Source organism: Vidua chalybeata, chromosome 8 (assembly GCF_026979565.1).
Source record: "Vidua chalybeata isolate OUT-0048 chromosome 8, bVidCha1 merged haplotype, whole genome shotgun sequence".
NCBI classification, from domain to species: domain Eukaryota; kingdom Metazoa; phylum Chordata; class Aves; order Passeriformes; family Viduidae; genus Vidua; species Vidua chalybeata.
In genome coordinates, this window is record NC_071537.1 from 4856116 (window position 1) to 5000294 (window position 144179).

At 42.2% G+C, this 144179-nt stretch overlaps 1 protein-coding gene across 7 annotated transcripts; it reads left to right on the plus strand.

Annotated features, from left to right (window-relative positions):
• The first annotated feature begins 22698 nt into the window (after positions 1-22698).
• FGFR2 (fibroblast growth factor receptor 2) lies at positions 22699-103913 on the plus strand. 7 transcript variants are annotated; one of them, XM_053948912.1, is made up of 18 exons: positions 22699-23041; positions 27219-27472; positions 42513-42779; positions 43493-43567; positions 50454-50623; positions 56649-56772; positions 73754-73944; positions 74787-74934; positions 78795-78991; positions 86929-87080; positions 89724-89845; positions 90497-90607; positions 91361-91551; positions 94381-94503; positions 95786-95856; positions 97604-97741; positions 98506-98611; positions 102163-103913. In XM_053948912.1, exons 2-18 carry the CDS (start codon positions 27298-27300, stop codon positions 102325-102327), a joined length of 2526 nt encoding a protein of 841 aa, XP_053804887.1. In that variant the 5' UTR covers positions 22699-23041; positions 27219-27297; the 3' UTR covers positions 102328-103913. The 7 variants fall into 7 exon arrangements, with proteins under 7 accessions (XP_053804887.1, XP_053804885.1, XP_053804886.1 ...); XM_053948910.1 differs by lacking the exon at positions 22699-23041 and adding an exon at positions 24958-25038; XM_053948911.1 differs by lacking the exons at positions 22699-23041; positions 74787-74934 and adding exons at positions 24961-25038; positions 76513-76657.
• Positions 103914-144179: the final 40266 nt, after the last annotated feature.

Genomic DNA, 144179 nt, shown 5'->3' on the forward strand with positions numbered 1-144179 from the left:
CCTTCTGTGAGCAAAGGAAGGTGGCTGCATGTGGGAATTACTTTTAAAAGCTCATTAGCTGGGTGTTAAGTCTCATCAAACAGTTAACATTTCAAACAAGTACAACCTGGGCATAATTGCAGCCTCTCTAAATTTGTTTGCCCCATTAATACCTGCCACTCTCAATTATTTAATTCCTCCTCAGCTGTTTGAATGCTCGTTTCAAACTGAGCCTTACGTGGATTTATTTGTTTGTTTCTGACCAGAAGATAGCAGGAGCTTTTTAAATCAGAAGAAGTATTTTCTGCTCCAGGAGCCCTGTAATCTGAAGGTAAGAGATTAAGTGGGAGACAATGAGGATGGTGAGCTTTGGTTTCATGCTGCAAAATCCATGGGAAATTTCTAGGCAGAGAGCAAGCCCAGGTTTGAGAAGATTGGCGTTTGGAGGACCTGGTTTGAGTCTCCCAGATGTGCCAAGGAGTTCCCACCAAAGCAAATGGAGCCTGAGTCATGCAGGAGACTACAGCTCGTGTTTATTCCAGCAACGGGAGAACCATGGCAGCAGGAAAACAAACTTTGGGACAGAGAACAGATAAATGAGACATTCCTGGGCAGCGGGAGTGAGTTCCACAGGGATGCCAGAGGGGACAGAGGGTCCCCTGCCCTGGAGCACTGGGGGAGTGTAAGAAGGGTGAATTGTCCCTGCCAGGCTGATAAGGAAAATAATAACCAGGAAAAATCTTGATTAGTGCTGACCCAAACATTTTTGCCATTTCTTACCTCAAAATGTTTGCTTTTATTGCTGTTGATTCTCTTTTTGTCTGGCTGCTGTGTCTCTGCTGAAAGTTTTGTGGCACAGATGGCTGCCTGGTAATTTCTGTGTCTGTCCTCCAGGACAGCTATTTAAATTTTACATTTTTTTAAAGTGACACCTGTTGTACATGGGTATTAACTGGAGAGGGCAACGAAGTGGGCTGGCAGGTGAAAGCCCTCCTCTTGATCTCCCTGTGCTTATCTTTAATGCTTTTAAGCACAGAGAATCAAAATAATTAATTAGGGCGGCATTTCTGCGGTCAAAGGGAGAGCTTTGCTTTGGCTCCCAGCTCCCCACAGCTGCTCAGCTGCCACGTGAGCAGGCATTTCTGTGCAGTGCATAAGTGGCACTCTGTGCTCCTGGTGACCGAGAAAAGGGGTTTATTTTGGAAACTGCTAATGGCTTTGTTTGCACATTTATTCCCTTTGCTGAGAGAGGCTGCAGACTTGTTACTGCGACCTTTTGTGATTCTGTGATAAGAAGCTGTTTTGGAGGAAAGCGGGTCTGATGCTTTGGGCATCCAGGGGCCTTTGGAAAGGCCTCCAAACCATCCAGGCAGAGGGAGGCAGGATGCTGATTGCAGCTGGAATCCATAGGCTGGGTAATGTTTGCTAGGGTAAATATTTGGAATGTAGGCGTAGGAATTTAGAAGGAAAGAGGTTAATGTATCTACTTCTCCAAGGCACTGGGTTGCTGGTTTTGAGAGACCAGTTCTGGAGGCACCTCAGCCATGCCAGGGCTGCTTCCAGTTTATTTCCTGTAGAGCAGAGGGATGCACATGGAGGGGAATGTGCCTTCCTCCCATCTTCAGTCAGGAACCCTGCAAAGCTGTCACACACCAGCTGAAAAGGGACTTTTGCTTCCTGGAAAGGGAAATGGCAAACCACCCCTAAAGACTGAGCAGCAACATTCTGTGTTCTCCTATCTCCAGACCATCTCTTAAATATAGCTGCAAAATAATTCAAGTTTAAATGTTAATTTTTATATATTTTTATAAATTGTTCTTGCGCTTTATTTTGGCACTAGAGCTGCAAACAGAATGCATGTCATATTGCATTTATAAATTTACCCCCCAAAGGTGGCTCTAATTGACTTTAAAGTTTTGGTAATATTGGTTTCCATGTATGTTCCCAATTTCTAGTAGTAAAAAAAGTCCACTTACATGAATCATAATTTATGACAGGGAAAACTGAATTATTAAGATATCCATGCTGAAAGTATGATGTGCTTTTTTTTTATTATCATTCTTAGCTAAATAAGTAGCTTGGAACTGGTTATTTAAAGAAGAAAAACAATGCTGGTTGCTTTTTCAGTGGCCTTTTCAGCTCGTGCATGTAATAATACATAAAATGAGGCATATTTCCATAGCTGCCATTCTGGAGTGAGCAAAGCTTGTTATTAGCTTGTCTAGCCTGGTTTGTTTGATTTGAACTTCAGTCAGGGGATGAGTGCATGCTTGACATTTCTTCTGCACTAAAATGTCTAAAGCAATGCCAGCCTGGGCTCCATTATGGGAAACGAGTAAAATCCATTCAGTATGTTCATGAGCAGCTATTCTGACTTTTAATATACTTACATAGTATATAACCACTTTTGGCTCTTTATGCAGCCAAATGGTTTTGATGTTTAAAAGGAAAAAAAAAAAAAAAAAAAAAAAACCAACAAAACAAAGCAAAAAAAACTAGTGTAGGTTTTCTTAGATATGGAAAAAGTACCAGCAAAATCCATATTTGTTTTATGTGGCTGAACCTGTTTATATTGCCCATGCTGAGGATTATCTGCCCTTAAACAGGAGAGGAATCTTGTCTACAGCTGTTGTCATATTTTTTATTATAAAATATGATAAAAAATATTTTATTTAGAATATTTTATTCTAAATAAATAGAATATTTTTAATAAAATGTTTATATCTAAATATTTTATTTAGAGTAAATGAAGAATTTTCTTAATGAGAATCAGATCAGACACATCTGTGATTTTTAGCTCAGTTCCTTGGTCCATGGAAGTACTTTAAGTACATCCCTGACTTGATCCCTGTTGAACAAATAAAGTGAGTATATCTTTGAGGTTATTTGTGTCAATGGGGCTTACACGTGTGTTCAATAACTATGTACAACAAGAGCTCTGCTGAATTCAGGCTCCAGGTTTGTTTTTCAAGTCAAGAGCAATGGCATTTGTCCAGCTTGTCCTGAGAGCTACAGATAAAACCACTGTGGCTGTTCAAAGTAGTGTTCTCCAGGCTGAAAAAATGTGAAAGAAATAGACAAAGTGTGTTTCTCCCTCTCAGATTCCCTGGAGATGTCTGATTTGGCTGATGGCTTGCCATCAATATCATCATCAGATAATCCCAGAATGAAAACATCATTAAGGTTGGAAAAAGCCTCCAGTGAGCCTGATATTAACTGAGCACTGCCAAGGCCACCACTAACCCATGTCCCCAGATGCCACATCCACACATTTAAATCTTCCACCACTGCCCTGGGCAGCCTGTGCCAATGCTTGACCAGCCTTTAGAGAAGAAACTTCTCCTCATACCCAATCTAAACTCCTCTGGCACAACTTGAGGCCCTTTCTTCTTGTCCTGTTGTTTGTTACTTGGGAGAAGAGACTGATGCCCAGTGATGTTCTTCGCTTTAGCTACTGCTGTGCAAGCTCCAGGCATCTCTTTTAATTAATGGCATTATTTATGTCTCTCTAAGTATGCCCAAACTCTTTTTTTTCCCTTTTGCCACAGCAATTAATTAACCTAAAGGCTGATATAAGTGGCAGTGGGTATGACCAGAAATCATGTGCATAAGTGGCCTCTACCACACACCTTCGTGCTGGCTCTGTTGGAACCCTGTCAGGGCTCCTTCCCACAAGATGTGTCTGAACAGGAGGCATCCAGGCTCTGTCCTTTTCCAGCAGCAGCAGCAGGAAGTGATTTCAGAGTTCCTCCTTTGGGTTCATGCCACCCAAACATGGATTTTTTTTTTTTTCTTTGGTAAATACAGCATGCATGCAGCCTGCCTGACCTCAGTAAATACTGTGTGAGCCTGTGCGTAAACTTGAGGCCACCAAAGCTGGTGACTTGGAGAGGCTGCTCTGGCAGCAGGGACCTGCCATCCATCACAACCTGCTTGCAGGGTGTCAGCCCTTGCAAGCAGAGCAGGCTCTGTTAGTCAGTAAAAACTCCAGATGAGGAGGAGCTCGCTGGTGCCAAAGCAGCACTGCTGTGGGAGGTAATTCATCTGTGCACTGTAATGAGTGCACAGTAACAGATCCGTACCTTTCCCCAGATTAGTCACTGTCAGGTTTTTTTCCTGGTGGCTAGCAGGTATCACTTGTATCTTCCTAACTAGACTGAGTCCCAAATAGTTCCAAACTGCCCCCTGGTCAGCTTGTTATGGCGAAGAGACTGAACTCTCCATTTACAAACTCTGTGAATTTTTGTTTCCTTCATGAAATCCCTACTTTGGGATGTCCATGATATCTTTAAACTTTCTGTCTCCAAATCTTCATATAAAGCTCAAGGTTGGCACCTGGTAATTTTCCTTAACACTTCACATCAGACAGTGTAACTAACATCTTACTATTTACTGTTTTGCTCTCTGGGGGAAACTTGATTTTTTTTTCTTTTTTTCCTGAAGATTAACCCAGTCACCCAAACCAGACACTTTTGTGATGGGTCCTGTCAGAACATTTTCAGTAGTGGCCCAGTGGTGTTAAAGATGGAGATGAAGCAAGGCAATATGGCTCCAACGAAGCTAATAGGAAAAACTCCCACAAGCTTCAGCAGAATCAGGATTTAATCCCTGCTATTGTAGAGTTAAGAAAAGTTCCATGAGAGAGAAGTCTTTAAAAAAATTATTAGAGAACAGTTATGATCTCGCATGTCAAATGTATTTAATTAGAAGAATTTTTCCAGTACCTCTAGAGATTTAGGGACATGCAGTGGGACCTTTTCTGTTTGGAAAATACTTTGCCCATTGTGGGCACTAGGAGAGGAAAAAAATTGAAATAATCTGTATCCAATTGCAGTTAGAAATGTAATACAATGGGATAGGGCTGAGACCCACAGGGAAGCAGTGGCAGAACTCCCACTGACCTTAATGGGAGCTGGACCACATCCCACACAGCCTCAGAGATGTTTGTGGGGGAAAAAAGTCTACTGCAAAGCTGAAAGATGAGAACGAAGAAACGCATGGATTTCAAAACTCTGTGGCTCAAGTGGGGCCAGAGCCAGAACCTGCTGAAGCAAACACAGAGTCAACGGTCAGGCAGGCTGGGTTTGACTCCTTCTGTTGGCTCTTTTGTTTTGCAGAAAGTTTTCTGGGTTTGTTTGTTCCCACTCTTAGAAAATACCTGTTCATCAGCAGATACTGCAATTAGCAACTCCTCTGTGTAACTGATACGCTGGGTTTTATCCAAAATCACAGGTTTTATCCAAAATCACAGTGTGTTTTCACTAATGAAGTCCAGCAGGAGCTGGTGACCTCCACTCTCAGCAGTTCCACTCCCAGAGGGGGATGTGTCCCATGGGATCACCTGTGGGCAAGGGCTGGGAAAAGGCTGTCAAAAAGGGGTTTCTGTTGCTGAAAGTTGAGACACATCATGGTGGTAAAAATGCTGCTGTCTCACTGGCTTTGAAGACAGCAGAAAAAATGATGAGGAGGTAAAATTTGCTAGAGGTAAAATATTTTCTGGGTTTGAAATGCAGCTGAGGAAAGGCTTAATGGTGAAAAGGCATTTCCTTCATGTAGAGGAAAAGGAACACACAAAGAAAGAGAATGAAAATACCTTCAACCTCAACAGGGCCAGCAAGGGCCAGAGAGCTCCCAAACTGCTGTTGCTTCCTTGCCATTTTGTGAACTTAAGGAAAGAGGTCTCCACCATGGTTCAGTTCACAGAAATCGGGTTTCTGATGTACAAATGTGGGGAGCTAAAGACAGGGCAAACACAAAGCCTCTTCTGGACACCAGGACGAGCTTTGCTCTGTGTTTCTCCAAGTGCATCAGTTCCCCACACTACATGGAACAGTTTCCAGAACTTTCAGCAAAGCCTGGCTCACCAACACCAGCTTTGTAGAGAATTAGGAGGGTCCTCCCCCACAAAGAGCTCTCAGAGACAACTCACAGGAGGAGCCCAGCTCCTGAGCAAAGAGCTGCCTGTGCTTCCAGAAGAACTTGCTAGAAGCCACAATGCATCTTGGAAGGAGCGGGGATCATATTTCAGCCCTGGATTTTAGGCACACGTTGTGACAGCCGGCGGCAGACATGCCAGGAACTTCATTCCGTAAATCACATTTCTTGCAAAGGAGGCCTCTGTGCTCAGTAGTAGTAGCGTTTGTTTCTTCTTTTTCTTGGCTGCTTTGCTTGGAAGTAGTGTAAAGACTTAACCCTGGTGAGAAGGACCTGCAGAGAAATAATGGAGTATGTGAGAGCTCCGGCTTTTGCCTTGTTAAATGAAACTTTGTCTATATAAACACCCTTGAAAAAACCCACTGGTAATGCTGCAAACATGGGATTCAGCAGTGGGCTGTTTTCATTTAGCCTCTTGGCAGCATTTTTAACAAGAATATGTTTTTTTGTGACTTTCAAACCAGACACATCATCTTGGATGAACTATAATGGTAATAAAAGCATTGCAAATATCTCTATTTCTAACCCTGGTTTTGCTGGAAACATCTTACTGCTCAGAGGAGAAATAGAGCCTTCATGTACTGAGTGCAAATTGCTTAGAATTGAGCATATTCCTGTCTTTACTTACACCCCAGCTCTACTCTTAGTGTTCTTTGGTTGGCTCAGTATCACCCCCCTTGTTAAGGGTGGCTTTTACTTTCATCCAGCTGTGCTGCAGAAACTTCAGAAGCTCCTGACCTGATGTACTTTGCCTTTTCCCTCTGAAGTGTGTGATGTGTTTAATACAACAGTGTTTTGTGTACACAAAGGCTATCATCACCCCAAATTACCTGCTTGTAGACAAATGTTTCCTCAGTCAGTTGCTGAGGGTGAGGAAGATCTCTGCTGTCAGGTAAGAAAAGGCCTCAGTCTGGAGTGAGGTCTGCTTTGAACATTTCTGAATGAATACTGTGCAAAGAAATGTATACATGGAGACATGGTGTTCAGCTTGATTATAGTGGTGACCCTAAAAAATGCAAATGGAAGTGAAGATAGCAATCACAAAAAGGGTTTAATTAGCAAAGCACCCACTGATTTGTAGAGCAGACATGACCAGCTTCAATTTGAAGTTCCTGCTCCTACCTGAGATGCTGAACCCCATCATCAGCTCATCATAACCTTGTGTAGTCCTCTGTGTATCCACTGTTAGCTTAGGTTAGGCAGGAATTTGCCCTCACTACTATCTAGAAAGTTACTCCAGAATCTCTCTCAATAGCTCCAAACTTTCTAACTTCCATGTGTTCTACATTTTCTTGTCATTGCCAGCTGGTAAAGTTTGGCATAACTGTCACTGTTGATCCTGAGCAGCACAACTCTATTCATTGTACCAGTGAATTCAGTCTTTCTTTTTAATTCTTGTCTGTTCTGATCCCATTCTCCCTGAATAGGCATTCCCATCTTCCTGTGTTTGACAGTCCTTTCCAGTCTTATACTATCAACAAAATTCCACATGCTTCTCTTTCCTGTGCCAAGAATATTAATGAAAATATCTCATATTGATCTAATAGCTAATATTACTATTAAGTAAATTATCTAATAACCCAACACTCGGTGTCTGGGAACTCTCCTGTTCAACTCTCTCTGTGTTGATGTCCCTCCTGTCAGTTTGAGATGACACCCCCAGCTTCCCTCATTCCCTTCTGGCTCTCTGCTGAAAGAGTTGCTGGAGATGCTAGGCTCTACCCATTACTCTACTCAAAAGTTGGGTGAAGACCAAAAAGCACATTTCTTTAAAATGTACTGGTCACAGAATCACAGACTGGTTTGGGTTGGAAGGGACCTTAAAACTCATCCCATTCCACCCCCTGCCCTGGGCAGGGACACCTGCCACTATCCCAGGTTGCTCCAAGCCCTGTCCAGCCTGGCCTGGAACTCACAGGGATCCAGGGGCAGCCACAGCTTCTCTGGGCACCCTGTGCCAGGGCCTCACCAACCTCATGGTAAATAATTTCTTAATAGCTCATCTAAACCTGCTCTCTGTCAATTTGAAGCCATTCCCTCTTGTCTTGTCAATACATGCCTTTGTAAAATTAAAAAAAAAAACAAAACCAGCAGAACTCTTGAAGCTGGGGCTGTCTCTGAGCCAAAACACATCTTAATGATATAACAGTGAGTGAGAAAATGAATTGTGCCTTCTGCAAAATGGCTGGGTTTATAAGAACCATAGGTAATGGGATGTTTATCACCAAGAGCCCCCAGTGCCTCATTGACTGAACCATTCATGCTGTGCATAGATTGGGTGTGCTGTCACACAGCTGCTGTTTGCCAGTGCAGTTTAATTCCTTGAAGATGTGGCCTCAGCACCGAGGATGATCCCCTGCTTTGGAGCAGAGCTTCCTCTGGGAACGCCGGTGGCAGCTGCAGCACCACCACCACTGACCAGAGCAGAAATCATCACCTCCAAACACCTTCATGTGGAACAAACACCTTGCTCTTTCACCTCTGTCCTCCTTCTCCCAGTGAAGCGACCATCAGTGCACCACAGCCCGCTGAGGCAAGTTTGAGCCTCACCAGAGGAAGGAGCGGCACCCTTGTGGTGCAGGTCGTCCTTCCTGTTGGAATCTTGGATGCTGAGAATTTTAAACTTTCTGTGCTGAAAGGCACAGACTCGCAGGAGAGCACTGCATTTAACCTGAGGCTGTGGAGCAGGCTTCCGAAATTGATTGATAGCACTGGGATTACGGGTGTATAGTTGGTTAGAAGTGTGTGATATCACAGGGTGGAAAAATTTAGAGTTTAGGTTTTTAAAATATAGTAATGGATATGAAAAAAGATGGAGGTTTTAGGGCAAAGGCAGGTTGTTCTTTTTCATCTTCTTCTTCCTTCTTCTTCATGGGTTTGGGTGATCTTTTGTAATTGGACAAAAAAGTCCACATTGTGGGCTTCGAGGGGTCAGTTATTGGGTTAAAAGGGAAAATCATCTAGGTGTCATTTTTTTAATTGGGTAGTTTAGTTTTAGTTCAGCCTTAAAAAACCTTGAAACTGTGCATCTGTGGCCATTTTATGCTGTTTTCCTGCATGCAAGGTCTGGTGCAGACGCCATGCTGAAGCTTTAATAAGGTAACAACAAGAAACTGGAGACTGAAGAAGTCCAATGCGTCTCTCGTTCCTGACACAGAACTGCTCCAGGCGAGGCCCCAGGGAGAAGCCCAACGTGGGGCCAGCAAACCAATACTTCCAGCCCGCGTGGTGCTCCAGGAGGCAGGCGGGGAGTTAACTTCGTGCTCTGCCATGGCTTGGAGGTGCCAGCCAGCCTCGGAGCAGGAGCAGGGCCCACGCGCCGCAGCCGTCAAGCTGCAGCACGCCGGAGCCACGGCGGCGCTCCCGGCGCGGCTTGGCCTCACCCCACTGCTCCTTCTGCAGCCTCCCAAAGGCCAGTGGAAAAAAACAATCGGGCGCTGCATTGTTTGCCTTCAAACGTCCCGTGCCAAACACAACAGAAATTCCCTGCGCTGTGAGGTGCGGACAGGCACAGGAGCGGCCCACTGGCAGTGCGTGCTCCTCTGCTGGTTTGTGGCTCTGCTGCTCGGGGCTTTGTGCACTTTGGTGTTGTGGGGACAGCCACAGCTGTGCCACGCCGTGGTGCTACAGGTTTGTGTTGATATTGTCATTTCATGGAGTCACAGAGTGTGCTGAGTTGGAAGGGATCCATCAGGACCATCAAATCCAGCTCCTGACCCTGTGCAGGACATCCCAACTATCCCACCCTGTGCCCAGGAGCATTGTCCAAACACTTCCTGAGCTCTGTCAGGCTTGGTGTTCTGACCACTGCTCTTCTTCCAGTGTTCAACCATCCCTCTGGGTGAAAAACCTTTTACTGATACCCAACCTAAACCTTCCCATAAATATCTAATGTTGTTTGATGTGGTGCTGTCCCTCCTTTTGGTGCATGCTGAAAGTACAACTGACATGCTTTATTTTTTTTCAAATGTTTAATTGGCCTAAATAAAAGACTGGGTAACTGACATTAACTCAGGAAATTCCTGTAAATGTAGCAAATTTGCACAGTTTACTGGCTATTGCGTGCATTCTCTCCCTGACAGTGTGTGCATCACCCCATGCTTCCCTGTGTGACAAACCATTAGTGCCAAAGGGTTCTGGTGTGGGGAAAGGGCTCTGTAATGAAGCAAGATTATAATGAGGTTTTGCGGCTGAAAGCTGAAGCTGAAGAATTCAGACCAGTAATAAGGTGTGCATTCTTGGCCACTGGAGAATTTAATATCTGAAACAATTTGCCTAGGGATATGACGAATTCTCTCTTTGAAAACTTAAATTAAGATGGGGTTATTTTTTTTTTTTTCTGAACAATCTGGTTCAACCAGAAGTTATGGTCTTAATGCTGGAGGTTCTGGTAGCAAGTACATGACCCAGGCAATGCAGGAGTTCAGACGAGACACTGCAAGTCTCCACTTGGGTGAAATAAAATGTTTTAAATGCTGTATTAAAGCATTGCTTACCTTCATGCTTTAAGTCTTACCTCAATCTTTCCTGCATGAAGAAGTGGGGGGGAAAGTGAGAACAAATGGCATTTTCTGAATTTTTCTGTGATGTGCTTTTACTTCTGTATCTATTCCTCCAATAACTTCTCCCTATCATTAAATATAACTTGGCTTAAAGGGAATTGTCTCACCTTTAGAAAGCCTCCTGATCCCTTTTCTTGTCCTGAGGAATGGGTTACTGCTTGCCTGATGGAACACCAGTGCTAAGGGATAATTCACCAGGAAATACCCCAGGCCAAGCAGTGAACTGCACAGCAGCCCTCTTTCTACTCATTTTCCTGCAAAAACAATCCTTGTGTGCTTAGATATTTAAGGAATGCAAAATACAGTGGTGGTAGTGACTTTTGGAGTTGCTAAGTATATTTTTCTTCTCTTCCCTTAGCATAAAGGGGAAATTTACAAAAGCCCCTCTGGTGGGCAGGGCACAGACCTCCCTGGCTGGAGCAGGATTTCTCCTCCTCCTCCTCCTCCTGGCCTCTTGTGGAGGAGCTGTGGCTGAACTGCAGTGACATCCAAACCACTGCTACCTGCCCAAGTGGCTCCTGAGCCCCTGCAGATGAGCTGGCAAGGGTATGGGCATGGAAAATTTCTACATCCCTGGGAATACCTGGGCTGGCAGGAGTTGCCAGGGCTGTCACCACAGCAGTGCTGAACAGTCAGCAGCAGGCTTGTGGTGAGAAGGGAAAAAAAAAAGGGCAAGTAAGAAGAGGACCTTTGATACAATCCCATAGAAACCACCCCCACAACCCAAGAGTACCCTACAAACTCATCCAGCACTGAATAAATCTACTAAATTAATCCAGTGTTTATGATCTAGATGAACCCTTGTACTGGTTTCAGCTGTTTCTGTACAAGGACCTCGAAGGAAAATGAAGATAAAGGCCTGTATGTGAGGTCTACTTGACTTTTCTCTGTCTCTGTGATAGTGGTGAATGAATGCCTACAGGGAATGCCAAACTTAATTATGATGTCTGTGAATAATGAGTCTTCTCTTAATACTCTGGAATTAGTAGATAAACAAGAAAGTGTTTTTTGGGGACATAGATGTAGTGACTCCAGTATTTCCCATGATTATACACTTATTTATTCAGTCAGTGGGTTTGATGAACTCTCAGACCACGTCCCCACAATGACATCAGTCAGACTCCCTCTCTTGTGCTTTAGGAGCTCATTCTAATAAATGTTATATTTTTTTAACCTGTGAGCAAAGCAGGGTTAGAGGAGAACTGAAATACCAATTTACTTCATGTGAAAAGCAGGCAATGTCCAAGGGATAAAATACTGGAAAATTATTCTCTCATTTGTCAGCATGCAAAAGCCAGGATCCATCCTTTTGCCAATGCTAAATTATTCTTCATTGTGTACAACACAGCTTCACAAATTATTGGGTTTTCAACCTTACTGCCCAGTACTTATTGAAATGAACAGAAAAATTCATGCTTTTGTTTAGAAAGCTGCTCACTTTGGAGAAACAAATTTATTTACCAGCAAGAATTTTACTTTTTGAAGCAAAACCAGTACTTTGCTGAAGAGTGTTTTGGGGAAAACTGCATATGTTTATCTCCCTGTGTTTACTGAAAATAGACAGAAAAATCTTTCTAACAGAGGTTCTGTTTACTGGTGGTGAGGCACAGACCTGAAAAACTCTGGTGGGTTGTGAGCTGGCAGCTGTGAAAATTCTTCTTTTCTTCTGCCTTTGTGGCTTTCATCAGCAGAGATGCACAAGGGGGCATTTGAAGACTGTAACTCACCAGGAGAGTGGGAATAATACCCTCTGATAGGCAAGGAGATGAGATTTATACAAGGAATTTCAAAGCCTGCAATTGAGGATTACATGCAGGTAAATTTTGCTGGGCAGATGTTTCTTTGTTGGCCTGAGACACACACACTTTACAATGCTTAGTGTTTGGCCAGTAAATTATTTAATGGAACAAGCAGTTAATCTTCAGTCCCAGCCTTGACTCTGGCTCTGCTCTTCAAGCTCGTACTCACTCCAGAGCAAATGTTCCTGCTGACAAATTCACGGTGATTTTTCATGTTGTTGGCGTGGTCTGGCACATTTCTTCAAGGAAAATAAATCTCGATATCAAATAGGGAATATTCACCTAAGGAGGAGCTGGGTTGGCTATTGGTTAATTGGGTGTATCTTCTTTCAGGAGAAGAAACTCATCCTTCTGTTTAACTCTTGAAAGATATTATTGACTTTAAATAGAAAGAAAAAACATTGAGAGCAGGCCACAATCTCCTGAAAAATGTGTAAAATCCTATGTGTATCCAGAGAGCAGAGCTGGAACCAAGCAATGAATAAAGACCATCAGAAGACTTGCAGTAGATGAGGCAATGAGCAATGGCCCAGAATGGGTGGGGATGAGCTTTTGAGCAGGGGTGGTTTCAAACTAAAAGAAGGTTGATATAAGGATTTTTTTTTTTTCCAATGAGTGTGTGAAACACTGGCCCAGGTAGCCCAGAGAAGCTGCCCCATCCCTGGAAGTGTTCAAGGTCAGGTTGGTTTGGGTTGGAGCAACCTGGTCTAGTGGAAGCTGTCCCTGCCCATGGCTGGGAGTTGGGATGAAATTGTCTTTCATGACCCTTCCAACCCAAATATTTTAGGACTCTGTAATTCTATAAAGAATAAAGGAAGATGTAGCCCTGGGGTGCTCTGTAGCAATAATAAATTCAATAATAAATTTCTAGGACTGGACAAGTGTATAAGTGAGCCTTACCCCAGCACAGTGACACCCTGGATGGAAAATTGCTCTAAGGGAGATTTGTCATATGGAAGTGGTAGCCAACCCTCACAAGGAAATAATTTCTCCTGCTTATCTACAAGCTCTTCTGCAATTCTGGGTGAACTGAAGTCAAATATTACACTCTAAAAGACAATTACGTGTCTTTCACTTCCTCAAGTCCCTCAAAAGCCAAATAGTGCTATCTAATCTAAACCACCCCGGCTCTTCTCCATCCCCTCAGACACATGCTGTGCATTACATTTCTGCAGAAATCCACTGCAGTCTGCTTCAGCAATCCCTTTGAAGTCCTTGGAAGCTTATCTGTACTCCAGCAAGCAAGGGTGTGTCTCCAGGCCAGCTTGCTGGCGACCATAAAGCAGAAATGTATCCCCAAGGCCACAGGTGGCTCTCTGGGGATTTTTTTTCCTCTGAGTATAAAGAAATCTCCAGAAGTTACCCCAGAATATAGGGCTTCTGAGGCTGTCAGTGCTGCTGAGCGTGAGTGGGAATGTATTGTGGGTATGGCCCACCAGGACTTAAACAAAAACCTTCAAGAAAGCACTGAAAATGGTCAGAGCTGCCTCGTGACAAAACTGAGCAGACAAAACCAAAGAGGGGTTGGCAGGAGGCATCTGCCTGTCTCCCCTCAAACCCCAGCCAATCCCCCAGGTGCACCCACCAGCACCAGCCTTCACCTGCCCAGCTCCATTCCCACTCTCCAGAGGGACAGACCCCACTTCCCTTGCCTCATCACCATTCTCATCCCCCTTTCCCAGTAACCACAAATACTTTGCCAAAAAATAAAAGCTGGAAAATGGTTTTAATGCCACAAGAGAAAAGAAAAAAAAATCTGACATTAATACTGAGATGAAAATGGTTGAGCAAGTATTTATGTTGATTTAGGGCTGTTCTTACTACATTCTTGAAACTACTGAGGTTATCTTGTAATCCATCTGAATTGCAGCTTGAGGCATTTTGAGCTAATTTTCAATTGTGCTGCCTTTAACTATTCTTTACCTCCTTCTGCCTCCCAGTATTTGTGGAAAAACATTCATCAGGCTTAGGAAACATAAGCCTACAGCCTCTGAGGTGTCTCTGCATCAGAGAATGGAGACAGCATTTCTTAAAAAGACAAATTTCGGGGTCTGATGAGATTTTGGATTCTGTTGAGAGATGACATTTTTGCAGGGCTGGGTTTTGGCTGGAGGGGAGTTTACTGAGCAGCTCCCTTTCTGTTTATTTTCTGAATGTTTGGAGTGCATGCACGCCTCTATAGATGTTTAGAAAGCAGCAGCACTGGAGATAGGGTTTATTTATTCACAAGATATGTATCATGCAAACAGCTGTGCACTGCTTCTCCTCACTCCTCTGGTGATGAGATTCAGCTCCCAGCCCACAGATCCCATGGGGAGAGGCAGCACAGCCCCCCAGGAGTGGGGTCTGCAGTGCCTGGAGCCTCCTGCCTCTCCTCCAGCATCAGGCCAGTGGCCTTATCCCTTCCTGGAGCTGGAGCTCTGTGCTGCAGGCTGGAAAGGGGCAGGGAAACTGGACATGACCCAGCACTCACAGGGTACCCAGGGAAGCTGTGGCTGTCCCATCCCTGAAGTGTCCAAGGCCAGGCTGGACAGGGTTTGGAGCAACCCGGGACAGTGGAAAGTGCCCTTGGCAGGGGAAGTTGGACTAGCTGACCTTTAAAGGTTCTTCCAACGCAAACCATTCCATGATTCTGACATGGATATGAGGATTTTGGAAGAGTTTTTCCCTCTGGTGAAGTTAATTCCCTTCTCCCACCATTCTCCCTATTAACAGAAGAGCTCCAAATGGGTGGCAAATTTGTCAGAGTTTTGGATGCAAGGGCATTTGGAGGTATTTTCTGCTGGGCCAGTTTGCTGATCTTCTCGGCATCCAAGAAAAGGAAGTCTCAGTACTAAACCCAGCATTTAACATATCCCATGACCAGACAGATTTTCCTGGAGTACAAGGCAGCTGGCTGTCTCTAAGCACATGGGATCATAGCATGATTTTCCTCTGGGATCTTTTGCAAGATGCTCCCTGAGGAAACTGGGGAAAGCATTTTTCACATGTCTCTGGAAAACACTCCTGGTCTGCTCCTTACCCTTTAAACCAACAGAAACCTGGGTATTCAAGGCAGGAATGAAGAAAGAAAAGAAACCTTGTATTCCCCAAAGAAACCTTGTATTTCCCCATCATGTCCTGGCTCCATGACAGTTTTAGTGAGAGCCCCATATGAGCACCTTCCTTTCCTCCTTCAGCTTCTTTTTCCTTTTGTCCCTTCTCTTGACCCCTGGGCACCCCTGTGGCATGGAAAGAGACCCATTGCTTGTAGTTGCTCCTGCCTGTTTGTTTGCAGAGAGAGGGTTAAACCTGCATTATTTCTTATCTGTAAATGATGTTTTTCCTGTTGAACACAATTACAAATGCAGGTCCTTTGCTTTTAGCTCAATTTTTCACCGCTTGTTCCTCCCCCCCACCCTGGGTTGTACTCTGGCGATCACGGCAGTTTCTGTTTAAAATGTTTCAGTTTCTCTGTTTTCTAGAATTAATATTCAATTAGCTATTCAATTCCAGGAGCTTGTTGCTACATGTGGAGCAGGGTGGGACTGCTGATGCCCTTTTTTTTTTTTTTTTTTTTCTTTTTTTTCCCCTCAGAAAGTAGATTGCTGAATGTACGGCTTCAGGGAATAAAATTTACAGGAGAGAAATTGCCTTGTATGTTTTTAAGGCAGAGCTACGTCGCTGGCCAACACAGGATTTCACCCTTTGCATGCCATGAAAACCTCTTTTCAGAGCTAATGCTTTCTGTAAATCTGGGATCAATATTTCTCCAGTTCCTCACTCCTTACTACTCTTTTCTTGTCCTCTGGCCAAAATTGAATTTGTTGCTTTCAGATGCATTGCTGCTCTGATTTGCATGTAATGAGGCTGAATATTCCAGTAAAAATTTGAAGCCCTATTTAAAATCTCCCTTTTTAAAGAGATTTTTGAGATTTATCATTTGTCACCAATCAACATTATTGCCCTTTTCAAAGGACCTGCAAAATTTTGGGACCCATCCATCTCGGGAAGGTAGGGAGAGGCTATTTACCATGAAACCCCCGTGGAGGACACCCGTGGCACAGGGCTGGGTCTGCAAGGCTGTCTTTGGCAAATTAAAGGAGCACCAGGATTAAAAACCAGCAAAAGCACTGCTGCACATCCTCACGGACCTGCTGTATTCCTCCCACTAGAGGACAGCAGCTGGGTTAGGCAGCCACCAGGAGCATTTCACAGCAGCAGAAGAATAAAACAGCCCTACCCATCCTGTAGAAACTTGTTCCTTTCTAGTGGTTTTCACATAATGAATCCCAGTGAATATTTAACTAAGTCTCCCCTGTAATCAAGTTTCTGGCCTCTTTACTTGTACCCACAGTGCAAAACATTTCCTGACCCATTGAGTTCAGCAGCCCTGGGAGTCTCCAGCAGGGTCTCCGCTCAGTTGGCATCAGGAGAGCAGCATGAGGGTTTTGGGGTTTTTCTCATCCAGCAATCACCAACACAACCTTTGCTATCCTTTAAGAAATGAAATCTGACCTCAACTTGGCTATCTAAATCAAAAGCAGGCCTTCTCTTCAAGCCCTGAAATATGGCTGTGTGTTTATACATATATGAATATTCATTCATATGCATATGAATATTCAGCAATACAAGTCTGGATTTCATGCAAAGCAAGCTTCCCTGCAACCCTTTATTTAAAACAGAAAAGAATGAAGGAGAGAAGGGTGTTTCTGGGTCTGTGAGAGCAGGGAAAAAGGACACTTCGGGTCTGTGTGTGGGAAACCTTTCTGTGACTTCGGTTTAAGGAACCCCCATGCCCGTATCAAACTGTCTTTGGACTTTGTCTGCCTGACCATCACCTTTCCATGCCATTTTTGGGGTCTGCAGCTTGTGAACGTGGTTACAGAGTTAACAAATGAGGGCTGTTAAACCTTGATGCATCTCTGTTTATGTGGAGACTTTCTTGGGCAGATCACTGGCTGCTCTCCAAGGCAATCCAGTGAAATTGTGGGTACCACAATCACCTGGCAGAGTGGAGGAGGAGGCCACCTTCCAGTGGGGACTGCAACTGATAAAAGGCATGGCTTACACTGAGAGACACACATAAAGGAAGAAGCAAATTCCTGTGAAAACTATGGCAGGAGATAGGGAAAGGAAATTATGTGCAAAGGATGGGGAGAGGAGAAAGAATATTGACTGCCTGGAGAATGCTGACTTGAAAGATGATTGAGGGTTAAGAAGAATGAGGCAGGGAAAGGTGGGAAGCAGAAAAATTTCTTTTATTTTATATTTTTAACTGCTACAGAGTGACTGTGCTTGCTTGTGTCTGCACCTGGGCCTGTGGGAGAGAGAACTCGAAACGCAGATCTTGGCACTGCAGCAGAGGATTTGGGAAGCAGGAGGGATCTGTTGGGATTTGGTGCTGTGGGACAGCTGGGTCACAGAAAGACCCAGAAAGAACAGAGTGCCCACACTGTGGGTTCCTGCCTTCCAGTTTCCTGCTCCTTCCAGGATTTCAAGTGTAACACGAACCCTGGTGTAAGGCTGACTTCACACCTCCTGCTCCGAGGCTGTGCCTGGAGGTTGGAGCACCTCTGCTGAACCCTGCGGTGTCACCAGAGAGGAATCTGATCTGATGTAACTCTGCAGGGGAAGCTGCCACAGCCACCAGCTGGTCCAGTGAGACACAGGGCTCCACTAAAACAAACCAGTGGGTATTGATCAGCTGGAAACAGAAATGAGAAGTGTTGGGGCCAACAAGCAAAATATACCCAAGTTCTGTAACAGAAGGAGAAATTTTCTTTGCAGCCTTTGTCTTTTCGTTTTTACAAGTCTGGCTCTGTCAGAAGTTTATTCACAGGGTTTCTCTGCATTCTGCTTTAAAGGAGATCACTGCTCAAAGATCTTCTCCGATGGATGCTGCTTTCCACACTTTTAGAAATGATACTGTTCCCCAAGAGCCAGGGGTGCTTTACCAGGACAGTGTGTGACAAATCCTTTATGAGGGAATACACAATAAATTGAGGATTTTCTTTTATTTTGATTATTTAGTATTCAATATTTGCATTATGGAAGTGCCTGGAGGTTCCAGCTGAGATCAGTGCCCTATTGTTCTAAGCCATGCATAAAAACATGGTCAGAGATGAGGAGCTTACCATCTAAATAGATGAACTGGATAAAGGGTGGGAGGCAGGAAGCATCTATTATTCTCATTTCATAGCTGGAGAGCTTGGACACAGACAAATTAAGTGCCTTTCCCAGGAAAGCCAATGGAGAAGGGCAGAAACCATCAAATGTCCAAGATCCCAGTGTAATACCCTGCTCAAAACACACCATATTTCCTGTTTAAATATATATTGCAACACTGTAATGAAAACAACAAATATTTGTTTGGAATATTTTCCTTAAGACACACAAAATGAGAGGAGCAGCAGAAAGGTTACATGGCTACAAGGCATAACAATCCAAGGGGAGTGTTGATACTCAAATGCCATTACAAGACATTGACACAGCAGCAGTCAAAATAAGATTTTTTTCTCAACTGTTTAGCCTTACTGCCTGGAGAAGTATTTCCTAGAATATTCAGCTGTTCATAATGTGGAGGAAGATCAAAAATTGATAGACAAAAGCAATTAATTTGTCCCCTTCTCTAGCTTAACCAAAATGAGGTTTCCTTGTTTGATAAACACCCAGTAAAACCATCCTTTGATGGGCCAGGAACTGCAGCTCCCCCTTCCCATAGACATTTTCCTGCAAAAGAACTTGGTAGCCCATCTGCTTCACACTTTCATGGATAATTATTGGATCTATTTGTATTAAAATAATTAATTGTTATCTCAGTTTTTCAGTTTAGCAGCCTCTTGAAGTAATATCTGGTGATAACTAGTGATGGAAGCCTCTCTTTTAGTAATAGCTTTTATTTTAGAACAGGGTTTTTTTTGTATGAAATTACTTTTCCCTAAGACACTGAAAAATCTATAGAGCAACTTTGCCTGTCTTTGAAAAAAAAAAATCAGAAGTGGGTTCCTATTATTTGTTCTTTGGTACCCCAAAAAAAAAAAGTTTGAAGCTTCCTGGAAAGAGAACTATAAACACTTTTGAATCCAGGTAAATATTTTAACTGCCAAAGTTTGGGTTTAGACACTTAGCTTTGGAAGAACTTCAAAGAAAAAAAAATTGAAAAATAAAAAGAAGTCTTAGACAAGCATTTAATCATATCCAGCATGAGCAGGAGAAATTTTGGGATGGGACAGTTGGAATAACAGGAACAATTGTTGATGTCCATTGTCTTTCATGGAGAAAACCCTCGGTGATGTGTGTGGTTGAATTTGGATCTAGAGGGTTTCTCCCCATAGACCTCTAAGACTTGAACATGTGGGCTTTCATTTTCTTTCATTTTTTTTCCCCTAATTTAACTTCCTGTATTTTATTCCCGTTTTCATCAGATGGAACCGTGGCGTGTTGGCAGGTCCTGCACCTGGAGAATAGTGAAGTGCTGCAGAACTTCCTTCCCCGGGGTACCCGTGGCCTCCCCTGCCATCTGTCTGCACCGTGCCAGGAGCCGGGGCTGCTTCCTCGCTGGAATTCCATGGAGGAGCCGCTTCCCGTGGAGCTCTGGCTGCCCTGATATCTCCAGCACTTAAAAGAAATGTCAGAGAGTCTGCGAGGATTAGAACTGAGAGTGCTCGGCAGCTCTGTGCTGCGCTGTTTTCCGAGGTGACTTTCCCCCCATTACTCGGAGGCGCTGGTTGCCCGTCTCACCCCATCTCTCCGCAGACGCGAGCTGTTTGCCACCTGCTGAACCTTCTGCCTTCAGCCCTTCCAGCTGGGCTCTGGTGGATATGCTGGGCTCTGCTGGGTCCAGCCCAGGAGCAGCCTCAAGTCAGGCACATCTTCACCTTACCCCTCCAGGTAAAAGAGATGTTGGGCGGGAATGAATCCATCTCCTCACCTCTGCGTGCCCCTCGCTGCGGATTTGGCCGAGCCCAGCTGTGCCCCCGCTGCAGCTGGAGCGGGCTCAGCCCCTGCCCCTGTTGAACATTAACTGTATCCCTGCCTGCGTGCAGAGGGAGGACTGGAGCTGGGCTGACAGCAGCGACAAAGAGCTGGCAGGCTGAAAGATTCAATTTAACTTTCTTTCTCCTCCCCCGCTTCCATATGCGAGGGCACACAGCGCTGTTCCTGCTTTTGAAACTTGCGGGGCAAAGGAGCATTGGTGTCCTCATTTTCCTTCCTCCCTATTGATGTATCATTGCCAGGATGAAAAAGGACGTCTCAAGAGCTTTTGAAAAAATGGGTGACTACTCAAGACATTTTATAAAGGAGGAAGAATGGGAGAGAAAATAGGACTCGGTAGGGGGTAGAAGGAGCCTGAATGTGTGCCTTGTCTGTCTATTCTTTCGCTTGAAACCTGGAGCTGTTGTTCCTATTTCAGTTCAAACTGTCACCTTTAGTTCATGATGGCTTTACTGCCCTTGCTCCTGAACCTCAACAGATTGGGGCTTATTTACCTATTCACACTCTGCTGTGGAACCTCATTAATAGGCTTATTAGCCACACCATTCACGTGCAGGAGGGCTCACAGAAAGGATCCCAGCCACTTTGAGAGGAGGAGGAAAAAACTGTAAAGAGATTATGCTCTCATTCAGCAGCCTAACTGCTATGAAAGGCTCCCTGGGCCCACTGAGATCTCTTGAAGCCTAAATATGATGACAGAATTGATCTCCCTCCCACCCCTTTAATTCCAAACATGCTTCTGCTTTTCTCAGATTGAGGAGCTGGGCTGTTGTGGGCCACTTTAGGAGAATGTGGCTCATTTAAGGGAAAAGGCTGCCATTGATAGACTGCTATCTTTTCATCCTCCAAAAGAATAAATTCTGACAAGTGCTTCCAGACCTTGGAAATAGGTGTTCTGATTTGTCATTTTTACTGGAATGCTTCCTTTTCTTTCAGAGTATGCAAAGATATCGATGAATGGGGAAAGGTATTGCAGCTTCCTGTGCCAGACAATAATTTATGTGAGAATGTGTTAACAATGTTTTCAATGGGCGATGGACATGCCTGGTGCTGGGAAAATTGGATCTTGACTGTGACATCTCAGCTTCTCAATTAGAACATTCAGATGTCTGTTGCTTTAGGAACAACAAAAAAAAACCACAAAAACAAAAAACTAAACCTGTGTTTCCAATCAATTACAAATTTGTCTGCCATCCCTCATAAAGACTGCAGTAGTGGTGGGAAAATACATGCTGGGAGGTAAGTACATACTCTACAAAAACTTGTTTTCAAGTTTTTGGTGTCTAGGTATGTGTAAATAGTCTTACACCACGATGTGTGGCCTCAGTCCTTGAAAATCCCCTTGATCAATACCTCACACAACATATAAAATGTACAGTAGAGCGTAAATAAAGTAACATTAAATTGATCAACACTGATTAAATTTGAGGCAACCACCACTTATTGATTTTGTTGTCAAGCTGACTCTACACAAGCATTACACAGACTCCATATTCAAAACCTTTTAGTTGATGGTATCTAAAGTAAATGTTTTATTAAGCAAGGATCAGGCTAAGCTATATTGAATTCTGAATGCCCATATTATGCAGTTTTAAATCTGTGTGTCCAAACAAATGATGTTTGCATAACATTTCGACAACTTTTCCCATTTGGGCACCACACAGGTATTAAAAGTGCACTGTCAGACCAATTCACGGGGCAGCTGGAATCAGGCTTTGGACTGAGAAGTTCCTGAGGGTGATTTTTGGAGCGGGTGTTATCCAGCTGCCCTCTCTAGATGGAACTGGCCACAGGCCAGCCGTGGCTTCTGAGCCAGAAACACTTCAGGAGAGCTTTCGGGGACCGCTGCTGAGCTGGTACCATTTTTGTGCGAGGATGCAGATGCTGCCCAGTGCCGGGGTGGCGGTGCCGCAGCCCAGGTTCACCCACTGCGGTGGCGCTTTCCGCGCTCCCCACCTATCCTTTCCAACCCGCTGGAAAACTTTCGGCGGAGCGACCGTCCGGGAGCTGCGCGGGGTTCCTCCCCTCCAGCCCCGCGGTCTCACCGGGATGAGCTGTCCCGCTCCCCCGGGCCGGCAGCGGCCGGAGCTGGGGATCCCCTGCTCCCCTCCTGCCCCTCTCCGGTGCCGCCGAGTGCGCCAGGTCCGCGCCGCGGGGGCATCCGCGACCCTCGGGCGGGGTGGGGGCTCCCGGCTCCGCACCTCCGAGGGCCGGGCGGGGGAAGGGGCTCGGCGGCGATTGGCAGAGCCCGGCAGCGCCGTCCAGGAAACGGCTCGGGTTGCAGCGGGGGGAGTGACCGGGGGAGGAGGAAGGAGCCGGAGGAGTGCGCCGAGAGGGGGAAAGGGGGGGAGAGAAAACCCACCTCCCACCCGAGGGGGCTGTCGGCGTGACAAAGCTGCGGCGGCTCGGGGCGGGCGGCTGGATGGAGCGGAGCGGGACCCGCGGCGCGCTGCTCGGCGATGCCCGCGCGGGGGAGGAGGCAGCTGGCGCCGGGCACGGCGGGCTCGCCCCTCTGAGGCGGTAGCCGCTGCGGCCGAGCCAGGGCACGGCACGGGACGGGGCGCCGGGCCGGCTCCTGCCTCGCCTCGCCGCCCTCCTGCCTGCCCCGGGCGCGTCCCGCGGGGGATGCGCGGCGCTGCGCCGCTGCGGGCTCGCCAGCCGGGGCCGCCCGCGCAGTGACCGCGGCCGCAGTGCCGGGAGTTTCGCCCCGTCCCGGGAGCCGCCGCTCGGCACCGCGCCCCAGCCCGGGAGCCGCCGCGGAGCGGAGCCCGCCCGGCGCTCTCGCCGCAGGTAAAGGCAGCGGGCGGGCCGGGGAAGGGGCGGCCCCGGGGCAGGGCTGGGGGTCCCGCCGCGTTCTCGGAGCCGTGTGCGCGCTCCAGCGCTCCGCGGGGCTCGGGGGTCCCCCGGTGCGGGGCTCGGGGCTGCCCGGGGCGGGATGTGCCGGTGCGGGGCTCCGTTCTGCTCCCCGGTGGAGCTGCGGGTCGGGATGTGGTCGCTCGGTCGCCGCTGCGGTGCGGGGGGAAGCCCGAGCAGCAGCGCTGTTCCCCTGCCTTTCCCGCATCCCCGTGGGTGTCTTTGGGGATGGTTCCAGCGGTGACAGCAGGACGGGCAGCACGGGCTGAGGAAGGGGGGCTCGGTCCCGGAGGAGCAGCCCCGCCTCGGTACCGACCCCGGGTCGGAGGCCGGTCCTGCCCCGCCGTGCTGCGGGAGCGGGGCCGCGGGGCACAACCGCCCCGTCTGAGATAAGGGGGGAGAGAAATCGTCAATGAAATATATATTTAAATGCAAAACGGCCCCTTCAAACTGGGACCCATTATGCGTTTGGTGTGAAACGCTATCAACATTTAAAACTTTATTGTCTCCTTTGTACCAAATCCCTGTAAATCTTCCACTAGCCTTTTCTCATTTTCATCTGAAAAGCCTGTTTGGGCTGAATAGACAGCAATCAGCAGCCTCTGGACTTCTCCCGCTCTCTGGAATGTCAATTAAAATGCAGATTTCCCCCCCCCCCCCCCCCCCCGATCTCTTGGTGGCAAAAGACTTGAGAAAAACAGGATAGTCCTGGAAAGCAAATGAAAGAAGTTCAAACAATGAAAAAGTACTGAAGCTGCCAGCCGGTTCCCATTAGTCCTTCAGAATTAATGTTTAATAGCTGTGATGCTCAGATTTGCTTGGCGATTGAACTCTGCTGAAGAGTCTTGTTAGATATATATGTCTATGTATATTTTTATAGGCGGATGTATATTTCTGCATTTTCTGTCCATACACAATTCCTCTGTTAGTGGAATTGTGTATATAAAGCTGATAGCTTTAAAGCTTCATCTACCTGGATTTTTCTGACGAAGCTACTGGGCTTTTAGAGAGCTTGAGGTTTCTTTGTGGAGGGAAGATCCATATTTCACTCAGATTTTGCTATTCCCCGCCTAATTGAGAAAGATGCTGAAAAGTTATACAGTGAGCAATGTATTGATTTGGTTAACATACTCTACAAATCGTACTGTCCCTGGGGAGTGATAAACATCTTATAAACAACAATGCAAGTAGATTAAAAAGAACACTGAGCATTGAATTTAATTAATGCCACTGCTGAACAAGTACTACTTGTTTGTGTGTGCGAGTGTGTTTAAACTGAAGTGCAGCTTGGAGGAATTTGGTTGGGCTCCCAAACCAGTCTGCTTTCCCATGCTTGTCAGTTTGGCAAAGAAAATTTGGGCAGGTATGTGACGAGGTGAAAATTGACTTGATGAGCGAGTGGCAAGGAGAGCCATCAATCATTGGGGGCTGACAACTCCTCCCCAAAGTGTAGGCTGAGAAGAGAGACAGAGTTCCCTTTCAAGGGGAAAAATAAACACTACGTGTGGCTTTCACTGAGTCTGAGACTCCAGGAGGGATTATGGTATTGTAGTCAGGAAGCCAGAATTGTGGAGGCCAAAAAGCATGCTGGGGCTGTGTTCCAAACATTGAGATAGAGGTACATAATTATCCAGCACAGGAGGTCTTTCCAGGGATTCGTCCCACAGCAACTGTGGCAATTAAACTATGAAAAGAATTTGGTTTCGTTTCATCTTCGCTGGACTCCACTTCTTTTGGGAGAGGGCAATCCTTGAAGCCTGTCTGCTGTCCTGGTGGTAGAGTGCTTTGGCTCCATGGATGGGTGCAGAGCTCTGATTTTTGCATTGTTGCACCTTCGCAAGCCAGGAGTTTGGGTTTGCTGCTGCCCTGTGGATGAAGAATCCCTTCTTTCTGCCGGCAGATGTTGAGGTGCAGGAGGCAACAAAAATCTTCAGGTGAGGAGACGCGTGGCCAAGTAGCTTTGTGCCGCACTTCAGGATTTAGGATGAGGATAGGAACCACAAATGTGCTTTCAGTGGCGTTTAGTGTAGTCTGAAAATCTGAAACTGCAAGAATGTCAGTGGAATTAATGCTCTTGGAGTCTGAAATACATGCTGGCGTTCTGGTATGTTTTCTTTCTGCAAAACCATGATAGGATTTTGCATTTATCAACATAGACTTTAATCAGAGTTTACAGGATGATTTATGGGAATTAAATCAGCATTACACCCAGGCCGTTAATTAGGGGTTTCTACCCACTTTACAGCTGGATAAACTGAGCTAAACAGGCTGCCAGACAGCGAGGTGGGCAGTGGACCTGGGTGGTGGCATCCAGGGGGGCTTGCTGCGCTCCTGCTCCACACACAGAGCTGTCCCAAAGACAGAGCTCTCTTCAGCTCTACACCTGCTCTGTGCTTATTTAGAGAAGGGCTGGGCAAGCTCTTCGCCAATGTTTGTTCAGTGGTCTGGTGGTGTTTTCGCTGGAAATTTAATGGTAGTTGCTAGCTTGTGGTCTGGGATGCTGGAGCCAGGCTGAAATCTTTACAGGAGGGACAGGGCTTTGAGGTGATATCAACGGAGTTGGAAAAAGCTTGCCCTGAAGTAGCAGGGATTCACCTTGTATTGTTTTCCTCAAGTGATTTATTTCTGTCATCCAAAACCTGTTTCTACAGTCTCCAGAAGTTACTGTGTATAGTACCCATGACAAAAGATGCCTCAACAGCATTTGTGAACTTTGTAGCAGCTAGCACAAGGCTAATAAAAATCAGAATCAACTTTTTAAATTGTTGGCATTATACAAGGAGAATCTGTGTCCCTGTTTCAGCATGCTGAGGTACCACACCAAATCTTAATGACAAGGAGTTTGGAGAAGGTTTACTTTATCTCCACTCTCCCTTACATTTTTTTTTTTTTCTTTTAATTTTCAAGTGTTGAGGGCAGGAGGGAAAAAGAGGTTTTGTGTTATTTTTACCCCTTCCAGACAAGTGCTCTCCAAATTTCAGTTGAGTTTCATCACATCTAAGATGAATCATTGACCAGATTAGAACAATTGCTGCAGTTACTTGTTTTATCCATTGACTGAGGTTTTACTTTTATTTCTGAAGCGGAAAATCAGGTCTAATTTTCTGCTTGAGCTGTTAAATCACCCTGTGAGGAGGATGCTCTTCTGACCCTCACCTGGCATCTCAGTGTGGAGGCAAGAGGGTCCCCTGAAGGGAGTGCCAGTTCCTTTGGTGCCACTTCTCTGTTGGACCGTGGCTGGATTATCACTTAACTTCATCCATTTAAATTTGTTTTATTGTGAATAAGATAGACTCTTTTTTTTTTTTCCCACCTCTGAAAAATATATCTCAATAAGCATCATTGAGAGACTGAGCAAAGAAAGTTTTGTGCACATAGCTTGGCATGTATGGATGGAAAGTGGTGATTGTGAAACAGCAATCTATACCATATTTTATACAGATTTTAAATACCTGTAATGCAGTGTAGCAAACCAATATCACTGCAAAGACTTGAGCCTTTCACCTGACCAGGACTCAGGGGCTTCCAAAGGAAACTAAACTGAGTCAGAAGAAGTTACATCCATGGGGGAGCTGGAAGTCCTGAGTTGAAATAGTCTTACAGATTTTTCCAAGTCTAAGCAGTATATTTGTTCAACTGTTTCTTGTGGAAAATTACTGAATTCCTACAAAATCATCTGGCTGCAGAACTGCCTAGGTGAAGGAATGAAAAACAAGGCAAACTTACATAAACCTTCAAACAATAACAAGAATATAATTTGTATAATTGTGGTAATTTTGTAGCATTACAGGTTATATGCCTGCACATGTGTGTGCCTCTCATTTTTTGAAAACCTGTATGTTTTTCTGTCAGTAAAATAGCTCTCAATATGTGCTGAGAAGTGATTTTGTAAAAACAAGGAGGACTTGGTTACGCCTCAGGTGATGATGGAAACTGCTAACAGAAGATGAAAAGTCACTCACTTTTCACATATTCTTGAAGCTGGAAAACTATTTTTCCCATCCTCCTGCTCCCCTCCCTCTCACCTCAGCTCTGTTTGAGGCTTTATGAAGGTTTTTGGTTTGTGTTTGGAGATGTTTTTGCTGACAGTGTTCAATCTCTCTCCTCCCTGCAGCAGCAGTCGTTCCAAGGGAGGAGGCATTACCCTGGCCGAAGGCACGGCTTTCTCTCCATGCTTCTCTAGAGGTGTTCAGATGGGATTAAAGTCCACATGGAGATATGGAAATGGACCAGGAATTTACTCTAAAAAGATGGTCAGCTGGGATTTGGGTTGCCTTATCTGCCTGGTGGTGGTCACCATGGCTGGACTTTCCCTGGCTCGACCTTCATTTAATTTAGTTGTTGAAGACACCACGGTGGAACCCGAAGGTAAATCACTCTCAAATACTTCATTCCTTAAAAGAAGTTAATTTAAAATGCTTGGACATGTGAAATAGAAGTCAAGATCTTTCCATGCACTCTGGTAAATCTAAGGCAAGTAACAGAGCAGCCCTGGAGAGTTACGGTTTCTGACTTTCCCTGCTCTTGCCTGGGCTGTGTTTGTAGAAGCGTGTGTTTGTTTATTCTTGTGCAAGCCAGTGGTGTCAGTGATTTCACTTGGGACTGTCATCACGTTGTATAATCAAAGTGTACAGATGAAAGTTTTCAGGAATGGGTCTTTAAGGAAATCACTCTGTGGCACTTTCGTGCTGTTGTGTGTTGCTCTCTCAAGGAACAAAGCGGATGAGTGGCTGCTGCTCTTCGGGATGGTCTTAACCTGAGGAGTCCAGAGAAAAATTAATCTCAGTAGTTTTCATTTGTGAATGTTTAGTTTTGCCAGGCACGCTGCAGAGATGCTATTGCAGCTTTGTTGGTGTTTGTACTCAGGACAAACTTCCCTGTTGCTGTTAGTATCCAGGCACAATCCGTGGTGCAGTGTCTGGATCACAAGTTCTGAAGGTGTGGATGTTGAGATCTCAATAGAAGGGCTGGAGTTTATTGCTGTGAGAGCAAAGGCCAATCTAGACCTTCACGTTGAAAGAGGTGTTTTGATAAAATCTCCTACTTTTAGCCTGCACTTTTTGGTATGTTCTTCTAGGTTTATCTGTTCCTCAAGCTTTGCAAAGTGGTTTTCTTCTCTGGAGAGCTCAGGAGAGGCTGCTTTTTTATTGTTGTGAGCTGATTGTGTTGAAGAATGATTTTACTGTGTTGTGCTGGATCATTCCTCCTCTGTGAGCATCTGGGGGAGGAAGTGAGGCTTCTTTCATAAGGTTGTATCTGCCTTTTGGAGGAGTGATCACAGTTCTAATAACTCAGCTGTCAAGCTGATCTAATAGTCCACAGAGCATTTCTGACCTGGCAAGCTTGCTGCAGAGAGTTTGGCCGTTACACATTCTACTACTCATGTCCATGGATGCAGCTTCGTTTTTATTTAATAAATATTCATGCAAAACTTATTTGTTTCTATCCACTGCCTCTAAAAATAGACGTCACCAGCTAACACATTTTTAGAATCCACTCCAAGTACATTTTTATTGATGGCAGGGGATGAACTATTTAGAGGTGATGAGCCCTCTTCCCTAGCAAACATTCCTGAAAAAATTTCTCAAAGAATAGCAATATTGTCATCTGTCAGGCACAGAGATTGTTGATAGCAAAAATGCTTGGGTTTTTTTTCTCTTTTTCTTTTGAAGGTAACCTGAGATTTAAAAAAAAAAAAAAACCTCTTGTTGCCACTTACTGTATGATTTGTTAATTGAACATCTGGTGCCTTTTTGGCTTTCCAGGAGAATAACAAAATCATGATTAATTCTGGTTTCAGACTGGCTTTGTAGTGAGGTCCCCTAGTTTTAGGGTTAAGTCAGAAATAATGTGGTTGAAGATTGGTGAAGTGTTTTATGGGATGAAGAGTAATATTTTTTGAATGGTGACTGATAATTTTGCAACTTTTCAGGGAAAGTATAGCTTTCGTTATTTTGGAAAGCACAATTTGAGAATATATGTGTCTTACACACTGATATATAGGGGGTGGAATCTGGGTTTTATCAAAGAGTAAATTGTTAAAAAAGATTTAAAACTTCTTTCCTGGGAAGGAATGTTACTGATGTGAAACAATTTTTAATGTGAGAACTCAAATCATTACCAGAAACAAGAAAAAAAAAAAAATCAGAAAATGCTTCTAAGTTAATGGCATAATAAGAGCTTTTATGCTGCAGAATACAGGGAACTGTGTGGGATTTATATCTGAGATTTGGGAAATAAAACCTCCTTTATGTATTTCATTAAACCCTTTGATAAGAAAAAACAAACCAAAACACAACCAAGTTTTTACACAATCACCTTCTCTGGGTTCTATCACTGCCACCCACAAGCTCTCCAAGCCCAAACCAAAAAAAACCCTTCAAAAGATCTCTTCAAAGACAGAGCAGACTTCTTTTTTAATTTAGTAAATGCCAAAACGCTTTGGACACAGCTAATTTGGGGGGTCAGGTGCTCCAATAATGTAAATTTTCAGTGGGGCTGCTGACTGCAGTCATTAGAGCTATGACATTTCATGCCAGCTGAGAAGGTCGGCAGGGCCATGACCTTTGGTGACATTTGCTGATCTGCTCCTGAGTCTTCCTTCATGGACATGCCCTGAATTGTCTGTATTTATTTATTTATTTTTAATACATGGTGCTTGGATTGTTATTGCTTATTGTCTTAGTGACTCAGACTATTGGAAAAGCTGTACACAACATTGATGGGAATTGAGATTTGTTCCTTTGGGTGTAATAGAGAAAATACCTTCTCTCAGCTGTGCGTAACTTTAGGGGCATTTGCAATCATTTTCTTCAGATTATCTGGCTATATATAAGAAATGCTAAAGTATGTGCTTTAGTTCAAGCAGTATTTATCTAGCAGGGTAATCAGCTGATGGATATGTGCAAGATGTCATGCATTAAGGGGGTGCTGTGCCTTTTGGCCCTTCTCAGTCAGTCTTGAGTAAATAAATATCCTTCCGTGACCATTGGGTATTACTCTGGTCCTTTTGAAAGTGTTTACACTGAAAATAGCATCGTGATCCATTGTGAGTGGTAATGTTGGTGCTGATAATGTGGGATTCTGAGGATCCTGAGTGTGGTGGATCTCAGCTGTGGTGCTTTATTCCCAAGCAGTGATGGCAAAACTCAGGGCTGTTGAGCTGTGGAGCAGAAACAGGACCTGTAGGACTTCTGTGGGGACTGTCAGCTCTCAAATTATCTCTCCCATCAAGTGTTTACATACATGTTTTTTGTCCTAGGGAGCAGAGAGACTTTTTCTGCTTTTAAATATTTAGAAACAAGCCTCCCCCAGCGTGTACAAAGGCACCATTCTCTCAGCCTGTGTGTGCCCAGGCCTTTGATGATAGCCAGCGTTTCACAAGGGCTCTGACCGCACACATGGGTTGAAGCGTTACTTTGTGAACTGAATAATTAGTTTAGACATATATTTGATAAATAGTGAGCTCTCCCTTGACCTCCCCTTGCCCAGGCTGTGTGTTCTCATCCTGCTGGGGAGCTAATTTGGTCTCTTACCCACATGCAATGCCTTGACACCATCCTTGGAGCACCCACTCGGAGCCCCCGCCCGGTGTGGCGACAACGCGTTTCAGCTCTTTTAATTTAGGTCAAATTTCAAAGGATTAATTTAAGCTTTCCACAAGGGACAGCCTATTTCTGTGTCCTGTGGAAAGCAGAGTAGTTCAGAATGGTCCTACATTTGGGAGATTCCCAGGAGCAGCAGGGAAGGGGAGAGACCCCCTTTAGCGGGCGATGTGTGCTTATGGTGGAAGTGAATAATGAGTTTTTCTATGGGATTTAATCAGTCATAGCCACTTGCTGACACTAAACAACATCCAAAAATAAGTATGTTCAGCAGAGTATCTGCCTTTCTGCAAAAATGTTGAGTCTTTTGAGCAACATACCTTTGTTTTTGTCAAAATGTTGGCAGTGCTTAAAGATTAATGTCACCTGTGGTCACAGGGGTCAGCACTGTCCACTTGGAGATCCTTCTTTAGCTGCTGTGACCTGCCTGGGTCAGGATGTGGGATTTTGTGAGGTGCTCCAGTGTGTGGAGGACAGATGCTGTGATGGTGGCATGTCCCCTGTCCCACTCCCTAATCTGGGGTGTCCCCATGGGTCCTCTCCAGACAGTGCCACCCTGCCGAGAGGTCACAGGGCTGGGAGGACCCTGCACATCCATCATTTTCCTGGGACAGAGGTGGTGTAGAAGCACCAGAATGCTGCTTCTAGTTTGGCAGGAAAAAAATAAAGCAAATGGTTCACCCAAAATTTTGAGTGTTTTATTTTGGCTTTTTCTTTTTTAAACAAGAAGAGCGGCTTTGATATCTGCGAGTTAAACTAAGGATTCAAACCAATTACTTAAATCAGAGTCAGCTTCATCTTTTTAATTTATTTTCCTTTTAATTTTATTTCATGGAAGGGCAATTATTAAAGCCCATTATGGAGGAATGTGACATCCCCACAGCTTTGGGTGAGGGCTGGCTGCCCTTTCAGGGATCTGGTTCAGTAAGTTATTTGGCCCAGTACAGGATTTGCTAGCTGAGATTCTGGGGAATTGTACAAGCAGCCAGATTAAATCAGTCTTAATGTGTCCATTCTGTGTTTAAAATCTGCAGCCCTTTAGCAGGGGCATGGTCTTGAGCTTCAAACTAATTGGACATGGGTAGGGTTGTTATTTACAGTCAGCGTTGATGAGACACTGGGAGTTGGTAGTCTCTCAGTGTGGCTACTATTTTGCAAAGTAGCAGAAATAATTGCATGTTTTAGGCTTATCTGCCATATAGTTGAACCTTTTTGAAGGAGTATAATAGTTATTAACTTCTGGGAATTTGATTCCTTTAGTGAGGGTTTGTATTTTTTGGTTGTTTTGTGGGTTTTTTTTTGAGCCAGAAGATTTTCAAAGATGCTGAGTTGTGAGGTTTTTTTATCTTTTTATTCTTTTTTTAAAAACCACTTGTATAGCTAAAACTCCAAACCGGCGGCCGACTCCAATGAATGCATAGTTTCCTAATATTAAAATAGTTCTTCCTTGGCAGGGAAATAGCAACAAATTTCAGGCCATAGCAACTTTTTTACAGGCAAGTTTGAAACTTCTGAAAGCAGAATTTACAATGAAAACGCTGACATCTCCAGTTATGCAAGGCTGTGTATGCATGAGAAGATGGACTATTGTGGTATTTTAATAATAACCATAGCGTAGCTCTTAATGAGCTTATTTCTATATCCAGCTTCCCAGCTTCACTAAAAATGACCTTTAAATGGCTTTAAACAAAAACATTCAGAGAGTAGTGTTTTCTTAAAATGAGTATTTCGTTTAGGATTGCATGGGAGTGCTAGAAAAATATGAACTATGTCATTTTCTGTCATTTATAGAGAAAAATTCCTCATTGGAAGTGTCAGGTTTTCAAGTGTTATGCATTTTGAGACTCTTCAGTATTGAAGCTTTAGAGTGAAAGAGACTTTCTTCGAAGCAGTGCTCCTTGAGCAGTTTAAATCTTGTGTTTCTAAAAGAACCATCACCCACTTCAGCAAGTTATGTCTTGTCTTTGTGTAATAGCACACCTGGTTTGACTAGAGGAGAAAATTTATTTCAGTGTAGTTAAAGAAGTTAAAGAAGTGCAAAACTGAGGCTGAAAGGGACCGTGAATCCCAGCTGGACAAGTGGGAACATCTTCTGCAGAGGACACTGATTTGTATTAGTGGTGGCGGTGGGAAACGGGGCAGTATTTGGTTTGGCACGGAGCCTTCCAGTGTAAAATCATCCTCTGAGCAATTTGGGGACTGATTTGGAACTCAGACCTCTGAGTTTAGGTTCAGCAAGATGCAGGGTGTGTTTGCAGAGGGTTTTTTTTCTGAGAGACTTGGCACAGCATGCTCCCCAAATCACAGACGCCGTCTTGCAGTACCAGGGACTAAACTGACTTTTAAACTGATTGAAAGAGAAGTTGGAGCAACTGAGCAACTTTGGAGCGACTTTGTAAGAGTCAGATGTTAAATAAGGACCAGATTTGCAGGAGTTCAGCAGCCAACAGCTCCTGTTATAATTACGAAACGTGCACTGGGAGTGCCAGAGCTGTTCTGGAAGTTTGGCCCTTCGGGTTTCAGTGGGAGCTGGGAGCGTCAGCAGAACTGCCTTGGCATTTGCTCCTTGGGGACTGTGCTTCCCAACCAGGACAGTTGCAAAACAATAGATTCTGTAAGAGAGGATTTTTTTTTTATGTGGATTTTTTTTTCTTTCAAAGCCACTATATAATTCATAAACTGATTATGTATGTCTCCAGATTGTCCTTTCCCATCTCTTAATTATCACTGGTGGTTTCTTTGTTTTATTTTTTTTTTTTTTTTTTTTTTTTTTTTTTTTTTTTTCCAAAGAACCCTTTTTTAATGGGTTTGTTTTTCCTGGACTTCTGAATATCAGTGCACCTGATACTGGGATGCATCTTGCAGGCTTCATTTTCTGCTGGTTCAGGTTTTTTTGCCTCTTGTCACCACACAAATGCAATTATCCATATCAAAGAAAGGGACAGAAAGCTGAATTCTACAGCGCTGCTTTGTTCACTTGCTGTGCTATTATTATTTTAATTGTATTTTTAAAGTGACTGTAAGTGAAAGCATTTGGTGAACCCCAGTGAAGCTGAGGAGTTGAGACCTGACCTACTTTCATTCCCCTCCTCACACGTTTTGCAGGTTGTGTGTAATTATTGCTTTTCCTCCCCCACAAAAGAACTGGCTCATCAGTTTGGGACATTGACCGTGTCAAGCAAAGCCACAAGAAGTGGGAAGAGGGGAAAATTCCTTTGTACCAAGCAAATGGCTTGCATTTGTGAGGCTTTACTGGAAAGAGAAATGTGATGGAGGATGGGAAGGGAGAAAAATGAGCATGAGAGGCTGGTTGAGGATGAGAAAATCATAGTTTGGGTTGTATTTGAATTTTATTTTTTTTTTCTCTTAGCTATTCTATTTTGCTTAGAGTTTTGTTACATGGAAGGAAAAGGTAGGAAAAGAGTTTTGTGACACCTCAGGCTTTCTCCCAGGGGACTTGTGGCTGTTTCTGAGTGGGGTTGGAGCAGGATGCTGTGGCTGGGGATGCCTTGGTGGGCTGCACCCACCAGGACAAGACTGTAGGAAGTTCTGTTGTTGTTGGAGGGACAGAAATTGATCAGATCACCATGAAACAACTTCATTTTTAAACAGTAATAAGAAGTTGAGGGGTAAAAAAACTCATGCTATGCTTCCTTTAGGACGGGCTGAGTGGAGAGGTGAGCTGCTGGCAGGACCTGCTGCTGGGCAGGAGCAGAACCTGCTCTGGGAGACTGGCTTTGCAAGTTTGGAAAGTGCCCTGCTCAGTGGCTCAGTGTTGCAATATTTAATTTGTTTCAAGGAAAGTAATATGACTTCTAATCCTGAATGCCACCTGACAGTTCTTGAAAATAATTTTAAACACCCAGTTCAAATTTTAAGTACTTCTTGAGCATGGTTTTGTTAAACATTGTTTATTCATGAAAATTAGTGCTGTTGAGATACTACAATATTGAAGTATCCAGATTTCCCTGGTATTGTTTACTCAGCAGGGTAACACAGGTATTTCAGCTGTGCAGGATTAACATGGAGGCTCCAATAAATCTGCAGTGAAGGACAACTCAGTAATAGCTCTTCTGGCAATTCAGAAGCATTTGAACCTCTTCCATTAGCATGGCAAAGTGCCCAGGAGCCACTGGTACTGTCAGAAGTGACGGAGGTGTCTGCAAGTTCAGGTGAAGCATTGTGTTGCCACCTGGAAAGGCAGGTAGCCAGCCTGGCTTTTCACTTCAGGGCTTGTGCTGCTCTTTCTTTGTCCCACTGGAGAGTGTCCTCTGTGTGGAGCTGGAATTAAACAAGTTATGATGCCTCTTGCCTAAATATTGCTCTCGGTTGAAAGGGAGCCTGGTATGCCTTGATGCTTTGAAGTGCTTGGAGAATATCCCGTGGTTTATACCCGTGTGTGTTGTGGATGAGACTCTCAAAAGTGCTGAGAGGATGTTTTGGGGATATTGTTTCCAGTGCCTATTTTCAAATCCCGCTGTAGGAAGTGGGGGGAGATGAATTTCGGGGGAACAGGCAAGATGAGACTTCCAGACGAGCTGCTAAAATTAAGAGGATTTGTATAGTCAAGTAAAAATGGGACCGTGTACAAAAGAAACAACTGCTGACTTGCTTGTAGGGAATCTGAATAGATGTTCTCTGCATCCAGAACTAACACTGCAACATTGAATTGTGCAATTTTTAACCTCCCAGTTGTAATTTATTTCTTTTGCACATTGAGCAGTAATAGTCTTGAGTATGGACTTTGGCAAACCTGGAAGAAAAAGGTTCTGTTTTTATGTTTGGATCTATGCTACGTTCTGTTCAGGTTTTATGTTGCTCTTGAAATGCAAATAAAGAACCTGAAAAAGAGCTACAGATTGGAATAGATGGAAGAAAATACTAAACCCAAGAAAAACCTTTTGCAACCAAATATACGTGCTTGTATGCTTTTCCAAGGCTGTATATCCTATTATGGAGCCTTCCCAAGCAGACTTTAAGGCTGGGTTGAACAACAGGAGCTGGTTTAATTGCTCTGCCACTTGGTTACGTGCAGAGCTCAGTCAGGGAGATTTAAAGTTCTGCTCTTGCTGAAAGAGGAAACAATAAGAAAATGTTCCTAGTTTCAAATTCTGCTTTTTTAGAAAGAGAAGATTATTTTTTTTTTTTCAGCTTTTCATTTGAGGGTCTGGCAAAATGTGATTCATTTCCCCTTTGTATTGTATAATAGATTACATGAGAAGACTCTTCTGTAATGAGTTTGAAGAGCAGTTAATTATTTTTGAGATTGTGTTACAAGTGTGTTAGGTTTGTTGTACTTCTCAGTTCACTTAGCAGGGAAAGTCTCACTCTGTTCATTTAGGCAGATGGTGGAGTTTGAACAGAAATGGTCAAGATTTGATGCCTGGAACCAAGCATTCACATCCTGAAGATGGCCTTTAGTTTCTCATCAAACTGATGAAATTACAGATGGCAGCACAGTTTGGTGTGGGTCCTCAAGGTTGGGGATGCTCTTTCCCTCCATGGTTGCCAAGTCTTCCTGCAGAAGCCATCCTGGTGCTTTCCTGTTTCCTGCCCTATCTGGAGGCCAGTCCTACGGTGCTGCTGTATAAAGAACTCTCCATCCTGCGAGGAGCACACCATGCCGAATGGGGACAAACAGGAAGAAGTGGCAGGGCAGTTCCCAGCAGCAGGAGGTGGCCTCGCTGGTCCCTGCTGTTTACTTTGAACTTGGCATGCTCTGAGTCGTCCCTGGCCTGGCTTCCAGCAGCACAGAGCACCCGGCCAAGCCCACGAGCATGTGATACTTGGCGTTTTTGACGCAGGCTGTGGTTGTGCAGCCGTAACTCAACAGTCACGTCTATAAAGACAGGTAGGAGCAAGCAGGCTACGAGTTGTAGGAATTTTTAATCTCTGCTCGAAGCCTAGACAAGTATAATTTCTTTCTCTTTGGGAATGAATCTTTCCTTAACCACGGGGTGAGTGAGACACATCCACCCAACTGCTTGGCAGCTGTCAAAGCCCTGATGAAATTTTTCATGTCCCTCAGCCCTGGTAGCAAACCTCCTCATGAGGTTTGGTCCCACTGCTCTCCTCTGCTGGGTGTGATGAGGTCTGGGTGGCTGTAGCCAGGGCCAAATGCTGCTGGGGGGCTGTTACCTGCTGCCAAGGAGTATGACCCAAGACAGATGGGATATAATCACATGGGGATAATTTTTGGTTTTAGCAGAGGATTTTTTTTCTTGTCCACAGAATCTGGCAAGTGCTCACCAGTGCACCAAAGTGCTTTGTTGCTCACCAGAATTTTTTATTTTTCTAAGCCTTCAAAGCTTAGGAAAACAAGATATAGTGCAGTGTAATATTTTCCCTCGCCCATGATGACATTGGCAAGTTATTGCAATTGGAGGAGATTCACTTTTTTTTAGATGGTTTTAGTATATGTAGCACTCAGTACGAGTTGACGTGGTGCAGAGGTCCAAGCTCCAGCAGGTCAGTGTGGCTGGAAGCTCCACACTTGCTGGAGCACCAGACACATATGATGTGGCAATTTTATTTTGCAAATGTTCATTTCCAGGGCAAGAGGATTATTCCTGTTCCTTATGTAATTTTGTTTTTGTTTTGTTTTTTTTGGACTGGTTTTACCTTTTTACCCATCAGATCATTATGTCCTTATTCTATAAGGATAACAATACTAATGAACATGCCAGGAAAAACTTATTTTGGAGAATCTGGCACTTCATTTTGTGAAAGTCTATCAAATAGATCAACCCAGGAGTTTCTGGTAAAGGAATGATTAAAGACTTAGAATCTGCCATATATTTATGTTTGTAACCATCACGGATAGCTCTTTCAAATTTTGTGTTTGAAGCTTTTCTACAAGACCCAGATCTTTTTAATCAGATTTGACCAACTAATATTTTTATACATTAGATGGGGGGGAAATGGTTCATGCTCTTTGGAGTCTTGTTCAGGGACAAGGGATTTAAAAAATAATAAACTGTTAGTGTTTTAAAATTACGGGAGGAACTGTAGCAATTTGGAAAGTGTTTTATCAGAACAGAGACTTCCTGATGGTGCCTGGTGGAGGCAGAGCTGGGCAGAGCTGGCAGCTGGCCGACAGTAACAGTACAAATGGGACAGCAGGAACCCTGTGGCTTTGGGGCAGCTGATGGATGAATTGCAAACACTGTTTTGTGCCCCTTTGTCTAAGGAGCCTTTGTTTTGCTGTTGGCTAATGGGAGATGGTCACCATGGCCAGGAATGACTCTCTGCATTCTTAAACTGGTGGCTGTGTCTTTTGCAGGCTGATTTTATCCTCCATTGTCAGAAGAGGGCATGGAGATCCTCTTAACATTGGTCTGCCAGCTTGAATTAAGGGAGAGTCCCATCCTCTTGCCCCTGGGAGGGGTGAGGGAAGGCTGCACACCTGACTGGTGATACCTGGGCTGCCTCCTGCAGAGAGCCTAAAGCCTTGGGCTTGCCTTGCAAAGTCATGAGACCTATTTGACATCCCCATTCCTTGTTGTTCATCCAGCGTGGCCTTGCTGGACTTCCCTCAATGACAGGAGAACCATGAGGAGGGGTAGGAGAAGCAGCAGTGGTGGTGGTGGTTGGCAGCCCGGCGTTCCCTGTGGGGACATTCAGTTTTGCAATGAACCTCTTGGATTCCTGACAGGTCAGGTCTGTTGACCCTTCTGGGCACACTGTGGTGAGTGTTTAGTTATTTACTAAAGCCTTTTGAAGTGAAAGTGGCTTGATGGGGTCTGAGGCTTTTGTGTTCTGGAGAGTTGTGTGAGAATCTTTGCTGGAGTTAGCTATTAGCTGATAGTTTCATTATTTGGCTCTGTAACTAAGTAACTAAATGACTTGAGACTTAAGATAAGCAGCTCTTTGTTAACATTTTATTAAATAGAGACTAATAATAATGATAATAATTTAAAACCTAAGGAAGTAGAAACCTCTCAGTGACTGAAATTGGAACAGAAACATGATTTAGAATACAATTGCATATCTTAATAATCTGAAATAGAGCAGTCAGAGCGTCCCCAGTCCTCTATTGTGGTCATGGCTTTTATACAAACAGTCTTTACTCCACTTGATGGCTGGATGGCATAAGCCATGCTGTGAGGCTGTATGAGCAGGCAGAGAAAAAGTTCACAGCTGTTTATTTAACAGCAGCTTGGTTTTCCACGGCAGTATTGTTCTACAGCTCCACCTATAAAGTTTAAATACATTGTGTGTGCCACTGTTACAAATAAGGATGTAGCTGAGAGCAGAAAATAGCAGAAGCAGTGTTCCCTGTCCTGCAGTGTTTAAGAACACCCAGAGTCATTCTGCATGTGCCTTTGTTGCTTGTTTGGTGTTCTGAGGGGTGACAGACAGGTGTGATTCACCTCAGGTAGTGCATCTCTGCAGGAGGAACCAATGCCACAGTTACAGGATTTGCAGGATTTGCTTAAAAAGGAATCTTGTGCCTCCTTAGAATCAAGGAATGGTTTGGATTGGAAGAGACCTTTAAGGGCCATCTTGTCCAACCTCCCTGCAATGAGCTGGGACATCTTCAACCAGAGCAGTCTGCTCAGAGCCCTGTCCAGCCTGGCCTCAAATGTTTCCAGGGATGGAGCATCCACGGCTTCTCTGGGCAGCTTGTGCCAGTGCCACCCTCATTGTAGAAACTTCTTTATATCTAACCTGACAAACCCAGCAAAGGGCTGGGTCACAGGCCTCTGGTGATGGCTGAGGATCCAGTTCCAAGGCAGAGCTTCCAAGAGGGCTGGAGGAGCTGGATGTGATTGCAGGTCATCAAGCCTTGCCTGGAGAGCAGGGACAGAGCCCTGCTGTCAGCCACAGGGGAGCCATTGGTTTGATGGTACAGCAGGGACATGAGCTCAAACTTTGTCCCTAAATTTCAGAGCAGTGCAAAAATCCTCGTCTAGTGTCCCAGGGAGAGTTAACTTTGCAGCATGGGTTGTTTATGTGCTGCTGGGAATTTCTGAACAGTTTGAACTGGTTGATTTTCGCAGTGAAGCTGTTGGGTGGATTCATGCCTCAGATTCCCACCTGTTCTCTGTTTGCTTTTGGGCACCATTTCAAACCCACATTGGAAAAAAGTTTATAGGCAAACATTATAAAAAGTGACAGTCTTAAGTGCTGCTACATTCTAGTTTGGCAACACAAAGGCTTACCTGAAATAACTCACAATTTCCAAACATGACTTCATTATATCATGACAACACTTTGCTGCATCTTCCCTGATACTCTAGAGAGAAAGAAATGGAGGAGGATAATATATACCAAATGCTAATACCTGTTTGAAACTTGTTTTTCTTTAGTGTACTAGTGATTTTCTTTGTAAAAGGATTTTTTTAATTGTAGTTTTGAAATAAATGACTGTTATCAAGTTTGGATTTGGATTTGTTTTGAAAGACTCTGCAAATTTGGAGTTAGTAGTTTAAAAAGAGATGAAATCAGGGATATGAATTTAAAAAATTATTTTCATTTTAATTTCCTTTTAATTGTGTGTGGGCTCATCCTGTGAGTTTCCTGGCACTGTTCAGCAGAAGGCTCTAATGCACTTAAAGGAGGTTTGAGGTATCATCACCCAAGGTGGCTTTTAAAGAAGTTTAAACAAAGACATTTTTAGTGTCCAGTACATTGCTGTCACAGTGCAAACTCTGTAAAAGAATTTTTTTTGCAGGTAGAGCATTACAAAGAAGTCTTATTTAACTTCAAAGTAAATTAGGTAACTGGCTTCAGGTACCTTTTTTATTTGACAGTGAAATCTAATTAAAAAAATCTCAAGCAGACTCAAACACACTCATTACTGTGATGAAATATATGTAGAAAGGAGCCCGTGCTCCTTCTGGAAATTTGATTTCTAAGAGCATAATGTGAAACACCTCAGTGAAACACCTGCATTGCAGACCTGTGGGTTCGTGACTGTATCAGCAAGACTGAATTAATTTAGAAGAGGTATAAATCTCTATTGGAGCCTATCCTAGACTCTTGAGATGGAACTCTGCACGCTAGGGAGTTTAGAGACCTTGTTATAAAATCTAAATCCTAAAAACTCTACAGTCTCTGTAACTGGTCGTGTTGGGATGGGCTCCATGTGCCACCTTGGTGTGATGTGTGTGTCAAATCTGTTCTTTGAGAAAACATGTTTGCCCTAATGCAAAGGCAGGAGAAGCTTTGATAGGGCACGTTCCTGTAATGACAGGATTGCAGGATGAGTGGGAGAGAAACTGGGTCTCAAGTACATCAGTGGAACCTGATACCTAAATGCATGAGTCCCCCACCGTGCTGGACCCTTCTGGTGCTCACAGAATCATATTTCGAGTTGGATTGGACCCATGGAGACCATCAAGTCCATCTCTCTGCTCCTTGCAGGGCTGCACAAAGCTCAACTGCTGACAGAACTTCAGCATTTCCAGACTCCCATCTCCAGGCCTGCTCAGACGTGGTGCTTTTTTCAGGCTTCCCTGTTGAAAGTGTGATACAAAAAATGACAATCCAAGGAGGAGGAACACTGGTTTCAGGGTTTTGGCATTCTTAGAGGGAAGTATGCACCCTCAGAGTCCCAAGCAGACAGAGAGGTGTTTTATTTGTTCCTAGGCTCACAGCTGGTGCCTGTGCAGGGCAGGACGTGTCCGGGGTGCGCGGGGAGCAGATGTCTCTGTGCTCTGACCCTCCCCATCAGCAAACAGAAGATGCCTCTGTGCTTCTTTCCTTTATTTACCATTCCTGCCACCCTTGGTGAGGCCCTTGGGAGAGGGATAGTGTGGTGGTAGGGAGAAACCAGTTCCAGAAGCAGTGCCTGTCTGTGGGACAGCCTGAGCTCATCGTAGGTGTGCTGAGCTGTCCCACTGCACTGTGGAGACAGCCTGGAGTGCCCGGGGCTGCAGTTCCTTTCCCCCTGCTGAGAGCTGGCCCTGCAAGGGAGAATGAAGCTCTAGTAACTATAGGCAGATGTAGTTTTCCAAGGATGTTTTTTTGGAAAAAGACTGTGGTTTGACATTCTTCTTGTTACCAAAGGGAGCTGAAGGATGAACCATTTCGTTCAGAACTTCTGCGCATACTTCGACTTTGAAAGCTTTGCTTGTGCTCCTGGGTTTCTGCTGTATTCACTTGGGAGAGGTTGTGAAATAAATAATGAAGCAAAAAAGAATTTAAAGGGAAAAGTTACTGCCATGGAGAGAAGTGCTTGTTGCATAGAAGGCAAATGTAGAGACTTTGTGATGGCCACAGGGAGAAAAATAAAAGGCATCATATATACTGTGTATAGGAACTCATGTTTATTAGCTTAGTGAGCGAAGGGGGTTTTGGGTATCCTTTTTTTAAAAAACCAGCATTTCCCAGGTTGTAACAATTTAAAAGCAACTTATAATAAAATCGGGTGGGGAAAGATGATTATTCATTTGAATTGTGGGCCCAGACACTAAGATAGAAAACGGAATTTGTCTTTTGAACTCCTCCATCTCCTACAAGGCCTTTGAAGTCTCCAGGTTCTGCAACCCTCATTGTCCCCTGCTCTCTGTGACCAATGAGAGGAGTAATGTGTTGGTATGGCACTGGAGACAAGGGACATGCCAAGACACTGATCAAAAGTGCCTGAGCTTTACTTGTGGTGAACTTCTTGAAAATAACCTGCATGTGGTTCAGTTTAACAACACAGAACACTGGGCTAATCTGGACAAAACTTTTTTTTTAATTTAACGTAACTTGATTTCTGTGGATAAAAAGGGCCTTCACTGACCTGTGTTGGAAATTCTCTCCTTTCCCTTCTCTTTCTTCTATTTTTTCCTCCTTTCCTTCCACCTTCGCAGAGCCGCCAACCAAATACCAAATCTCTCAGCCAGATGTTTACTCAGCACTTCCAGGAGAGACGCTTGAGTTGCGCTGTCAATTGAGAGACGCCGTCATGATCAGTTGGACTAAGGATGGGCTCCCTTTGGGGCCTGACAATAGGACAGTGATTATTGGGGAGTACTTACAAATTAAGGATGCCACAGCCAGAGATTCGGGCCTCTATGCTTGCACTGCTGTTAGGACCCTAGACAGTGATACTCTGTACTTCATTGTAAATGTTACAGGTGAGTGAGTCAAACACAGGTTTTTGCATGCAGAAGCTGTAAGATGTGATGTTAAGACAAATAATGACCCAACATGAAACACTAGGGCACAGTGAGTTAAGATGAGGTCTGTCTGTAGCTGTAAATTTTATCCCCAAATTTTAAATTGCATCACCAAATTTTTGGGGATCTTTCTCCTTGTCCTGACCCTGAAATAGGCTCAGTTTGTATCTACTCCTTTTTGCTGCATGGGCTCTACAGAGACTAACAGCTGCTGTAGAGCTCTCTGTTTTATGCCACTCCGACAGGATTAAATTAGACAGAGTTTCTGTGATGATGATAAAGCCAGTAGAATGAATACAGGTTTTTGTCCCCTGCATCAGAAAAGGAGAATGTGCGTTCTACATCCTTCAAGTTTAGAGATAAATTGTTCTGGAGATGCTCAGTTCTGTTCAACTGCATTTCTTTAACAGAAGTTAAAATATTAAGTGGAAAGCGATTAGCAAACTCCCTTGGGAAACTCTGTAGCACTTCAGGACTACTAGCTAGTTTTGTTACAATTTTACATGGAAATAGCACATTTTGTGGCTGGATTTTCTTTTTCTCTAGCTTCTGCACAACTAACATAAACACTTGTTCTTCTTAATATATAGTCTAAGATGTAGCTTATCAATTTGTTTTTCTGTAAAAAAAAAATAGGCTGGTTTAAAGACTTGGTTGTTTTTAATGTGCAGATGCTCTTTCCTCTGGGGATGATGAAGACGACAATGATGGGTCCGAGGACTTTGTGAATGACAGCAACCAGATGAGTAAGTAACAGCGAACTGCCAGAAGTCACTAGCAAGATTCACGTGGAAAATTATGTCCCATCTCTTGCACTCCTGTCTTCAGAGCTTCTTGACTGTTAACTGCATGTACTGTCAAATAGTGGTATCTTTGTCCTCCTCTGTTTTCTGTTTCATGTAGCTCGTAACTTGGAAAAGAAAAATAAAAATAAACTAATACTCTTCTGAACGTGCTTTTCTGGTCTGTACTTTCTTTTTTTCCCTTCTTCCTGGCATTTCTGCAGTTTCCTCTCTTTCTGAATAGAAGTTTGGTCTTTGTCTGGTTTAGACTCTCACAGATCAACTAGCTTTTCCTGAACCCGAGCAGAAATTCAACAGAAGAAACAAAGATCCAGCTCATTTTGTTAAAAGGTGGTATGAAAACTTAAAAAAAAAAATTAAGTTGTAATGAGGAAAATCCTTCAATCCCTAATCTCAGCAGAAATCTCCCTAGGGAGAATGGATTTGGAGACAATGAGGTTCTTTTGTCTACAAAGGACCTTAAGGTTTGTTGCAAAGAAGGCGATTCAGTGCTAAACCCACATTTTATGTTACTTGTATGTGATGAAAATGGGCTAAAAGAGTCTTAGACCTATCTGAATGCATTAAACTTCGTCCCCTTTAGAGAATTCGTAAAGCTATTAATAAGCTCTAAATAGAACACTCTCTAAGAGGAAAAAAACGTATGTAAAACTCATATTGGCTCCTTATGCCACTGTGCAGCGTTGCAAAACCCCCTCGGTGACTGGTGGTTTGCTGTGGCTGGTGCCTGGCAAAGTCAATAACACAGAGAGCACAGAAATCCTTCGGGGGAGACGTCAGTGAGCAGCACCCACAGCGGGCAGGGAGTGTATTTGCTGCTCAGCCTGCTCAGGAGCTGGCAGCTTGGGACACTTGTTCAGGTGAGACTGCGGGCCTGATCCCGGCTGCCCTGGTTAGTGCCTTTTGTGTGCGGCTGCCCCCCGGTCTGAAGCTGTGAAACATTAGATGCTACTTAAAGTGATATAAGTTCCTAGCTGCCTGTTTGGCCTCTGCCATCTGTTAGTGTGATTAACCCCGGGCTGATGCACAGGTGCCTCTGGAAGGGGCTGAGATCAGGCAGCTGGAGGCTGCTCTGACAGAGGAATGCAGTGGCAAAGAGAATTGGAGAGCTTGGAAAAGGGACACTGCTTCTAAAAGAGGTTGTCTAGGCAAAACCCACCAATCCAGGCAGTGTTAGGTCTGCCCTGAAATGGACCCGTGGTTAGAAATTCCTTTTAGGAAACTTTTCTGATGTTTGCTGTTCCTTAAAGCTTTACTGGTATTGGTCAGAAAAGGGCTTGTGATATTTTCGGTGACAACTGTGCTTCTGATCTGCAGTGGTGGCTTTGGTGATCCATTGTGAGCATAAATGGCTTTTGGAAGAAGTGAAGGACCTGCTCTCAAGGCAGCTGTGTTCTGTAATGGCCTCAGAAGGATTCCTGCCCTTCCAGTGACAGGGAGCAGTGCCCAGCGGTTGTGCTAATGACGTTCTTGTAAAACGAGCTATCATTTTAAGCTACTGTTAATCAATCTTGATTGGGGAGCTGGTGAAAGGCCCTTGACGGTGTCCATCTGCTGGGACAGGGCTGTGTGCTGCAGCAGGGGCCAGCAGGCTTTCCCTGCTCTGAGTGAAAGATTCCTCTCAGGCGTGAACGTTTAAACATCGCGGATGGCAGGGAAAGCGCAGCCGCAGAGATGGAACAGAGGAAACTGCAAAAGACAGATTTGGGCCTGAGCAGAGCGTTCCACAAGCAATTCCTTGTTGGATTGCTCTTTAGAAGGTGCCCACTGTCTGCTGAGGGAGCAGAACAGCCTCCCAGGGTCTGAGCTGGAAGCAGGACGATGACTGAAGGGTTGTGGCACCGTGTCCCTCCAAGTATTCTGTGTTCAGTGAAAAGTTGCATCATAGTAACTCCCTTGGATTAATGCAAGGCTGCTGAAAGAGGGTTGTGATTTGGCAAGTTATGTGTGAAAATCAGGGATGGGACTTTGTATGGTGTGCCTAGTGCCTTGTAAGCCTTCTTCTCCTCTTCCAAGTTTTCTATCACGTCCAAGAGGCCACATCTAATTGAAGGTACTGTGTTACAAGGCAGATGGAGGAGTGAACCAGGAGCTGTCTTCCCTGTATGTGCTGTGGGGCAGGCAGTGGTACACGATGGCCAAATGCCTTTTACCCTCCCCTGCCTGGCAAAGTCCAGGACCTCACAATAGTCCCTGGCAGCTGCTCTTCTACAGAAGTCTTTTAAGTGTTTCCTCAGTGGTTTGAGCTTTGCAGATCTCAAATGATTTAACTGATAATTTACATACAAATTATAGCTGTGATCATTAAGGATAAGCAATGGAAATTGGCCTGGTTATGGCTTTACTGATGGAAACAAAAGGCCATAGTCTTCAAAGATTGTTGCTTTTTGATGAAACAATTCTGATAAAGTCCAGCTGTCTTGGCATGTTAATTATGATGAGATGAAGCAGGAAATGGCTGTAGTGCCTTCAACAGGAAGCTGAACCTTGGCATTCTCATTCCTGCATACTTAAAACTAAAACAAACCTTTTAGAGCTGTTTTATTTACACTGCTAAGTATTCTTTTAAGCTGTTTTATTTTCTTTGCCTCTGTTGCAAATACATATTTCAGAGGCCAAGGTTTCTGAATGCAGGTGGAGATGCTGTTAAGGAAATCTAGTGTAATTTCCAAGGCTGCCCAGAAAATGCAATTGCTTTTGAAGTCAGTGGAGTCTGTAGGTGACTCTGTAGATTTGAGGAGCAGCTCCTCCTTGGGAGAGGAGGGCACTGGTGTGTACCCATGTGCATTTGGCTACTGGCCCTGTGTGTACTTTTCAGTAAGAGGCACGCAGAGCAGATCTCACTCTGCGTTTGCTGTCCTTTCAGCTTGACAGATACTTTAACTGTCTGAAAAAACACTGTGGTAGATTTGTTCCAGACTGCATCCTGAATAGCTTTTTATTACTTCCAGCTTTTGTTGAAGGGATTAGTGCTCATGGAGAAGGTGCAGGATTGGTTCCACTGCAAAACAGTCCCCTTTCTCCACAAAATGGCTTTGTTGGCAACTTGAATTTTCCCTTTGTTGCCCTAAAGATGGGCCTTAGCTTGGTTCTTGGAGGGTCATCTCCAAGGACTTGCTTTTACAAACTTAAGTGCTGATCATCATTCTGGCAGCAGTGGAAAAGACATTGCTGGCACCTACTGCCTTGTCCTCATGATTTTGGGAGGTAGCCCTAATTTGAGGGATTTCTATAATCCTGACTTGATGCTGGCAAGGCAGTAGCTGTCGTGGTGGTTACAATCAAGTCCACCAGCTAATTTATTCTGTAGACCTCTGGGCAGCCCTGAAGATGCTGCTGCTCTGCCTTGAATTCTGGTCAGGCAACTGGAGGCTTTATGACTTTTTTTTTTCTTATCACCCTTTAAACAATTTCTTCTGGGCCAAGCAATGGTAAATTGGCACCAAGAACAAAAAGTATCTAAATGTAATCCACATGCTGTTCCTTTCATGCCTTGAAGAGTTTCAGAAAGGATGAAACAAGGTTCAAATTCATCAAATCCTGTAGAGTGGAAACCCACTCAGGGGAGCAGCAAAAATTGGATGTTGCCTAGAAGTGTTTTTTAATTAAAGGTCAAATACAATAGTACTGAAAACCTTGGAGGGGTTTGATGTGGTCACTTGTGGCGCTCTATTGCCTGCTTGAGGTGCTTGTCAGGCAGGCTTGGAGTTGACTGCTTTTGTGTTCCTTTGTACTAGATAAGTCCAAATAAAAACTGAAGAGTCCTGAAGTGGTCCCCTGGGCTTCCTAATTTCAATTTCACATGCAGGAGATTTGGCTGATTAGATGTAATGTCTGTGCAGTGTGGGTCAGCAGGATATTTTCTTCACTAATGAGAACTCTACGAGCAATCAGGAATTCCCACCCGTTCCCCTGCTGCTTGTTGCTGCTTCATGCTGGAGTCTACCCTGTGCTTACTGTGAACTTTTAGCCACCTACTTCACCTGTCCTGCTAGCAGTGATGGGATGTGATGGTCATGGCCCATGAGAGCAGTCAGCACCTGGTGCTATCTACTCATTAACTGTGTTCATTATCGGTTTTACTGAAGCTCGGTGTTTTTTGTCTCAAGACAAATAGAAGCACTATAAGGTGTTTTAGGTTATGATGATTTAATCTATAAAGAAGAATGCTGTGTGTTAATCAGATCAGTCACTGGATGAAAGCACAATTTGAGGGCAAGTGTGATGGTTTGTGGGTGTTGCTGCCTTTTCCCCTTTTCCTTGAACATGCTGAGGAGCTGCCAAATGTAGGATGTCTTGAAGCATTTTCAGATGGTGCTTTCCATATGTGATGTCTGCATGTTTTTCTCCAAGCTGACCTGTAATTTAGGAGCATTGAAGGTTATGCTGAGGGTTGGGTGAAGGGAGGCTTTCCAAACAGATCTTTCTCCCAGTCTGGGGTGTTTCTTTTCCCTTCCTGTGGCACAAAACGGAGCCACTTCTCTTCATTCCTGCCTGCATTTGCCTGGTCTCTTTTCTGCACCCATCTCTGTCAGGGATTTCCCTCTGTGCATTTGTTGTATTGGTGCTTTTCCAGGAGCAGGTTGTTGATGGAGAGGATAGTTATTTTCGAGAAAACCAGAGGACAGGCTGCACTATAGCACTACAAACCTGGCTGTGTGAAGCAGCTTTGTTTGGGGAGCGGCTGGAGGCTGCATCCTGACCGACTCCAGTGCCCTGGTCCCAGTCTGCAGCCTGATGGGAGCATCCCAGAGCTTGGCCCTTCCAGCCCGTGGGCTGCAGGGCAGCTTTGCCACGGGTGAGCTGTGGAGCTCGTGGCTCAGAGGATGTACTTGCCAGTGGCTGCATGTGAGCTCTTTGTGCTCCGTACGTTCGAGAGAGTTTCATGTGATGGATGTGGTGAGAAGTGACTGTGCTGGCTGCAGAGTTGGCAGTGCCCATTTGGGGCTAAAGCAAGCCCTCTGCTCTGGCTGGGGTGCTGATACAACTGGTTTGGATGGTTGATTGTCTGTGACCTGCTCTAGTTTGCTTTGACTTCGTGGGAGCTGTGAGTAGGGTTGCCTTGTGGAAGACTTTTTAGCAGTCCAGGGCAAACAGCTTTTTAGTCCTTCAGTACCAGCATGTAATTCTGCCTTTGCCTGGTGTACTTGTACTGTAATTTGGCCTTTGCATGTAGCAGTTAATTCCTCTGGTTGGCTTTGTTTAAAGTCTTCTGTTGTTTTAATTTGATCCTGCTTTTAGCAAATAATGTTAACAGTGATTTTCCTTGCATCCCTAATTCACTTTAGTCTGTGTAACAATTTCTTAGTGTTGCAGTTAAATTTTCAATAGTTACTTGATTTTCTGTTTTGATTACATGCATAAATTTGCTTTGCTTTTCTACTTCATTAATTTTAACACTAATTGCCACTTCAGGCAAAAAAAAAAAAAAAAAAAACCCAAACACTTATCGTTCATAGCATCATTATAGGACTTGCTTTTAGAATGTTTTCTTTATACTGAGAGAGACTTTGTTAAAAGGTTTATTCCTGTAATTTCTGTCCAGCTGTATTTTTATTTAGAGAGGGGGGGTAGCAGGATTTCTGAGTTTGCACTGATTGTAAGAACTGCTATAAATATTTGAGGAACGGAAGAATTTATTTATAGTGGAGTGTTGGCCTGCTAATGAAGGAAATGAAACAGGGCTGAGAGAAATGGAGTTATTCTTCTGGACCCCTCTAGTCCTAAAAATTCCACGCTAATCTGATTTGCTTCAGGAAAACTCCATTGTAAAAGAAATTAATGTTTCCTACTATTAAATAGATCTTGAATCTTTAACTTAAAAAAAAAAAACTTTTATGGTGAGATGACTGAAGCAATGCCATGAAGTCATTGAGAAATGTAGATGAAGTGGTGCAAGGACCCAGAATTTGGGATAACTTTGTCTTTGGGTCTACATATCCAAGTTTAATTCTGTGAGGGTAAAAACATATGGGCAGTTGTAAATTTTGTTCTGCTGTGTTTCCTCTACTGGTACATGACAAATGTGCTTCTCATGATGTTCATGTGGGCACAGGCTGGGCAAGGACATGGGAAGGAGTGAGTGAGAGCCAGGAGAGCCATGTCAGGGTCTGGGAGAATGATCACCTCAGAAAATGTGTGTTGAGAGAGAGGCACTCTCATTTTGTGCCATGTTTTTGGATGTGTCTGACCCTTTGGATTTTAGAATCTCATTAGTGTAGGAAACCCCTCCAAAATGATTAATGATTTTGCTGATCCACATTTACTCATTTGATTCCATCTGCTTGGGTTAAGATTTCAGAAGTATGTTCCATTTGTAAATAAATTTCAGTGGTTTCTGTGGCAGTAGCAGCACTGTTCATCTTGGCTTCACACACTGCAGGCTTTAGCTCCTGTCAGACAGGTGGGTGTTTTTATCCCCCTTCTCACAGAAGGGGAAAGGGCTGATGCTTCCAAGCATTTTCTGTCTTGTTCTGTCTGGCTTCACAGCTGAGGGCCAAAAATTCTGAGTTTGAACCATCACAGTAACTCTGCTCGAGGTCCAAAGTGTCTGATAAAACCCAGTCCCTGTGTCTTATTTGACATAGGCAAAACAAAAGTTGTCTGTGGCTAATTATCGGAATTTTGTCACAAATTAAATACCCAGAGCAGCAGACTGAGCCGTTTGCAAAACCCTGGCTGACACTTGCAGCAGCTGATCCCCAGTCCTGTGCTCTTTTAAAACCGTGCCTAAAACGGGTTCCTGCGGCTCTTTGCGCCGGCGGAAGGGGCTGGAGGGGCAGCTCAGTTTCCAAGTGCTGATGTTTCTGGATGTGTCCCTTCGGAACAGGGGCGCCTTACTGGACACACACGGACAAAATGGAGAAGAGGCTCCACGCCGTGCCGGCCGCCAACACCGTCAAGTTCCGCTGCCCGGCCATGGGAAACCCAACGCCGACCATGCGCTGGCTGAAAAACGGGAAGGAGTTCAAGCAGGAGCATCGCATTGGCGGGTACAAGGTAAGGGCTCATGATGGCATTTTGTAATGTCTCTTCTTGACCAAAGCTGTAAAAAAAAAAAACAAACAAAAAACCTAACAAGAAAAAAACCACAAACAACCCAAAGCCAGCCCTCCTCCCCCTCAAAAAAAAAAAAAAAAATCAAAACCAAAAATCCACCAAAAACTTGCTGAAGTCAACAGAAAAATCTTTTAATGGCCTTGGATCAAATGTGGAAGCAAAAAGAGGTGGTTGTTTTCTTCTGGGGAAGGTGGGTGGTTTCTTTGGCAGTTACTGAGCACTAATTATTTATTTTTTTTCTGAAATTCAAGCTTCTAGCCTAGCAGTGCAGCTAAGGATTGTTTATAGAGACGTGTTTGGAAAACTAAAGACTGACTTAGCGAAGCAGATTAAGACTGTTTTGCTCTATTCATTTTTGGCTGCATTGTTAAAAACATGACCATCCGCTTTGGTGAGCGTAAGGCAGTTTTTTGGAAGTAAGAAGTTATTATTTTCTATAGAGTTTATGGCCTGTGAAACTGAAATGGGAAGAAGAATTTGAGGGAAAGTAACAGCAATTACTTGGAAGGGTTTGTTTGAATTTTAAATAGCTTCAGATTAGATGTCTTATTCTGAGTTGGTGGTTACTGATTAAGAGAGAGTTTTAGGGAGGCCAGCTCGCTCTGTGTGTTAGTGCACAGACCTTTAACCTCGTGGTATCTGCCTGGGTCAGGTCAGAAGTCAGGATTCGGTCATCTGATCCCTCTCCTCCAAGGAACTGGGAATGCGTGACTTTGGTGGCAAATTGCTGTTCAAGCATTGCCATTTCTGACTTCACCTCCTGTGTGGATCTTCTCTCAGCGGTTTCCTCATGTCCCCAACACCTCGGCAGCTCTTCCCTCAAGAGGAGAAGTTTCTGAGGCAGTGCCCTTGTGTCAGGGTTGGAATCCCCATCCTGGAGCTTGTGCTGAGCTGCTCTGAGTAGTTTGCCATGGTCGTTAGACAGAAATTAACTGTCTTTGCTAGACGGAGCTCAATTCTGAGTCCTGAGGCTGCCCCCCAGTCCTGCACCACTGCCTTGCCCCCATGGTTGCAGTGTTTTTGGGGGGCTGCCTTGGTTGAGCCATTGCTCTGTGAGCTGTCGATTCAGGTCCTGCCCGGTGCAAAAAATCTGTTTTCCAGTACAGAGGAGGACAAGCCTCAGTCTCCTTTCCTCTCTAGCTGGATTTACTGTAGAAAGTGTCAATTTTTCCAACATTTGTGTTAGCAGAGAGCAGAGCCCAGAAAGTCTCCCCGCATGAGCACTAATTATCTAAGTAGACTTTTCCATCTATGTTTGCTTACACCATAAATTTCTGTTGCTTATGAGTGTACACCTGGCAACACCTTCTGCCTTTCATAACGCTGTGGAGTGTTAATGAATTGGCTCCCATTCAGTGATTTTTGCCCTTCTCAGTGCTTTTTTAAAAACAAAAAAAGCACCAATTAAGGAAAAAAAAAATCCCCAACCAAACTAATCCTGTCTTGGAAAATAATAGTAACTGCGCTGGTAGTAACCAGGCTGTTATTCTGAACACTTTGCATCTGATGAAGGGGAAATGAAGATATCACTCTTGATGACCATGAAGGAAAATGTGTGTCTAGAGAGGCAGGATGGAGATACCTGGTGTCTGCTTTGGGAGGGGGATCTTTGGTGGGGTAAAACAGCTTGTGTGGGGCTCTGTGCTGCCACTGTTAGTCTGTGTTAGGGAGCTGGGTGAGATCATTTAGAGTTGTGCCCATTAAGTGGCACAAATTAAACTTTTGGTCATGTGTATTAAATGCATGCAGTTTCCTAGGTAGGTATGTACTCTGGGAAGGAACCACAGATGCCTGTTCCTAAAGCCAGCTGGATATGTGAAGTCTGTACCTCTAATACTGAAACATAACTTCTTATATCTCTTTAGTCCAAAGGAAAAAAAGAGGGCACACAGCTGAGGATTTCAGACTTCCTTGTTGCTCATAAAGACATTAAATTTTAAATTATCTTGTAGGATTTACTTACCATTGTCTAATCAACCAAATCCATGTATATTCTATATTCTGTCATTTTGAATAATCATCTTTAAAGGTGGAAGCTTGTTCCTAGTGAATGGGTGTTAAAGTGTGAGGACTCCAGAGCCCTTTTTTTTTGAACTGTATCCTCATCCTATTCAAGGGGCAGGATGAAGTCACTGTGGGCTCATGCAAAATTATACTAGAATAGAGAGAATTGTATTTTCTTGACACCACTATGCCAATGAACTTTTAATCAAGGAGGCCTCAGGAAGGACTGAGTCTATCAGTGTTGGTCTGTGTTTAACCAGGTATCATGGCAGCTCACGTTAAATCTTGCACATTAGCTTGTCTTGAATCTGGGTGTTGCTCTCTGCAAGGCATTTTTGCTGGAGATATTCACAATATTTGGGATAGAATAGCTGGAACCAAACCTGGCCGTATCTGACAGAAGAGACAAACATCCCTTGAAGCCTTAAGGGACAAAGGGAAGGGAAAGAAAATGTGAAGCTTCCCAGTAATCCATCAGCCACCTCTTTCCTGCTAAGAATGAGAAATCCCTTGGTGTATTCTTTTTATCAAAATCAGATAGTGGCCTGTAGCACTTTGTCCCCAGGACTGGGGAATGTCTTGAGTCAATTTGCACTCAGGCAGGCTAGCAGGAGGGTGTATGTTCTGGCCAAGATAGCTTCCAGGGCGGAATTCCTGCACTGTGACTAATTCTGGGTGGTGAATTTCAAAATCGATCCTTTTATGATCTTTCAAGATATACCCAACCTCCTTAAAATAAAGAGAACAGGATCAGTTATTGAATATCTAAATCCTTTTTACTCTGATTTTTCGAAGTGATGATAACTCCTGTTTGTGCCTTTGGAGGCATTTTATATTTTCTTTGAGTTGATAATCTAAATCCTCTCTGGGACCACGGGAGCCTTTTCTTTCCTGTACACCACCCAGAAAGCAAACGCATTTTTATCAGCTGTTACTGTTTAAGCATTTAACACATGTGTGTTTGCACCTATGCATTTGGATAAGCTTCATCACTGCAGTTGTCTTAAGCACATTTAAATTCAGCCAGGTAAATACAGAGTAAGAAAATTTATGATTACAGGAACAACTGCACAAGCCTGTGGCCTTTGCCAGGGGTGTTCTGTACTTGTTCTCTTTGTCTGAGCAGTACCACTGTGCTGCTTTTGTGAAGAGTTGTATTTTCATTTCTAATTCTTCTTTCCTTTGAGATTAGTTTAAAATTGATCAATTTTTAGCTAAGTGACAACTTTTCATGACATTATCTCTCCAGTGAAGACACACATTTTAAGACTGAACAGAGCCATCCACTGTTCTTTACAGGATACTCCAAAAGCAAAAAGTTTATATGAAAAATTCCTTGCCCTTTCCCAGTTCTCTGACCAATGTTCCTTGGCATTTTGATTCCAGTTTGTTTCCCACTTCCAAGCTATAACTTAAGAGTGCAGTTTGTATGCATTTGGTACTGATAATTCAGTTTAAAAATCAAATCTTTCGGAGAGATTGTTTGGAGGAATGGTTAAAACCTTAATGGAGAAGATTTCCCCCCCAGTAAAGCTGTCAGTAATTTGCTAGAAGTGTCCATAACTAGTCAGGAAAAAACCTGAACTAAGGGATGTGGCATTCCACATAAAAAGACCACATTACCAAAGCCTGCGTTTCAAGCTATGTGGGTGCAGGGATATGGCTGGAGTGTTGCATGTCTGAGAATGAAAATTTGGAAATCTTCAGTGGGAGAAGAGGCTGCTCATCCCCAGCAAAGGGGTTTTTCCCTGGACTTTGCAATGCTGCACTCGTAGCCACAAAGCACTAAGCTAACAATCTCGTTGGATTCAGATCCCTGATGTAAATCCAGTTGTCTGACAATGTGTCATGACTGCTTTGGACCTCTACAGCAGTTGTTTAGCTTAAACCAAAGTGGCTTAAGCTGTTGTTTTGTTTTAAAGATATTATCTCTGTCCATGGAGTTACAAGAAGGGAAATTGCACAAATACTTTTTAATATTGCCATCCAGTATATCCACTTGTGGCTGTAAGTTAGATATGTTTTCCTATTGAACATAAAAAATTTCTTGTGTTTTCCTGTCAAATTAATTACCTGCAGCTTTTTTACAATTTTTATTTGTTTTAACTTTTGTGGAACTGTGATCTGTTTTACAATCACACGGGTTAAAAACTCTTGCTCTGATTCCAAGAAGTGTGTTTTAACTTGTTATGGCAGAAAGTTCAGGTGACTTTGACCAAGTGTCCTTCAAAATAAATCACAAAGAAGTATTTAATACTCAAAATATGTAGCTGTTGTATTTGTTATTTACCAACAGTTTATGACAGCAGCTCTTCCTGACCCAAACTTTGACTTTCAGAGCTGCTTAACAGAACAACGAGATGTTAAAATAACACTGATAAAATATTTCTAGTTCTATAAACTTATCCTTAGCTCTTCACAGTGTGAAGAAAAATCAAGATATTTTGATGAAATCAATATAATTGTTTGACCATCAACACGAGGGACTGAGGAGAGAAGCCTTAAGTTTGGGCTGAAGATTTTGAGGCTGTGCCACACATTTCTCTGACACTGGCATAGCATCTTCTCTTCTCCTGCTGCTGGAGTTTTGCCCACACTTTCTTTGCTTTTCAAAGCTCACATGGCCAGTCATTAGCTAATATTATTTGCCCACAACTGAGCAATAAGAGACATATCCAGCTATGGAGATAATTACCAGCTGGGGCAACCAGGAAAGCTAGGAGCTGCCTATAGAGAGAACGTTTCCAAGCTTTGTACTGAAGGAATTTTTACCTCCAGCAAGTGCTCTTGGCACTGGGATGTGGCCCTGTGCAGCTTTTCCTGCTGGATAAGGACCTACAAAATAGTCAGGCACGATGCAGGATTTCATAGCTATAGTTGTAATGGTGTTTTAAGAATGTATGCTTACTGGAAGTGTCACTGAATGGTCCATAAATTTTTCTGGTGTACAGCACTGAATTACTGCTTTTCATTTGGCTGATTAAAATGACTGTAGCAGATTGTGTTTTATTCCATTTGCTGAAATATGTACTTTGCTGTTGAAGAATTGTACATTGCAGCTACAGAGAATGTTAAGCTTTCTGAGCACTTTGTCAAAAATGTAATGCTAAAACAAGGAATTAGTCCATAGCCAGCAAAAGGTCATTTTGGGAGCCAACTTCTGATGCAGGAAATATATCTATGTACCGGATGGCTCTGTATCCTTCCAGTACTGGGCTGGATCCTATTTTCTGTGAGACCAAAGCCAGTGCTCCCTTGGAGCTCAAATGGGAACAGAAACAGTACCTTTAATAAATTCTGTCTGAGAGGGATTCTGTGAGATAAATGTATGTCCTTACGCTCTGTTTCCATGAGGATTTTTTTCAGGCATTTTTCATGAGGCAGCATGTTTCTAGGATTCATTTCTTTCTTGGGGTACCCCAGAGCAGCAGGAGTTCTGGGGGAGGAATCCCAAACATCACCCCTCAGTTTCTCTAAAATGTGAGCTGCGTCATTGAGCTTTTAGGAAGGGTGAAGACCTGGATGTTTAGGGGATCATATCCATCCTGTACTGCTGATGGGTAGTTATCACCAGGTGGCTGTCGGGAGACAGATGGGGAATACCCTGAGGGTGTGCATTCACTTTAGAGTGGATTGAAAGGTAAAGTCCAGTAAGACAACTGCTGCTAATTGCTGCCATCCTGCTCAGCCTGGGAGGACTGAATGTGCACTGACATCTGCAGTGCTTGGAGCGGGGGCCAGGTAGATTTACAGCAGAGGGTGTGAAAGCTTTCACTCTGCAGCCATGCTGCCCTGGATCAAGCATAAATCATTTCAGCGCCCAGAACTGTCAAACGAGTGCAGAAGAGGCTTCCAGCTGTGGATTGCACTGGGTTAATTATTCAGGGAGCAGTTCTTTTGGAAGGGGAGAGGGTAAAACTCTGCTTGAGAAGATCCCAACCTGTCTGGTTCCATCCCCCAGGTCCGTAACCAGCACTGGAGCCTCATCATGGAGAGCGTGGTGCCGTCGGACAAGGGGAACTACACGTGCATAGTGGAGAACCAGTACGGGTCCATCAACCACACCTACCACCTCGACGTGGTTGGTAAGTGAAGCTCTCATGGGCAGGACAATGTTTTTCACTAATGGCTTTCTCTATTAAAGCATTTGGAACCGAGCTGATGCATTCCGCGTTTATTTTGGAGATGATTTCACAGTACTCTAAAGATAAGATTTCACTGCACAGCCAATTGCTTCATAACTTTATATATTCATCTGTCTCACTTGTGCCTGTAGGATTAATCTACCCCTGCCTTGGCAAAAAGTGCAATATCCATGTGCAATATCCACCCACAAGTTTGCCATGACAACCACATAATACATGCTGATGCAACTTTAATCATTAGCGTTACAATTTAATTATTACTTGTACAATTGTACTAACACAGACTTCAATAACTGCAGTTATGAAAACTGTCAAGCAATCCTTTAGAATCCTGTTATTATAGCTGAAATGATTTTTTTTTTTTTTTAATGAAAAGCTAGATATTGACTTTGCAGCTAGAGCAGATCTGGAGCTTCATGAAAGGCAGTTTGGATTCAGAGCAGTCTAACAGAGATCTGACTGGAGCCTGTTGGGTGGGCTCTGAGCAGTTCCCAAAACACAGATGATAAAAATTCAGAAGAAGTGTTTTACCTGAGGACAAAACTGTGTGAATTTTTAAGTAGTAGCAAAGCTGTGATTACGCAGGACTATTAAACACAGGCTTAATAATACTACCTTATTAATACCTAAATCCTGTTGACTTTAATAAGGCTTACAGATATTTATTTGAGTGGTTAGCTAAATTAGAGCTTGAAATCTCAGGAATAATTTCTGTTCACCTCTAGTCTTTCTGATTAGCCTGGATAGGTGTGAGCAATTTTATTGACTCTGAAGGCATTGTCCAAAATAACCAGTGTGGCTTTTCTTATAGGACCTTTAGGGATCTGAGTCATGGTTTCTGAAGTATGTCTTGAATGGGCTTTGCTCTCTCCACCTTTGTGAGGTGATCTGAGCATTGCAAGCTCTGTGAATAGAACTTTTGATAAATCACTACTGAAAGCAAAAAAATAATGTGATTATTGTATGCTATATTTGGCTGGTAACAGACAGCCCAACTCCATAGATTCTTTGTGGAATATCTTACCGTGTTATATCTTACTGTAAGGGCTTATAGGACTTAAATGATGACAAAATGATAATTTCCCTAGTTCTTGATTGGTTTTACATGAGTAAAAATATATCCCTTGCATTGTTTTGGATGGTCTTTAAAAGTAGTGTCTTGTTTCATCTGAGTCCACCTAAATCTGCGAAAACCCCTAAATCCAAGAGAAAGCAAGTGCCAGCTTCTTGGGTGGCAGGAGAGGAAAACATTCCCTGTGAAAATGCCGAGGAGAGCTAGCCTTTGTGGGGCAGAGGAGGGGAAAGATCACTTTGGGATGAGGATGCCATCAGACCAAAGCCCCACCACCACTCATCCTTTTAAGTCTTCAGAGCCCGTGAACCGCCCAGCTCACCTGTACTCAAGTTTGGGCAGTCAACACTGAAAGCAGTGAGGATTTTCATGGCCTTGGCAATATTTTGTCACAGGGTGAGCTCTGGGTATGGCTGAGGTAAGCTGGTGGCTGGCAAAGCCATTTTTGTTTGAACACTTGTTTAACCAAAATTTATGGAGGGTGCAGCAGCAAGGCTGCCGGGGATGGGTGTCAGTTGTTGTAGGAAGCTGTGCTCTGCATGGTGTGGTTCTCTGCTGCCCACCTCTCCCAGGGCTCAGGCTGCCTGCAGGGGCTTGCCAGGCTTTAAAAACATTTCCTTGATGAAATGAAACTGGTTAAAAATTCCCCTTCTCTACCCCCTCTTAGTTTTCCTGTCCCAGCCTGGCGTGTTTCGTGTTGACCATAAATTTCTTCACCCATTTTTTTTTCCTAGCAAATGTGTTCATGGATGATGCGGTCACTTGAGCAAATATTTGTTAGAAGCCCTCTCACCTCCTCTCCTGCTTTGAGCCTTTTGAATGTCTTGCATTGAGGAATATTTTGCAGAAGTTTATTTTTCCTTGCAGTAAATTATAGTGGCCTGCATGAATGAATGGAATGGTAGTAAGGATTATGTCATTTATTTAAATGTCTAGTCCTTTCCTATAGAGAGGCAGGAAAGTAAATAATGAGGTTTTCAAAAGTGATGAGAGGTTTGGGGTGCTGAGTACCCAGCTGATGGCACCCAGAGGACCCTGCTTGGTCCTGTAAGAAATGAAACCAGAAGTCCAAAAATTACTTTTGCAAGTCACAACCTGAGTTTTGGAGTCCTGCATACTTAGTAATTTTGCCACTCTTTTTTTTTAAATTTCATTTGATGAGTTCAAGGGTATAATTGTGAATCCGTTTGAAAACCTGTGCATGGGAATGTGCACCTTGGGTTGAGTTTAGTGTAAATCTCTCAAGAGATTGGGATTTTAACCTAAAGGGGGGTTGATGTTGGAGTGCTCAGCCATTCCTGTGTGGCTGGAGGCTTGCAGTAATTGTGGAACATAAAATTGCTGAAGCAGTAAATTAAGGCTGGCCAGAAGGGGAAACTCTGACAATTTTTCTAGTTGAGACAGTTCTACAGAGTTAACTTTATGCCCCTTTTTCTATTTTCATATGAATTTTTAGTTCCCACAGGGTTGTGGAGAGTTATGAATGTTTGTTTAGAGGCAATTGCCTACGTAGACCGCATCTTACGAACTTCAGGTCGTAATTTTAGGTCAAGTTCTGTGTAGAAAACTGTCAGTTGAAAGCCTCTGAAATTACTTTTCCTATATGGTTTAACTGGTTCCAGAGCTGATTAAGTGTAAGCAAGAGCAAATGGTATTAAACATGGTAACATATTACACTAACATGAGCATCTGACTATATGGTGTAATGTAGAGAACCCTCTGATTATGTCACAGAGTTGGGAGGTATCCCAGCAAAAATTGTGCCAAATAGTGACACAATGCTGGTTAGGAATATGCCAATAACTTTCCAAACCTTGAACTCTTTTGACAATTAAAAGCCTGGAGCCAGCAGGGCTGAGAAGTTTTCAGTCAGAATGTAGGTGTGAAGTATTCTCATTTTTACCTTGTAATTACTTGCAAGAACTCTTAAGAGTCAGCTCAGATGGTCTTGTTCAAATTTACAGACCTGGCAAAACCCTTGTACAGATTTTTTTTTTTTTTTAACAGTGGGAGTAGAAAATACAGAAGAAAAAAAAAAAAAGCAGCAAGTCATTGGCAGCCTCTCTACTGCACAGAATACTTGTGCACAGTGACTGTGTTAGCAGGGAATGACCCATTCAAGTTGGCCAGGATGTTCTGTGCTGGACAAAGTTATTCTTTGAATGTTTGGGATACCCCAATCCCAAAAATCACAGCCTTTTCCTTCCTTCTCCATTTCCAAGTGGGGATTGAAGCAGGGCTTTGCTCAGGGACTCAGATGTGTTTGCAGTAGTGGCAAACAGTGGTGATACAAAACCACCAGGGTGCTGTCAAAGGGAGACGAGTTGATTTTAGCTTTTTATTAGAGTAGTACACAGAGGCTTCAATTAATATTGGATACTTATTGTCCAGGGCAACATGCCAGCACACAGGAATTGCTTACAACAGAAATACACACTACCAGGAGAGGGAAATGTCACTGTCCATTTTAGAGATGAAAACCTGAGCTGTGGAGTGATGAAATTTCTTGCCCTGGGTCACACAGGAAGCTGGTGACAGAGCCAAGAAGCAAAGCTGGTCTTTGAATCCTAATCCAGTACCTTAATTAAAAGAATGTTCTTTCCCTTGTATAGCTTAGCCCATTAGCTGTTTTTTTACATGCAGCTGAAGTACCTTTTCTCCTCCTTTGTATTTAACAGTAGGTAGAAACTTGGGTTTTTTATGGCAAGCTTACTAATAGACTAACTCCATTCTCAGTACACGCATATAAAGTCGTGCAATCTTGAGGGAGAAGGAATGAGAACGACGTGGTTTTCACTCATGAGTTGGATTGTAGTGAATCCGGGTTGTAGGAAGCAACGTGGGACTGCAGCCACTGAGACTTGTATATAATTAGATCACTCTTGGATGGCAATTATTGCTGGAGTACAATTTCAGCAGCGGCAGTTCTGTTTGAGCATGGAGGAGCTAATTGAATTTGGGTTTTAACGGCAAAAGAAAAAAAAAAGGTTACTCTTTGAGCAGTCCTGCTCCAGGTAGCCATTTCTGCCCTATTTAATGTTGTCGTCCGGGGAGACAAAAGATGGTTTGGTTTCAGGTGAAGTTTGCCACGTTACCTCATTTAGTGGTATTTATAAGCAGCTGCTATAGCACAACACCTCTACAAAGAATAGATGATGACCCTGCTGTTTGCTATAAAAATGAATATGCCACAAATATATTTTTTTCCCAAAAGAAGCCCTTCTGCAGCCAGGTTAGCAGTACTTTACACAGTTCCTAATTTGCCTAATAGCCATGCTTTTGGCTCTCTTTGCTGAGGAGTGAGCTCCAGGGATGGCAGAGCACCACGCAGCTGTCCCTTAAGAGTAATTCATATTTTCATATAAAACCAGTGTGAGAGTAACTTCTCACCCAGAAAGCATTTTAAATGACTCTCAGTTTAAAGCTTGTGCCTCAGAAATCTCACATATGAGTGATTTTACTGATGGCTGTGCAGAAAAACACTTTTATTCTGAACTCTTGGTTTTAGAGGATATATTTTAGGACATTATAAGATATCCTATTTGCTATAGATTAAATTTTGTTCTTTTTTTATGGCATACTGTTAAAAATCTTACTAAAATGGAATTGACATTTTGCTATTGGTACTTCACTGTTTATGTTTCCCTTCGTTTAGACAGAAGGAAAAACTGCTTTTGCCTCTAGTCAAGTTTTATTTTTGGACTTTCATGTGCTCTCCCAGTCTCTAGCTGCGAACATGGCATGAGCGCATATTTTTTTTTTTAAAGACATGTTTCCATTTTGTCATTCCCAAATTCATAAAAACATATGGATTGTTGTTTGCCTTTTGCTGAGGCTTGTTGAAATAAAGTTCAGAATCAGTTTGACTCAAGTGTAGTTCTTCCCTTGATTTCCAGAGAATTGTTTTTAGGATTCGGGTTACATACGAAGAAAGGAACTGACACCAACTCAATAACATGCCTTGGGTGTTGCATCATTAATGTCTGGCAGGAGTTAAGGGCAGGTATTACAACCAAGCCTAAACTTGCATTTCTGGCAGATGTTCTTGTAGTTGTTGACTGGCTCTTTACAAGGACAAGCTTTGGCTTGATGTCTTCACCGCGGCGCTCGCGGCGTGGGACAAGATGAGGCAGGGACAGAAAGCACGAAGGAATCCAGGCTGATGCCTGCCCTCAGGTATCTGGTTAGGCTGAGAGGGAAGATGCTTTTATTTAATGTGCTGATAAGCCCAGAGTGTGGACTTTACACCTGGCACCAGGCTCTTGGCAAGGTGCGTGCATCGCAGGAGGAATTACGCAAATTGTTTAGCGCTGGGGGCTGTGTGGTTTGCTCCTGAAAACAAAGCCCACACTGTGATGGTTCAGCTCAGGCAAAATGAAAGCTTATGGGTTCCCCCACTCTGCTCCCTTAATAAGGTAAAAATATTCCAACCCTGTAGTTTTATAGCATTAAAGCTTCTGATTTCATTGGAGTAGCCTGGCTAAATTACATTTTATGGACAAATACTGGTGTCATTACTTCATCTGCTGGGTGAACAGTGAATTTGTCATGTTTGGAATGCTTCCTGCAGAGTCTGCTGGGGAGGACTGGTCTCCCTGTCCCACTTTCTGTCTTATTACAGCCCCAAGGCAGTTATTTCTCTTTCTTTTGATGAGTGATGAACAGGATATTGTTTCAGCTCTGTTATTATAATTTTTAATCATGCCTTCTAATTTGTGTTGTATCCTACTTGTGGAAGTGCAAGTAGGAATTTGCAGGAGTTGTCTGAAGATGCAAACACAGGACTGTTTCCTTGTTAATGTGCAATTGGCATCTGTCAAAAGCCATATCTGTGCCTAATAGGAGGGGCTTTCTGACCTGATCCAGGCTTTTCTCACAGCTTTATTCGTGAAAAAATGGAAGTGTAATTGGCAGCAAATTGGTAAAGCTATGTCTTAAAAATGCAGAAAAAAACCGAAGCTAAAAAATGATTATAAATATAGAAAAGTTGTAAATGAACTGTGATACAAGTTGGATGATGACATACTGAAGACAAACACAAGGTTTACAATCCAGGAGAAAAAAAAATATTAAGGTACCAAGGTGAGAAAGGTGAGAAGGTGAGGAATCTGGCAGTAGAAAAGCATGGACAAATCAGTAAAATGCAAAAAATAAAGAAAAAGGCCTCACTTAGAACCTTAGTGTTGGTCTCCTCTCCTCTCCCTGCTCTGCAGACCACTGTGTGACCTGACATCCAGAGGTGGCTGTGATTTACAGCTTTTGAGGGTTTTTGAGGGTTTTAAGCCATTATGTCATCTTTGGATTGCTACTGTTCCTCTGGTGCCGCTTCCACAGCTGTTGTTCCATTTAAACATACAAAGGCGCATTAAAAATCAGAGTTAGGTAAACACATTTGAATATTGAACTGCTCTGCAAATTTAAGATACTGAGTTTATTTTTTTCAGATTGCTCTTTCAAAGGTAGCGTGAATATGTTGAATTTTTTGACTTTTCATGAAAGTAAAACACTGATGCTGTCAGAACTCTAGCAAAGGGAAGAACCCAACATGACAGCGTGTTAGTTGGAATAAAGTAATTTATCATTTTTACAGGATGCTTATAAAAGTCTAAAATTACATATACTTTTAGGGGGTTTTTAATCACCATCACAAATAAGGTGATCAAAGCATCAGTTGTTTTGTGTATTCTGCATTTATAAGTGAATCTCCATGCATTCCTTACTGTTTATACCTGCAGCACTGTTTCTGCCATTCACTTGGATTATGTGCATTACTGAGCAGCATGATTTCATTGCAGCAGTTGGTTTCCTTTGATATTTGTGCACCTAGGGTGTTTGTGAGCATACCTGTGTGTATATTTGAGTGAATATCCCAGCAAATGGAATACTGCCCCAACTGCTTTTCAGTGACATTTTCTCAGAAAGCAGCTCTGGCACCTGCTGCTCAGCCAGAGGCTGCTGGTGGTGCTCCTGTCCCTGCTTCCTAGGAAGCTGTCCATTTTTGCTGAAAGGCAGGAAAATGGGGGTGTTGTGGATTTTCCCCAACAGGCAACCAAGCCCCACACAACTCCTGTTTACTCCTCACCATGGGATGGGGAAGGGAATCAGAAGGGCAGAACTGAGGACTCGTGGGTTGAGATAAAAACAGTTTAATAACTTAAATATAATGGTAATAATGAAAAAGAAAATAAGGAAAAGAGAGAGAAATAAAACTAAAGAAAGTCAAGTGATGCAAATGGAAAACAGTTGCTCACCACTGACTGACCAGTGCTCAGCCAGTTCCTGAGTGGCTCCTGGCCAGCTTTCCCCACGATTTATGCACTGAGTATGTGATCTGGAATATCTCTTTGGTCAGCTGGGGTCAGCTCTCCTGGCTGTGTCCCCCCCTAGCTCCTTGTGCCCCCCAGTTATCCCCCCTGGCAGGGCAGCAGGAGGAGCTGACAGGTCCTTGACTGAGTGTGAGAGCTGCTCAGCAGCCACCAAACCATCAGTGTGTTCTCAACATTATTCTCATCCTTAATCCAGACAGGGCACTGTACCAGTGCTAGGAAGAAAATTACCTACCCCAGCCAGAACCAGGACAAGAGCTGTGGAAAGTTAATAAATCAGCTTTGTACTTCTGGAGCACCAAGTTTGTGTCCAAGCGTGGCCAGCCTGTGAACGCTGCTGCACAGTGAAATTTACTTGGATTGACCCAAATTACTGGAAATAAAGTGACAAATATGTATAATCAGGGACTTCCCATGAGCAGTCTTCTTCAGCATCTGGCCCAGCTTTCAGAGCAGTGGATTGTGTGTTGCAGAGGGGAATGTGGTGCTGATGGAGGGATGTCTCCAAACTTCACCACCAGGGAAAGGAAGCCCAAAGGGCTCCGTGAGGGCTGGCACTGACATGTCATGAGGCTGAGCCAGGACTGTCCAGCACTGAAATTCTTTTCTGCCCTGAGACCTGCACAGTTGGTATGGTCAGTCAGCTGCTGGTTGGCTGTGTCTGGCAGGGAGCTGGGGAAGGGTGAATTCCACAGTGCTTCCAATAATTTCACACCTGCATTGCTCAATAGAGCAAGCGTGCTGTGTAAGAAAAGGGGGGAGAAGTGTAGAAATGTAAGGAGTGCTTTTAAAGCTTTACATAATCTTTTCCATTTTACTTTAAAGGCAGAGCTGTTTTCAGGAAAGGAAATTTGGCAGATGAGAAATATGTAGTTGGGGTTACAATACCAGGAGAAATAATAACTCCCCCCGTGTGCTTTATGGCATCACTGGGTGCACTGGTGAGCTAAAGCCACTGCAGCTGGGAGAGGACATCATCCCTGTGGGAGGGATGCTGTTTGCCAGGCATGCAGTAAACCTTTGGCAGAGCCTACTGGAGAGCCCATTCCAGTGATGCTGGACCCAGCATTGTCTCTGGTTATTATACAGCAGCTGAGTGCTGGGAGCTGTGCACAGTACAAAGGATGATATCTCTGGGTGTAAAAATTAATGCAGTCTCTGGGAACAGCCAGAACAATAAAATTTTACCACTTGTCTGTGAGAAGTCACAAGCTGTTTTTCATATTCTCTTGTAGCCTTTTTCTGGGTACCCTGAAAGGAATATCAATGAAAATTATAGCCTCTCATTGTTCTGTTTCCCATAATTTTTTCACACTAAAATAAGGCCTCTCCGTCCTTTGTTCAGACATGTATGAAGCATTTGCTTATGTATGCACTGTGTGAGGGACACTGAAAGGGAGCTCCAAAATTAGTGTTGTACAACTCTTGCTGCTACGGCTTTTTCTGCTCCTTGGGGCTGATGAAGCCCACACTGACAATAGGGCTTTGCTTTTAAGGACAAACAGGTCTTAAAACTCTGTTGATAATTTCATGTTTTAAAACAAGAGCATTCATGTTTCCTGCCGTAGCCTCAGGCTTGGTGGATGTCCCTGTCTCTTTTAACCCTCAGATATATGTGTGATTTGAAAGGACAGCTTTTAACTAGTTCTGATTCTGATTTTGGTACTGTTTTCATTGACATCAATGGGCTTTGTATCAAGCCAAATAGGTCAGTCTTGCTTGCTGTCTCTTCCCCATCTTGCTGCCCTGTGAGGAAGAGGTGTAAAGGCGTGCAAAGATGGATTTTTAGCTAAAATGCAGGTAGGACAGAGAGCTGAAGCTCTGCTGTACAGCTATCCAAGGAGACAGATGGGATAACATCAGTGGGAGCTTCACCTGCTTGGGAAACAGTGCCATTACTTAAAATTAGAGGTGAAGGTGGTGAAGCCAAGGACAAAGAGTTTGAATACACCTGCTTAACTTCTGTAAAGCTTTTTAAAAGGCACTGCCTTTTACTTGGCTGGCCTTGGTGAGTAGAAGGGCTTGAGTGTCTCAAGGCAGTTGGATGGTGTGGCAGAAGCTTTGCTGTGGGTAACAAATGGGTCTGCTTTGATATATGTGACAGAACTTTAATCTTTAGCATTAAAACTCTCTAATAATGTTCAAATGTTTAACTTCTCATGAAAGTATTCAGTGACAGCTGGGATGTGTGGAACCTGCTTCCCTGCTGTCTCACTCTGTGCTGACTGCTGGTACTGCCCAAAAATCAGAGCAGAGCAGGGTGGTGAGGTCCAGAGTGAGACACAAAGCAGCAAGAAGTGCCTCAAATTTGTGTAAAAGGCTTCTAAATTAAAGGACAAAGATAATGGTGAGGGAGGTTGGCCCCAGGTCCTTGTGCCAGGTTCACTGGAGCTCCAGCTGCAGCAATGCCCCTTTGAGCTTTGGCCACCAAAATGATTTCTTCAAGTAGTGTTGAGCCAGTAGGAAGTGCTGCACATGGAGACTCCTGCTGTTCTGGAACATGGAGTAGCACAAACCATTTGTTGGCTAATGCCTGCTGGTTAAAAGATGCCAAAATTTGTAAGGTGTGATATCATCAGTACTGGTAGTGCTGGTCTGATCCATAAGCTGTTCTGCAAGTCTGCCTGAGAGGCTCCTGCTCTTTATCAAGTGTTCTTGCCAGGGACGGTCTTTATCTCTTGCTGTTTTATGACAGTGATGTTAATCCTTCCAGCCTTCAAGCATCTTGTGATTTTGCAGAGCTTAGGAAGAGAGCATCATCCCTAACTTGCTGTGGGCTCTACCTTGGCGTGTGTAAATTACCCAGGAAGTGATGATTTGAGGGGTTTGTCTTTGTGTCTGTTTAAATGGAACATGACAGTTGAGCAGCACTTCTGAATTGGCTGAAAACAACATGCAGAGCCTCATCTTGTGCAGAGAGAAACCCAAAGTGACGTGCAGCTGGTGGAGCCTGCTCAGCTCCTGGCCCAGGAACGTCTGGCACGTGACATTTATTAGCAGAGGTGTTCTGCCTACACCTGCCTGGTTCTTTCTGATCTTCTGAAAGAGCAGCCAGCACTCAGCCTTCCTCCTCCATGCCATGGAGCAAATGGTGGAGTTAGGAGTGTTCTGATTCCAGGATTTCAGAGAGCACAGGTTCCCCTAAGCAATGGATTTGTGCTGGGGAGAGGAAGTGGAGGTTTGCTTGGCTCGTGTGTAGAGAGCTACCTTGAAGGAGGAAATTCCTGTGGGGGCTGGCATGTCTTTGGCTGGACCCCTTCTACACCTCTCTGCCTCAGGGTGTGGAGTGCAAGTGTGGTTCCAAATGGGGTCCAGTGTATGAACTTGGAAAATGCTGGATTTATACAGAAATCCAAGCTGCAATTCCTCTTGCTGGAGTTGCTCCTGGAACTCACCTCAGAAAGGCTCTCTAATTCAGAGAAAAATGATTAATTCAGCCTCTGAGTGCTTGTGAATGGATTTGCAGTTAGTGTAGGTGGGATCTTTCAAGATCCTTGCAAACTGGCTCCTTTGCAGCCAGCTAGCACAGGATAGAAACCTGAAACTCATCGCTCACTGAACAGCAAGGGTTTAATAATCTTACAATCTTTCTTCTAATATTTGATATTTAGCCCAAATAGATGCTGATCAGGCACTGATATCCTGTGGCTGACCCTTTGGCTTTAGTAAATGCTCCAATCCTGTAGCAGGTACCCCTATCACCAAAACCAGCAGCAGAGCCAGCAGTAACAGTGCCTACATGTACAGTCTCAACAGGGATGTCAAAAAAGGAGCACAGAGAGAGAGTGGCTTGCACAGATGGAGGGAGTAGTTCCCTCAGACTGTGACTGAAATGGTCACTAGTGCCACTTCTGGGAGCAAATCAAGTTTCAGCTCGGAGGTGTTGTGGGGTGCACTGTGGGAAGCTGGAGCTACACCCGAGAGGTTTCACATTCCTGCCTTCAGTGGTTAAGTCACCTGAAAAGTTACCATAGAACTGCCCTTCCTGATGGAGCAGTTTTGGTAATCCTGTGGGTATGGCTGGATGAGGGCATGAGGAAAGGGCTCTGGGTGTCCCAGATATAGGTGACACTGCTGGAGAGGGCTCTGGGTGTCCCAGAGATGGGTGACACTGCTGGAGAGGGCTCTGGGTGTCCCAGAGATGGGTGACACTGCTGGAGAGGGCTCTGGGTGTCCCAGAGATGGGTGGCACTGCTGGCTTCTCACTCTGTGAGGTCTGTGGGCCACTTGGTGGCACAAGGGATGTGTCAGGTGGCTTTACATCCCAAAGTGTCTCCCAAGGGAATGCCCAGATGTGACGTGCTGTTAATTCAGGCACGGAGCTGTGCTCCTCCATCAGCAGTGCTGCTCCCAGACCCAGCAGCCTTCTGAGATCTCCTGGGTTAGGTAGATGGTCCAGTGGAGATGGTGGGAAAGTGCTGCTCCTTGGTGAAGATGAAACATGAGGTCAGTCCAAGCCTGCAATGAAAAGGCTGTGGTTAATTTTTTAAGGCTTGCAACTCAATTTGAAAGTTTACTATGTGAAGCCAAAGCCAGTGCAAGAGGCTGTGATTACAGTCTGGCCTAAAATGCTGGAGGATGTTTTTGAGACCCATAATTTACAGCATAATTAGCATCTTCCAAAGCAACAGATGTTGCAGGTTCTGAGGGAAGGTGGCTGGGAGTGAATAGTGTTTTCTCCAAACAGGGTCCAGGCTGCTGCTGAATATTTCCCGAGCTTGGAGTCAGGCAAAATAAGCAGCTAGAGCTGAGGGTGCTGTGCTGACCAGGGCAAGAAGAGGGTATGACTGTGTTTTCAGTCAATACAGTGACAGCTAGAATTACTTCATTTCTCATTTAGTGATGACTGAATGCACAGAACCTCTCCCAGGAGCTATTGATTCAGAACTGGTGCTCAGAGGCATCATTTGAGGCATCCCTCTGTAGCTGCTCAGTGGCAGCCATCAAGATGAATCCTTAGAAGTCAGTAACATTTCAAAACTGTGATTAAAGGCTGTGATAAATGTGTCTAGCTAAAAATTAGGTAATTTTTTTTCTCCCTCACTTCCCCCCTTAATTGAGGATTTCTCCATTGTCCCCAGAACTCATGCTTGGTCTTGCATTTGCTATTAAGCTTTTATTTTTCTAGCCCACACTTGAATCACACATTTGCAAGGAGAGGAAACAAGCACATTCAAAAGCAGAAAGTAAGAGTAGTTTTCATTTTCTTTTTTGTCAATGAATCGGATGCCTTATGCAAAGCCCATTGAATTCCATGTGAGTTTTCCCCCTGACTTCAATGGGCTTTGGTTCTGGCTTTTAGCCCCCGTGAAAGGTCCTGAACTATCTGTGCTAGGGTGACAAGGAGGCTTGGAGAGACAATTCCCAGAGCTCTTCTCAGCCCCTGGCACAGCCAGGTTGCTAAGGAGACTTGGCCTGGCCAAGGTCCTGGAGCTCCCCCCTTCCGGGGTTTTTGTCTGCTGTCCCTGCCAAGGCTCTCTGGTGGCAGCAGTGCCACTCTCTCAGCCACAATCCCTCTCCACTGGCCTCTGACAGCAGCAATTCCTGCCCTGCCTCTCCCCTCTGCCGGCGTGCTTGGCGAGCAGCCTCCCTTGCCATGGCTGTTCCATCCTGCTCCAGGGCTGGAGCGATGGGCTTGTGTCTGCTGGTCTCCCTTGGCTCTGAGAGCTGGGGCTTGGCACCTGCCACCCACCTCCACACCCCAGCATCTCCACCTCCTGGGTTGTTTCACTGTCCTCTTTCTCTTCTCTCTCCTTTACCCTGCCCAGCAAAAAAAAAAAAAAAAAAAAGGAAATAAAGCCAAGGATGGGGAAGACATGAGCCCCTTTTGTAGGAATCCTCTGTTCAGGGCTTAAATTCCTTAAGGAGCCTGTTCTCAGGATTCCTTGTGAAGTGTGTAGGCTCCAACAGTCATTTCCAGTAGCAGGACAGGCTCCCAGCATCTCTAGGGGTCCTGCAGTGCTTGGAACTTCCTGGGGAGCTCCTTCCTTTGTGCCAGGTTTTTTGTGGTTTTTATTTTATTTTATTTTTTTTTTTTTGGAACTTGGCATTTTCCAGAATTCCTGGATTCTTTGTAGTTTTATCTCTTGGAGAGAGGTATTTGGAAGTTTTAACATTAACAGGCTAAATGACAGTTTCCTCTAAGCCTTTTGGGCAAGGTCTCTTTGTCAGTATCCCTTCAGATAGCAACTCTGTTTGTCTACAGATAAGTGAGCAGAAATGCTCAAGCCCTGGGCACTTTTATGGTGGTGTAAAATTTAGGTGCTTGTGGCCTTGACTCTGATCTATCTCATGTGAGCAATCATTTTGACTCTGTGTTTTGTAGATAACTAATTCCTCAGATGGGGATGATGTTGGGTTTGTATCTAAACTGCAAACTGGTATCTTGTCTCCTATGGCGGGATCCAGCACGAAGCATGTTGGGAGTGATTTTCTGTATTATAGCATATGTTTTTGACTTGATTTTATAACAAATCGTGTCATCAGTGAGGTTGTAACACTGAAATGTCAGTGCTCAGGCAGCATATATTTATTTCTCAAGGTGTTTCTTCAAAATTAATCAGCAAGAGGAATAGTGAAATCAGGTTCCAGAGCTATGAGATTTGCTGCCAGCTTGTTTTGTATGAAAATATTGTTTAAATGACTAGAGATGTATATGGTCACGATGTTTTAGTGATGATCCTGATTATAATTATTAGGTAATGATAATATCACTTTCACCAGCCTTAAAGATTTTTTTAAAGGCAACTTTGACTCCTTTGCTGGTGTTCAGTAAAAAGGAACATGCTGTTTCCATCTAATATTAGTGCAGCTAGTTGTTTGAGTGATGATATCTGCTTACAAATGTACAGCTTGTATTTTAAATGCTGAATAGTGATGTGAGATTTATGAATATGGCTTTGACAGTACCTGTGCTTAACAGAGTCCTTAGATGTGTGTGGGTTTGCAGAGAAATAGGATAACGTCAGGATGTTTTTGGATAATGTCCTGAAATGAGTATTTCCAGGAAAAGGTGCTGCACAGAATTAAGCTTGGTCATTGGTAATTAGTGGAAGTTTCTTTGTAGTTATTTTCCCCAATCCTGAGTGTATTTTGTGGGCTCTTTGGACCCCAGGTTTGCCATGAAACCCTGCTGGATTTAATGGTGATGGTTTTGTTCTCCTGTGCTGTTGGCCTGTGTGGGCACAGGACTACTCCCCTCTGCTGAAGTGGAGGAGTTGGTGAACACTGATCCATGTGGGAAGGGCAACAAAAGTTTATTTTTAACACATTTCCCTTTAGAGAAGAAATTTCACAAATGGCCATACATATATACCCATCCACATGCACACACTTTAATTTTTTTAATGAAATTGGGAGCCAAGAGTGTGAGAACTCTGCTTTTACTCCTTTGCTTTGCCTCCTCTTTTTTTGGTAGAGGAAATGCTTGACAGTCATCAATAAAAGATTAAATCATTGATGGCTATCAGGATAAACGAAACACATCTCTTGTGTGGATGCTGGCATAGTAGGAACTTTTCCAAGATGTTTCAGGCCTCATTCTCTGGTTTGTTAAAGGGCAGAGAATAAGGTCACAAAGGAAATCAAACCCTGATGTGGAGAAATGAAACATGAGGCCTACTGACTTCTAAAAAACATTTTAAATAACATTCTCTAAGGTTTCATTTTATACCAAAGGCAGCTGTAATAAGTTTTGGAAGATGGTGTAAGGTTTCTATTAAAGAGAGATTTTTGCTTGCTGTTTTTGTACCCAAATGAAGGAATGAGGGTGATGGAATTAGAGCTTATTTAGTATAAGGTGAGAAACTAAAAGTTCTCTCCAGAACTGTAAAATAATAATTTATATGTTCTACTGCAATTTACAAATTAAAAAATATGAAACTGTTCCTAGATCTTCGAAAATGACACACATAGCCATGGAATAATTTAGTAACTGCAATTCAAATGCACTTTTGCCACAAGTAAAATAAGACTGCTGCTTTGTAGTGTGCTGCCAGCATAGCCTCAGTGAATAAATTCCCAGTAGATGTTTGCTGCATGCCAAATATATTGGACTGTATAAAAGATCCCATTGTTCAATGGCATCATTATTTGCTATTATACTCACAATGTTTGCTTGTGAAACAATTTATTGGAGACAAGTATGTTTAAGAAAGAACGCTTGGTTTGAAATTCAGCTGATTTGGCTTGTAATGTCAGAGCTTTTACAGTGTATAGCCTCTAAAAATAAATATTTAGGTCTGCTATTTTTTACTTATTTTTGGAAGAATTCCTGGAGCAGGGGAGAATGGGGAGCTGAGGCTGGGGATAGCCAGTGAGCCATAGATTCATAGAATTGTTTAGGTTGGAAAAGCCCCCTAAAGTCATTGAGTCCAACCATTAACCCAGCAGTGCCAAGGCCACCACTAAACCACGTCCCCAGGTGTCACATCTACACACATGACCTTTAGATGTCCTCCCTGGGCAGCCTGTTCTAAAGCTGGGCAAGCCTTTTGGTGAGGGAATTTTCCATGATATCCAATCCAAACCTCCCCTGGCACAACCTGAGGCCACTTCCTCTCTTCCTGTCACTTGTCACCTGCCACCTGTGAGAAATGCCCGACTCCCACCTGGCTAAAACATCCTGTCAGGGAGTTGTAGAGAATGAGAAGGTCCCTCCTGAACCTCCTTTTCTCCAGGCTAAACAACCCCAATTCCCTCAGCTGCTCCCCATGAGAGGTTGCCTGAAAACGTGTGAGAAATGCTTATGCATGGGCATCGATTAGAAGCAAAATTAGCTCACATTAAATACACTTCAGTTTTCCAGAGAGCTCTGTATTTGTCTGTGTCTTGGTGAGAACAAGAATGAAGCAGTGTTTCTGCTGCTGTGTCTGGGTGGTGGTGGTGGCACCACTGATTGGAGCATTTTAGGAAGCTGAGCTGCCTAGTTTGTGCATCCTGCATGCTGAGGCTTCTGACGCTACTTTTGAGAAATTCCTTTTGGCTTATTTTAACACCTTTTAAATCAATAATTATTCAAAATTAATCAATAATATTTCTTCTTAATGTGTGTCAATAATATTTCTTCTTAATCAAAAAGAATCAATTAATTAATCAAAAATTAACCAATAATATTTCTTCTTAATGTGTGGAGGTCTAGTCGGGTCAAGACGCTTTAGAACTCAGAGGTAACTTAATTACGGTAGCTTAAAAAAACCCAAAAGGAGATGTTTTACCTAATTAGGGCTGAGTTAAACCATGGAAAATGAGCAAAGTGTTTAAGCAGGGTTTTCCCCCCTCCCCCCAAATGGCTATTCTTTAAATTACAAGTGTAGCTCTCAAGCCATCTCCTTTGAACTGCAGGTTTTGTTACACGCTTTGGCTGCGGTGTTATTTCGGAGGAGTCAGCCAACAGGCTTACAGGGCTTTTTGGCTGGGGTTCACTTACAGTTTTCTTGGCAGCCCTGCTTATTTATGCATCTTTATTTCTCTCTCTCTCTCTCTCTCTCTCTTGCTCCTTCTCCGCCGTTCCCTGCTGGAGCAGAGCGCTCCCCGCACCGGCCCATCCTGCAGGCGGGGCTCCCCGCCAACGCCTCCGCCGTGGTCGGGGGGGACGTGGAGTTTGTCTGCAAGGTCTACAGCGATGCCCAGCCCCACATCCAGTGGATAAAGCACGTGGAGAGGAACGGCAGTAAATACGGGCCAGATGGGCTGCCTTATCTCCAGGTTTTAAAGGTGAGGATTCGCAGATGCCGGCAGCGGTGATGCCTTCTTTACAGCGTGGTGTAAATCCAAGGATTTTGAGTTCTGAGCTTCTTTTGAAAGTGGAGATGTTAGAAGTGAAATGATGAGTTAGATAAACATTTGCTTGTCCGAATGCTAACTGTGCAACTTATAGATACTGTTTTGCTCCTTTTTGCTTCCATGAAAAATCCTTTATATCTGAATGTTTCAGGCATGACTTTTTGTCCAGAAAAAAATGAAAATCCTTCTAAAGAACATCATTGGCATTTTTGTATGGGTAGAAAGCATCCAAAACATACCTGGGACAATCTACTCCATTTCTTTCATGTTTCTTCATCCTTTTGATTTCAAAGAAACATGGCAGCTGCTGCCAAAAGCTTGCTGGAGGACTGGGCTGTCTGGATGCTGAGCCTGCAGAGATGTCTGGTTTGGAGCAGTGTATTGGTACTGTCATACCTGCCAGTCTGGAGCAAGCCTGACCAGGGAAACTGAAGCTTTCTAAGCTGGGTGGCATTGCCAAAACTCTGTCAGGCAGGACAGCCAGCTCTGTACCTGCTTGTCCCACACAGTACCTGCCTAGGTGGATTCTTTTTCCCCCCACGCTGCTGTTTTCTAACTCCTCGTGTGATGCTGCGGATGTAAGAAAACCAAACAACAACAACCAAAAGGAAAAAAAAAAAAAACAAAACAACAAATTCCAACCCCAAACCTTTCAATGTTTAGAAGCTGATGTGGAATATTCTGGTGACGTGTTGGTGGTGGGACCATAGACAGATCGGTGTCCATTCTGGGCAGCAGTGACGTTGTTCTCCTGTGTTATTGGTCTGTTCTAGCACTCGGGGATAAATAGTTCCAATGCTGAAGTGCTGACACTGTTCAATGTGACAGAGGCGGACGCTGGAGAATATATTTGTAAGGTCTCCAATTATATAGGGGAGGCCAACCAGTCTGCCTGGCTCTCTGTTCTGCCAAGCATACAAGGTAACAATGTTTTTTAAAGCAAGCTGGAAAAAATGGTGCTTTGGGAGACTGCAGGCAGCTTGTAGGATACTCTCTGGCCTTGGTGGTATATGTGCAATCCTCCTTTGGTGATGCAGCTGGTGTTACACCAGCAGCCATGGAAAAATTCCCACAATATTCTCTGTACCAGAAGCACTGCTTTGGTTTCTGTTTGCTGATCTTTATTCTCTCTTTGTTGTCTTTGTGTCTGCGTGTGTTGAACAGTTTTGTTGATTCTGCATACTCTACAGTTCACACCAAGGGTACTCCTTGAATAATGTAATTACAGCCTAGCTGTGTGTATTTATATATACACATAGGTGTGTATATATATGACCTGTTCACATAAAAACCCCCTGGAGCACAAGTCAGGTCAGTTTAGTCACTGACTAAACTGTGACTGTGCAGGTGGGAGGATTTTTCCAGGTCTTACTCACCTGTTACTAACTGGGTTTTACTCAGCAGTAACAATAAAGGCAGGCAACCGTGTGACTGCAGCCTACAATTAAATTTACCTCAAAATTGTCCAATTAAAAGGTATTTATTCCCTGATTGTGTATTTCAAAGTAACATTTTTTAATGGAATAGAGTTCAAAAGTAGCGAACATTAATTTCTCTAAACCTCCATCACTGAGATCTTGATGCTGATGCCCTGATGTGCCTATCTTGGCGCAGCTGGGAAGTTCCAGGCCTAAGATTTACTCCATTTGTATGAGTTTGGATAATCACTGGTACTTGGATTGGTGCACAATGTCAAGCAATAAGTCTGGAAAATGACTAGTAAAAAATGCAGAATGTGCAGAGTTTTTTTTTTTCCCCTCAATCTTTAAGATGTAGAAAAATATATTTCATTTCTATCTCCTTGTTCTCAAACCTTTGAAGTCTTTTCTCTCCCACCTGTGAGAGCCACAACTGAACAAGATCTCTGATTTCTGAGCAAGAGTTGGGATACTTTTCACTGTGCTTCTAGGCAAGCCATCAAATATTTCCAGATTTGAGATTTAAACAAGATTTGGCAACTCTTCACACTGTACAGTAGTAGTTACTACTCAAAAGTGCAGTGCAGCGGGTGATGCAAGGATCGTACAATCTAAGACAGCTACAAAGTTGTCTTTTGAACAGAATTCACCCCTTTTTTATCATTTTAGAGTATACTTTTATGGTAAATTCTTTCCTCTGAAACAGGTCTCTACACGTGAAGGATCCCACATTCTGTCCTACTTTGTTTTCTCTATGTTTTCATTCAACTTTTTCTTGTCATAAAAGAAGAAGGAAAAGAAAAAAAAAAGATTTGTGGGTGAATTTTTCCATGTCTTTTCATTGCATGCATGTTTAGGTGGTGAGTTTAGGTCTGGTGAAGGGTGTTGATTACTTTCTGAGGTGAGCTGGGACCTGTTGGTAAACGCCTTTTGGATGAGGGATTGTGGATGGGGAAGGAGCTTTGCATCTCTCCACCTCTGCCTTTACCAAGTGCAAAGCCCTGTGGCTCCATCTCCCTATCCACAAAAATTCTCTCAGTGTCTAGCTTTTTCTCTTGCTTCCCTCTTGTTTTTTTTTTAGGCTGCCGGTGTTAACACCACGGACAAAGAAATTGAGGTTCTCTATATACGGAATGTAACTTTTGAGGATGCTGGGGAGTATACATGCTTGGCGGGTAATTCTATTGGGATATCCTTTCACACTGCATGGTTGACAGTTCTGCCAGGTATACACTGCTCTCTTTCTGTGGTTTTTCCTCTTTTTTTCCCCCCCCTCCCCTTGTTGATTGCTGAAGAATTAGCACGGCTTCTGTCTCAAAAAAAGGACTTTTACAATGATTTTGGTTTTTTTAAGCATGGTTTTCTCTAGCGAGTTGTTCTGTTATGTGTTTGCAACTCCAGAAACCAAACAAAAACAACAACCAAAAAGGGAGTGGAGTGTGTAGCTATTCCACTTAATTGAAATGCTTTTAGATCATCAGAAATGCTAAGGAGCTGCATTTCCTTAGCACTTCAGTGAGACAACTGAAAATCAGCCCATAAATCATTGTAAACTTTGTCAAGAGGATGAAATTCAGTTTGTTATGAAGTTTGGAACTAATTTGGCCATAGTTATGCACTGGCTCATTAAAATGCCTGAGCTGTTCAGTGTACTTCAATTCACTTTTACCTATCATGCAAATCTCTCATGGAAATTCCAATTTCATTGCCAGAGGATCATGTACAGAAGCAGTGCCTTCCATATCTTGGGAATCGGCTCCGTGCATCTTTAAACATTGCATGCTCTAAGGAAACAAGTAGCCATTTGCTTTTACTGCAAAGCATGTCTTGCTGTTCTGGGGTTGATGATGTTTCTGTCCTTAAAAGAAACAAACATCAATGTGCTTTATTGCCTGAAAATTATTATCAGCTGTTAGAAGATGTAACCGTAGTTGGTTTTGACATTAGTCAAATTTTCTCATTTAAAACTGTTGGCAGCTGCCTCAGGAGTTCCTTTGGAAAAAAACATGAACTACCTGAGGTTTGCTGGGTCATCTTGTGCTTAACATTTATTAATTGTTAATCCTAAGTAAGAGGTACAACAAAACCTGCATGTGCGTATTGCTGAGGCTCACAGTGTGGGAGTTAAAGGTTCCCACTGTCTGCAGATAATTTCTTACCTTTTATTGAAATCTATTGAACAAGGCAGCTTTATTCCATCTCACTCTGACCTGAACCCTGAGCCTGTGAGGTGTCACCAAGCAGGCAGAGCAGTGCTTGTGTAGAGCTTGCTTCTGCTGGCAGTGTTTGCATTTTGCAAGTGCTTGAACAGCATTTTTTTTTTAACCAATTTTCTTGAACAAAGTATTTTTCTAAGCCTGGAAAGGCACAAGAAAATTTCAGCTTGAAACGTGCATTGCTTGCGGAGTGACCGCTGATGGCTGTGGAATGCTGTTTATCCGGGGGTTGAATCCCAGATAAGGGATTAGGGACACTGTTTGCACATATAACTGTCTTGGAGATAGCTTCAAAATGGTTTCAATCAGAGTAACAGCTCTGTAGAACCACTCCCTCCCAAATCTAATCTCATAGGCCAGTAACCACTGATGAGGTTACTGCAGTCCTCGCAGAAGAGGGCTCGTTAATTAACGTGCTGCTGCCAATTCGTTTTTCACTTCAATTATGCTTTTTAATCCAGCACTGGGCTCCTCAAAGGACCTCAGGGGAGTTGGGCACCCAGCATGAAGCACAGCTGGACAGCCAGCTCCTTGAAACCCTTTTGAAACCCCTAAGCTGAGTTTATAGACATGAGGGGGGACTGATTCATCCTCCCTCCCCTCTGTATTTTGAGATCCTACTGCAAATTTTGAATAAACAGGCAGACTCAAGCAGGCTCAAGCCCAAACATTTATTTTCAAATTTAGACACTTTTCATTCAGGCTAGCTAATTCACAGTTTTATCTTTAGATGTGCTTTTGTGTGGCTCACAAGAATTGCAGTGCTTTTGCATTTTGACTCGAGTAACAAAATGAACCTGAGCCTAGTTTGAACTGTTTTTTCTTCCCTCTAAAATTATCCTTGATCATGCAATATTTCAATGAATATGTACGTACCTACCTAGGCAGACACGTGTATATGTTTGTGTATGCATATATAGATGCACAAGCTCACACCCAGTGCAAACTGAAAAATCAAAACAGTAATCTGGAAAAAAGAATTGCTCTCAGGTTACAAGATGGCCTAAACATCCAGTGCTCTGAATATCACACAAGAATTGGTTATATTTTATATTTTACCATTACTTGCTCCAAGTGCTGTGCCGAACGCTGCCCTGTTTGCTAACCCTGTGGCATGATTGTTCCCTCCTGAAACCTTCTCATCCAGCTCCTGAGAAAGAAAAGGAATACCCAACCTCTCCAGACTACCTGGAAATAGCAATTTACTGCATAGGGGTGTTCCTGATAGCCTGCATGGTGCTGACAGTGATCCTGTGCCGCATGAAGAACACCACCAAGAAGCCGGATTTCAGCAGCCAGCCCGCTGTCCACAAGCTGAGCAAGCGAATCCCCCTGCGCAGACAGGTAACAGAAAGTAGATAAAGAGTTTCAAAAAACTTTTTTTTACCCCAACCACTAAGCCAGCACATCCTCCTGCTGAGGAAAGGGAAGTGAAGAAGGGAATTAATAAATGGCGGCAGATTGCGGTAGGGGTGGGATAGAGAGAACGTCTTAGCACAGCGATGGGTGTCTCAAGGAAATCAGGGTAGGGCTGTTAGGGAGGGGAGAAATGCAAAAACTGAAATGTTTTCTGTATTAGCAGTCTGTAGGTGAGGAAAAAAAATGTATTTCAAGTATTTTGGGGCCTGACCCCACAGGTTGTAGGAGTCAATGGAAAAAATGTTACTGCCTCAATGGGCTTTGGAACAGAATCCTGTTTAATTGTCTATTTATGATGTTTCTAAGGTGGTTATTATTGTGGTAACTAGGTACCAGATACAGAGAGGTATTTTTCAGGGAGACTTTTGAAGACTGAAGGTAGGGAGTTTCATAGCCAGGCCTCCAGAAAACAGCCCAAAATAGAAAAAAGACTGTAATAAAGTGAAAATAGGGGAGATACTATATCAGATCTTGGACAGATTGATTAAGATAACGATGTTTTTGAGTAAGAAACAAAAGCAAGTGCCAGATTCAAAATTCACACAACAGCATCACATGAAATATATTTTACAATTGTTTGTGGCTGGCAATGAGCAATTCTGGAGAGGGTGATGCCACGAGCAACAAACCAGTTAAACAAGTAACAGGACTTTGGCTTTATCACAGGCCACCACTTGCCAAAACAGCCTCCATTCCCACACACTGTCCTCTCCTGAAGGATTTGTGATGCTTTTAGAAGCTGGAGCTTAATAGGTTTTGATTTTCTTGCAATAGGTCTTGAGGCCAGACCTCTGCACCCCCAGGTTTCAGGCCTGCAGGATGGGGGATGTTGGAATCTGAGGCTGGGGTTCACCTCAGCAGCCAAAAAAACTCTGTCTATGGGGGTTGGAGCCAGGCTCTGGCCAGGGAACTGGGATGTGAGGGTTCACTTTGTGTCCATCTGCACCATGAGTAAGTGGTGCAGGATTTCTGCAGATTTGTTTTTACAGCCTGTCCAGAATATTGTCACTGTCTGAGTAATACATGTACCTTAAAAAGGGTTCTTCAGCATGGGTAAGTATTTGAAATGACATGCATGGGCACTCAGAGTGGGAGATTCTGAACAACATTACATTTTTCTGGACCTTTGTTTCATGGTGTCTGAATTTCCTTGGTTAAAAATACCAGGGAGTGGAATGCTTTAGCTACCTTCCTCTGAATTCAGTATTTTACAGAATCTTGAGGTGAGGCACCTGAATTACCTGAACTTTTTTTTCAATCTGAAAGATATTTGATTTGTCTTATGTGCAAAAAATGTTAATTCTTTTTTTTACCTGACCTTTATTGCCACTTTAGGATGTTTTTTGGGAATTTTTTGTGGCTTTTTTTTAAATTTTGTTGGTTTGTGGTTTTTTTTTTTTTTTTGGTTTTTTTTTTTTGTTTGTTGTGTTTTTTTTTTGGTTTTTTTTTTTTTTTTTTTTTTTTTGTAACTTGATTTTACTCATTTGCTTGAGTATCAATGGGACAAAGAGGGACTTTTCACTCTGAGTGTGTCAGAAAGAGTGATGAGAAGCCCTCAGCTCAATATTCACACATCTCTCTGGCTAGAAATCTGTGTCTGTAGCTTTCTGGACAAAGGAGGCCTTTCAGATGTTGTGTGCTTAGCCAGAGAGAGAGATACATATCAACTTCTTAGATAGAAGACATTTATTAGATTTCTGCCTGAATATAAAAGCCTGAATATAAAAATGACTCAGAGACAAGTTGATGGTATAAAAAATACCTAGGGTTTGGTGTGAGCTCAGTTGTGTCAGCTGGAAATGGTTCCTCGGGGAGCAGAGTGTTATTTCATTTCATGTGACAGCAGTGCCAACCACTGCCCTCACTTTAGCTATTTATCCTTAAATGATGCAATATGGACCTTCTCCAAAGCTATTGTTTTCACAGAGGAAAGAAACTGTCTTACAACATGTTTGTCACGTTGGGTTTTATCAATTTATTTCAGTATTTTTACATTTTTTTAGCTGAAATGGCATTTTGATTTTAAAACTGGGAATACTTTTTTTTAAAAAAAAGATTTATATTTGATAGTGCAAATGCTATTTCAACCCCCAAGCAAAAATCCCACTACTCCCAATTGTTCCTGGTACTGCTTTGTTAGCAGCAGTTGCTCATTGAAGGTCTCTCTGCTTTTGTGTCTGCATGGAAGAAAATGTAACTACTGTAAGCATTGTCTGAAATCTGTACTTCTGATTTGATGATTTCACTGGTCAGTTTGCAAAGGCAGGATGAGACAAGAAGTCCCTGAAGATTTGCTTGTGAATATTCCTTCATTTCTCCTTGGTGCTGAGGCTGCAGCAGCACTTCAGTTTCTGCATCTTTTAAATCTGGTTTTGGATTTCAGGGCTGTTGTCACAAGCGAAGAATTGAAAAATAATCCAGATGTTTTATTTAAAGGGTGTGTGTTTCTGGATCATTCAAGCCTGTTTTATTGTGCCACCAAGCTCACTTTGTGTCAGTTTATTTGTATTTCAGGGGATTGCATTTAAACTTGGTGGGGTTTTGTCACTAAACCTTTATTTATCTGTGGATCACAGGAGGTTTGCCTTTGTGCTGTGTGTGGGAGGGATGAGGATGGGAGGGAACAAGATGGCAGGTAGGCTGTGAGCATGGGGCTGGATCCAGGGCTGGGTGATGGGATTTGTTGGAATTCCAGAGAAATGACGCCACAGATTGGGAAATTCTTGATATTTTTTTAAAAGCTCTTCTGCTGCTGGGTCAGGGTCCCTGAGGATCTGGGCTGGAAAATAATCCTGGTTCACAGAGAGACGTTTGCACAGCTCTGATGCCATCTTGTCTAAGCAGGAGAAGAGTCTTGCTGAGTAACATATGGTTTGGTTTGGATCCTCCTGCACTGTTTAGCCTGAGCCACCACAGGATTTTATCATTCCCCGCATGCAGGCATTTTTTCCCTGCCAAAATGCAGTTCTATTCGCATTCGCAGGAAGGGTCAGGATGAAGTCAGGAATTATCAGTTCCCACCCCCTACAATCCTCATCCTCACCAGGATCTGGTACTTAGTTTTCAGGTTTTTCCAGGGAAATCCAGCAGGATTCTCTTTTCATCAAAGCAGTTAAGTGTTACCTGCATGGAGGTACCAGCTTGAGAGGGAGGGGATGAAGAATTTGTGGGATTGAGCCTCACAAGCTGATTTGCAGGACAGGCTTTAAGTGAGAGGGCCACTGAACCAAAAGAGTACAAAGCAGCCTCCAATAGGATGTACATCTACTTTGTAGAACCTTTATTTTAACAGATAAATTGTAATTGAGGCAGACAAAAAGACAATGCCATCGCTTGTGACTTGCTCAAAGTCAAGTACAAATGTTTGTCATCACTAAAGGTTTTTGTCAGGGCTGTCACAGTCAATCTGTCAAATTTGGACCCCCTCAACATGCATGTGCCTTAAAGAGGAAGCAGTGATCTTTTTAATGCTTAGTATTTAAAATACACTCCCATTAATTTATGTCTATTGTTGTTGTTGTGGAGTCTAATCCTTCATAAAGATATAATGGGTGTATTTGAACAAAGACTGATCAGTTTAAAGCAAGGCTTGAGCTCACCCAGCAGAATAGTTCAAAATGGTAGTTCAATAATTCAAAATGATAATGGCAGCTGGAGTGTGAAAAAAAAGTGATCAGGAAAAGGGGAAGTAATGCAGTATTTCATGTAATATTGAGCAGTAAAATCATAACATTTTTAGAGGAATAGACGACAAAGTACAAAGATTAATACACAATTGTCAGTAAGATATTGTTGGATGGAATTTGCCTTAAATATTTATTTTATTTTTTTCTTTATGATTTTTTTTTAATGGAAACCACTGTCTTGTTTAGTGGTACTTACTGGATATGATTTTGTGTTTAAGTGTTTCCAAATGAGTGCTTTTCATGGAGGGGTGCTGCATGTGTTTTAAATGTCAGTACTTAACATTAGGATTACTCAGATCTGTGTAGTGCATTTAACCTTGTATTTTCCTGCATCTGGTCATTCAGATGGGCTGTTTCTACCAGCAGCTAACAGCATTATTTACTAATTATAATATACAAATATGAATATGATTTCAAATTAACTTTTACAGCAGAGCCTTCAAAAAGGCTGACAGTTATAGGAAATCACTGCATGCCTGCTAAAAAATCCCAGCATGAGTGCCAGAACTGACAGATCTAGGCTCCAGGACATGGTATGAATTATCAGTGGAGGAAAACACCCTTCATAATCAATTACAGACAATTACACACTGCTCTGCAGCTGATTTTGCCACATGGCATTTAAAGATTCCAGCAAAGATTTGTTTGTTTTAAATGCTTGGCTGCTTGGAAATGCTTGTAGAGCATTAACTGAGAGCTGATGAAGCACAGTGTGTTGGTCAGGGGAAGAAGATGTAGTTAAAATAAGGATATAATCATGCATTGATGGGTGAGGTTTGGGTGCAGTGGGCTTTTTCCTTCTCCAGTGCAGATTTGGAGCTGAAGGTCTGTCCGAGGCTGGTGCTGTTCTCACTCCTGGCTTGCTAAAAGCACAAAGGAAGCACACAAGGAATATTTTCTGTGGAGCTCTGCCTTCCTGTTGAGGTTAACATCTACCAAAATGGTTCTTTCAGTGCTGTGCTCAATTCAAGCTGACTTTCACCTTTCTTTCTTTAATTAAGAAATTAAATACCTCCCTAGAGCAGTGTCATCACTTAAAACAGGGTGTCAGCACACTGAGTGGGCCCCCAAGGTGTTTAATTCACCTGTGTCAGGTGAAACTGCATGGTGAGAGTTTGGAGAGCAGAGTTGCACGTGGCAAGCTGGAAAAAAGAAAAAAAATCATATAGAAAGCTGCCACTTAAATGTAGATTAAAGCTGACCATGTCTACTGACCTTGGAATAGGTAGGATTTTCCTCAGTCTTTTATAGTGTGCTCTAAGGCAGTGGAAAAAAAAATGCTCGAGGGAGGAGATCAAAGGTTAATTCTTTCTTATTGCAGGAAAGGTGAGAGGCCATTTCAAACCAGAAAATCCCCCCCAACCACAGGCCAGGCTGGGTTGGCTTCATCTTTTCTGGAGCGGATTTTTATAGCCCTTGAGCTCCTGTAACTCCTTGTAGTGCTCCAGTTAATCAATCAGGAGAATATTCCCTGGGAGTAGAGTCTATTTGTCTTCTCCCAGACATGGAACAGTTCCTCTGGATTTCTCATCATTCTTCTCCACGTTAATGCACTTTGGTTACCTCCAATATCTCTGGCCCATCACACAGCTCTGCTGTGAAGTAAACACGTGGAGTAGTGTTAAAAGGGAAACTGGCAGAGCCTTTAATCTGCTTTTTTCTATACGTTATTGCTATTTAAGCTCTGTGTTTAAAGCGCATCACCGGAGTGTTTCAGTTTATTGCAAGTTTATATTTATAGGTTTTAACCAGGCTAAAGCTGCTAAATGGTGAGTGTAAAAACTAGTGAAAAGATGAAACTGTGGAAGAGATCCAGACAGTGTTTAGTACAATGATTGTATTCATGAAAAGAAAACCAAAACCAAACGACAAGACCCCAGAACCCAGAATTCTGGACCATTTCTGATACCTAAGGCATCTAAATTTTGTAGCTTCACTTCTATGCATTTCTGTCCCTTGAAAACAATGACTGTAATGGCAAAGAGAAACACAGAAAAAAAGGAGATTTAAATTAATAAAGAATATAAGAATCAAGACTTGGATAAAGATCTTGGTAGAATGACTGGAGAATAGTAAGTAGATTTTGGAAATATGGAGGAAGTGATCATAGAGTATTGATAGGTTTGTGGTGAGGGATGAAAAAATGGAAGCCAGAAATAACAGAAAAGTGGAATTCAGGAAAGTAGGGTTGGAGGCAGAGGAGCTGTCACACTGGAGATGTGCACATTTCTTGCTGCTGAGCTGGTTCGTTTCATGAAGCATCATTTTCAAACTGTAGTGAAATAATGAAAATGAGAAGGGAAAAAAAAAAAAAAAAAAAGAAGCAGATCAGATTCCAGCCCTGGTTCTCCTGCTGACTGGTCCAGCAGGTGAGTTCCCCTCTGCAGGCTGGGCATGGCAGCACCTCTCTCTCAGGACTCCATTCAGTATTCACTCACTGATTTATTTACAGCTCCATAGTCTGCCTTAATACTACTTTTCTGTTTGTATCCCAAGTGGTCACTGGATTTATTTTCCTAGAGGAATGTGCCAGGTACTTATATTTGCTGAAAGTAAATATTAGCATTCATGATGGTGGGGTGAATGAGGCAGAAGCAGTCCACCTTTCTTTTTGAATGGTGGCCTTGTGTTTGTGCAGTTTCACTCTCTCTTCCCACGGCCACATCTTGTGTGCAGGAGCTGTTTCTGATATCAGGAAAGGTCTGTCAGCTGCAAATCTGGTTATCAAGATTAATTTTTTGATAGCAACCCTTAATATTTTCTTCCTTATGAAACCTCTTTCCACTCTTAATGGCTGGTTTTAGAAAGATGCCTTTTTTAATCTAAGACCCGTGCAACAAAACTGCAACCTGGTGACATTTTACATAAGTAAACCTGCTGGCAAAGTTGATTCTCATCCAGGTGATGAGGATGTGGGTACTCTGGTGCTCCAGGCTTCCAGCTGGGTCCAAGAGAAGCTGCCTGGTGTGAGGATGGGTGCCAGTGATGGCTTTGTGACACCCTTCATCCCAACCTGGCTGCCGGATTTGGGCTTGGCCAAGAGCGATCGTGGCCAAGAGAGGAGGAGGATTGGCAAGAGTGGCAATACAAGCATTTCTATTTTGTGTTAGTATTCACTTGAAGCTCCGAGGTCAGCAGATGTCAGGCTGCTGCTTGCAGGCGTCAGGAAAGAGCCTTATAGAAGATTCACACCAAACCAAATTTTGTTACACAGATGGAGCAGCAGCCTCTTTTTTCAAAGCATTTATCAATCAGTACCTTTGGTACTCTAAGGAACATATCAGGGCTGATGAGCAATCACACTCCAGAGTTCCAAAACTGAGTTATTTTTAGGACCTCTTCCCCACATTTCCTGTAGAGTCTTTAGCTAAGAATGTAGTTAATTGAAAACTGAAGTGTTGCGATAGCTTTTTGATGCTTTCAGTATTGAGGACTTGGAAAATAGAAAGTAGTACAATCATATAGGCTGGAAAAGACCTTTAAGATCGTTGAGTCCAAATGTAAGCCCTGCCAAGACCACCACTAAACCATGTCCCACGCACCACATTTATACATATTTTAAATCCCTCTGAGGCTGGTGACTCCACCACTGCCCTGGGCAGCCTGACAGTCCATCCATTGAAGGAGCTGCTCTTAACACCCAATCCAAACCTCCCCTGGAGGCCATTTACCTCTTGTGCTATTGCTTTTCCCTGGGAGAAGAGATGGAGCCTCATCTAGATGTGCTGATTTGGGAAAAAACATGGACAATTAGGAGTGGAAAAAGAGAACTTATTGGTCACCTGCTCATGGTATAAGCTGCTTACTTATACTTATGGTATAAGCTTATTTACTTGGTATCTGAGGGTAGTGTTGTAAAAATACTGCCAATTTACTTAAAAAAATTTAATATGATAAACAAAAATACCTTCTGAGGGAATAAATTAAAAACTTACATGGTTTTTGATTTATGGGACAGACTGACAGTATTGGCAGCCATTAGAGCCAGTATTGTGCTTTCAGGGGAGGCAAAATGTGAGAACAGAGCACTAGGATCAAGACTGTAGATTCAGCCACTTCCTAACACCATGGTTCTGAGCTGGCTTGGTATCAGGTGCTGGTGGTTTTCAGATTTTGGGCCAAGATTACATCTCCATCTTTTTTGTTTTCTTGTTGCATCTTGCATTGCAACCACAGGTGTCGGCCGACTCGAGCTCCTCCATGAACTCCAACACGCCTCTGGTGAGGATCACCACTCGCCTCTCCTCCACTGCTGATGCCCCCATGCTGGCAGGAGTCTCGGAGTATGAGCTGCCAGAAGACCCAAAGTGGGAGTTCCCAAGAGATAAGTACGTGGCTTGCTTCCTCTGGCACCACTTCTGCGTGTCTGAATAACAGCATGGCAGGAGGAAGCATCTCTCCTCATGTCTCCCGGGGTTTCTCTGGTTTAAAGTCTCAGTTACCTGAAGCTGCTCTGAAGATCAAGATTCAATTCAATAGTCTGAAATCAGTTTGGTTAAATAGAAATGAAATTTCTTCTGCCTGCAGCCCCGATTACATTTTCAGATTTCTTGCAGGTTTTCAGATGCTCTGCTGAAATGTAGCTCCTCTGGTAGGAGGTGAGTTAGGAAAATTCAGTGTGATCTAGACTGGGAAAAATATCCATATGCAAGCACTGTTGAAAGGCAATGGTGATTTCCCCAGGCAATACCTCTGAACATTAAACCATGATTCTTAGTCAACTACTTAATTGGCTAATATTTAAAAAAACAGGTAATATAATATGTAGGAGATAGAGAAAGTCTAAACTATGCTATTGGACAATCTTTTCTTTCTGTCACGTCTCTAGGTAGGATTTGGTGTTGAGTTGGTACTGACATGTATTAATGGAGATGATTTTTTTTTAATTTAGGGGAACATTTTGCACGTTGGTGCATGTATGTGCAATTTCTATGACTTAAAAGTGTTGGGTTTCAAGCAGAGCATACTAAATTTTGATATATTCAAATTCACATGACTACATAATTTTTTCTTCAAAGCCTGTTGACTAACATGCAAAATGAGCTTTTGGATACTCTAATTAAAACTGTAACCGTATTGCTTAATATAAAAAAAGACATGCAAAAGAGAGATAATGTTAACACAGGTAGAACCATGATTCTTTATCAGAATTAGTGCTAGCTTTAAGAAGTCTTTAGGGTACTTTGAGAAAATAACACCTTTTATCACAGACAGTTCTCTTTGGAAGTTCAGGGTTGTAACTTTTGAATAGACAAACGGTAATTTTGAGCTTTCTGATAACTGTTCTGGAAATTATTTGATTGGTTTAGCTGAAAACAAGAGTAAAAGGCTGTAATTGCCACCTGCAGCATTCTGGTCAACAGTGGGGGCCTGTATATGTGCTCCTGTCAGCCCATGCCCTGGGGGGATCCACTAAATGCGGAAAATTTTAGAGTTGCTAAACATTTAAACCCAGTGTTCAGCACAAATGTAGGTGGAGCAGATTTGCAATGAAAGGAGGCTATTTAGAGGCAGTTTATTAGGCTGGGGGGCAGCAGGCACACAATGAGGGGTTTGTTACTTTGGTCCTAGCAGGGCAATAGCACATAAATTAACCAGTTTCCAGTGCAAATGTTTGTTCTCTGCCAAGACCCTAAATTCAGTTTTAGTTCTGGAGAAAATGCAGGGTGACCTCAGCATAGCATATGCTGCCCTTCAGTCTTTGCACCTTTTTAAAACTTGCATTTGCTTTAGAAAGCAATCCAAAACAGCTTGAGGAATTCTCGAGCCAGAGCCCAGATGTCACAGACAGAGCTGGCTGCCCGTGGGAGGAGCCACCTCACTTCTGTCCCGTGCCCAAGCAGATAAGCAGGGTTTCAAATCACTTATCCCTCATCTAACATTGCTGCTGATGGCATGACAGCCTCTCCCTGTTCTTCATGGTGGAAGACAGGTGTCCATGCTTTTAAGAATGAGTCCCTACATCTGTGATATCTGTGAAATCCTCCTGTTGACCATGGAAAGTCAAGTCCTTAAGAATTTGTTTATAAAAATGCTTGTCTGATTCTGGTCCCTATGTTGGATGACATCATCAGCATCACACTCACTGAGCATCCTCCCTGATTCCTGCCACAGCACTGCTGCTGGATGTCACATGGCATTCCCTGCAAGTAAAAGAGGCTGGCTCTGGCCCTTAAGGCTTAGGCTGGAATCAAAAAGATTTTGCCCAGAGGCTTTCAAATTTCTTTTTTATTTCTTCTCTTTTCCCTCATGAAGCTGAGATCAACATCTCTGTCTGTTAGAACTGGGCAGGTTTTGCAACCGGGAACATGTTCCACAAAATGCATTCTGCAGAGCCCACTTAGAGACTGCTCCTTTTAGGAGGGTTTGATGTTGGTGCCATGATTACAACCGAGTTTATTTTTCCCAGTCTCTGCCTCCCCTCTCTGAGCAGAGCCTGGTCTCTGCGGGCAGGAGGCTCCTTCTGGTCCCTTCAGCCAAGACTCTTGTGGCTGCAAAGAGCCTGCAGCCAAGAAAGAGCCACTGTGCTGGACCCTCTGTGGCTGAAACTTGACTCTCACCTCCTTGCAGTCAGTGTGGAAACAAAGATGACCAGCGGTGTCACAGCGACAGGAGACGCTGGCCTGCTGCTGGCTGCTCCCCAATTCCAGCCACGCTCTGATGCTCTTTCAAAGCTCTGCCCCTCCACACTGCATCTCCCCACAAGCCATCAAGTGCAGCCTTGAGGAGAGCTTAAAATCTGGGTTTAGTGACTGATGTGCCTTTCTGAGATGCTCGCTCCAACGCACCCCGGCGCGCGCGGAAACCGACGCGCACCCAGGCCCTTATTGGTTCCATATGATAAACGCCTCATGCTGCAGCAAGTTGTTGAAAGGTTTTTAGTTGAAAGGTTTTTATATTTAGCCCTGGAATTTCACTGGCTGCACCCCTCCACCAGATGCTGTGTGTTAATCTGCTGTTTGCACCTCCAGGCTGACGCTGGGCAAACCCTTGGGAGAAGGCTGCTTTGGGCAAGTGGTCATGGCCGAAGCGGTGGGGATTGACAAAGACAGGCCAAAAGAAGCAGTGACCGTGGCAGTGAAGATGTTGAAAGGTAAGAAAATTGGGTGATTAGGGATCAGAACGGGCGATGTGGCGGCTCTCAGCCAGAGAATTTTCTTTTGTGGCATCTGAACTCTGTCATCGTTGTGGGGTGGGTCAAAGAGCGCATAGCTGACCTCAGCCTTCAGCAGTGTGGGGTGTAAATCTGCACCCTTGACAGCCTGTTTATCTTGAGCAGTGAGTATTTGGGAGCCAGGAGATGTATTAGCATCGTGTGGGTCTCTCTGCTTTCAGTTTATTTCATGTCAGAGGCTATCCTTGTGTAGATCTGAGCCCATTCAGTCCAGGTGGTTGGTACCAATTTATTTTGGATTTAATTGTAAGGTTAGTTTGCAGGAAAGGTGGTGTAATTGGAGGTTTGATAGCTAAGGACAGCTTTTTTATGTCTGGTCTTGCTGTGCTTTCTTAAGCCTGGTCTTGCTGTGCTGCCACTTTACATAATAACACTGAAGAGTTGGTCAGTCCACCAAAGAGGCTGAGACTATTTTTTGGCAGGCCATACTATATGATGTGCAGTGTAAACTGGAAAACAAATCCCATATTTTGCATTTTGAACCACACGTATTTTAGACCAACTGACGAGCCTTACTGAAGCTGAGGCTGGCACACTAAAATATATGAACTGAACCTGTGCCTTCTACAGATGATGCCACAGAAAAAGACCTGTCTGACCTGGTGTCAGAGATGGAGATGATGAAGATGATTGGGAAGCATAAAAATATCATCAATCTTCTCGGAGCCTGTACCCAGGACGGTGAGTAGAGAAAAGAAAGTAAACCAGGACTTTCCAACAGGTCTGTGAAAGTCTCATTAATCATAATTTTTCAAGAGGTTTTAAGGAAGCAGTCATGCCGTGATAGGATTTTTAGGTATTTCTTTAGCTTAACAGCAATATTTTAACTTCTGTTTCTCATTATATTTGCAGCCTTAATATGAGAAAGGCTCCGATATCATATGAAAACTCTCTAATCCCTTGCTGTAAGGAACAAATGACCTTTTGCAGGGCCTTTACCCATGTCTGCTGTTCTGAATTGTCAGCCCTGCTTTAGGGGAACTTGCACCCCACAAATTTGAAATCAGTACTTTCACTCCTGGAAAGGCTAATTACTCTACGTAAAGTGATGCAGAATGGCATGACACTCTTGAAATTAAAAAAAAATAAAACTGAGAAGCACTTTCCCTTTGTTGGAGATCTCTATTTTTTGATTGAAAATATTTGTTTTTCAGTACATGGTGAGGTCTGAAAGGATCAGGCATTGGGGCAGGGTTTAGGTACTTTAAGGCACATTAATTGTGGCTCTGCCACTCCTGCTGTGGAGCTTTGGGCAACCACTTCCCCATATCCAAACCTTTTATTTTTATTTTTACAAGCGGCGCTTGCCATTTTCCCATTTCGTTGATTCAGTTCATTTATTTAGAGCTCACTAAAAGCTTTTTTTTTTTTACATAAAAACCATTTTACCCTGGTACCTGACCCTGCTTTTGCCATGGTTCTTTCCATCCCAAGGTCCTTTGTATGTGATAGTGGAATATGCTTCCAAGGGGAACCTGCGGGAGTACCTGCGAGCGCGCCGCCCGCCCGGCATGGAGTACTCCTTCGACATCAACAGGGTGCCCGAGGAGCAGATGACATTCAAGGACCTGGTGTCCTGCACCTACCAGCTGGCACGAGGCATGGAGTACCTGGCTTCCCAAAAAGTAGGTGGAACCCAGCAAATACAGCGCTTTTTTCTCAGTTTGGTTTTGTCCTCGTCTTGTTTGCGTTCAGGAGTTTCAGTTCTCTCAGCTGGGAGAAGGAGCTGCCTCAAAGAGGTTGTGCAATCCACACCCCTGCGGATCAGTGAGAAAATTCATGCACTTAAAGGTTTTTCATCTTTGTTTAGCAGTATTGCTGAAATGAGGCCCGGAGTGGATCATTTAAAGTAAATATTGTGCTGGTATCTGCAGTTTGACTCCAGGAGCACAGGTGGTCACTTGATTACACAAGTCACATCACTCCACCCATGAGGCAGCAGGCTCTGTTTGCCTTCTGTTTCCAGTCAAACCAACCAAATCCTTTCACATCGTGGTGTAAAACAAATTATTTCAGTGACTGAAAGAACTTACAGAATAACAACAGGCAGGGCTGAGAAGATCCAAAGCAGCAGGGCAAAAATAGTGGGCAGAAGAGGCAAAAATAAGTGGAGTGTATTAGTCACTTGAATTATTCACTTTACTGTAAACTGGTGTTTTCAGGAGAGTGAGCTGGTTGAAAGAATTTATTTATCCTGTCATGTCCCCACACACTTATTTCTAAGACCCACCTTCAAACATTTCTTTTTAACCAGCATTTTGATTAAATCATAGCTAGAAAACCTTAAATAGCCCTGTATAACTAACTCTGTAAACATACTGTGGCTTAGTGGACAAGCAATCCTGGATACCCTGGGTGATGTTTGGACCCAAAGGCTAAACCAGAGCAGCAGATAGCAATGATAAGTACTTCCTGCAGGGTGTGGAGTGGTTATTGGGATTTATACTGATTTCCAGTCATGTCCACTCCCAAGTAAGGGGCTGTTTTTAACCAAAGACCAGGGCTGAGTGTAACCCTCCATTCCTGTTGTGTCGAGTCATGATTTTGTTATAATTTTTTCTGCAGTTGTAGAGGTTGGGGAAGAGAGGGAGTCCAGGTTTAATTTTGCTTTTATTCTTTTTGTTTTGAAACAGTAAATCTTAGTGCAGCAGGGTGATGTGCGTGACAGCAAGGTACAACTCTTCTAATGGAGTAAAGCAGGGGTATTGATTAGGTGACACACCTCAGGATATCTCTTTCTGAAATTATTGCAACTCCTGCCTGGCAGTGAGTCACATCCCAAGAAAATAGAGCTGATGTCAAGGGAAAACATAAATCTTTTCATCGGCTGTCTTGAGAGCAAGCGTCCTCCTGAGGAGCTCTGAAGTGCTGCTGTAGGACACTCCCAAGAGTCTGCAGCCTTTTTTGTTTGCAAAAGCACTTGACTGGTGCTGTGCTGAGCTGGACAGATTGAGAGGCATTGCCCAAGGCAGAGGGAGAGCAGGGGCAGCACAGAGTAGAGCTGTGCATTCCTGTGCTCCAGATATCCCACCACTTCTGTTTGTATTTCACCCCTTCTTCTCCCCTTAGGGATCCATTTACTGAGCTGGAATAATAAGAGATTTGCTCTTCCCATGGTATTTCCATCATGCATGAGCTGTGAGAAGGGCAGTGTTCTTGCTATTTCAGTCCAATAAGGAGCTCACTGAGACTTCAATAAAGAAAATGGTGAAGGTGATATTTGTTCACCTACCCTTTGCCTCACAGGAAGTTTTTGCCTTACAAGCAGTTGTACTTAGAAACAGTTTCGCATTTGCAATGTTGGATGGATGCTTTTAAAAAGTAGGAAGCTTGGCCCGTGTTTCTGCCACCACAGCGTTGCTGATGCTGAGTTAGGGGACTGATGGGATGCTGAAATCCTGCACTGTTGGCTGGCCCTGTGCTCATGAAGGCATTGCTGGAGCAGGTTTTTCCTGGCAGTTCCCCATGGCTAGCCCAGTGAGGAGCAGAAACTTCATTTTACCCATGTGGGATAAGAGATCTCAGCAGTTTGCTGGGGCAAGTTAAAGAGCAAGAAAAAATACTGGTTGTTATATAACTTTGTAGTGTGTCTATGCACATACTGAAATAAAACATACAATGTCAAGAGTTACCTAAAATTGAGGAAGGAAAAGAAATATATTTAACTTGAAAATAAATAAAATATCCTGCTGGGATACAAAGTTGCAACGTTTCTTACCATGCCCTCACTTCCACCTTGTATCAACCCTAATAAAGCTACTTGGACACAGAGCAGTCACAGAGTCCCCTCAGTGTCAGGATAATGCTGACATGAAGGAAACATCTCTCAGGAGGTAATAGGTTTAATTTCAGTATCAAAACTGTCTTTTTTGTTTTTTTTTTTTTCTTTTCATTTTCATAATTACATTTTTATAGTCTTGTGGTTGAAGTAATTATACACACTCTAAACATGCTGCTGACAATTATATTAATATCTTTACTATTTAAAATAGTTGCACTGATTCAGACTGGCTGTCAGGTTTTATCTCTGGTGAGACAATATAATTTAAGAGAAGCCACACAATAAAAATGTTCATTAACAGTACCTCTGGTGAAACTGCTATTCCTGTACCTGGGCACATGTAAAGCAGAGTGGATCACAAAATGCTTGGCACAACTTGGGTCACCACCCAGCTTTCAGCCTTAGCAAAAATATAAGATTTAAGCAGACCAGAACTTTCTAAGGTCCTGGACTTCTTAGGGCCATTGTTCAGCTTGGAAACACCAGTTGAGGGGATAGATTGCAATAATTAAGAAAATCATATTTCACAGGCTTGTAGTGAAGGTGTGGCTTTCCCACCTGGTCATTTAGGTTAAAATCTATAAAGGAGAATTAGTTGTGGTGTTGAAGCACTTCTACTTTTGCTGCAGTTTATTTCAGTGGGCTGTTTTTTTCTTCTTTTTTTTGTTTCCAGTGTATCCATCGAGACTTGGCTGCAAGAAATGTTTTGGTAACGGAGAACAATGTCATGAAAATAGCAGACTTTGGTTTAGCCAGAGACATCAACAATATAGATTATTATAAAAAGACTACTAATGTAAGTGGATGGTTTTCTAATCTCTGGAAACAAGCGTTTCTTTCAGTGATTCATTTCGGGACTATGGTTGTAACCTTAATGGGCTTCTTGTACAGCAGACTCACTTTTCATCCCAGACAAAAAAGCAGGGATCAAGGACATGAGCATTTTTGTCTCCTCTTACAGGGAGAGTTGGTTAAAAAGATAAGCAAAGAGGCTGCGTTTTGGAGGATTAGAAATGCTAAAGCACAAGATTTTTTTTTTTTTATTGTGTCCCTGACTCCAGTCAGTTGTAATAAGTGGAAATATTCCTGCTGATCCCAACTGGTTTAGCACCCAGCCTAGGATCTTGAAATACAAACAATGCCAGCAACAACCACAATAAAAGTCCTGTTTACTTGTGGTGATGTCACATTCAGCCTTCTGCCTGTCCTGTACTTAGCTTGTTAGGGACAGGTTGTGGTGGTGATCTCAAAGTGGGGCTAGAGATAGAGAAAATTTATTTGTACTCCCCATGCTGTCACTGTTTTGCTGCTTAGCCTTATCAAGAAGATAAAACATTTGGGATGTAGCATTGATACCTGGTTTGAGCTCCTTACGCCTCCTCAGGGGATCTCTTAAGGTCCTGCTGAGCTGCACTTGGGTTTTGATGGGAGCTCTGCAGAACTCATTGAGTTCTACAGATTTTATTTCTATAAATATGACTTCTTATTAACAATCATGTTAAGTGGCTTATTTATGAAAATCACTGAGTGATTAGTGGCATTTTAATGGTAACATCTGCCTACTTCCAAAAGCCAGAACCATCATGTAGAGCAGCGTTGGGGGGGGTTGAACCTTCATTTCAGACTCAGTGCAATTCCCAGCTCTGTGTGTGCAAAGCAACAGGCAGCTCTGACTGTGAGCTTTGGGTCACTGCAAAAGGGACAGGAAAACAAAATTCCTGGGTTTAGTAATCAATTTATTTTTGCAGGCAGGCCTCTTTTTCAGAAGTTTATTAATTGTGGGGTTTTTTGTCTTTAAAGAGCCGTAGCAGAATGATACTTTTGATTTTGATCTGCTTATCCTATCATTCTTCTAGCAAGCAATCTGGGAAATTTTTGGGAACTCTCAATGCTTTTAATTTTATCTTCAATGCTTATACCCATTTTTATAGCTGTCTCTGTACTTTAGCCCATTTACTGTTCTCTCACTGAAAATGTTGAAGGTAAATTAAGTGCTGGTTTCTTTAGTAGACAGCTCTTAGAGAAATCATTCTGTAAATTGCTGCCATTTTAATTTCTCTTCCCCTCCAAACTCACAGGGACGGCTTCCAGTAAAGTGGATGGCTCCAGAAGCTCTGTTTGACAGAGTTTACACACATCAAAGTGATGTGTAAGTGGCCTGATTTCAATGGGGTTTTGGGGGTGGGAAGGGAGGGTTGCTTTGCTCTGTGTTTGTTAAAATTTGGGGTATTTCATATGTGTTTTGCTGTTGTCCTTTACCTTTAAGAGTTTTCATTCTGTTTCACATATTAATAGATGGAACAGGACTTGCCCTTAGAAAGTGAGGATTTTATGGTAGACTGCTAACCAGTGCTCTGTTACTAATCTGCCCAGCTTCAAAGCACATGAAAGGTGGAAAACGCTAACCTCCTTCTGTCACTGCGGAAGTTTCCCCCCTTGAACTTATTTACGGATGTGCAGCTACAAAGAGTCTATCTAATTTGCTTGCCTTTTGACATAGTCTGGACTTCCTTCAGGTTTAAAAAAAATAAAAGGAGAGAGAGAGGGAGAGAGAAAAGAACAAAAATAAAAAAGTTCCTGAAAACTTCTTATAAAAATCTGTGCTAAGATTCGGCGCAATAAACGTAGGCTGGGTATGCTGGAAAAGTTTTCTCTGATTTTCAGAAGTGCTTCCCAGCAGTACTTCACATGTAATAGGAAATCATTGGGCTCTGACACTTCAAAAATCTTTTAATGTGTGCACAGAGCCACTGGCTGATGCAACTGCTTCCTATTACAGTTCTGTGTGCATTGTGCTTGAAGAAGATGTGTATTTCTTATGCAATACAGATGAAGATCCTGTTTTTTATTTCTCCAAGAAAAGCTATTAACTGCAAAGGGCTGGATGCTTCCCAGCAGAGGTGCAAAAGGTTATGCATATCAGTGCAGGGTTAAAAAGGAAAAGGGCAGGATGGAGAAAATAAGAAGTATTTCCTCTTTCTTTAACCTGGGTACAGTTTCCAAGCTGCTCTCTCCTTAAGAAAATCATTTACTGAGGCGTTTCCTGCAATTTCTACATCATTTACAAAGGAAACTATATACACAGGTTAAGGGTGGATCAAACTTGTGTTTTAAAATAACATCTTGGCAAAATATTTAAGTGAATGTGAAGTAAACCACTTCACTGGCTCGGGACTGAGAGTCAGCCTGAGCTCCTCAGCAGCCAGAGAGCATGAGGATTTCAGTGCTGGGCCTTGGAGACTATTGGCCCCATGGTGGCTTTGAAGATGGCTAAAGATAATATTATTGTAAGTTTGAGCAAACAGTTTACTGAAATAAGGTACTACAGAGCTGGGGGAGCTGCAGGGGAGCTGGGGAGCCAGTGCAGGCTCTGTGCTGGTGCTCACCTGGCAGAGCTGCCTGCCACAGAGCCCCAGCTTGCCAGCCAGGCAGGATGAGGCAGGAAAACTGGCTTGAAAATTATCCCTCTTCATTTCCTAGCAGAAGTTAGCAACCAAAAAAAAAAAAAAAAAAAAAAAGAAAGAAAGGCAGGGTGACGCAAAATATTTTTGTTTTGAACAGTCTGCTTTTTCCAAAATATCCTGCCACATAATTGCACTCCAGCTGAGCTGTGAGTGCTCTGTAAGTCATTAGGCTGTGAAGATGCAGTGCTGGGCAGTAGCCCCCGGGTGCTCAGAGCACACCAGACTGAAGAAAAGAGGGTATTTGGGAACGTGCTGGGGTCAGTCCCCATCCTAGATGCTGTCCATGCATCTGATGCACTTCCCACATCCCTGACCTGTTCTGGGCAGGCAGACCTGGGTAGAGCCTGGTTTAAACATCTCTAGGAGGGATGGGATTCTCTGTTTCCAGCAGCCAGGCAGATCTACTAATGCAGTTTTCTCTTTGATTTGCAGTTGGTCATTTGGTGTGTTAATGTGGGAGATCTTCACCTTAGGAGGGTCTCCCTACCCAGGAATCCCAGTGGAGGAACTTTTTAAGCTGCTTAAAGAAGGGCACCGGATGGATAAACCTGCCAACTGCACCAACGAGCTGTAAGGACCCTGATCTGCTGTCCCAGGGCTGAAGGGCACAGCTGTACTGAGTTCATGTGCTCAGTGCTACCCCCAGAAGAATCAAACACTTTCAGAAGTGCTTCACTCTAAAACTGGGGATATTTGTGAGGGTATAGATGTGTAAGGAAAAGGTATGGGAAGGATCTCAGGAAATGTTTGGCAGAGGATGCTGCTTTGCACATCCTGCTGTGATCCTATTGCAGAAAGAAGAAATCATCTGCAAGCCAGTCTCTGTCAGTGTTTTTACACCCATATTTGTTTGATTTTAATCTTACTAAGATGGAAATTCATAAATGTTGCACATACCACTAATCAAATGTGAGGTACATCATGCTGCTTTTATACATAACAAAATATATCTCCTGGTGGTGTGGGGAGTGTGATTTCAGGTATTCCAATACAGACCTTAATTATATTTAATTTTTTTTACATTTTAATTTCTTCATAAAGACTGCAGTCCCTGACATGCAAAAAATATTGTAATTTAATACCTTTGAAGTTGCTGGGCCACAGAATTTGGCCCACAAAAAGGTGATTTAGACACTGAGCAAGGGGGAGACAGGAGTAGGAAGCCCCTCTGAGAGCAGGGAGTGTTGCCCAGGTTTGGGGGTTCAGTGGTCCATGAGCAGAGCTGTGTGTGCTCGCTGCTCCCCTTGTGAAGGGCAGCACTGACTGTGCATGAAAAGGTTTGTGAGGAGGACGTGTGATTTTACTTTAGCCAAGCAAATGTGTGTTTCTTCCAGCTATATGATGATGAGAGATTGCTGGCATGCTGTGCCTTCTCACAGACCCACTTTCAAACAGTTGGTGGAGGACTTGGATCGGATTCTCACTCTCACAACTAATGAGGTAGGTAAATTGTCTCCCCCCACAAGCTGCTGGTCGGGAAAAATGGTTCAGGGGACAGATGGAATTTATTCAATTATGAAATCCTGCTCAAGTTCACTTCTTATTCTGTTTGTCATTGTCCTCTGAGGTTACACGCAGCTAAACTATGTATCCTATGAACTCCTCGGACTCCTGCCATAATGCCTGGAATTATGTAACTAAAAAGAAACACATCTTTAAGGAGTTTTTGTTTACTTCTCGCTGCATCTCTGGATGTTTTTAGTGTCAAGGGGTGGCACGTGGCAGGTTGAGGGGCATTGTTTGTGTTTCAGCAGGAATTGCACGTGAGGGAGGGATGAGGAGTTCGTGGTGGTTCTCATTTGCTGGCTCAGTTTGAATCCCAGCCATGCTATGTAGGTCAGAAGAGGAGAAATCGTCAATGGCAGATTTCAGATGATGTCTGAGAGTGAATTAGGTTCACTGCAATAGCTCTCTGTGGAGGGAGTGAGGACCCACAGGGGATGTGCAAGCAGCCATCCAATTATCCAAAGGTCCTGCCTAGCACTGCTTCAGGTTGGGTATGTGAATGCAGGAAGGTTTGATTTGAAGAGCATTCTTTCAGAGGTCTGAGATATTATTAGTTTTAGCAAGGAACACACTGATTAGGGTATTCACACAGGAATCAGTCCTCTTATCACTGAACCACATGCACCTTTGAGGAAAATCACAAGTGATGGAAATGTTGATTCTTTTGGTGGAAATTTCTTTTGAGAGACAATACTTGGTGTCCCAGAAATATTCTACAAACTCCTATTACGTCTGAGAAATGGAATGTTTGATAGGAGAGAAAAAGAACAAAGCAGTTACACAGTAAAGTTGCAACAACTGGATTTGACCATTTCAAAACAAGATTTTTTATATTTGTTATTGCTTCTTTGTAGGAAAAAAAAATATTTGAATCACTCTATGTGTCTCCTCAACATTATGTTCTAATTTTTTAGAATTGTCAGAGAAATAAAAAATGGATTGTGGAGCAGCTTTGGGAAAGCTTTTTCACAATGGAGATGACAGGAGAACCTGAGTAAAGAGGTGGCATTTTTTATGATCATCATTTGCCCAGTAGATCTGGTTGAAAAAGATTCTTTGACTTCAGTAGCAGCTGTAAATTTATCCGGGTTCTGTTTTTAAGGCTTACTCTAAAAAGTGGCACCTTCAGGGCTGGCTGAGAGATATGGAAGGAATATGCTCTCCATATGGAGTCATGGATGTAGCTCTGTGTCCTGTTACCATTTTCACCTCATCCAGTTCTGCCTGCATCTCTTCCTGCCTCATTCATATATGATTTCACAAGACCATTTGGAGGTGGGCTGGCTGCCACTGCGGAGTGCTGGGTGGCTTGGACTGAATATGTGTTTGCAAATTCAAGAGGGAGGTTCTGGGCTGCAATTCCAAGCCTGGGAAAAGATATTGCTTTCTTTTTTTGCGTGTGTTTAACCGTCGAGCCTTCCCAACCCCGTACTGCTCACAGACCTGGAATGATCTCAAAGTTAACCTGAAAAGGCCTTTAGGGTTATGTAAATTACTTTAGACTAGAATCATAGGAAAAATGTCTGGAAAAAGCTTAGGAACGCATCCAGTCCATCTGATGGGCCTATGGCAGGGCCCACTATACGTTTGTCATTCCTGACAGATGTTTATGTAACTTGTCCTTACAGATCTCCACTGCTGTATTTCGGCATCGCCTCTTGACAGCCTGTTGCTTTGTTTTCCTAATCTCTAATCTTTCAACATCAGATATCGCTTTTGTCCTATTTACCCTGGACACAGAAAGCAAATCATTCCACTTGTCTTCGCAGCGCGTTTCATGTTCCTGAGCGCTTGTCATCATCTCGGTGTCTCCTGAGAACTCCAACGTGTCCCATTTTCCTCCACAGCTTTGGAGACCTCTGATTCTGTGCAATCTGCATGGTCTTCCTGAAGTGCAGATCCTCACTTCTGCTTATCCTCTCCCCACTCTCCTTTTCCCCCCAGAATCACACTGCTGGCCCAGGCTCAGTCTGGTTTACCCAACGACTCATTTTGCTGGGGCAGCCAATAATTTCTCCTGCTTTTGTGCAAGTAATGATTTCTGCTGAAATAGTAACGTCTCGCTCTTTTCCATGTTGAATCATTGCTTGTTGGGTTTTTAATGTGTTTTCTTGCTGTTTTTTTTTTCCCTAAAAACTCTCATTCCTATGTTTCTGTGACCCACATGAGCAGAAGTCACCAGGAATCAGCCTCATGGCTGTGGTGCTTTCTCAGCACCAGAAATCAAACTGGTGCTGGTTCTTGGTGTGACTCTGGCTATTGGCACTGGATAAGGATCCTATCTTCAATACTGAATTAATATCTGAGGTACATCAAGTCTTCTGATGTGATGAGCCATGTCTGATAGCCCCTGTTTCTTCAAAGAACTGGGATCCTTTCTTCTTCTGTCTGTTTAGAAAATGTCTGATTATTTCTGCTCACATAGGGCTGATTTGCCAATCCACAAATATGTATCAGGATTGCCCTCGTGGATTTCTCAAGAGCCTGGGCAGCCACATAGTCAGTAATCAATAGATCCAAACTCCCTCCTTTTGGTCCCTATTAAATTTTCCAGCATTTTGAAACATACCACACCCTCCTTTTAAAATGGTGGCCATTTTTTAACTCTAAGATGGTAATGACTGAATCGCTGACTTAAAAAAGGAATGTTAGCCAAAGGACTAAATTACTCCAAACCTAAGCACAGCAGCATAAAATACTGACTGAGGTGGAAGACTCGTCTTGTCAGTACGATCATAACTTGTGGTTTAGTAAATGAAGAGATTGCATTTAAATGAATGCAGCTGCCTTTAGAAGTTGAAAGAGAAGGAACATTTCAAGGGGAAAAATAACTTTATTCTCTTGCCAAAACTGTTGTTTCTAGCAAAAGAGTCTTAACCCAAAACTTGGACTCAGCAGATGATATTTCCTTTTTTAATGACTGCTTTGGTCATGGCTACTCTGGGATGCTCAAGACACAAATATGCAGTGTCAAAAACCCAAATCGTGTGAATTTGATTTTGTTTTTCCTTCAGATCTTTTTTGCACGTATGCCACTGCATGTTGAAACACAAATTTAATATCACAGAATATAAAACAGAGATTCAAAGTGACCAAAGGCATACAAAGTTGGAAGAGTCTTTCCCTCTCCAAATCACTACCATGTGCTAAAGAAAAATGGTTCTATTTAGGATGAAATTTCATTTTTATCATTGCGAGTGAAAAGCCCTCTTTTGATGTGGTTGCCATGTTTATTCCCACTGACACAGCTAATGCTGGTGATGTTGGACTTCAGAAAATACCGTGTTATTGGCTTGTTTTTTCTTTCCCTAGTTGAGCTTCTTGTTTTATGAGGTATTTAGGCAACAAGGCAGTTTTGAAGGCAGCTGATTCACAGAAGCGAGCGTCACTTTCAAACTGCTCTCTTCCAAAATCCGCGCAGTGGTGACATTTTATTGTCAGCTCTCTTCACTGGCTAAAAACGGGTTTTATTCCTCTTGCCACAGGAGTATCTGGACCTCAGTGGACCTCTGGAACAGTATTCACCCAGCTACCCCGACACGAGGAGCTCGTGTTCCTCGGGGGACGACTCCGTGTTCTCTCCCGACCCGATGCCTTACGAACCTTGTCTCCCCAAGTACCAGCACATGAACGGGAGTGTGAAAACATGAAAAGAGGAGCAAAGAGGCAAGAACATCAAGCTACCTACCGTATGCAAAGCAAAAGCTTTTCTCCAGGACCTTCATGTTTCTGCTTGTACATAGGAAATACGGAAAAAAAAAAAAAAAGAGGGAGAAGAAAGAGGAAAAAAAAAAAACCCAATTTGGAGGAAAGCGGTCAGAACCTACATAAAGATTCTCATCACTTGCAGCTTTCAGATGTTCCCAAGAAAGAAGAATGTTCATGAGCTGTGTCTAGATACCCATTGCTATCAATTTTCTGGCTTCCTGTGAGCTGCAACAGACTTTGTTTGTACAATGGACCAGTTGGACTTGAGGCAAACTCTGGGTCTGCCTTTCTTGTTTATTTTGTAATATTTGGAGAAAATATATGTTGGCACACACTTACAGAGCACAAATGCAGTATATAGGTGCTGGATGTATGTAAATATATTCAAAATATGTATAAATATATATTATATATATTTACAATGAATTATTTTTTGTATTGATTTAAAAAATGGATGTCCCAATCCACCTAGCAAATTAGTCTCTTTTTTAACAGCTATTTGCTAAATGCTGTTCTTACACAGAATTTCTTAATTTTCACCATCCAAAGGTGGAAAATACTTTGCTTTCAGGGAAAATGGTATATCATTAATTTATTAACTAATTGGTAATGTACAAAACAGTTAATCGTTTATAGGGTTGTTGTGTTTTTGTAATTTAAATGGCATTTCTATGCAGGCAGCACAGAGGACTAGTAGATATATTGCTCAGACTTTACTAGTTTTCAGATCTTTAAGAAAAGAAATATTTACAGTATATAACTAATTTGGGGGAATTAAACTTTTGATTTATTTGTGTTTAAAAACTGCAGTGTCAGATGATTATTCTTATCAAAACCAAATCCTTTAACAAGAAAGTCTTTTTCTTATGAGGTCCAAAAAGCAGAGTCGTTCCACTCCCAAAAAAAAGAAAATAAAGGACATTTTGAAGAAGGTTCTTAAAGTAAGGAAAGACATGAGTTGGTCTATTACCACAGCAGAACAGACTGCTCTAAAAGGAGCTGAGCTTCTACCCTGAGTTGCACATGCATCAAATTATCTACAATTCTCTTGCCTCAGTTGCATAATAGGTTCCAGACCTTTTGGCCTGGATCTTTTGCCTTTATCCCTCTATTGTAACTTAAGTTAAAAAGAGAGAAATTGTTTATAATGACAGCTTGCCATAGGCATATCAGCATCTTTTTAGAGTATTAATTCATGCTGACTCCAGTATTTCCTTCTGAACCATTCCATAACAGTAGGTGTAGCACTGGCCTCTGCTAGAATATCACTGTTGTTTGCATCTTTTTTACAGAATCTTGTATTTTTACTTTCAGAACATCCACATTGATATGGCCATGGAATATGAATGCAAATTTCACTATTTTATGTGGTGGTGTGTTTGTTTTGTTTTTTGTTTTTTTTAAATAATTTTTTAATTGGGTAAAATAAGTATTAAAATCTGTTAACTTTTGTACTGACAATAAAATGTTTCTACAGATATTAATGTTAAAATTACAAAATAAATGTCATGCAGCTTATTTTTCCTAATCCTTTGTGTCATACAAAATGGTTTCCCAAAAATCAAGTGATGGAACACGTCCAGAAAAGCTTCCTTTAGACCTTATCATAGATCCTATCTTACAAAGCAATCCTTTTAGGAATGATGCTTTTGCCTCTGTATTGTAAAGAAAAACTCATGAATATCATGGGTTATTTGAGTAAACACATGTACAATCTTTGGAAAATGGCTTGAAGTGTTCATAGTGTAGACCCAAAGTACATTCTCTTTTTATTTAGGCTGTATCCTTTAATTAGTGAGGTTTCTGATTCATTCAGGGGAGGCTGGAGGACCATTTGCATGGGAGATTTTTTAAAAAATCATAACAGATGGAAAGAGGGAAAGAGTTTGGCATCATGGCAAGAGTTTAAAAGTTTTCTGTTGTACTTTATTCTCTTTTTTTTTTAAACTTGGAAGCAGAAAGAAGACACCCCAAAAGAGCCTGTGCTTGAGGCAGAACTTTCTGGTCACATTGCTGCAGGGTAGCCTGGAGAGGGACGTTGGATGTGATCTTCACCACGTGCTCTGGGAGTGCTCCAGACACCAAACTGTTCTTTGGTTCCTTTCTGCCTCTTTCTATTCTGACTGAAAATCCCATGCCAACCCTAAGAAACTTTCTAAAAAAGTTCCTGTTAAAAACTGGTGTTTTTCAATTAAGAATTATCTGATTGGAAGATTCCCACTGACTTCACTGGAAACCATAATTCCCTTTCCCCACAACCCCTATTACAATCAGCAGCAACGGTGGCTACTGTGACAGAAACCACAATGTTTGTAATGACACATGTCTGGTTTTAAGATTTTTTTAAAGGCTCTCAGAAGATCTTGAATCTTGTTCTGCTTGTATTGAAATGGATTTAAGTGCATCTCTACTACTTTGGTACCTTTTTAAAATAACAGGATGAAAATATGCATAAATGTGGTGGAAAGGTGCTGTTAACAAATGTAATTTGTTGCCCTGGTTTTGTTTTAAACAGGTGATTTGGGTTTTTATGTTCTTTTTTTAGCTCTCAGAGAGTTAGATTTGCACCTTGGAGATATTCCACTGTTCCACAAATGTTATCTGAAGTCTGTTATTTTGTTGTCCTAACTTTATGCTGTAATCCCTGGATTAAGTTTTTATTCTTTCCTGCTATCTGAAGACTTTCTTCTCCACTGCCTGCTGACTTATTTCCTTCTGTGGAAACCCTCTGTTTTGGGGGAGAAGCAGAATATCCTCTGTGTGTGGAGTTGCAAGAGGAAAGTAGGCACCAGAGAACAAAATCTGGCACTGAAATTTGTTCCAAATTCTACCTTTGGATGGTTCATGAGTAGAAGGGTTGAGGATTTGGGATTGCTATCTCATCTGAAAATAAATTTGCCATTAATTGGAGCAGTGATGGAGAGTGCATTTTGTCAGGAAGTGGATTTACACTGATGTGGGTAATGAGAGGTGTGTTCTATGTGTAATCTGTTCCCTTCAGCACCTCCTTGTTTTTTGTCTCTCCTTTAGGTATTGATTTGAATCAACTCTGTGCAATATGTTGGGAAATAGCGTAGAAATGAGGTTTCTTACAGCTCAAATCCATAAACAAGGTCGTATTGCCTGTTTTGGAGGGTTTCCACGTTTTTACTGTAATTTAGCAAGTAGCAGGGGTGATGTCTATCAGGCAAAACTGCAATTTTTGGCTGTAATATACCAAATAGGACAGGCTGTATGCATCAGATAAGAATATAGCTTGTTCTTTTTTCTGTTGATGTTACACCATCCAATATCTGGTTCATTTTGCCTTTACAAAAGTAAGAGTTCAGCTGTGTTATGAGTTTCATATTTGTCTAAAGACAAGTAAATTGACTGTTTTATTTCTGGAAGCAAGATGAGCAAAGCTGTGTGCACAATGTAGCAATTTTCATGTCTAGCCCTTGAGAGAAAAGCATCGCAGAACCCTGAGATTTAGAAAGCATCATTTTAATGAAAGGTTCAATTATCTCAAAGTGATAAATTAAACCAAGAGAAGATTAAGACCAGTTTTAGAGATTTTTCTGTAGTCAAGGAAATTTTAAGTGTCTGCCTGTTTAGGAAAAGCAAAATATTGTCAGAAGACAAGTCCTTGGAACTCTAATATGTTTTAGTTTTATTTACATTATTTTAAGTTGTCAAACGTACTTGAGAAAAAAAAAAAGGAAAAAATAAAAGAAGCAAATAATTGCTATTCATAAAAAACTCCCCCAGCCATAGAAAGGAGAAAAAAAGCCAACCAACACCTGTTTTTGAAAGGTCATCTGTCCATTCTGTAATCAGGAAGTTCTGTAGCTGCAATAATTTGATCTAATAATTAGAAAAAAATCATTGATTTTTCCCAGTAAATGTAATAAGGTTGTTGGGATGAAGCATAAGGTACCTCCAACAGTTTGTTCTTGGAAAGACTGCCTGTGAAAATGTCTGTACTCCTGAGCATTTGTTGCCAGAGTCCTGAATGTTACAAGCAGCTTAAATGCAACAGATTCTGTGCAGCCAGTCTTCTTTTTTACTCCCTTTTATTCGATTTACCTGTTAACCTTTTCTGTAATGCTCTAGAGGAGAGAGAAGATGGAGACAGTGCTGAGAGAACAAGGGGAAGAGGTACCAGTTGCTTCAGGGTATTTCTATCTGAATTTTAGAAGCAATTTCTTCACTTTGGACACTGGGATAAACTGCCTGGAGAAGCAGTGGAATCTTCCTGGCTGTAGATATTCAAGAACTTGGCTTGCCAGGGCCGTGGATAACCTCATCTAAGGCCCTTAGATGAGATCTAAGCCAAGACGATCCCCAGGGTCCTTTCCAGCTGAAACTTTGTGATTTTGCAAATCTGTGCTGTTGGCCAAAGGTAACCCAGATCTGCAGCAGAGTCCTGGAAAGCTGTCCTGGCACATGTGGAGGCTGTCAGTGGGATGTATTGTTCAGTAAATTCAATTTAGTGATGCATTTAACAAGAGAGATCCCCCTCTATTAAGGATGTTAAATGTCAGGTCCTGGCTTGTTTGTGATTATCACAGCTGGCCAAAAAGTTTGAGAGTGGATTCCTGTGCAGTGGAAAGCAGTGTTTTGTCAGAAGCTTTCTAGAGTAAGTGCCCTGCAGAAGATTGAGTATTTTGACTTTATCAGAATGATAAAGGGTCAGGAGGAAATGAAGCCATTTTATGTTGCAGCTATTTAATAGTAGACAATGGCATATAAAGTCAAAGTAAGAAATGGAGTATTTAGATTTTGTCAAACCAGGACAGACTAATTCTAAGTGACATCCAGGTACCACAAATAATTTTGCTTTTCAAGTGTTTTATTTCCAGTTCAGGCTGAAGATGAGGTTTCCTTGAAGGATACACTCTGAAGGATCAAAGATGTCCATATTGCTCAGACTGTCAACCAGTATTTTGACAGTTTTTTTTTCCTGACTCTCCAGCATTTGTCCCCTGGAACCAGAGGCTGTGAGTGAGGCCAGGGGCCAGGATGGTTTTTGGGGTGGTTTGTGATGGACCTGGTCCCATTTCCCTTGCCCAGCCCTGGGTGCTGACACCAGGTTGTTTTCCTTGAAATAGTGAATTACTGGGAAAGTTTTTCCAAAGTCTCCATTTCCAGGGAGGACTAATAATTCTCTGTGGCAGGGGAGCAGCTCATCTCTTCTGCTGGGGAATCTCTGAATTGTCTGAGAGGGTGGAGAAAGAGGCCAGCAAACAGGAGCCCTGGTGTCCCTGCTGGCTGGGGAAATCCATGGCCCATTATACTGGAACCAATGGAAAATACAATTCATGGGGGGAAAAATAATCAATACTCCCCCAAAACTGTTTTAGAGACATCTGAGAGAAGGTAACCAAGGTGCAATATTTTGTCTAGATGCGTTTCCCTGGCACAACTATGATTTATTTTAGGTTATTTATTTTACATATTTTTGGGTTTCTCAGCAGCATGCAAGACTTTCTATTCCAAAAGTTTGTTGGCACAGAGATGCCCAAATTGCCTGCTGAATACCAAATTCAGTGAGGGGTCTGCCACGGGAATGGTGCTCTGGGTGTCCAGAGGAGCAGCTACATCCAGGGCTGGAGAGAGCAGGTGTGACACTGCTGGGGAAATTGGGGCTGCATCTTCTTACATGGTCCCAGAGCTTCAAGGCTCACGTGCCAAACCCTGAGTGCCAAAAGCCCTTGAGAATGGCTTACCACCACCACAAAAACTCCTGGGGAAATCCTGGCCTGCCGTGAGAAAGCTGAAGCTTTTTCTTTCATGAATACCCTCCATTCTTACCATTTTTCTCAAGTCAATTTCAGTTATTTCCAGTAAGATTATTTTTAAAAAGTATTTGCATTTTTCAGGTCAGAGAATTGAGAAAAAACCCCAAACATTTGGGTTTCTGCTGGGAATTTTAAGTAGTAAAAATTTGCCTGTATATTTTTTCAAATTGGTGTTGTCTCTCTCCTTTAAAATTTCCAAGACTTGTTCTCTGACAGCTGTTATAACAAATGGTGGGGCTTCTTCAGCTGATGTAATCCAAGACTTCAGTCATGTCAGTGGAGTTGTAATATTTATTTATCAAGTGGTCAATGAAATGTAATCTGTTGATTTATTCTTTAGAGTCAAGTAGCCCTTTTGTTGTATTTCTCACTAAAAATACTATATTTATTTCTAATTATGTATGCAGACTAGGTCTGTGCAAGAAATTCCGTAAAGAAACTTAAAAACCTGTTTGCAGGTTTTTACATCAGGAGACTAATGCTATATAAATGTTCAGTAATCACATAATTGACATAATCATGACAGGGTTCTGAGAGGGTCAATAAAAATGTTACTAACCAGATTGAAATGGTAAAAAAAGGAAATGTGTTATTATTGTGAGTTAAAAGTAGTGGGGTGTTTTGGGTTTTTTCCCCTTAGTGTCTGGCAGTGCTTTGCTTGCCCTTCTTTTGACTTTTTGCTTCAATTGTTGACAATTATTCTGGATCTTCATCTGGCTTAATATTTGGGAAACAACAGGTTCAGGATGGTTCCAGCAAGCTTTAAAATCACCCCAGAATTTCATGCCTGGCCTCTTGCATAGCCCTAGACATGAAGGATGTCACTTGGATGCAGACTGGAATCCTGTAGCCTCTGTTTCTCTGCCTGTGTCAGCTGGCTCCTCAGCGTGTGTGCTGAGCTCCCTTCATTCTTGGGGTTGCAATAAAAAAGGAGGAAAAATCTGCTGTGGTTTTCCTTCAGCTTTGTTTCACTCACTGCAGGCAGATGAGGAGGGAAGAGGCAGCAGCCCCTCGCTTTTCCTGGGGCCACATTTGTTGTCTATGTTGCTGGAGCCTCCAGCACCTCCTGCCCTTATAAGAGTACCACCACATCTGTAGTTTAAAAAACACACATCCTCAAACACCCATATTTTGTGGAGATTTCTTTGTAACCTGACTAGACAGCCGCTGGCCCATTAATCGACTCCCTCTGTTTGACACACAGCAGATTTATGGCTCTGGGTTGATGAAACCAAAAGGCAATTAAACACAATCAATCAGCTGGGCTGAAGGTTCCAGATTCTGCACATGAAATCCTTTTCAGACGTCATTAGAGCTGTGGCTTCGAGAGGCCTGGAGTGAAAACAAAGGAAAGATGCTTGTTTTTCCAGGTTTTTCCTGGGTGTTTTCAGCCTCTCAAAATATACCCTCAAAGGTTCTAAATGGATTTTTAAAAAAGAGCCAAGGGGAAGAGAAGCTTGTAGGGGTTTACTTTCAGTCCTGGGGTAGAAGTGGGGGTAAAGGGAGAATCAGATGGCAAAGTGGTAAGTCACTAAATCTGTGTGGTTTCTGCAGTCTCAGGGTCTGCTTTGGCTCTTAGAGGTGCAGCAGACATGAACAGACTGCTCCTTTTCGGGGGGAACATTCCCACTTCATTAATTAACAGCAAAGATACAATGCAAACTTCACAGAGTTGCCTGCTGGATTTGTAAACCCTTTCTTAAACAGCTCTGGAGTTCTGGATTTCCACTGTGGTGCTGTGTACAGCCTTAGTCCACCAGCTGACTTCCAGGAAAGTATCATCAACCAGAAGCAGCTTAATTTCACTTCATTTATTTATTTATTTGTTCTTTGTAACAATCCTTTTTCTTCAAAGCAGCTGTGATATACAGGTAATGAAACAGAAAAAGGTAACTTTTTATTTTTCCATCCATTGTATCTCTTTTGAGGAGAAATGCTTGGTATTCCTTGAGTGTGCACACATTAACAAATGTCAATATTTTTGTTATATCTGTTACCACTACAAACATATGTAAATTACTATATGCTCGTCATATAATATGAAAAGAGAAAGACACTCAAGTAATGGTGCCTGTGCTCCTATGCAGTTCACATATTGGGTTGATTCTTACAAAAAAGAAAATAATATATTCTTATACACACTTGGGAAGCTGCAATGTCCCAAGAACTTCTTTACCCAGTGGAGAATATCCTGACAGTTTTCCAAAAATGGGGGAAAAAAAGGGAATCCATTTCCACAGCAATAAGCAAACAAATATTTTTTTTAAAATAAGTTTTTGTCCTTCTACTTTATCTATATGTTAGGTCACTTCCTAAATCTTTTGGTGTTTCTGGAACTTGCTTCTGTGTTTGATAGTCAACAAAGGCCAGTTCCCATTTTTGTGTATTTATTTTTCCTTACTAACACATCTTTATCTGAGCTACTTCTGATTCTGCTATGGAGCCAGTACTCCAGACTCACCATTAAAAAAGGAACAAGGATCTCTCTCAGCAGTCTAAGGACATTTGATGCCATTAAAAGTAAGCCTTTTGCTAGGATCCATATGATTGAGCTTCTTATGATTTCAGGGTGAAGTGGTGGAGAAGTTGTCTCCATCTCTAAATCCCCACTTTATGCTGTTCCTAGAGAGGTGAGGAGGGTGCAATGCTTGACTTCAAGCACACTGCTTTGAAAAAAAACCAGCAACATTCTCCTGCTAATGGAATGGCCATAGACATTTAGATCATGATGTTTTTCCCATAATGGATAGAAAAGTGTTGGATTCTCTGGAATCCTGAGTGACCCTGTGAGATGGTGAGCGTTCACGTTGTGGCAGGTGGTTTGCTGGTTGAGATCCAATTCTGGACCAGAGTCTTGGACCACGGAGTCCAACATCTGCTGCTCCTGGTGCTCCATGCCCAGAGCAGTTTTCTGTCTCCAGAAGGGCTGCTGGGATTTAAAGAAAGGCCCTGCAACTCCAAATGCAGCTCCTTGACAGAATCGTTGCTTGTAAGGTTTATCTTGCCTCTCTGAACACCTTTTCTGCTTCTTGCAGAACCACCAATCAGAGCTTCTCTGCCTGCAGCAGCAGCACCAGAGGAAGAAGCAGCTGATGGGGGAAATTGTGCTCTCCCTCTTTTGCTTTTTTTTCCCCAAAAGGGCCTATCCTTGTTAAAGCTCCCCAAGACACCTATGCCAGACCCACATCAGCACTACTGGCTGCAGCAGCAAGCAGCTCTTATCCTAGCATTACTGGTTCCCACTTTACCTCCTAAAAATTCATCTCACTTTTATTTTAGAACAAAAAAACTCACTTCCAGGTTCTCTGCAAGATGATCTTCTAAAGACAGCTACTGCATTGACCGTATAACCTGGACATTGCACATGCTCAGCTGGATCTTGGATTTGTTTTAAATTTTCCAATTGTTAATTTTATAATGTGTCCCTCAGGTCCCTTATTAATGGACAGCTTATGGAGGAGGTCTGGGTTACTGTTTACCACAGCCCTCAATACTTTGGCATCCCTTGAGTCAAATTGAGCTCTCAGGCCTCTGCTTGCCAAGTTAAATCCTTTTAGCATTTTTATAATCTCCAAAAACACGTTTCTTCATCTCTCAGACTCCGTCTCTGCAGTTCAGCAAGCATTTGCTGTTTGAAATCAGATCATGATGAAATCGTTTAATAGTTGGTCTATGAAAATATTTTGTTTAAAAAACACTCAGAACTTAATTGGAATGAAAACACCAGCAGCTGGATTGTAGTTTGAAGTCAAAAGTCTGAGAAGCAGCTGGAACAGCAGGATTCAGAGAGACACTTCTAATTCTTCCCTTCCTACAGGAACATTCCAAGGCTGCTCTGTTTTGGCAGGCAATGAAAAGGACCCACTCGTGTTCAGCCTCCTCTGACCAGTATCATCTGCTGCTGGCACATCTGTCCCTGAGCTTTGCAAATAGAGCACAAAAACCTCCTGGTTTTCTTTTTTTTTTTCCAATTCTATGAAGTTCTGATGAGCTCCATGTACTACCACAACATCCTTGTCATTACTGACATGTCTGAGCAATGACTTGCTCTAGAAGAGAAATTTAATTTCTTCTCAAATCCCCTAATGAGACTTAAAGAAGAATATGTAGTAAAAAAAGATTTTGGATGACTTGTTTAATGGACATGGGGCTACTCCTTCAATTGTATTGAGTCTGGCTCTGTGATTTGTGAACATTCTGGGCAGTTTATGATGTGTTTTATTTATACTTGGTTGGAGGAGTTCTTAAAGTTTAAATAGTTGGAGACCTTGGATATGCACAGTAGTGTCCCTGCAATGAGTTCATTGGCAAAATGCTGGAAGTTTTCAGACCAGATCTCTGTCCAATTTCCACTAGATAAAATTCCTTCCATCAAAGGAGTTAATTGATAAGAGTGGAATTAAGTGCCTGAAGTAATTGCCTTCTTGGGGTAGAAGTAATCTCCATACACAGCCCAGAGCCTCCTTGTTTGTATCAGAAAAGACTGGCTCTTCAATTTGTATTTTGTTTTAGATAAAGATGAAAATGGATGCATAAAAAATGTAGTTTTGACATTGAGGACCTAAGAGGTACATGCAAAATACCCCTAAATGAATGCAAACTTACTGGAGCTGCCTTTAGAGAAATTATTCTCATTGGATGTTTGCTTCCAAATTGCACATATGACCAACAGGATATCTGGATGCCTAAAACCAATTTTTTTTTTTTTTTAAGTTGCAGATATAGTAATACAAACTTGGCACAGAATGCAGTGAGAATGTCAGCAGCCTCAGAAGTCTGAAAGGATCCAGTGGATGGAGCAGCCTCCTCTGCCAGCAGCAATAAAGGAGCTCCAGTGAGGACTTTTGGGGGTTTAAAGAGGCATCCAAAGCTGTTTAGCCATGGCTGCAATCATCACAGTATTGACAAGCTTTTTGATATGTGGTTTTTTTGGTTGGGATTTTTTATGCCCTGCCATGCAAACTGAGATCAGAGGACATAAATAACAAAATGTAGTTGCCAAACTCGCTGGTTAAGGATATAAACCAGACTCCCAACTCAAAGGTGTTGTCCTTAGTTTATCTCCTACTGCACAATCTGTTTATCCTAAGGTAATCAAAACCATGAGGATGAGGAGACGGAACCAGCAGGTTTTAGTGCAGAAGGGCAATTATTATCTCCTGTTAACTCGCAGTCACTCCTGATCACACTGTAAATTATTTGCTAGAGCTAAAGTGTGCTCCATTTGCATATTTTGCTTATTCTTTCTCAGCAGTATTCTTTCAGTGGCCATAGGCTTGATGAATTGAACACAAAATTAATTTTACATCAGCAGGATGGGTCTGGGTTACCTGTCTGGGGCCACCTTCATGCTGATGCAGACAGTGCTCAAGCCAAAAATGTCCCAAGGAGGAGAAAACAAATATAAACAAATCACTTCTAACCATTGGCAACTAATTCTAGAGGGGTTTTTGTTTGTTTAATCCCCTTCCAAATTCTGCATTACAAAGATGTTGTCCTTTCTGGACAACACTGTAGACAGCAAGAGTGTCTCACTGGTTTGGCAATGAGAAATGGACACGGATTAAAAATGTGATGCAGACTAGACCTGGTGAATAGCTGCCAAAATATTCCACGAGTATTTGCTTGGGTTTTGAAGTGAATTCACTTTTTCTTCCTTCTTTGGACCTCACACACAAAGAGCATTGCAGTCTTGCCATCCCTGACCACGTATGAAAGCAACCTTTGAAATCATTTGCGTCAGCAGAAGTTGAATTTTGTATTTTGTATTGCAGATATTGCCCAATTTTGTATTTTGTATTGCAGATATTTGCCCAAGACTTCAAAAGAAAGTGAGTACAGCACTTCTGTCTGATCACAACAGTGACAATGAGGAAGGGAATCATGCTGCCAGTTTTGCCTTGTGAGCATAGCAGGAGAATAATTTTGTGAGGAAAAAGAAAAAAACATAGAAAATGTATTTGCTCTTGCCTTTTGCTGAAGGCTGAATTTCACCCACAGAGTGGTCACACCGATCCTGAAATCAGCATGTGATGCCAAAAGAGGGGCAGATCCCAGGTGATGGTATGGGAGTGGAAAAGGGCACTTGGGGCTCTACAGCAGGATTGCTGCTGCCACTGGTGAAAGTTTCTGTTGTTTTAGGTGATGTTTGTGCAAGCTGTGCTCAGGGCTTGTCCCCAGGCTGTCTCACACAGGGTAAGTGTGGGTGTAAGGGAATGGGGAGCAGCAACCTGGTAGCAGTGGCTGGGAAATATACCTGGGGAGACAGGGGTGGATCAGTGTCAGAGAAAATGGCTTCAGCACAGAGAGTTCAGCAGCTCTGTGAACAACTGATGAAAGAAGGGCAATCAAGAAATACAAGAAAATATTCCTGCTGTGGTTTTCCTCAGGAGAGCATCCAAATCCAGGCTGAAATCTGTTCATGGAGTCTCTGCAGTCAAGGAAGCGAAACCTGTCAAACACTTGATTGTCTCTAACATTCAATTGAGAAATCAAGTTGTTCATTCCACTCCTAAATAAGCACAAAAACCCGACAGATAAACTCGAGTTTCTAGAATAACTGACTGTCATGAGGCAGAAAGCTGAGATTCCCAGCTGCAGCCTGGTAAATCTGTTTTCCTTTATCCTTCTGGAGAAGCCAGAATGCTGACTTGCTAGATTAGGTTTACCTTTCAGACTAGAGTGATTTAAACCAAAATATTTTATCACACATATCCCAGAAGTCAGCACAAGCCCTCAATTGTGCTCTGCTGAAATTCATGTGAATGCCATCATTGTATTGATCAGTTGACTATCACTGCAGATGTTTGAGGGTTATGGATTCTTTCCTGAGATCATATTAAATCTTAAATTGGGTTTCTGAATTACCAAAGTAAATGAATAAAAGGGTATAAATGGATAACCAAGGAAGTTGCATCAGTTTACACAGCCTGAGGTTGTGAGCTGTACTTTATTTTGTGCCAACTCTGTGTTCCTACATCATTATGTTATCCTTGTGGTATCTGGCTGTGGCATTTGATTACAAAATAATTCTGTCATAAAGAAAGAAGCTGTCTTCTAATATAAATCTATGTTTAGTGTTCAGGATTTTCATGTGCTGTGAGGATATCAAGTAAGAAGCAAACCTTTTCTTCATGATTTTGAACATACTCTTGAACATAATGGATTTAAAAATCTACTCCAACCTTTTGCTATTGGCACACAGCATGTGTCTGACCTCCTGACCTCACAGCTGTATTCAGGGAATTGTATACCTCAATGATTTCTTTTTATACAGACCTGTGTTTGGTTAATTTTAAAAATAATTGTTCTGAATTTTCATAGAAAGGAGAGCCAGAGACACAGCATGTTCCAGTCTACAAGACACAGCTACTAAAGCACCATGCTTAAAACCCTTCTTTTTACCAAGATATAAGTGTTATTTACAACTCCCTCTCCTTATCAATGTGAGTATGGGTAAATATTCCACTTTTAACTACAGTGCTGCTCTACTGTTCTTTAAGAGTAATACCCCATGAAACAGAGCTGGAGTGGGTTTTCATACAGTGATATGGAGTCTCAAATGCTGTAGGGCTGAGAGGGTCAATAATGAATTATTCTGAAATACAAGGAGCTGTTTCATGCCTTAGTGAGGACTCAGATCAGCTGGCAGAGTTCCCTCTGCAATGAGTGGTGTGAAATCACAGCAAGGGCTCTTTGAGAATCCTGTTCTACAGTCACAGGTCTGGACAATGGTTGCTCCCACATTTTTGCTCTCAGTTTTATAACTTTTATGACTTCACCAATATGATTTCTGTCAGACCACTGCAAAATGCTGTACTGGTGCAAGTGGTGGGCAGTGGACAGTGATGTTGGGATGATCATGTGAGGAGGGTGTGAAAGCAGAAACCTTTAAAATTGGTTTTATTTTTGGAGGAAGGCTGATGTTGCTACATCCTGATTGCCAGACTTGACCTACAAATGAAAATGTAATTATTTCAGAACATTGAATAGAAAGATGTAGGTGTGAATAGACAAACACAGATTTAATTGAAGTACTACTGGTGGACATCTGGAAATAGATACATTTGTTTTGGAATTTGATGTCATAACAATGCTTCTAACAAGAGCTTTAAACCTTGGAAAGCAGAGCAATATTCTGGGCTTCACTTTTACCTACATGTCAAAGCCAGTCATTTAGTGCTTAGCATTGCTTTAAATAAAGCAGAACAGATCTGTTTCCACTGTCAGCCTTCTCATTCCTTTCTGGTTTACAGAGTGAAAGTTGCTGTTTCCATCTGTTATCTCTCTTTCTCTCTCCTGAGAATGCAGAAGGACCTTGGCCTCAGCCTCTGGGCAGCATCCAAGCAGGTCCTTGCTCCATCCCACTCAGAGCAGTGTCCTTGCTCTGCAGCATCTTGGTGACTCCTCTGCCTACCTGACCTGCAAGGTGTTCTCTGTGATTTTCCAATTATCAGGGTGTTCACAGGTTATTTTAGAGGAGAAAATAGTCCAAGAAAAAAAACCCAGCATCCCTATTCATCTTCAGCACTGCCACGTGCTTGACGTGGTACTTCATACAGTACCGAGTAAAATGAGCCTGCACAAATGGTATGGGTGCAAAAATTAGCATTACACAGTCGATAAATCATGCAAGGAATTTGGTATCTGTGTACTTAATCTAAATTTGTTAACACTGGCAAGATAAAGGTCATTTGGACTCCATGCTGACTCTTGAAACTGGGACGCTGTTCAGAAATTTGAGGTCTCTCCATCCAGCTGTGTACATGTGCCTTGTTATCTAATACTTTAATTGCTAACAAAACACTGGGTAGTGGAGAATATACAGCTCTGTGTCAATATTTAAGCAGGACTTTACTTATGGCTGAAGTTTATTCACCTTGGAGAGAGACAATTTTTTGCCTCACTTGAATAATTGGGCAAAGAAAAGGCAGAGTTTCAACTTGCTCCTGTGGTTTGTGCTTACTATAGGCAAAGAGAAAAGTATGTCAGCTATTTTTGAAACCTGCATTTTCAGGTCCTTTTTTTTCTTTCTTTTTCCTTTTTCTGGATATTTCAGGAACTGTTGAGACCTCAGAAGTGTTTGGGACTTTTCTCCTTCCCTCTTCTAAATGGTTGAGGCGAAATAAGCTCTCTGGCTTGTTTCTGATGAATGTTTGCCTAAATTCTTAAAATTCTTCCACAAAGGAGATTAGGAGTTATAATTGTCTCTCCTCTCTTGTCCTTCTCATCACTCCTTGGACAGCTGAGCCTGGGGTGAGGACTCCTGCAGGCTTACAGGGAAGGGCACCTGAGAAAAGACAGGAGAACCTGCTGAAGTTTAGCAACCACCACCACTGCCTACCTATACCCCATTCCCAGAGGATTTTTCCCAAAGTCACTTTCCTTTAAGCTTCTAAAGCCTAAAAACTTGCTGGTTTCCCTGTCCAAAAGCCTGATTCTTGCTGTGGAGGAAGTTAAAATAAGGGATTGCCATCATACTGGCATAAAGCCATAAAACTTTTGGAATGATGATGAAGGAGGGGGTTATAGAGATGACTATTTTCTTATGTAAACTGGAGTTGTCCATGAGGGAGATGCAGCAATGTGGAGCTGTGAAGTCTCTGCCATGTGCAGAGGCTCAGGCTGGGTGATTTTTCCTGGAATCTGTTCACATGGCTAAAGGATCTGTTTGTTTTTCATACCTCACATTCACCAACCCGTGGTAACGTTAACAAACCAAGTCCTGAGCAAGCTCCATGCTTTGATCATTCCTTTATGCTTCCTGAAAGTCTCTCCTGGGCTGATCCTGCTTCAAACCTCCCCTTCCATACTGACAGTTTAATCCTTGCTTCTGCTTTTCCCCATTTTTGTGTTACACTGGGACTTGAAATAAATACATGGCAAAATGACCCCTCTGTAGCAAGGCACAGAGGGTACATTCAGTCTTTGTCCTGTGAAATAATACAATATTGTACCCCAGATGTAGCACAGCTTATGGCTGCTCTGTACATCACAGGACACTAGAAAATAGCAATCGAGGTGCCCGACTGCTGGTTTTAATACAAATTCCATTATTAGTGCAAGACCTGGCCTTTGGCCATGAAAGTGGTGGTTTTGTTGGGTGTGGGGTTTAGTTTCTTTTTTCTCTAAGCAGAGGAAATGTGCAAAGAGCACACATGCCATAAGTTAGAGCTGGGTGCAGCTAGCTGGAGAGAGGAAGAAGAGGCAGCGAGCTTTGAACAAAGAATCTTTTCTGCACAGGAGATGTGCACATGGGTGGTGCCTTCAAAAACCTCTGCCAGCTCTGACCAGGCTGCTCAGGGTGACACCTGAGGCTTTAAGTTTTTCTGTTCTGCTTTGGTGTGCAGCTTTAGCTGTCTATGAAGTGTCACTAGGATCTTTTCACAGGGTGGTGAAGACAAAACAATCCTGTTCCAGCTGGAGACTCAAGGACAAGCTCTTCAAACTTCAGGCCCAAAGCATAAACAATGTGTGAAGAGGAGGGTGGGCAAGCAAGCAAGGAGGATGAAACCTCATCATTTGAAGCTGTTAATTGGACAGTTAACTCCTAATGCAAATGGACTAAAACTTATAAAAATGTGAGATCTCATGACCAAGCTCTTTTGCTTCCATTGTGGAGCCATCCAGGCACTGCCAGGGTGTGGCCTTTGAAGGCTCTTCAATAAATTTGCACTTTATTCCTCTGAACTCCATCTAGCCCCTGCTCCAGCTGCTTAAGGCATCAAGGGAACAGACTGGAACTTGTCTGTGTGTCCTGCAGTAGGTGGGGTTCTGACTGTCCCTCCAGGGGGAACTGGGAAGGCTCAGAGCAGGGATTCAGGAGTCAAGGCTGATGTTTGTGGTGCATGAATACACAAAGAGTTGGAATGAGCTGCATTTAGCAAGCTAGCCAACAGTTTTCAGCCTTGTTCTATGACAGTCAGCCCTCCCTTGGCTCTCGAGGTAAATTTTGGACATTTTTCTGAGCTGGTTTCAAGTGTGGCCTATGTTTGTCAAGCAGAATTTTCTTCCACATCCTCTCTCAAATCCATATTTTTCAGCAGCTCAAAGAAATTCTTATTAATGCAAATGCAACTCCTTAACAATCCCAGAACACTAGATTTAAATATTTAACTGCTTTATAATAACTTCAATTCTCATTCAGATATATATTTTCAGTAGAAGTACTTATTGGAAGGACACCATTTATTTTGCAAAGTCACTACATTATGGCATGATGAGGATCTAAATTGTGAAGTGTTGAACTTAAAACTATCATTATCTGCTCTGACAATAAAAATCAAGTCTGCAGCTCACTATTGCTAAACCTAATATATATGAATATATAAACCTGAATATATAAACCTTGTCTGTCTTTCACATCTCTAATATTTAGCTAGGTGCTAGAACAGCTAAAATCTGATATATTTTTTCATGAAATTCTGGAGTTTTGGACCTTTATATTTAGAGTTCATCTTTACAGGACCTTTTCTGTAATGAAGACTCATATGATCACTCTAAACATTGATACTTTAAGAAAAAGTACCAAATAATTTTTAGAACATGGCAGATCATCCAAAAGGATGAAATTAGAAAGAACTAAAAGTTATTCATGTCAAAGAAAGCTCAAAACCCAGCCATGTTTAAATGCTGGGTTTTACAGAATATTTTCTTAAGGATTTCCTGCTAAGAATGATAGATCCAACATCTTTTAGCATGTCAGTGATTTTTGACTTTCTAGGAGAACTGGAGTGTGGTGGCAAGAAAGAGTCTTCCTAGATTGCCCATGATGAATATTTGGACACAAACCAGGTTTTGTAGTTAGGGAAAAGTGGTTTCCTTCCACTCCCAGTACTTTCCTTCCTGTATTCTCTGTGGTACCTTGCTTCTCAAAGTCAGGTTTTGTCTCAGCCTAGCAGACATTTGAAACATAGGTTATTAGAAATGTTGTTCCTTCTTATGCAGTTAAATGCATGTCATTTTTTATTTCCTGTGCCATTAATTTTAAATACGCATTTTTGGGTCTTTTTCCCACTTTTGGGTATTGGCAGGCTCTAAAGAGCCACGTATTACACCATGCCAGTTGTTCTCAATCATTCTTGTGACAATATTATCCCTGTAAAGTGGCCAAAGCAGAGGCTGTGTGGATTATCTGATGCTTAATTATCTGAATTACATAGATATAAAATGTAATATGTGCAATCATAAGGCATGTAATCAAATTATTTGACCACTCTTGTATTCTGCCCTACTTTGTTCCTTTTAGTGGTTTGTATTTCTGAACTATCACTTAAAAAAATAGAAGAAACCAAAACATGTGATTGATATTTCTACTCTGGTTTGGATTATGGGAACACATGATGTAAATATGAGAGTCCATTTGAAGGCTTCCACCCTTTTCCACATTATATTTAAACTCTGGGCAGCACAGTTGCTCTGGACCATGACTGTCAATTTTTCATATCTTGACCCTGCCAATATTTGTGATATTTAAAAAAAAATCAATGGCCAATGAATGACTTTTGTGATTCCTATGTAATTTCATGTATCTGGTGTAACTCATGGATTCAGAGATCCTAAAACTCTGGAGGTATTACTGGCTTGATGATGCTTCAGGGGAAGTATTTCTGTAGTAATTTTAGAAATCTGTACATTTGTCATTACTGGATTTGCTGTTGTCACTAGGAAAATGCTGCATCATGTGAAGTGCCAACATGACTTGGGGACAGCTTTGACAGAATCTCTCCAGGGCTTAATTCTGGTGTATTCTTGCCTAAACCAGTCAGATCCTTCAGAGGGGCAATCCTAGCCCTGTCCAAATTTTATATTGGGGAAAAAACAATGTGGGGAACCCTTACCCTTCCTGTTAGGGCTGGTATATTCACTATAATACTTATTCACTATAATACTTACAAACACCCTAAAGCCAAACTACCCTGATTTTCTGTGCTGTCTTAGCAAGCAATTATTCAGCTGATGGCAAGTTATTCTACACAACTTCATAGTAAACTTCAGTTCTAGAACTTCTCTATGGGACTTTCTTCTTTTTTTTTTTAAGAAAAAAAAGCCCAAGGTTTGAATGCAGCCTTCATAGTTCTTTTCTAAGCCACTGCTCTTAATCTCTGTGTGTTACAAGCTGCTCTTAGGTAGTACATTCCAGATAACAGAATGTAAAACAAATGGTTTCACTTGCAGAGACTATCACTTAGAGCTAAAATCATTCCAAGCTCTGTGTTGCTTTGAGACTTTAATCAGCCACCTTTTGCAGCTAATTGCTATTTTGGCAGGCTGGAGAAGGGAAATGGAGATTTTTAACAATTTCATATCAACACAAACCAAAAAGAATTTGATGAGACAAATAAAAGGTCTTTTTCCTAACTCAAAGAAGGTCAGCTTGCCAAGTGCCAGAAGCTTTTTGCAAACGTCAGAAGTGGGAGAGGATTTTGTTGAGAAAAGCTTGCTAGATCCCTCTGTGATGAAAGATTTTATGCAACATAGGTAAGTTCCATTTGGAGCATGTCCTGCCTAACACATCTCACCCGGGATGTTCCACCCCAGCAAGCCAAGTTCTTGGGAGGCTTTGTGGAGCTCTGATATCTACTGAAAAGTAACAAACTAGGGTAAATTTACCTCTCTGTCCCTCTCCTAGGTAGTATTTGCACCACAGCATTTCTGACCTTCCCCTCACTGACCAACACCACAAACTCAGCATTATCAGCAAGCTCCGTCCTCTCCTGATTCACCCAGTAAAAAAAGCCATGCCAGAGCTGACAATCAAGAAAGTGGCTGTTTGTCATTAATATCCACTTCACTTTAAACTTACTGAAGCACTGGAAACCTCAGAAGCAGCTATTCCAGTTGCTCATAAAGCTCTCTTTGTTTTGTTCTTGGCTTATCTTTGAGCACAATGCAATCTGAAGGAAGTACGCCCACTCCCTGATGTTTTCCTTGGGAGCCAGAAATGTGTGTGCAGCGTTTTTTGGGGCAGTGGTGAGTAAAAGTGGAGTGTGTGTTGTGAAAGGTGCGGGGGATGGCGGTGGTGGGATGCAGGAAATAGTGCTGGGCTTTAAAGGCTGCAGATCCAGGCTAAAAGCAGAGTTCTGACACTTTCTGGTTTCAAATTGTGCAGCCCGAGTCCAAAAGCTCAAGCAGCAGATGCAGAGCCGTTCCAGCTTGATGGATGGTTTTCCAGGGCTGGTACACCTTGTGCTGTGAGCACACCCAGCCTGTGGAAAGTTCAGCAGCTAAACTGAAACTAACCATTGTTCAAATGCTTCTGAAATGAGAGAATCTCGTTTACTTTAACGGTTTCCCTTCCTAAGAGCAAGGCAGTGTTTTCCCAGCCTGAAATGTTTCTCCTCTCCTTAGCATCTCCAGCAGTGACAGTGTCCCTGGGTCCTTACATAACTAATTCTGATCTCTTTACATTTTTTTTTTTTTAATAATAGGTCTATGTGAAAAAGTCCTAGATTTTATTTTAGCTCATGATTAATCCATTAATGTGGAAAGTTTAACTTTACATGTGGCTGGTTTGGGAGGCTACCTGGTTAGTTCAGATCTGGTGTGTATGTGTATTATTTATATTTATATTTTTATGGGGAGTAGGGAGGACATGAGAGCACCATACAGTGTTTAAGGATTCTGAAATTGCAGAAGGTACCATAATCCATATTTGCTACCCACTCTTGTTTATGGACAATGGTTGCAGCTAAAATCCTGGTGTGGGTGTGGATCTAATCTCACATATGTGTCCATGTCCCCTCTAATGGCTCATCTGGCACAGAAGGGCAGTCCACTGCTCTGGTATTTTCTAGAGACGTTCTTTATTTGAGATAGTGAATTTTGATCTGAACATCTCCCTGCTCTCCAAAGTTCTGAGGGATTTTCTGCCCCTGCATTCTCAGCCTCTATTGGGTTTTGCCAAATGATTTTTCATTTTCTGCTGCACTCTGAATATAGTTCCAAGGCATCAAAGAAAAGATTATACAATATGACTGAATTAAAAATAAAATCATGTGTCCCCTACTACTTTTTTTTCTTCTAAACAAACTAAGACAAAACCATATACAGACACCAGGTATTGGCCTCATTTTAGAGTTCCTTTAAATTTCACAAGGACTCAAGTGACAGGTAAATACCATTGGAGTTCTATCTGCAAGGTGCTGAAAACTCGGTTTAAAAGCTGATCTTGGAAAAGCTCTGATTTAACAGAAAAATATTAAGGCGTTTTTCTCTTTCTCTGAATAAAATTCAAAATTTAGATTTAAATTGTAGCTCTGGGTTTTTAATATCAAATGCAGTCTGTGGGTCACTGCTGATATCTTGCTCTATCTTGAGCAAAGCAAGTTAGAGACCAGGCTGTTTTCCTTTTAAATAAATAAACATTGCTGTTTCATTGATGGCTCTTAGCAGAAGAGGTCAGCCCCATTGTTTCTGAAACAGCAGTATATGAATCTGAAACATAAATTATTAGTATCAACAGCAAAACTCATGGTGTAGTCAAGCATTTTCACAATGAATGAAAAAATAAACAAGTTATTCCCCCAAGACCTCAGTGCTATTTAGAGATTAATGAAAACTTCATTGAATAAAATAATCAGCTTGAATATTTTTTGATTATTCTGCGATTATTTGAGCGATTATATCTTATTGAAAGATCTACACATAAAATGCTTAAAATTGCTCCAAATTAGAGGTTAAGCATTAAATCATGTTTTCCTTGGGAAAACATGATTTCAATCATGTTTCAATCCCACTTTTATACTATCTTAATGTTTGTCATTTTTTCTAACTAAAAAATCGTAGTGAAATAAAAAAAGTTGGACCTCCTTGTATTTCTAGTATCTCATACTGCTTCATCCTTCTGCAGAGAGAAAGGAAGAACAGGAGGGGAAAAAACCTGAAACTGGGATAAGGGGAATTGAGATTTTTCAGTTTTCAGAACTCGAGATGGAATATTTTGTGCTGAATTTGAAGCGTTTTATTCAGTGAAACACCTGTTCCTATAAAAGTGGTGGTTGCATTTCCTTTGATGTTGTCTTCTATTCAAGTTAGAACAAAAACAATTACTTTTCATACCTTAATTTTCATGGACTAAGTCTCTTGTAGTATTTCTATAATTTTATTTCAGACTGGTGAAGGCAATGTAGTTAGGGTGGTATCTGCTCTGCAGCACCTCTGTGCATCAGGGCTTGGCCTGGGGCTTCATTTTTCAGGCTGTTTCCCAAGCACAAACGAGCTGGCCTGAAGTTTATAAACAGCTTTAAGTAGCAGCTCTGTGCTTTGCTAGAGCAGCATCCATCACAGGGATGCAGCAGGAGCTTTGTCTTATCTCCTCTCCCTCCCCAGTCCTGTGCCCTCATACCTAGACAGTTGGCTCATTAAAACAAGTGTGCTATTGCTGAGCACAAAAAAAGAAAAAAAAAAAACCCAAAAAAACAAAATAAGAACAACAAAAAACCCTCAAAAAACCCCCAGAAACCAAAAAGACAGATGCTGTTTTTAAGACTTGGATTTACAGCTCCATTCAGACGTCACAGATTCTTTCTCAAGAACTGTAAAACAAGTGTCCTCATGAGAAGGAAAAAGGAACTAAACCAAAGTGGGTGTGCTGTCCCCCATTAAACAATTGTGAAGTTCTAGTTTAGTGCAAGCTTGAGGGGAAAAGGGGGACGTGGCAGTAAATCATCTGTGCAGCTCTCAGCCATAAAGCTTCTTGAGCGATCAAAACTGCCAGGGCTTGTTTGGATGACTTATTCCTAGGCATGGGGGATGGAAGGGAGTTTATGATACAGCTGCAAACTTCTGCTGTCTCTGGTGTCACTATTGTTTACATTACGTGATACTGTGCTACAGAAACCTCCTTCTATTTCAAAGGTGACGTTTTCCTGCCTGACCTTGTTTTGGGGTTGTTTCCCCAGCCAGTGGAGCAGGGATGTGGCATTGCCTTGGCTCTTGCAGGGAGTGGGATTTGGTGAGGGGGTGCAGCAGCCAGGCTGGGCTGGGCTGGAGCTGAGTGGGTCTGACTGGGTTTGGATCAGGCTCTGGAGTGCCTCGTTCCCTTATCCAGACTGCTGAGGGATTGAGTGGCTGGGATGGGTTGAGGCTGGGTTTGGGTGGCTGCTGGCTCTTGGATAATTCAGCTGCTGCTTGGAGCAGGCTGCCAGAGCTGGGTGTTAAATCACCAGATCCTCACCATTAGGCTCAGGCTAAATTGCTCATTGCCCATCTAGGTGGGAAATGAACTTGTAGAAAACTCTCAAAGCCTGACAGAAGGCTCACCCAGTGTGCATCTGTATGCAAACCTTGAGACAAGAAATGTTGACTTAGCAATGCCATGGAATGGGACAGACATTGCTGAGAGAGAAATGGAGCTAGAAACAAGTTTCAAAGGGTGGCCTTGCATAAAAGACTAGATACTTTGGAAAAATAGAACTATGAAAGATGCATTGTGGTAGGACCCATGAGGGGTAATTTTAGGTGATTGGCTTTAAGGCATCTACAGCATGGTGTGGCAAAAGCTGATAGGCAAAGAAACAATTATAGTGTTTGTAATTAGGAAATAGTTGGCTTCTGATTGTGATGGTGTGAATTATAACATCTGTATTGTCTCACCCTTTACATGAGACTGAAAATGGAATAGGAGTTTTTAAAACACCTCTCAGCTGCCCCATCTCTGGGTCAGGAAAGGGCTTGGTCTGACACATCTCGCTCAAGAACATTCAGAATAAAATCATGGAGTGCTTTGGGTTGGAAGGGATCTTCAAAATCATCTTGTTGCCATTCCCTGCCACATGCAGAGACAACTTCTACTATCCCAGGGTGCTTCAAGCCCTGTCCAGCCTGGCCTTGGACACTTCCAGGGATCCAGGGGCAGCCACAGCTTCTCTGGGAATATGTGCCAGGGCCTCCCCCCCCTGCCAGGGAAGAATTCCTTCCCAATATCCCATCCAACTCTGCCCTCTGGCAGCTTAAAGCCATCCCACCTTGTCCTGTTGCTACACAGCCTTGTCAAAAGTCCCTTTCCAGCTTAAAGAACTTCATCAATGTACTTCTATTTCAGATTTTAGTCACTGCAAACTGTACTTGTATTTTAGATTTTAGTCACTGCAAACTGTGCACAGTGGTTGGCAAGACCATTTTCAGTGGGAAGCAGTGGTTCTGTTTGACAGCACAGGGATTTATCTGATTTACCTGATTTATGTGATTTATCTGATTTATCTGCTAGGATCCTGTGCCTGATGCCTGCCTGTGTCCCAGCAGTGTGTGGGCAGGGGTGCAGTTTTCAGACAGTCACTGGGTGAGTGGAGCAAATGCTGAAGCACTGAGAGAAAACCACTCCTGCAGAGCAGCAGAACTTGCCCAGAAGGATGTTTCATAGTGCAGCAAGTTAACTGGAAAGTTAAGGGAGGATAAAGGGATTTTAAATCTGCGTTTTAGACAAGCAGCTTGAAAGTTTGTGAAATTAATTCTAGAACTGGCTCCTAAACTGTGTTTTTCTGGTGGAAATGGAGGAAACTAGGCCTGAATCAGGACTGTATTGCTCTTTCTTCTCCTGAAATTGTTTCTCCACACTTTTTCCTTGTGCACTGTAACAAGAAAGACATCCAGTATGCCGAGACCTCTGACTAATGCTTGAGATGAGTATCTTTTAAATTAAACAGAACTCAGCCTGACCTGTCTGTGTCTTAAATTTCTTACTAGGATGAAATGTACCCTTCAAACAATCTTAGACCCATGGTTCCCTCTTCTCCCCTTAATCTCAGGTATGATTAGTGCTTAATGGACCTTGAAAAGCACCTCTATTTATAATGGCCACAGGTTGCTTTTGCTTAGATTTGATCTCCAATTTTCTGTTTTCTCTTGAAACAAAACCCAAAATAGTGGGACACATACTTAGTTATTATGTTCATATATGCTACTTTTCTTTTTTTTTTCCAGAACCACAGTCTTTGGTGAATGATTTAATCCATAGAACTTCTTGTGAACCCAAAACAATGGGCTGCTTTGTTCTGAGCAGCACTGATAACATGATATCTCTTACACAGATACACCAGGCTATCAGGTGCCACAGGGCTCTTTCCATGGAGGAGGACACCTGAATCCAGGACATTTATTCTGCATCTGAGGAGGTGCAGTGAGAGCCAGAGATAGGACTCTCCTACCCACTACATTTTGCTGCACAAAAAAACTCAGAATCCCACAAAACTGATTATCAGTCCTGTGCTATTTGTTGAAAAACAGGTATAAAAGCACCCAGTGCTTTAAGAAAATCAACCCAAGCAGGCAAAGACCCAAACTGTGATTCCAGCATCATTTCTTGCATTGAATAAAACCTTGTGGGTCAGACTTCAGCTCAAAACCATGTCAGTTATGCCCGAGCCTCTCCTTATTGAGCACGTTTCCAAGGAGCCATCTCGAAATCCCACAGCCTTTCCTAGACCTTCCTGACTCCACTCAGACTAGAAAATGAGCAAGGTGAAGCTCTCAGAGCTGGTAGATGATCCTGAGGGATGAGATAAACAGTCATTACCTTTGCTAATGATGGTGAATCCCTGTGATGTGCTAATCACGGAGCAACAGTGCCCACATCCAACTGCCTAATTAAATTTCCTAGGAATAGATTACAGGGGGATTACTGGTTTTCTCCATAATGGCATCAGATCTAATACAACCAGCCAAAGTTCAGATATATTTGCATTGCTAATGTGGCTGGGACTTATTTCTCTTCTATTAACAATGATGTTGCAGTAATGGCTGGAAGTTCTGGTGGAGGCTGGGGCTGCTCCACTCTCAGGAGTGGGAAAAGACTGGAAAAGTTCATCAAGCCCAGTGATAAAAGGTGCCTGTATCAAATCTGGAGAGAGCAGTATCCATCTCCAGGGCCTCTGTCCAGTGACTCAACCAGAAGACAAGCACATTGTTTATTTTTTTGTATAATGCATGGGCTTTAACATCCAATCTCTGCTCACTTGGATTATGTCATTTTCAGCTATGCTAATTTTCTAGTAATTAGTATCCCCAGGGCTGGGTACCATCTGTTTTCCACAGTTCCTGTCACCTGAGTATCTAAGAGCAGATTTAAAATACAAAAAGAGCTCCAATGGGACATAAGTGCCTGTAAAACATGGATTTTCATGCTCATCTTACTATCAGCACATTCAAAGTGGTTTCTTTGCTTCTCCTTCTCTCCCCAGGGTCTTTCCAAACATAGCCAGTGTGCTCTCCTTTCCTCCCTGGCCAAATCCTGAAAGGTGACTTAATGTGTGGAGACTCCCCCTCAGTCACTGAAGTTTCAGGCTTCAGTACATGACTCAGTGGATAAATATTCAAAAACAGGGCAATTTCTCAGTGCTGTTTCACTAAGCAAGCTAAGGAGGGTGACAAGGCCAGGGAAGTTTTGATTTCAGATGATCAGCATGGAATGTGGCTGTGCAAAATGAAAGTGGTGAAAAATCACTGGCTGCACAGCATATCCAAATTTGCTTAAATGTATTTCCAAATTAGAATAATTTGGATTCTCCATAACTGAAAGCTGTTTCAAAAGCGTTCTCTATTTTTAGATCATTACTGCTATTTCAGAATGTTCTAATATTACATGATTTAAGTCCTTGCAGCAATTACATTTGTAGGCAAAAATTGCATGGAAAAATGAGGCAATTTAAAATGTGTCATTTGATAAAAATGAATGGAGAAAATAGAAAATATTCACCCACATTTCTTGTCAAAGGATAGCTAGACAAGCAACTTGGAGAAATTAAAGGAACCTAAAAGTCAAATAATTAATGGCTGCAGTAGATTGAAAGGTGAAATACTGATTAAGAAGTGAGAACTACAAACAGAAAGACAGAGAAACATGATGGAAAGCTGTGGAGAATAAGGCTTCTTCACTCTCTTCCAATCCTAGACCCCCTTATACTTGATGGGATGCTCTCTTATTCTCAATTTTCCTCTTCTAAACACTCCTCATAATGATAGCTGTCAGGTTTAGGTTTTTTTAACTCTTTGGTAAAATATTTAGAGAATAATTCTATAGATCTCTCTGATGTTTGGTGATATTTTAAATAATAGTAGCACCTCAGGTCTGAAATCTCAATGTCTTCAACACTGGAAACAATGCTGTAACGACTCAGTTTTGTAGCATAAATTCAGTGATAACTTTTAATAATCCATTGGCTGGGTTTTTCCATGTGTAGGTTTGTGTACAGATATTTACATTCTAATTTATATGGTGAGGAAAAAATTATTTTGTTTTTATTGCTGATTGCTGATATTTGAGGTATATGAAGTATTTTTTTTGCGCTGCTGTTTTTAAAATAATGCTGAAATTATTTACACATAAATTACTGATAAGGCCCAGGATTTTATTTTTACTGCTCACCGAAAAATGCAAAAAATGTGAATCTGATTTTTAGGGCTATCCACATCATCTAGCAAGAGACTAAAAAACCCACAACTCCTCTCCTTTCTTCCCCAAACACACATGAGAAACAGGCCAAGGATACTGTGGTACAGAGAAATGGACAGATGGGTCCTCATCTGTGCTGTACCTCCCAAACCCTGAGTCCCGCTGTGGCTTAAATAACTTTTATTTCCATGACTCATAAAAAAAAAATAAAGTTAAAACAATGAAATCAGCTTAAATAGAGGTTAAACTTTGATATTACTGAACTGTGCAGAAGGCCCCTCTGCAAGTAACTTAATTCTCCATATGGGATATAGCTGAGAGAGAATGAATCCTAAAAGCCTTGAGAAGAATAGGGCAGGGGTTTTTGAAGGGGATCTGCCCCTGAGCACACGATGCTCTCTTTCTGGAGATGAGCTCTGAGCTGCAGGAGGTGTCTTTGGAATGCTCCACCTGAGCTGGTTTGCCCTTTAAGAAGAAAACCCTGAGCTCTGAGGGATCCGAGCCCTGGTGCAGAGTACAAATGTTAGGAAAGCTTCACTGTCGTCATTTTTGTTTCTCTGCCCAAAGACCGTACCCAATAAATCAGAATTTTTTTGCCTGTTGCACTCTTAATGTTCTGGACTGAGACTCTTCAGCTCAGGTTGCAGGCAGAAATGCTCACCATGGGGGTGCTCACACCCAAAATCAGGGCTTGTGCTTGTGATGGAAGGATGGCTCTTGGACCCGCTGGACACAGCGTTTTACTCCCAGTTGTTACCTACTGCAGTGAGTGTTTATAACATGAGTTTCTTGATTTCTGTTTTTGGATTTCTTTATGGCTTTGTTACCCCTGAGCCATCTCAGTGCCTTCAGCAGGTATAGTCAGGAGACAAAGTACTTTTTTTCAAAAAAGCTTTTTTTTTTTTTAAAGGGTGTTTCAAGGACTGAGCTACTTCTTGTGTAAGTAACATGACTTAAAATGGTCAGTTGTTTGATATTTATCATGGCAGGGACTGCAGTTACCACAGAAATAAATTCTCCTTTTCCACAAGTCCGTCAGTGATGAATAAACACAAATTATGAACATCACACCTCACAGAGTGAGGTCAAAGATATATTTTATATTTTAATATATTAAATATATATTACATATATTATATAAAATAATAAATATATTATATATAAATAAAATAAATATGTAAATATATAAAATATATTTATTATATTTATTAAATAAAAGTATAAAGATACATAATTATATATATTTATATTTAACAAATATAATAAATATATATTCATATATAAATATATATAAATATATATAAATATATATTTATAAAGTTACATTTAATTATATATTTTATATATATAAATATATTACATTACATTATATATTATATATATTACATTATATATATATATTATATTATATTATATTATATTATATTATATTATATTATATTATATTATATTATATTATATTATATTATATTATATTATATTATATTATATTATATTATATTATATTATATTATATTATATTATATTATAATTTTCATTTAAAATATTAATAAATATATTTTTAATTTTTAAGATAATATTTTTAATACAATATTTTGGTGAAATACAGCTATGGGGACAGAGCAGTTCCTTGGTGGAGTTTGCACATTTTTGGGTTTTTGTGTTTTATCTGGTGCTGGTTGCTTTTCCAAGTCATCCCTATAAGATGAGGTTTGCTGTTGCCTAAGAGGTGGTGAACACCTGATGTGCAGTGGCTGTAATTTTCTGGAGATGGGTAACACCTGACTTGCTCTTGTAGATTTTCTGCTACACATCCTCCTGTGGGTCTGAAGAACTCCCTCCAGGGTTTTTCTGCAGATCTGTGAATAATCCAGGGATCCTGTGCAAGCCTTGCACCTTGCCCGGCTGGCATTCAGCAGCACGGTGCCTCGCTGACAGATTCTGCTCTGCCGATGCCAGGAGGTCACACCTATTTCCAACTCCCAGTTTGCCCAAAGAGACATTACTGAGGCTGAAAGAAACATTTGCTCGATTTCTGCTTTTCTCAGATTGTTTTCTCTTCGAGGACAATTTCCTAAACAATCTCGCTGCTCTTAATGAGCAAAGCCCAGAGTGTTTATTGTAACCTGCTTTGAACTGCTGGCAGCTCCAGAGGAGGGAGGGCTTCGAACAGAGCCTGTCTTGTGCCAAAAAGCGAGCTCTGGGCAGAGCAGGGCCGAGGCACAGGAGCAGGGCAGCGTTAATAAAAACACTGCAAATGAAACGTTAGCACGGGGTGCTGAAAGAGCTCAATTTTATTTTGTTTTCACACATTAGGTTTTGCTTAAAGCAGACAAGTACCAGGGAGAGCGTTCTGAAAAGAGGCTTTGTATAGGAGCTGGGGCTCTATCCATCAGATTTGTCATTTCAGGAATGCAGCCAGATGTATTGACTTACTAGCAATTGCATTGGTGCCATCTGGCCTGCTGGAGGCTGTATTAAAGATGGAAAAAACTGAACAGAAAGAAATGAAACTTGTTCATCACGCCATTACCCTAGCTGCTTATTTAAAGAGGGAAAAAATGTAACTCCTTGGCAGGGGGTGTGCTGTTTGAAAATAAAATAGGAGGTCTTAAGGACCACAAGTCTCAAAACCGAGCACTGATGTTTATATGCAGACTTGAAAGCTGGGCCTCACTGTTGTCATTTTGGGTATTTTTTTTTTTTTAATGGAAAAATGCTTTCAAATCCTACTGTTCTGAGTAATGGAGCAAAAAACTCCCAGAGACCCCTGCCTGGTCCGCTGCAGCCTTTATCCTTGCTCACTCTCAGTGCTCCCCATACCAGTTCAGCTGTCTGAATTGCCTCCTCCTCTCAGGAACTGAATTTGTAGGTGCTCTGCTTCCTCTTGCTGTTCCAGGCATGTCTGCAGAGATTTTGGATAATTTCTTTTCAGACCTATCAGCATCCCTCTCTGAGCAGAACTGCTTGTACACCAATAGTAACAACACATTCCTCAATACTGAAACTCCTAAATGTACTTAATTTAATTAATAAATCAAATAAATCCATGTTCCAAGTGTTTCCTTGCATTTCATGTAGCAAAATCTTTTTCTTAATATTTTTAGAACCAGGGCTGGTGTAAACATTTATTGACACTATAGAACTTTTTCAGTATAGAAATGTATTATTGCTGCAGGGTAAGAAATATTCACTAGCCTTACTGGGGCACAATTTTAAAGATGTCTTTATTCATATTTAATTCTACAATTAGTCTTCCTGAATCAGTGCCATCTTCTTGGGAAATTATTCCATTCATTTCACAGAATAAAACTATGGGTCTGAACCACCTCCCACCAGAGCTAATGGAATTTGGACTGACTCCTGCAAGAGCCCAGGGAACAATTCCTAGGTATTTTCAACCTTCAACCTTTGTTGAAGGACAGAAGAAAGATTTGATTTAATTACTGAACAGTAATTATACATAGTTTTACATTTAGTTTTCAGTACTCTCTCATAGACATACTAGTTCATTTACTGTAGCAATAAAAGTTGTTTACAACTACTGACAAAAATGATGAAACAAAGGACCAGAGTCTTTTTTTAAAAAGAAATATTTTTCTGTTCTGCTCTGTTCTCTTCCCTTCTTTTGTTTTTGCTGTTTAAGATAGAAAGCTCTCGAGGGCAGGGAAGTGGAACTTTGTAAAATGCTGAACTATTTGTGGGTGAAGTCAGTGTTTTAGCACTCCCAAACACATGTGTTAGAAGAATACATGATAGTTTTAGGATTTCTACAACCATGAAACCTCCACTATAGCACTGCCAGGGTCTTCACTGTGGCTTTTTTTTTTTTTTTCCAACAAGATGAGAAAAGCTGGCACCAATACTGGAAAAGTCAACAGTGACTAAATACCCTTAAAAGAAGATGTAATGGTCTTACTCATACCAAGTCATGGAGCTGTGTGAAAAAAGACCAAATTTAGCCTTCATTAAAGGTCAGGATAAAGATTTCTGTCCGCTCCAGTGAAATCTGGTTTGTTCCTTCCAAGGGAACAGGGAGCACATCCCCTGGGCAGGAGCGTGAGCTGGTACCACACTGTGCTCTCGTGATCATAACCCCAAGCTCCTCCAAGGGTGCTCCTAAGTGGGACAGGACAGAAAAATCCCCAGTGCTTGGACCAGCTCAGGTAACACACCTTCTCCACCTGAGTTTGGGAGAGTGTCTGTGACAGCGGTGACAGCCCCTGTTTGTGTTCTGTGCTGGTTACACCCCATCATCCTGCATCAGGAGAGAGCAGCCCCACCTGAGCCCATAAAGTGGATTTGGGATTGCCCTGAGCAGCTGCTGCTGCTGAATGCCTGCTGAGGAGCACGGAGAAGGTTTGTTGCCACTTAGCTTTCAGTAATTTGCAATGTTCTGAGAATTATTTTAAACAATGTTCAGGGCTTTCCCCCTGCCCCCTCCCCCCCCTCCCAAAAAAATCAGCATCTCTGGTAGCAATGTCTGGATTATTCCCCTCAAGGATTAATTAAAGGGCTTAATCTCGGTGCCTTTTATTTTGTATATTCAGAATATTGGCGTTATTATTGTTAGCAGTAATCTCATGATCCCAAGCAGGAAGGAGGGAGGGCTCAAGCATATGACACACGGGACAAAGTGCTCCTCTGGCCAGGAACCACTCACTGAGCGGAACAGCGAGGGGACACAACATTCTGGGAAAAGGAAAACATTGCCATTTCTCTGCAGGGAGCCTCTGCCCATGCAGAGCCTGCCACCAGACACTGGCAGTCCTGCCAGGAGCAGAAACACTCCCAAAAACCATGGTTAAGTTTTGAGAGAAAGAGAGCAGAGCATAAGCTTGGAGGTTTAAAGGAAAAAATTGGAAGGGTGGCAGGAGGAGCTGTCAGATTGATGTTGTGGAGGAGGTTGCAAAGACTAGAAGTAAGAGGAATAAACAAATTAACAATCAATGCTAAATAAATACAGGCAAGTAAATATATTGCTGAGAACAGTGTAAAGTGGCAAATCTTCCACCATTTTTATCATTCACTTAACATATTTTATATGTCATAAGTCTGCACAAGTGGAAACACCTTCTCCATGTTTTTTAGCAGTATAACATCCATAATATAGAGTAGTAAAAAGTGTGAGAGAAGGCAGGAAAACTTTTGTTCCTTAGTGTCTAGAGTGGTTTATTGTTTGATTTTTTTTTTTATAGTTCACTTTTAAATACCCAGCAACAGAGGGTGAGAGCTGCTGGTGCTCAGAAGGCTCAGATTCCATCTTATCTGGTGAGTTAAGGTGGGATTTTAACTTGGGCTTGGTAAAGTTCATTGTAGACCAGAAAATTTAAGAGATGACCATGTGGAAAAATCCCTTTAAAAAGATCCAGAAAACCTGGAGCAGCACGTGTCCATATGTAAATATTTAAACCAAACAAGGTGTTTTAGTAGCCTTGGACCACTCTGAAATCAGTGGATATTTTCTCCGTGTATATGAGAGCAGCTTTTTGTCAGTCTGCTTTTTATTAACATAAACAGGCTAGTGGTGGTGACATAGGTAGTGACAAAAGGTGTATTTATGGTAAATAATGGACTGACAAAGGGGAGAACTGTGCAAGGGACAAGTTTCATGTGTACTTTTTTGGTGATGCATGACCTACCCTTACTCCACAGGTCTTTTATCATCTCTACATGAAAGAAACGTGTTTTAACTGAGCTCACGTGGACTTGATAGCTCTATCTTTGTAGCCTTTTCTGCAGTACTCCCCAATGGCTGATAATAATATGTACTCAGCCACCTTTAGGCCACTGTTGGGTCAAATTGGAAAAAATATAGCAGTTTCCAAAACTTAAAACCCCTGTATAGGTGACAAGAGAAAAAAGGAAGTGTAAGTCCAGGCAGAATCCTAGAGGTGGCCAGCAGGTTCAGTGGCAGTCTGAGGGGGATTGAATGCCTCTTTCAAAGAGGTCTCCACACAGACTTGCTGACATCTTGCACCATTTCTGCTTTTCTTGTTGGGCCTCTGCACTTTCAGGGAGAATCTTGCTACCTGTGGAGGTTATGTTCAAGTCAGAAACTTTAAACCATTGTATAGTGGAAGATAAGACAAAACTCAGCTGGTTTATTCCTGAAATTCCCCTGGAAATGAATCCCATGGGGTCAGTGAGGAGAAGATCCTGTTGAATTAATAAAATTCATAAATTTTATACTATCCTGACATAATTTTCACCCTGCTTTGTGTGAAAATAGCACCATGACTTCAGCTCACCAAGACTTTGTTCCTTCTACCTGGGGGAATGAAGGTGCAGTCCTTTGACAATATTTCTTTTTCCAGTCCAGATTTCAAAGATGAAACATTCAGTTTGTGTATTAGGATTAAAATTAGTAATTCACAACTTAATGAGGAAGTGATCCAAGATCTGTCACTCCTGCCAAAACCAGGGTCTGATAACTGAAAGGGCTGCTGTTGTCTTTCTCCTTGATGAAGTTCAAGTTTTTATGCTATTTAGTGGCTTATTGTACTTAGGTGATGCACTTAATTTATTTTTTTAAAGATGTTGGTGCTTCTTTTTTTTTCCCCCCAATTAAGTGACCACTCTGCTATGTGCACTTAATGCACACTGACAGTAGTACTGTGAATTTCAGGAGATTGAGTTTCTCTTATTCTTATGCTGTTCTTTTCCCTCACTCCATAATGCCTGTATTAAGCACAAAGGCAACCTGGGTTTTGCAATTAAAAGGAAGGTAATTTGATGATGCACACACAGAGCAGTGGGGCACGTGTGTGTGCACATAAACACTGGAGTATCACATGGAAGCTCTTAATGAAACCCTTATGATAAGAATAATGCTCAGGTTACAAGTGCTACAGCTTATCTGGTACGTGTGGTAGGTGATAATAACTCTGCAATTCAGCCAGGGTAGGAAAGCAATTTTAGTAAACATAATACCTGAAAGCAATTTTCAAATTATTCCCTGATTTCTAACGCATAATAATCTCCAAAATTGGAGATTATTGGAGATTAAAGTTGGGTTATTTTTCAGATCCCATTTCCAGTTTGTGTTGGTGGGTTTTAACCATTAGAGCCACATTGCTTGCCACCTCAAATCCCTCAGTTTCAGCACGTGATACTTTAGAGGGTGGCAGTCACTTGTTTTCTTGTTTCCTGAGCAAACTCTCAAGCAGAATGCTCCTTACACTGGAAACAGAAACATGACATGGAAAACAGGGACAGGTCAATTATGGCATGGATTCAAATGCAGCAAAAATCAGCTTCTCTGCACTGAAAGCCTTTAAGGGTTTTCTGAATGACAAGAGAACTTCTGAACATGCAAATGGGCTGCTCTTGAGGTCACTGCAAAACTTGGCCATTCCTGTTTGGCCTTTCCTCTTAAAGTTTAGAGCTCCTTGGAAGATGGAGAAATTGCACCTTTCCTTCTAATCATGCTACAATTGTGCTTCTACCTTTTCAAAAAGTTGATAAGTAGTTGAGGAGAAGAATCATGTCCCTGCACCATTTTTCTCTGTCCTCTGTGGCCTTTTTGCCCAGAGGCAGGGAATAATTGTCCTTAATGCCTAAGTGTGGAGGGGAGTGCTGCTCAGCTCTTCCCTCCTGCTCAGGTTCCCCTTGCACTGCTGCAATTGCAGCGTTGGGCATGAGCAGAACAGTATCGATAGCATTCTAAAAGACACAGCTTTACTATCCTGACATAAAGGCCCTACACTATTGAAATTCTTCTTTAACTGTGCCAGGAAAATAATTGAAAGCATATTTAGCTGTATGGATGTAGAAACCTACAGGAATTTCGTTGGTCTTGTGGTTAGTGAAGGAAAGTTGTGGAGAGACATTTAAACCAAGAGTTTCTACAAGCCATATATTCATGTTCCTGAAATTTGAGAGACTACATTTGACAGCACACTCACTTTAAAAACTGGGTATGAAGTTCTTTAGGATTGTTCTTGTGTGCCTTTGTCTGCCTCAGTAATGTTTTTTGGAGAGAGAATTCTGGTCACTGTTCGGGGTTTGTTCAGGGAAGGCAACTTAGACCTATTCAAGGTTGATGCATTTCTAACTTGACCACAATTAGATGCTTTTCAGGTAATCTTTCAGTTTAGCTGAGCTCTTTTTTTCCAAGCAGAATCTCTCAGAGTGTTGCAGTTAAAGCAGACTTTCCATTCAGATCAAAGTGTATAGGCTGGCTCTGTGTTATCACCTGACAACATTATCGTTGGGAATATTAAGCTGTCAGCAGCAGATCTGAAGGAATCACTTTCCCAGTCTGCAGTGAATTATAGAGGATGGGAATCTATCACACATAAAAGTCTTTCCATTTTCTAAGACTGTATCTAATTCTAATAGTTTCAATCTGCCCTCAGACTGGATTTTTCTCTTGTTTTAAATCATGATCAAGAGACCTTCTAAGAGCCTAGCTACAAGATTTGTAACTATTCAGCACATTTGTGTACGTATTTATGTTGTTTTTAAGATGCATTTAAATCTGCATGTGCCAAGCCTGTGTGTGGAGCCAGTGGTGTCTTTTTGCTGAAAAACACTTCCCTGCTCTATTTCTTTGCTTTTCCTGTTGCATTCCTGATTAATATGTTGTTTGCATGGCTTTGTGCTAACACACACATCATGTGGGACTGAGCGTGGGTCAGTGTCAAGTGGGGCAGGATTAGGATGTGGGAGGTTGCTGGCATTAATGCTTAGCAAGTAGGATTAGGATAAAGCTGTAATTGAACAGTTCAACTAACCTGGGATTCATCAAGAGATTTGCAAAAGCACATTATAGTGGTCAATGAAAGGAAATTTTAAACTATCAAGGCAGCATGGTTTTGCAAAGCTCCAACTGCTCCAACTGCAGCGAGGCAGGGTTAAGCACTTCTCTTGTCTTGCATGTGCAAATGTGAGATTTTTTGCTGATTTTTGTGTCCCAGTTTGTGTTTCTGGATGCTCGGAGATAGTGGGACAATGAGAAATGAAAAAGTGTTTTGTCTAAGAAACTTCAGAAAATGGCAAATATACCACAGTGTTTAATGCCATCTCAATAGAGACACATAATCTGAATTTGAAGGGAGTTGAAAGTAATAAAAAAAGTTAAAAAAAAAAAAATTCCAAAGGAACTTTAAAGAATGACTCCAGCAGTTCACTATTTACAGCCCCAAAATGTCACATATTTCTCTAATCCTGCCAGGTTTTGGGCTAGGGAGGTAACACTGGCCAGGGCGGGTACCTCAAAATGTACACAGAGAACACAGGCTTTGTGGTGGTGCTCTGGGCAGGGCTGATGTGTGATCCTCCACTGTAGAGAGATTTCTCTTAGCCCTGACCAGCCACCCCAAAACGATAATGTTGAAGAATCCACAGTGCTGATAAATCCCTAAAAATTCCACCCTGTTTTCTCCTAAATCTGCATTCCAGCCACCACACCATTGGCACGTGTTAGTACAGAGAGAGCAGTTTCCTTGTGTAACTTCTCTTGGCTGTGCTCAAGTTTTAAATTTTTTTTAGAAATGGGAACGAAATAATAGCTTTTGATGACATCATAGCTGTGGCTGAGATTAACCCTGCTCCCCTGTGGGGTGCTGGTGGGGTTTTTGTTCCATCAGCTCCAGGGATGTGAATATTTGTGCTGTGCTGGCAGCAGGCCAGGGCCTGTGATTGTTTTATTGGGTGTCCACTGTTATTAAGCCCCTCTGTGTTTTTTCCCCTATCGCTTTTTACTCCTGAACGGCTTTTCTGTAACCAATTTGCATTACTTTATGTTAAATTTCACGTGCCATGTGTCAGCTGAATTACACATCAGATCTAAAGACTCAAAGTCCTTTCAATTCTTCTTGGTGGCTATGCTATATTTACCATTCACTCACTCGTGTGTGATCAAGGAATTTAACAAGTTTTCAACTGTTTTTCATGTCTGAGGATATCTATGAACAGTATAGATTAAAAAAACCCTGTAAAGCCCCAAAAAGGGAACATTTAGGGATAACTGGCAATACGATTTATACCCTGCTTTATAACAATCCTCTTGTGTTCTGGCCTTTACATGCATTCAGCAATTGCATTATTCTGCTGATTTATGAGGACAAAAACGTCCATTCTTTATGTCTGTGAAATGCATAGCAGAAAGAAGTCTTGATGTTGTCTCAGGAGAGCCAGAGGGGCACTGAAATATACAGATCATTAATAAATTATCATCATAATAATGTCAAGTTGCTGCACACCAGTCTCCATGAAATCCAGAATGGGCTTGAAGTTGTAAAAATATGTATCTTTTCTTAAAGCCTTCAAATAATTTTATTGTGGTTTATATTATAATGTAGCCATGTTGATGCATTTCTATGGCTCAGTAAAATTAACATAATGATGTGGGCTGTGTCCCAGTCTCAGAAAGTTTGAATTTCTAAACATTCAGCAATATCACCAAATCTGACATCTTACTTTTCATCAGTTCTCCTGAGTCCTGCATGGGCCACCCATGAAGTTGCCCAGATTTTTGTCTGAGGTTTTTCTGGGCTGTTTTTTCTTGGGATTAAAATAGGTGTGTTGAGTAGGATTCCCATCTTTAGTTTTGGCATGTTTCTCTAAATCAGAGACAACAGAGGGTTGAATGACTTTCTCCTGTTCTTCCATCCAGCTGAAGTCAGCAGAGCAAAGATGGTGCAAGGAGGGTCGGAGTCAGGCTCTTAGTCACGATAAATTTCCTTATGCTGGTGGCAGTATGCTCAGAATGCTTTGAAGTGCTGGTTTGTCAGAGTTCACAACAGTTCATTTCAGCTCCAAATAAAATATTATCTGCCTTTGCTGGCTTTGCAGCACCAGGCGAGGTAACAGTAGAGCTGTTCTAGGTCGTTTTACCAGTCCAGTTTTCTTACACTGGTTTCTTTATTGGAATTCGTACAGAGCTTTCTTTAAACACAGCTTTGCACTGAAGAAAAACAAAAGAGTGTTTATACAAGACAATAGGGCAGACATCATTTACTGTGCAGGGCTGATTTTGAGTTTATGCAGCTAAGACAAAGGGAAATGAACACCCCCATGTGGTATAACCTCTAAAAGAGTGTAGTTTTTGTTATTTTAAGGCTTGAAACACCATACTTTTTAAAGTTTGAAATATTGGTGGAATATACTCTACAACATGTACTTTGTTCTGCAGAACACAAGCACAATCGTTTCCTTATGGCTTTTAATTTAGAATACACTCAAAGCAAGACAACGTCCTCCTTTTCTGATGAATTTGCAACATAGCAGAAATGTCATTTATCCCAGTTCTGAGCCTTAAAGAACTTTCAGCAGCTGATTTTTTAATTTTTTTTTTTTTTTTTGGGTCTAACAATGTCAGCATGAAGGCTTAAAATAAGCCCAGTTGCTGAACAGAATCCCTTAAACATTCACTCTTTAATTCTGATGTCTCTATCTTCTTCCCTTCTCATTGTCTGCTGTGTGAAATTCTGAGTGAAATAGTCCCGTGGGGCTCTTCCAAAGCTTGTGAAGCTGTGTGTAAGAAAGGGTGAGGACAATGAGGAATTTCAGGACCTGTGCACATGGAGGGATCCAACATATTGCAGCTTTTCCACTTTTTATCTTCCAAATCTGCACTGCTTTTGGATGAAGAAATAATGTTCTAAGATAATTGGGTAGAGCATAGAAAAATGTAAACTAAGCTGTTTATTAGTAAGATAAAAAGGAAATTTTCCCTTCATACATTAGTGGCTGCAAAAAATATATCTGGCTCCAAAGTTATGTACATGTGACCATCATGAATCCCCACAAAATTGACCTCAGAACAGCACTAATATGAAGCTACAGTAAATCCAAGGAGATGTGTATAGTGTCTGCAAGATCAAGAATTTCTTTTCCATATTTTTATGTCTTTTGTCCTGCAGGTCATTATCATGTTATCTTGGATGCTTTTCTGCACAGAGGGCCAGGAATGTCTTTATGTGTAGCTCAGGAACTGACATCCAGGTCTGAGAGTGTTTGTTGGCCTTGTCTGAGTTCAGAACCAACTCCATAAATTATATTTGAACTAGCAGTGCTGTACCTACCAATATAAGTAACAGATTTTCTGAATTGAAAACTCTCAGAATCTGAATAGGTAAGTGGAAACCTGGAGAGGTCAACTGGTCCCAGAGCAGTCAGCTACTGCAAACCAGTCTTGACAGAGTTTTGCCTAACTTCTTGTTAAGAAAAAAATAAAATTGGTGGAGAAAAGGGACTGTTTTATTATAAGGGTCTCACAGCATCTCTCAGTGGTTCAACTGCTAATAGGTAACTACAAGTATTTGAACTGAAATATGTGCAGAGAGGGCACGTTTTTCCATTAGTAATGTTGACTTTTCTCAGAAAAATTTCAGGTTCTGCATCTCACAAATCAGCTTCAGATGGACTATTTATTACTAAGAATTTGCAGACTTGTTATGTGTAGAAGACATGATTGCTTTCTAAAGAACAAAAGAGTAATGCACAATTGTTCTCCTAGGGGCTGAATGCTCCAACCTTACCTGCCTCAGCTGCCTCCCAAACCAGCTACAGCAAGGCTATTTTTAGTGAGCTAGAGACTGAAAGTTTCATTTTGAGAACTTCAAACAAAGTATAAATCAAGATAGTTCAGTGATAAAAAAAGCTTGGCTGGGGACTTCTATTGGCTTTTCATCATGAAATACAACATGAGTGGTTTGGTTGTTTTTTTGGGTTTTTTAAATGGGCACAAATGTTACTTTTCACTGGCTGTCAGAAATGGCTTGTTTCAGCTTCTTGTACAATTGACCATTGTGATAAGCCAGAGAGTTTGCTCTTTCTATCCACTAGAATGAATAAACACTGGATTTTGTTCATCTTTTAAATCCACTATATGATATTTCCCAGGGGAGGTAAGCTTTGTATTTACTTGTGTGGCAACTCTTTGAAATATGGCATTTTGAACCATCACCTTCATCCCAATGAGGAATTTCCAACAAACCAAGAGTTTGGCTTTATATGTACATTTCAAGGGCTAAAAAATTTCCTTAATGTGAAGACACACTGTAAGTTTTATTAAATGCAGGGGTACTGCATGATTATATCAGTAGTCTGTTTATATCAGCAATGCTTTCCAGAAAAAGTTTTGACAACCAACTGCTGAAAATAGCTTCAGAAAACCCCCAATGAAAACCAGCAGTAAAAAAAATCCCCAAGACGAATTCACAAAGTAAAGAAGGAGTAGCTGAAGACCCTATCTCAGCTTAGGTTAATGCTGGCCTCTCTGTGGAATAATTTCCTTTGATGTTCTAAAGGAACTGTCTTGATGTTTTATATACTTGTTATTTTATATCTCTTTAAAGCTATCACAGAGATTTGAGTGTGAAATACTTTTTCAATTTGTGACAGACCCTGGATGAGGACTGTACAAAGAAGAGATTTTAAAGGGACACAGTTACATATTTCCATGTGTGGCGGGTATTTCTTTGGTAAAGTCTTGGAAAAGTTGTAACAAGTCAGAAAGAGAGAGGAGGCGCCACAAAAAACAAATACTTCATGAGGAATTACCAAGTTCAAGTAGAGAGATGCTGTCCTGATGTTTCTAAACATTATCTACATGCCACAAACTGGCAGACAAACTCTTCTGCATTATTGGTACCACCAGTGCCTGAGTCATTTATTTACCATTGATTAAGTTAATCCCAATTTTCTGTTTTAACACACTGGCATAAAAACTTAATCAGGCATTGCTTGAACAAACAACTACAGTAACTATTGAGATAGGAGAAAAAATTCAACCTAGGCCCATGTATTTCTAGCTCAAATATAATCTGTAATTAACCTTTCTCTGCACGGGTTAGAATCTCATATTATTGTCTCAAGACTTTTATTCTTGTTTTTCTAAATGATTATCTGGACTACCTGACTTCGTGCTTGGCCATCAAAGTTGCTGAGTTAGGAACACTGAGGCAAGGTTAATGTGCTATCCTGCTGCTGATTATGTCAGAATGGGCGAGGTCTGTGAAATATAAATATCCAGGATGCCAAAGCAAATATTTCGATTCCCTTGAACTCATTAGCAAAAGTTTATTTTAGGTGTGATGGGATGCAAGCTATTACTGGAATAGATGGATAGATTAGGATGGATGGAATTCATGCATGTGGCAAGTCAATATCTATTGGAACTTAATATTTCCTTAATGAAAGCTCAAAAATGCCTTAATTTATGAATACATTCTTAGATACCAATATTTTGTTTGATATTTCATCACTCATAGGTAGAACTCTTTTTCTTTCCACCCTTTCTGAGTTTTGATCTTGAACGGAAATCGGGTAAATCTATTAACTGGCTCATATTTCATGCTAAAAGGGGAATGACAGCCATAATTCAGCATGAGCAGCACATGGGAGCATGAACACCATGTAGGACTTCACATAACTTATGGAGCCTAAAGTTAAAACACGAGCAGCCCATCAGAATCCGAGGAAATATCTGGTGCATTTTTGTTTCTCTTGGTTTGCAGTGAGCTGCCATTCAGCCTCAATTAAACTGCCAGAGTCGTGAGATAATAGCAGCAGGAAATTCTTGAAAGATAAATTCAAGATGGTAGCTACAACTGAGCTTCTCTGAACTGATTACAGCTCTAATTGTACTGTGAAGCATACTTATAGTAAAGCT

Bases quoted from the DNA above. Each gene is read 5' to 3' on its own strand.
- FGFR2 (XM_053948910.1), top strand. From the start codon at position 24,977: ATGAAGAATCCCTTCTTTCTGCCGGCAGATGTTGAGGTGCAGGAGGCA. The intron at 89,846-90,496 runs GTAAGAAAATTG...TGCCTTCTACAG, and splicing joins GGCAGTGAAGATGTTGAAAG to ATGATGCCACAGAAAAAGAC. The intron at 94,504-95,785 runs GTAAGTGGATGG...CCAAACTCACAG, and splicing joins ATTATAAAAAGACTACTAAT to GGACGGCTTCCAGTAAAGTG.